Source organism: Platalea leucorodia (genome assembly GCF_965183815.1).
Source record: "Platalea leucorodia genome assembly, chromosome: Z".
In the NCBI taxonomy this organism is placed as follows: Eukaryota; Metazoa; Chordata; class Aves; order Pelecaniformes; family Threskiornithidae; genus Platalea; species Platalea leucorodia.
Window position 1 is genome coordinate 68,740,591 of NC_138858.1, and position 144,179 is coordinate 68,884,769.

A 144,179-nucleotide genomic window follows, 5' to 3' on the forward strand; every position below is an offset into this window, starting at 1 on the left:
CTTTTAAGAAGGAAAAAAAAAATAAACTACATTATAACAGTTGGTACGTGATCTCCACAGTAGTGATAAAGTCAAACAGACAGCAAGAGTTTTCTTTTTAAAAGAAAAACCTGTAGATACGCAATGTGGAAATGTCCACATATTGTTCCATTGATTTTAAATGTAATTTTCAGTGTGAGCAAGGGAGGCGCTGTGGAGTCCCAGGGCGTGAGCAGAATCCACTTGCCAGAAACTTCATTTGGGCAGCAAAGATCTTGCATGCATGCAGAACGAGTTACTGCCTCCTGCTGCAAGCACTAGGACTACACTTGGCAACAGCACTCATGAGATTTGAGTATAGTCAAACAATATAAAATGTAAATTGCATCACGAAAAGCACATGGGGAGTATTTGGGGAAAGCATGATTAAACATTTAAGATTATTTCCTTCCTTTGCCACCTTTATGCAGGAACACGAAGCTTTAGACACTAAATGTGTATTTGCACAAAATACAATCTTTGTTTATCGCAAAGATTTTCAAAGGGTAGCTATCTATTGAATTTTTGTTATCATTATTCTTAGTATTTTGGTTTAAATACTATAAATGCACTATAACGTGTATACAGGGAAACTGCTTGAAGATTGGTTTTCAGTTTAATACCTATTACTGCATGGAAATGGAAATTTAAATTAAAAATCTGTTTTGTCTATTTTCTTCTGTTTTGCCATAGAACGTGTTTTACATTTCAGCTGAAAATATACTGCTTTTATAGAGCATCTACTGCTTTTATAGAGCATCTACTGTTTGGTTATTTGAGATTAATTTGGCACAACTTTTGTAAATAACAGATATATGATCAGATTTTCTTTACTGATCAGATATTTTTTAACTCTAGGTCGCAATAATTCTTTGTGAGAATAAAATAATGTTCTTTCATAAAATAATTAAAAACACTGAGGACTTTTTTCAACTACTAAGAATATTAATTGGGTTCACCATCAAAATGTGATAACATGTAAAATATCTTGTTTTGCATGTTAATGCTTCGTAATTGCACAGAGCTTTTCAACTTCAAAGCTCTTTACATGAATTAAGTGGATATCTCTGAAGGCCTTAGGCAACATTTTCTTTGCCTTCAAAAAGACATTTGTGCCAGACAAAAGCTTTGTGAAAAATGCAGCACTGCGCTTTGCTGTTTTAATCTACTGCCATCACACGTGAGTTAAAATGTTACTACCATTTGGCAGATGGAGCAGTGGAAATAGAGGGGAACTGAACAGGACTATCCCTACTCATCTGAAAACTCCGTCCTTCGCCTTGTCTGTGGCATACTGAGTAAGTGAGAAACAAAATGTGAGATAATTCAATTTTCCAAAACCATGTCAACATACCTTTCAATTATTTCTTTACTTCCCCACCAAAGATCAAGCTGCCTGGAAGTCAAGTGATTATCTCCTATTGCACTGCTCCACATACCATGCCTTCACTGAAGCAGTCAGGCAGGGAAAAATACATTTGTTAGAATTCAGTCAAAAGCTGTTATCTGGTACTCCACTTTGCTTTCTCAAATGACATTTTAAAAGGTACTTGCTAGAAGCAGCAAGTTTCCCAAAACCCAGGAGCAATGGTTATTCCCTTATGTCAGACAGACCGAAATCTATCACGAATCACCACTCCATTATTTTCAAACTGAAATTTCTTTTCACTGTCTTTTAAATCACGCTACAGATACAAAACTGCAATAGACGTTTACAACCTATGAGCTAAAACATGAATATTTTTTAGCATCCTTTGCCATAATGACATTTTTGGTGAGTGCAAGTAAGATCAATAGGCATTCCTCTTTGTACTTACCATGTGATTTTTATGCCACTTCACTGGACACAGGGAGTAATACATTGGGTCTTTTTATTGCTCAAGTAGAAAGTGCTCATTACCTATTTATGTTTATATATAGGAAAAAACCAAAGAGTTATTTCAAGTGGCATACATCACACTGTCGTAGTGGTTGATTTCCTCAGGATGGTCTTCTGGGGTTTTGGTGCAGTCTGTGGAGGCACAGTCACAGGTCTCGGAGGAGGAAAGCTATTACTGGGACTTATCCCCAGCCCTCCATTTTCCAGAGGAAATGGAGGCAGCGGAGGTGGTGGAGGCGGCAGAGGAGGGCACTGCTGCGGCAGCTTTCCCACAACACGGGCAGGCTCACTGTGCAAGTGGACCTCCCTGTTTTTAATGTTATACCGAACATCACAGTCGGGGCAATAGCCATGGTACTGCACTTTTTCACTAAATCGTACCCGTTCCCTTGCTCCTGGCTGGGGACACCGCTCTTTCTCAGGTCTGTGCATCAGAGGCTGCATTGCAACTTTCTCCAAATTACTGTTTGGTATACAGCATATATCTCCGTTTGGGATGCGGTTGGGCCCGACTGGCAAGCCCCCGTTTCGCAGCAGGGTACCATTTGTCTTGACAGGATTGGCCGAAGGAGGCAGCCTTGGAGGCTCGTCGCACTTGACGGGTGTCAGTCGCGGCGGAGGTGGGGGTGGGTTTGGCTTCCGCAGCACGGTGAGGATAGCTGAGGGGTGTGCAGGTGGCTTGATGAGTGGTGTGCTGCCCCGCACCTTGACCTTCTCCAAGCTGGAAGCTGTTGTGCTGCTGGAGCTGCTGTTGAGCGTGTCCGTTTTGGAACTGTCTGTCATCTCATCCTCCAGCTGCAGGTCGGATGTCAGCGTGTCAATCTGGTCAACCACCTGCACAACAGCCAGAGTGAAAACAGTGAGAAAAGCTTGCCCCAGTGAAGGCATAGAAAAACCAAGGCACTGTCCGCTATCAGTTTTGTCCTTCCCAGAACTGAAGCATCCAAATTTTTTTGACCATGATTTCTTTTTTCTTGCCAACGTAATAAAATAATAATAATAATAATTAATAATAACAACAACAATAATAATAATATAATTATAATAAGGATGGCCAGTTTCCTACCTCATCACCTGAATACAAAAGAAATATAATTTGAAACACTCTGGTATGAAATACTGTTTCTTTTCCTCTAGGGTTTACTTGGCAATATCATTGTAAATAAGTGAACTATAATCCTTCAATATTATACTTTGCCTTCCACTGATGGAGGAGACTGAATTATTTAACTTTAGGTTCTACATGACAGCTTCAGAATCCAAATCTTCTGCAAAGTATCTTTTAGCTCTGACCTTTCACATAGTCTAGATTTAAATATGCATCTCTGTATAAGTGATATTATACACCCACAATCATAAGTTTGGTACACTCTTTCTTGACAATTTTTTAACATAAATAAGGTACTGAGAAGCATCTTCCCTCTTGTATTAGGCTGCATTATCTCCCTTTATGAATATTTTCCTTAAGATCTGAGATCCTCTGAAGCAATCCTGAAATAGCATTTGCTGCAAGAAAAGAGGAAAAGTAGCTTGGTTTCCAAAGTTACAACCATTTATTAATTCATGCACTTTATTCCAAGATTTCCTCTACCTCGCATATTTCTGTTTGTAGTTTCTACAATGCTAGATCTCTTCTAGTCTTCCAGACTCCTTTTTCTACTCAATTTTTAATAGGACATGCAACTGATGGTACCTTTACTAGGTAATGAAAATTTGTCATATGACAACGAAAAGCCCTTCCTGAAAACTACATTTCACTCAGTACCTAGTTGAACAACTGTAGTTATAACCTACAGGTAACACCACAGGAAGTAAACACACATTTAAAAACTGATCTTTATCCTTTACATTTTAAGACATACACAAAATTCTAATCATTTTATGTATTTTTTTTCTGCGGAATCAGTCACAAATGATGGCTTCTTTGCTTTAGGCCTCGTGTGCAACAGAGATCATCTCTGTTCCACACTGTACAAAATAAACGTACTCCATGCAATGTAATTCTGGGGAAACAAAACTTAGTGTTTATTATTTTGAGATGGATACATTAAAGGTGATATTCCACTGGTGCGGTGAGGATATAGCTGTAATTATGCAGCACACATGTGTCATAAAATGGTAGACCCCGATGATGAGAAAATTTGCATCCATTCAAACTGCCATTCTGACAGTGCAAAAATTTTCTCAAAAGTAACAGGAAAGTCTATTATGAACTGTCCTTGAATTTAAATGACTACAGAGTTTCTCTCTTGCCCTCTGGGCAAATGTGTAGTACACACAGGAATTTCTTTTGTCACCTGTCCATTTGTAAAACATAAAACCAGCATGAAATGGCGCTGACATAACAACACAGTTTATCTGTCCAGATTCATTCCCACCACAAGTTGTGATTCTGTTTACTGCTATTTTGTTTTGGGTTTTTTTGTCCTAGAAGGAAAAATTCAAATAAGATGAACAAGTAACAGAGAACCGGTGACTAACACAGTGAAACTGATGTAGTTAAAAAAAAGAGAAAAAGTGGGTTGAAAAAATACCCTCCATTTCACAATGCACTTCCTATGGAAGTAAGAGAGAGAATATTTAGAAACAAAAAAGCTGCTCTAGTTGTGCAGAATCTGTCCATTTTTCAGTTATGGAATAAAACAGGATTTGATTCACATATACAAGAATGGGGGAGACATCCTTTTATTGCCTGAGGAGCTCCTTAGCTATTTACCGGATTTGTGCTCTGCAGAGATGCCCAGTTCTCCCTCGCCAGCAATATCCTGAGGCTTTAAGCTCTGTAGTATCTGGTGTGACACTCTTGAATGAACCAGGACATCAGCTCATTCCTACCCCTTTTCTGGGTTGTTACTGGACAGCAATATTATGTGCCCAGAGGGGACAGAGTTGGATTTCTATAGCTGAGCCCAAGAAATTAATCAAAGTCTGTTAACACATGTACAGACCTAAAATATTTTAACCTGAAATCTAAATTGTTCAGTAAGTCAAATCTCTGCTTATAGCATCACTTTATCCCTAGAAATATGTGTGGAGCTTTTGGACAGGGTTTGGTTTTTTTGTTTTGCCTTTTTTTATTTTGACAACAACTGGGTATCTTTACCACACAATGATTAGAAAAAACAATTATTTGGATAAAGCAAATTTAATGCAGATGTTATGTTTATCCTTCAGCTCCAGTTAACTGATTGAAAATTATTTTGCATTTTCTTGTCCTTTTAATTTTTTATGTAGACACTCAAGCCTTTCTTTCCAGCAATGCTCAAACTAGACAGAAGATCAACAACAGCATCTGTAAAACATGTACATAAGAATTTATAATCATCATTTAGAACCAGCAATCAATTGACGTGAATTAAATGTCTCTACCTAAACTCAAAATAGCAGGGGTATGTTTAAAAACCAACACTAGCTAACAGCAATTTACCATATTAAAAAAAAAAAAAAAAATCATCAAAAGTAGAATTAGAGTTATGATTCACAATTATTTTGCTTTTTCTTGTTCTTTTAAATTTTTACGTAGACACTCAAGCCTTTCAGTAGATTTGGGGAAAAAAATGTTAATAATGAACATTCCAATTAGGAAACAGTCAAGCGCTCAAATGCACAAGTGCTCCTAAATCATTTAACCCAGAGGGGCTGACTAAGTCACCTTGCAAGCTGCCTCCTTGTTGAGTGCCTAACTACAAGAACAGTTTCAAGGAAAAATCGGTGTTGTATGACTGGAGGAAGATCATAGATTTTTGCTAAAGCAAATGAAAACTACTGCTGTTGAGTTCTTGCTTGTCAATGTAGTAACTTTTAATACTTTTAAATACATTTTTTAAACTTTTTTTTTAAACATCTATTTCAAAAAGTTTTCTCATGATATCTAAACTAATAACTTGATTATTAAAAGAGTGTAGAAATATATAATTGAAAAGATGGTAGGAAGTAATCAGGGGTACTCTCCTCATACCATCAATATCCAAATCTTTAGAGAATGTCATAGATGCTTGAGACATTTTACAGACAAGCAAAATAACGCATTTCTCTCTGCTTCAAGAGCTTTCAGGTTTGGATTAGACACAGAAAACTAAAGAATGAGAATAAAATTAAGTCAAAAGAGAAATGACAGATCTGTGGTTACATCTGAAATTTGTTCTTAATTTTGTTAGATAATTTTAATGTTAATTTTCTGCTAAATAAATGCTATGAATAGTATCCACCAAAGAAATACAAATGAAAACAAAAAAAAACGGATAGAAGCTCATCAAAGAGGACGTGTGGAAATGAAAACTCCACACTCCAGAGAGGACACAAATGAAATAAAGTACCTGTGCAGGAGCTGACAAACAGCCACTGGGAAGGAGAAAAGCAAACATGAAACAACCGAGGATTGCTTCATGCTAACAACTTGTCAGGTAGTGATTACTAAGAGTAGGCAATAAGGCAAGATCACTAGATTTTAATATGGGAGTGCAAAATAAAACAGTGATTGCACTCTGGATACACTTGAGCAACACAGCATAGAAGTTGACGAAGCCAAAGTGAATCAGTGGATAAACGCTGTAAACATTATTCCTGAGAGCGAAAGAATAGTATAAAGCAAGCTAGGAAAGAAAAGGCAGCCATGTAAGAGTACATCTCACAAGGAGTTGACAAAACATTTGAGTTAATGGCTAAAGTTCTAGGAGCATTTGTGAGAAAGACTGCATGCAGAAGTTCATACACGTAACTTTTAAATTTACACAATATGTAACATCTATAGTAACATTACATGAGTTTTTATTCCCACTTCACTAAGATTAAACATGAATATGGTTTGTGTGACATTTTTAAGATAGAACCATAAGTAGACTGAGACTAAAGATTACTATTTGGAGACAACTTTCCTCCCTGTTGTCTCCCTCTGGGTGCGTACAGCATATTAAACATATAATAGAATTATTAATATTAATAATTAATATTAACATATTAACCATATAAGAGAAAATGTAAAGCTCCTTGTTGTAGACAGAGGTAAGATTAAGTTATGTACTACTAAAAAAACCCCTTACTAATGTGCATTTAGACTGAAATTCTGTGCTGCAACCACCAGTGTATGGAGAATGAATTGGTACTATCAAAGTAAGGAGGTCAAAAGGACATAAATACTAACCACCCCCAATAAAAAAGAAAAAAAAATTGGAAAAACAAAGGAAGACATTGAAGTTGCAAACAATTTGCAATGCAAAGATATCCTACAATTAACCCCATCCCTCAATGTTATCATACTCTTATGTTAAATTGCTTAAAAATGTAGAGCTAGCATGAAGTATTGCTTTTCCATTGAGGTCAAACTGCAGTCTGTTTAAAAGTAACTGAGAATCTCGTCCAAGAAAATGTCTTGTGATTATCAGAAGCAGCCTGTGCTGGCCTAATATTTCTGTTGTTTGAGTTGTACTTGTAAGTTTTGTCTGGTTTTTACCTCCTCTGCACAGGCACTTTTGTGGGTGAGTATCCTAACTCAATTAGACCAATACTCAAAACTCTGTATTTCTTACTGGATGCCAGGATCTCATTATAAGGATCTAACTTGGCAATAATAAGACTAAACATGACATAGAAAGTAACAGTTTCTTTTAATTCTTAATTGTATCCCTAAACTTCTCTGAAAGAGTATCTACAATTAGTCAAAAACACTTTTTGCAGTGCTTCTCTTTGTGTGATTGTACGATACACATCCACAGATGCATATGTAATTCATTGAGATTTTTATTATATCCTTACAATAAATGTTTCACCAGGTTTGTTTTTCCTCCTGTTTAAAGGAAGCAGAAAACAAGGCAGTAAGGTACTGATGTTCAATGAATATATAAACCACTAGCTGCACTCAGTCCACCACAGACAACTGCTTTTTTTCAACTCTTGAATAAAGAAGCAAATTGCTTTTCAGAAAGAAAAGTAATATACTCCCTAAGTTTCATACTTTTAAGTTCAGAGAACTTCAAAATTACAATTTTTCCTAAGATGTCCAGCCATTTTCACTGTTTCACATGTTCTTCAAAGTTTCATGTGGATTTATGAGTAAGATTTCTTTTTTAAAATGACTTGCTTCTGTACAGGGTAGTACCTCTCAAAAAAGCTGCATAAGCAAAATGGAAATGATACTTAGCTGTGATATTACTTCTGAGACGGAATAGTTACAATCCATATATTACTGTTTAGTACTACACCACAGCAGTGTGCAGCTATGAGATTTGATTTAACGGTTTGCTGGAAGTTTTCTAGAAAATGAATAGTTACAGACAGATACTGATCTTTATTTTAAATCAACTGAAATCAAGTCAGGTCATGAGACTAGCACAAGTTTTTGCTTTCTGACTTTGAACTAAAAAAATTACTGGGGAAAGGAACAAAATTAGGTGGTATTCTTTAATTACAAATAAGTGCAATCACAATGTCTTAATTTCATTATTTTTGAAGCAATTCCATAAACTTGCCAAGTTTGACATGGATAAATTTTGCTCTGTACATGCAAAAATTAACTACGTGACAAACCAGAAGAAGAAACATGTAATTAACAACAAAACAGCAATCAGCTCTATCACAAAGAGGCTACTCTTGCCTTTAAGTAAGGAACTGGCAAACATGCTATGTCAGTAGCTCTAATATCTTATGATTGCATCTCTAATCGTACAAGAAATTGTTTGCTTGCTATAATTACTACAGGAATCTTTAAGACAAGCTGTGAAACCATTTACCTTTCTGTCATCTTAGCTCATCATTTCTTGTAGAGCTACTAGTCCTTTGTTGACAAAAATGAATGTTCAATATAACTAAGGACACAAATGAAGCTTTTTCCCCACCAAGTCTTTGCCTGTAAATCCTGAACCACCACAGAGGTAACAACAAATGAAAGTGAGGTCCCCATTAACAGTGAGAGAGACAGTATTTCCCTCTACAGTTTAAGGTGCACAACATCAGAATAAGACCCTGTTCTCAGGTGCTTATATTCCAGCTTCAGTCATCCATGGTCATATCTTTTGCATTTGCCACAGCTAACTTCTCTACACTGCTCCTCCCCATCCCCAGTGAATACAGCTTCCAGGTCAAGGAGAAATGGAACCAAATTTAGACTAGAAACATGTTTATAAAGTTGCGTAAGCTAAAAAATTGCAAAAAAGAAATGAAAAGAAGAGCTGTACTAGGAGACACAAGTGGCCTACTTAGTACAATATTGGGAAAAATTACAACACAGAAATATTTCTGTAGAATCTTATCCCAGTCTCAAACAATTTCTAACTCAAGGACCTCTTAACAGATTTTGCATTAAGTAGATTTTGACATATTTATCTGCCATGAACATGCCTGTTTCTGCTTGAACTCATATAAGCTTTTAGCATCCACAATATCCTGCAGTTTCCCACCTTTGTTCCACGGTTGTACCACCTATTCCTCTTTCTGCTTGAGAAAAAACACAGAAACTTTTACAGACAAAAAGTGTTTCATGGACTTTAATAATAATTAAGCTGTAGCTGTTTTGTAAAACCACAGCTGTGCAAGCCCTCTCAGTCGTGGAATTTGGCTGTTGTTTTTTTTTTTGTTTGTTTGTTTGTTTGTTTGTTTTAATCAAATACATGATAAATGTCTGTAGAACAAAGAGTAATAACCTTAGGCAAGGAAACAAAGACTCAAATAGCTGGCTACACCCAACAGTCCTTCTGCCACCAGTAAGAAGTTATACTAAAAGTTTTACAGTGAATCCAGGAGCATCTTCATATCTGAAGCTGTATTAATAAATAATCATGTCTGTTTATGCTACGATATTCTAGCATAGCACCAGGGATGGGTCTGATATTTGAGTTAATACACACTTCCAGGCAGATTCAAAGTTCAGCTTTCAGGATACGACTCTTACAGTAGCATCTCAGACAGCTCAGTCACCCACTCTGCAGCACCAGCAAAGGGCAAGGTTACTGTGAGACCTGTCAGTGTTAAGGTATCTAAAAGTTCAACACCATCCTAAGCAAACTTACACACATCCCAACTCAATAAATAACAGAAAAAACCCCACATGCAGTTGTTGTTGCCACTGAAAGTTTTTCCTAAAGAATACGTTAGTAAGTTCCGCAAACTAGTATCACCCTTTGAAGTACATTATATGGGCATTGATTCAACCTTACCCTCTGTATATAAATTAATTCAGAAATACATCACTTTACTAAACTGTACTCTAACATTTGGAAGCAGGCTGAACACCAGGTTAGGCTGAACATAAACGTATAAATGGAAATTTAAGAATATTCTGGACACAGGAATCTGACAAGGGCATGAAATCTCAATATCATCATCCTGACTTAGCATTTCAGGGACAGCAAACTGGGAAGCCCATATGCAAAATCTTAGAAGAAAAAGGCTTCTTTTCCTTGAAGGAATAAAAAAAGAAATAGAAAAAGGAGTAAGCTGCTCTCTGTGTTCCCCTTTAAGAACTTAACATAGCCATGGTAATTCCTCTGTGTACCCTTTTGGACGAAGTCTGCTAGGGATGCTGCTTGGAAGATCAGAGAGAAAGACAAAGGCAGTTACGTGGCAAGTATTCATGGCATGAAGAATAATACAATTACAGTTCCTATCACACACAAAAGAACCCTGATAAAATTATGACAAACAGAAACTCTGAGAAAATAAAATAAAAAACAAACAAACAAAAAAATCCCTTTCCAGAAAGCAAGTTCAAAGAATATTTGTAACAAAAAAATAGCTGTTCTAAAACATTATCTGAAATAAGTCAGCATTCCTTATGAATGGTAACAGAATTTCACACTTCCAGTGAAATACATCATCTCGTATTTGGCAATATAGGAAAGTAATTCATTTCACAAAAGTAACGGGGATTAAATCTGGTTTTATGCCACATCTAGAGACATGGAGAGATGACAGTTGTCTTAACTCTGGTAAGGGAGTGCAAGGATTTCACACGTAGCTCATTACCCAGGCTGAAAGACAAACTGCAACTCTGACTCAACCCTAAAAACGAAGTCTCACCCTGAGTTATATCAGTCATGCCTTTCCTTTGTTCCCCTCTCTTGCCCATAATGATGCAGTCACCAAAACTGTGTAAGCATAGCAAATCAATCCACATATTTGAAATAACCACTACCATGCATATCTCTATGGGCCACAGTGTTAACTGAGAGTTGTTCAAGAACAGATTCCAAGAGCAGCAAGTGAATCTGGCACAGCTTGTTCTGAACATCAACAAAAGGCTCACAACTAGAAAAAAGGACTTTTAAGTACTGGAGAAATGAATGAAGACTACATAATAAAATATAAAGAAAGTTTAATTTCATATGACTGACAAAGAAAACTGCAACTTAACAGGAAATCAGCAATTTTCCCTTTATTGTTATACTGATGTCAATTATACTTCTTTTTATTTTTGTACTCTTCGAGTTTAGGTTTCACAGTAGATATACCCTCTGTGACTATTTAAGCTCACAAAAGTAATGGAACAATGCTCATTTTCTTTTTGGGGACACTGAAATCTACTCTTCATTCTAACTCCGAAAATGCCTAATGTAGGACTATCATAAGGAGAGTGTATAACTACTTTATTTGGTTTTCATACATTTTCTCCTAAATTTGTGGAATTATAAGTTACATTTTTGGAAACACAAAGACTGCAGACCTGTTTTTGTGCTATTAGATAAGAAAAGAAAAAACATTGAAAAGGATGAAGCTGGACATGGTAAATATGCATTTGATCAACTATTTCTGCATACATAATTTTTTAATTCATTGGCACAAATCAGGAAATTTAAATGACAAAATTGCTAATCAGCATTCAATGCTTAAACGCACATGTAAATACAAAGAAAAAGGCTTCCCTGTATAAAACTCAAGAGAATTAATGTGGAACCCTTGTGTACATGTTTCAGTAATACTGACTGTGGACCTCTTTTGTTTAATATAAAGAGGCCAGAGAATACCAGAGCTGTGAGACTTCGGCGTGTCTTCTGAATCAAATGTATTTTTCTAAATCAACATTTTAGAAGCTATGGCTTACTACTGCTTTTCTCTCTCAAAACAGCTAACAAAATTGAAAATGGCTGCATGTTGACAAAAACAAAGGAATGGTTAGTCTGTGCATTCTCATTTTTTCTGAATAAAAGTGTTGTAAAACAGCTGAAAATGCAGTACCATAAAATGCTAGAGATTTAGTCCCTACATAACAACCTTTGCGATAAACATCGGTTCATCATGACAACAAATACAGTGATTTGCCTAATCAGATATCATATTAATTTAAATGAATGCTGAATATTTGCCTAAGCTCTTAACTATTACTGTGTACAGAATTACAGAAGTTCCTTAAAGTATGTGCATCCCCAAGCCATTAATGCTCACCATGGAGACTGAAAGTTCCTCTGTAAGATTAGAAAAAAATGTGCCACTGATCACATAAATAGTTTCCTAGGTACACTCTTCAGATACATTAATAACTGTCATTGTGAAAAAAAAGCCATCGTAACATTATAGCTCTGAAAAAGAATTTAAAATATTTAGCACACCCGAAAGAATTTTCTGAGAAGTTGGTAAACAACTATTGCAATTCTTTTGTGTTAACTCCAGTCTTAAACACTGGGTATACTTCTCTGATTTTAAATAAACCACCTCACCAGGCAGAGTATTAATCAGCATCCTTCCTTTTCCTCTGACAGTTTAAAAGAGACTCCAGAAACAAATGTTTAACATCCTTTTGTTCTAAAAACAAAAAGACGTTCCCCAAGAACGGACAATATATCTTTTTGGAGACCACATGTTCAGCTGGTGGATTTTTTGACTGAAAGGATTTTATTAGTGCAACACTACTCTGAGTCTGGATGGCCTCCATATTTTAATATTTCAGCACCATTTCTGTTAGAGCTCCAAAGCCACATTTAAGCCCAAATGAAATGTGCAATGAATTTACATTAATCTGGAAGCACTAATTCCAAGCCTGTTGGACACTTATTAAAATACAGTTTCAACAGAGCTGAACAGAACTGGAGTATTTAGCTTAGCAGATACATTTCTAACCATTCCTTTTGGCTTCAAAACATGACCCGAAATTGCACAATCCATTAAGTTTCATTCTAATTAAAAGTTTGAACAAATTCAAAGTTCAAAGCAAATTTTAGATTAAATGACAGCATAATCTAATTTTACAGTGAAAAAATACTAAAGCAGTAGGCTTTTTTTCTTCAGATACACTTGCAATACTCTTTCTGTTGACATGGTTTCACTGAAAAAGCAAGCTTCTGTTTATGCAATAAGTTGAAATATCTGCCTGGATAAAAATAACGTTATTGATAATGATGATTATTATTAAAAAGTTGTATAACTCTTTCAGCTGAGAGGTCTTAAAATGGGCAAGCTGCCTTCTCCCCCTTGCTCTCCAAGTGAGCTGCTGGCGACATCTGGAAGTGTGGTGTAGACATTGTTCCAAGAACGAGAGAATGAAAAGGATGTTGTAATATTGACCCTACCGAAGGCTTCTTGGGACTCAATCTGACTTTTTCCATCTGGATGTACAAGGCAGAATAAATAACAGGAGATAGCCCATGGTGAGCTTATACCACTAATAAATAATAGTAATGAATCAGCCAAACCCTGCTACTAGAAAAAGTAATTGCTATGAACCACGAGGGTTTGAAATTAATACTTGGTTGTCTTTTAATTATTAGTTGCTCCAAGTTAAATGACTTCTGCTCACACTGCATCACAACATATTTAATGAATTTAATTAAAAGTCACACAATATTCTATCTTAATATTTACGGATAACATTTTTTTCAGATTCCCTTAAATAAAATGATACATGTGCACAATGGAAATATAAAAATAAGGAGTTTTATCTCATTCTTGGTTCTATATACCTTATACATGTCAAAATACTACAAAAGTTTATTGAGTCTCAGCTCTCCATGGCTTTGGCCTGAACCACATTTTTGATTCAATATGCTAATTATCTGAAGAAAACTAATAACAATTTAATCTAGTCAAAACTTTTGTTCCCTTAGGCAGATATCTAAATCTGATCTCTTCAAGTCATTAGTACAGCTTTATATGTATTTGAACCAGTGAATAAGAGCAAACTGTAGCTAAGGATTTTTTTATAAATAATATAATTAAATGATTTAGCAATAACGACATATTCACATTAGCATAATATGAACCTTGCCAAGACAGCTTAAAAAAATTCAAAGTAAATAATGTAATCTGATGTTACACGTTTACATAGATGGTTGCTTATTTTATAGTTAAAGCTGAATTTAATCAAAATCACTTATTTCAGAGCTTGAAGAAAGCTTTCTATCTGCTTTCCAGACAAAAAAAATTAACAAATACCATAAATTAAGGATGTATGGGACCAAAGGTGAAGGAGAAGAGTTTACAGACAGTGTTTGCAGTGAGATACACAATCTATCTGCTGAGCCTTAAAAATGCTTATTTCATATCTTTAAGATGTCTTTAAGATTTAGGAAGCCTTCTGTTTTCAAATTTAGTATTTATAATATTAATTGCTGCAACAGAAAAAATCAGGAAATCTGTAGCTCAGGCATTTCCAGCGCTTTTGAAGGAGGTAATTGTTTCAGAGTTTGCCAAAACACAATACCGTGGACGTTTTTTCAAGCAATGACTAATAAATTTTTGTCCTTATAAGACCATTAGGCCATGTTTTTGGATCCATTACCTGCTGTTCCAATTCTATTTTGGGTTACACATCAGGTAGGTTGTAATGTAAGAAAACAGAAGTTTTTCTTTGCTTTTGCATAACGTGCAAAGAAGCTGGGCCTGTTATGCCTGTAATGTACTTTCACTCCCAGCACTACAGAACTATGAAAAGAGAATTTGGCCATCTCACATGGTATATGGTGGGGTACTCAGTACCATGACACGGTATTTTTATTGCTTGTGGTCCAGTCCCTCTCCTGTGTATTCAGTTCAGGTGTGTCTGCATCTGTGGCATGGGTTTCCCTTGACTGTAGTTATTTTTGCTATTTTTAATGTAAGAGAGAGGCATGACTTATCAGAAGTATTAATTAAAGGCTGAAGGAGAAATTCAAGAGGTCTGTTTCCCTCAGTAAATGAATAGTTGCATTACAGCAGGAAACTGCAGTAGTTGACTACATTGATGAAGAGAGTAGAAAACCATTTCCAAACAGATTTGCAAAACACAGTGGTTTGCAGGGCAGAGGAGCAGCCCCCTGCCTTGGTCATGCCGGGTAGCAAACTGCAGTCAAGATTCAGCACACCTACTGCAAATTTCCAACCAAAGATAAAGCCAAAATGATTCACTCCTTGAAACGGATTGTTGATACTTAGCCTTTGAAGCTTTGTTCTGTTTTTTTGCTTCCCTACAAAGCATTTTCAGTTGAGTTAGCATGTTGATAAAAAAGCTATGGAATATTTATTTTAAAGTTATGTATATTCATAATTATTACCACAGTAACTACAACAATAGGAGGAAAATCTGTTCCAAACCTAATGGTGAGAAGAGAAAAAAAGCAGTTTTCTGTTTGCTGGACCTTCCTTTCACATTGTCTTCTGGAATTTACAAGACGTGAATACTTTTTCCTCTCTCTCTCTCTTTTTTTTAAAAAATCTATAATATGCAAGCAACACAATTTCTGCTCAGGTTAATTACTCAATCCCTCAAGTACTAAATAATTTCTTTGATTGCCACCCACATTACTAATCCACTTTGAAGAGTCCTCACATCCAGTCCTTATAATTCCCAATCCCTTTCTGATAATTGCAGTACTTGTGGCAGCAGGAATGAAATGTTTTGTACCTATTATGTTGAAGTGGTCCTTAGATGTAAAGAGTGGAATTTTTCCAGTGCTGCTGGCAGGATGCACAGAGAAGCACTAGGAAGACAGATCAAGTGCCTGCTTCTGTTGCTATCTTATGGAGGTCATCTTGATTTGCTTTATTTCAAATAAAAATGCAGTCCTACTATCCAACAGAACACGGCTGATGAGAGAAAGACGTTACATACAACAGACCTTTGGTGTATGCACTGACATTTTACCATAAAACTTATCTGCTATTGCTGTATACAACATACTCAGATAGCACCAAACAAATAATCATTTTATATTCTGGGTATTAGTGAAAAGAAAATTATATAAGTAAGCTTTATAGCTAGAATTCATATTTTAATACTGAGACCTAGAATTTTAGAGCCAAGATTTGCCCTTTTAGCAATGTAAATATAAGCTGTAAATGTAGACACTTGGGGTTCAGACCCATAAAACAGGACCGTATACTAAGGTAAAGAGTATATAACTCTAATACAAGAAAGTGCTGCAAACTCTGTGAAAAATACCATCTGTACTTGAAAAATAAAACAACCCTGAAATGCCTAAATGAAAAGTGCTGCAAATTATTTTAAAGTTTTAAATGAAAATTATTGAAAACCCTATGGACTTGCATTTAGTTTTTTAAAAGGCTTAAGAGAGGTTATCAGTTTTAGTAAAAACAATTATATTTATTTAAGTTAAAAGTGTAAGATCTGACACGTTAGGCAGCTCAAAAAGACAGAACTCTCTATTCACAGCTAGATAGGTTGTATCTTCCTGGTAGGACTTAAGATGTTTCTTTTGGGTTAGATAGAACATATTAAAGATAAGAATTCAGGGGTAAGAAAAAGTGAACATTAAATAACATTTAAATTTAATTTAAATTATCTTTTAGAGACTATAATTTTGTACACTTAAATTACTACTAGTTAATACTTTATTGGTATGACATTAGTACTACACACTAAATACTGCTCTTTAATATCTGTGTGTACTTTCACCGTTTATTTCTGTATACCGTGATTGTGACACACCCCAACTACCTTCTTGACAGAAAGTACTAGAGAAAGTGTCAGCAGATAAAAAAACACAACTTGAACATACAAAAAAGGATCACAGTTATTTCTACTATTCTTAATGTCAGAACAGTTAAGACAAAAGCAGCTCTACAAAACACCACAAACATTGTTAAGTGTTTAAGTTTTCCCCTTCTCTCTTCTTCTGTATGCATTATTATACAAATATTGTTAAATGTATATATGCAATATTATATGCATATTTTACACCTGCTATCAAATATTTATAATATATCTGGTTAACTTGGTGATCTTGTTCTTTTTACTAGGTTAGTAACATACAAGGGCTGAATTACATTTTTAGCCTAACAGTTACAATAGAGGCCTTTTTGCATTGATAAAACCATTACAAAAAAAGGTGTCCACTGAAGATTCCTCTCCCCATGAGTACAGCAGGCAGTTTTGCTGCTTTTGATTTTACCTCCTTAAGTATTTCCACCTCCTCCAGATCAGGAAGTGTAAAAACAACATAATGATACCGCAAAAAAACAACGTCATTAAGTCATTGGACACACGCCTATCCAATCACAGGTATTGCAGCAGAAGAAATAATTCATAGCATATTTTTAACCTCTTCCTTTGTTTGTGACAGAAAACTAAAATCTCAATTGCTTTGAATGTAGTTGTTACCTATTCAAATAATACGTAATCTATAGATTATCTTAAAAGAGATGACAGGAAATAGATGCATGCCCAGTGGTTTCCAATTCCTAGCTCTTGCTATTGACATAACTGTTGTGTTACCTCAAGAAAGAAGCTCCATCTTTATGTGGCACCATTTTCCTCCTTACTCTTTAGCTCTCATCCATTTGCACTGTACACTCTGGAACAAGAGTTACATTTTTCTTGTGTGCAACCCTCCCCACAAAATACATGCTACTTGTTTACTATTATTCTTCAACACTATTTCAGAGCAGAACATTGTTGGCTAAATTTGTTGGCTTATAGGTTCTCTCTCCAACAGGATAAATAAAACACTTATAGTCAAGTTTCAAGTGTAGATGGTTCAAAATTCAAATATGCCATTCATTAACATTTCCTTGCAACATATGCACTAGAACATTTATTGAAAAAAAACACTCAAAATTCACTTCATCTAACTATATATTGTGGAAATTATGTTTTAGATATCAGCTATTTTAAGTAGTTGTGGAAATCACATATTTTCAAGAGCAAGGTGTAAGTATATGACATATTAGGCTACATAACACTAAATGTCCCCATGGCAATTCGAAACATATCAAACCATCCCTGACCACTAAGCCATGTTCTCACAGACACTGATCAGTACACTCATAGCACTTGAGGTCATAGACCTTGCTCCCATTCACATACTCCTCAAATCTGCCTAATTTATTAAGAATTGATTTAAAACACTTGTCCCAGAACCCAAATTCCAAGGAGAAAGCAATACCACTTTTTTTTTTTTAAAGAAATCTAAAGTAAATATAATCATTAAATGAAAGACTAAATACTCTCATGCATGAGTTAAGAGTTGAAGTTCACACAGGAACAGAACCTATAAAACCTGTTACAAAAGACAGACATAGGGTGAGAAGAAGCTAAATGAAGTAACAGCAAAGCAGCAGAGTGACCTTTCTTAGCAGTTGAGCCATGTTATCTTTGGTATTGAAAGATAAAACTTTCTGATCAAGTTTCAGAAGAATTTCAGGCTTCAGCTTTCATAGGATTACCCATCTCAAAATCACCATGCTTTGAGGGAAGAGGACAACAATATATATCAGACAATATAAGTCCCCATCACCACACTTTTCATATTTTCTGTTGATCTCCCAGGCTACTTCTGCTTCGTTATTGTCTGGCTTGGTGCTCCAAGCTTCCATGCAGTACAAGCAAGTTATACAGCAAGTTAATAAAGAGATAGATACAGAATTTGTGTCAAAATCACTCAGACTTTCTGAAGCTATCATTTTTCTATACCCACTTCATTGTTCATTTGTGAGGTTATCTAAATTACACACTATGAATTCTCTGGCCCTGCTTGTTCCTAGATCTCAGAAAACTGTGAATGATATCTGGTATCTGTAACTGTTAATAAACTAGGAGTAATAAAACCATAAATATCTGTTGACATAAAATTGTTCACAAATTCTCCACCAAGTAAGCTTTTCCTTACATGCTAACCAACACAATCTTACCCATCCAAGCATGCACATCTCTTCTCAGACATCATTCAGCTTCTGGCACTGAGTTCCAAGATCCACTGAGACCCATGCAGTCATTGGTTACACAGCACACAGAAGATGCAGCTCTAAATTAATTAGCTGTTCTTAAGTCATTATAGAATATACTACTTTTTTGCACAAAGGACTATCAGAATTTGTAGTGAGCATTTTTTCCAATGAACAAATATAAACACAAGTATGGTGTCTCAGTGACTAGCAGAAACAATGATATGCTGTACAAACATGCATTCATTTCAAAGTGGATATTACATCAAATATTATAAAAAAATACACATATGTTGCATCCATATATACAAGCAGTCACAGCAGAAAGGTAAAGAAGTAAAGAAAGCATAAATATTGCTCAGTTTATTCATAAGCTTGCATTGTGTGGGCTGCCTTATGCACAGGTATACAAAGAATTTAAAATTTCTAGCACCTCTGACATACAAAAATACAAATTCCAGAACCAGGATAGTTTAGTGTACCATAAAAGAAAAATACTGGAGAGCTACTTCCAAAAGGAGCAAAACATTTTCTGTTTATATTAAAAATAAATATAAAAAAGCAATTGAAAACTGGGCACCAAGAAGCATTAGCTGTGGGATTTTTCACTTAGACCTTTAAGTAGGCCAGTTTCACTATGCAAACTGGAAAAAATTAACTTTACATGCCTGAGACGGAAGTGATAGGAAAAAAAAATGCAAAGTGTCCTACTGATGGACTCACTACTTCAGGGACATCTAATGACATGACACTAATGTATGCATCAGTCTGAGACTTGAAAAGGACAGCCTGCAGAGCTAGGTAGGCATGGCAGCATCAAATAAGCAGTGAGCATAAGACAGAGTTTTAAGGTTTTTTCTTCTTTTTTTTTTTTTTTTTTTTAATAATAAAGTGATTGAGGTAAGCAGTAAGGATGTTCCTTCTCTAGTGAGGCAGCCAATATTCAGGTCTTTCAGAAGCTTAGCAAGGACAAAGCACAGTTATGTTTAGAGTATCTAGTTGCAGTTTATAGGATTCCTAGAATTATTAGGATAAATGGAGTTAATAGGCACAATAGAGTCCTGACAGCTAAAAGATTGAATCCTTGAATGAAGCATTGTGACTAGAGTATGATTTTTGTATAAATGTACACCCACATTACAGATAATGAAATAAGGACTTAGTTTCCTTCTTAATTAAGTCAATGTGGTTCTATTCACTGACATCAGATTCTAATTCCACAGATGAAACTAGGTTCCTCACAACCACCAAGTATAATCTGAAATGGTAGCACTGTTATCTAAAAAAAGAGAAAGAGAATAAAGAAAACATCATGATGATATAAAGGAGGCAATAACAAGGGGAATCCATAAGCCAAGATGTTGTGGAGATACAGAACATGTTCATTCATGCTGACAGTTTTTACTGATGGAGTGGAAGACAGAACTGCAGAGCATAAGAATCTGTGTTTTTTCTCACTGGGCTGTAGTACAGGGTGAATCCTAATTGGAAAAAAAAAACCAATAATACAGTTCTTTCCATTGCTACTAACAGCAGTAGAGTTGTCTTTAATCCTTCTCTCTAAGGGCAGAGTTTAGATAAGAGAATTCAGGAACAAATAAATAAATAAATCCAGGATGTGGGAATTAATCTTCTGAAGAATACATATTTAAGGCAGGCTGCAATTATTTGTTGCATTCATAACAAACCAGGAGAGTTTACTGAAAGCTATACATTAGACTTTAATTAAAAAAAAAACCTCAGCTTAGCCTTACACCCAAGTGCATCTCACTCTCAGATTAATGTGCTTACTTACAAAAAGAAGCAAGCAGTAATATCTTTATAAGACCAGCTGAGGGCTGGAACAAAGCACTCTGGCTTTCAAACTCACAGGATCTTTACTAAGTAAGAAAGAAAAAGAGAAAAAGGATTTTAGGTTTTACTTCTTTCCAGTCTTCTGCCCAGTTCAACTCCTTTATACATCTACTTCCTTCTCTGAATAAAATGAAAACTTTGAAAAAGAAAGAGGAAAAAACACAGATTGGCTCATCCACATTCTTTACTAAAACCAGACACTATGCTCCATCTTTTCATTTTGTGCATTCTGTCAAAAAAGAGGTGAAAATTAGTTCTTGTGATCTCAGAAGTCAGGGGAGAAATAATTTCATTAAGAAAAATGAAGACATAGCTGTCTTCAATCCATGACCTATGAAATATTTTGATCAAAGAAGCAACATTGAATGAAAATCAAATTAAATTCTATTTTCTGTTGACTCACATTGCCTTGTCAAATCTTTTGAAATCTATCATTTGCAGATTTTGCAACTGTCTATTACACTGTCCACTTCTATGACACTATTTTTAATCCTCCACTTTGTTTTGATTAAACATGTGAACAAAATTAAACACAGTTTTCATGATCTCAGTATCTGACATTTCAGACACCTATTTGCTCTTCAGATCTTTCATTGTTATCTTTTGCCAAACAACTTTCCTGTAGTCATGGATCCAGGACAAAATATTTAACATTTGAGCCAAAGCAAAAATAAATCCATATTAGTTCAAAGCATAACTGACATTTACGTTGGTCAACTTTTAAAGCAGCTATAGCTAAACTGAATAAAAATCACTTCATTAATATGCAGCAATAAAAGAAAATTATTTTTCCATTGAGCTCGTGTTCTGGACACTGGCACAAGCTATGTTCATGTTCATAAAATCTGAACATGGAAATTTGCTAATTGCTACAGTTGCCAAGACATCAGTATTCCAGATTGCACCACTGTGAGGTACCAAAGTAATTGCACTGGTAATATTAAACTAGCCATTAAAATTTTCATATTCAATAGTACCATGCATGTGCAACATCCACATATCAAGTAAACATGTAAGAACACTTCAGATTCCTCAAAGCTTAGCAATCATTAGTAGTACCTAACTCTAAGGACAAATATGCTGACTGTCCTAATACTGCTCCATGCTTCAAAGCTACACAAGTTATGACCTTCAAAGTAGTGAGTGTAGCACTGAATGATGGATAATATTCTTGCTTTCTAACAGACGGTAAGAAAAATATGCAAGAACGCATGTTTGCCTGAAAGAGTGTAACATACCTGCTTCTCTTGGATGTCTGATACCTAGAAACACTGAAATACACAGAATGATTGAAGGGAGAAAACTGTCATACAGTGATTACAGCCATACAAAGGTAATGATACTATACAAATCAGCCAGTTAACAATATCCCCATCTAATCTCTTTCTCACTTTTGCCAGTACCTTACCAATAAGATGACAGAAGGAAGACTTTGAAGAGCAAAACTTCTACAAGACATGTTAATCTTTAAATATAACTTAACAAAAACTGTCCTGAGGATTTTAGGAATCCATTACTGCTTGTTAGAAATAGAAAAAACTGTTCACCACCTCAATGCAAAGTGGCTGTGAAACATACTATGCAGCCCTCACAGATCCAAACCTCCACCTTACCTTATTCACTGCTCCTGTACCAGCACTACTTACATCTGTCAGGTGGCACAACGACTTGTGCAACAGCCATGCCCAAGCACTCTCCCTGTGCTGCCCGCCCTGTGGCCAACGGTGTAACGTTAGGCATCACATTTCAGACCAGCTGCGTGCTATGAAGTTTTGCCAGCCTAACCACATTAGTTAGACCTTGAGGACAAGTCTCCTCCTCCCTGACCTGTTCTGTCTGTAAAGGCATGGATCAAGCAGCTCCGTGCCAATGAATGGGAGCTCTTGTTGCCTTGTGGTCTCTGCTGCACAGGGTGCGCAGCTGTGCCTGCAGAAAAGTCTACTCTGTTGGTCTGTGCTGTGGCTGCATTAGAAAAGTCTCTGCTGCCATCAAGAAGGCATAAAGAAGGCAGGATACTTTACTGTAGCTTTGGAAGAACTTCAGATATCAAAAAGTCATTTGTATGAACTGAAATGTAAGTAGGCAAAATCTCCAGTCTCCAGGGTTCATGCTGGATCAGCAAGAGTAACATAATGTTTGCAGACTTTTGCCCCCAACCCTGGAAACCCCAGCTCTGGCAACCATCCTGTGTTTTCCGTTAGTTCTTCTGAGATACCCAGAAGGGGGAACTGATATACCTTATCAACTGGTACCCTACTGAGGAACAACACTGCAGCTTCTCTTGCATCATTGGTCTATCAGATTTGGGGACAGAACAGTAAGAAGTTACTTTGCCCCTCACAACCCCATAGCTCAAGCCAAGGATTTGTTCTGAGAGAGGATTTTGTGAACATGGTTTTTACTAACTTCTGAATCTTAACCTATAGAAAAGAATTTGGCCACCTTGAATGACAGAACTGTCTATTTAAGGGCAAGAAAAACTCGAAAAATGTGGTCAGCAGTGAAAAATAATGTCTTCTAACTTGATTTTTTTGAATGCCCTAAAAATCCCATTGTATCAAAATATAGGTAAATAGGTTTGATGAATAGTCATCAAAGACTTTGAATAATTACAGTTTATTGTGTTTAAGGTACAAAATAACTTTTCTTACTTTCCTGGAGACTAGATGTATTTCCATTATCTTGGTTTACTAGGTTCAAATTCAATACGGTTTCTGATTTCTCTTCATCAGATATATTTGCACTAAGTACTATTTCTGATAAGATATTAATTTATTGACTGACTACATGAACTTCACAAAAAAAAACCCACAAAATATCTCTTGTTCCTTGTAATTGCTTGTAATTCTTCCTACTGCTGCATACCTTTGGTTTTTAAGTTTATACTAAGTTTAATGAGAATATCGTGTGTTGGGAGTGATACTATGTTACAGAAAGCAAGCTAGTAAATACATTTTAGGAAGATTTTCTCTAGTTAGAAAAGATGGCTCTAAAAAGTTGGCTGGGCTATATAACAGGTTTTATATAACACATTACTTGGATTATTTTTATTCACCTTCAAGGAGTGAGTAACTGCCCATAAAGAAGTCACAGAATTATGCAAGTTCACACACCACTGAAAATATTTCTTTTGTCAATGTAAGTGTTTGGTTAGGTACTTTTCTTAGAGAATGAGAGAAAAATGATCAACAGAATATTGTAGTTCTACTCCTAGAAATGATGGCCTAGTACTATATTGGAAAATACTATGATATGCGTTTATTTCTCTGCAAAGCTTCTTATGCACCAGAGAAGATTTACGTGAATAAGACTAAAGAGTACTCAGAACAGTGATTACTATTTCCTTTGAGAAGGAGATATAGCCAAACTTAAGTTAACTTTTTGGTCAAATGGCATTTGTGAGGTGACTGAAAATGAAAGTGGTTATCCAGGCAATTCACAGGAGCATCAGGGTGCTGGTACAGGGCTCAAAGCCTGTTTCACCAAAAAGGCCCCATGGCTGAGGAAGTGTTGACTAGCTGTGCATGTCCAGGGATATGGTCAAATCCCAGTAATTTTAACTGCTTCTAAATTCAACAGAAGTGGGAACATGCCATTTAGAATATTTAATCCTTACTGAATGCACCGCCTCATCTCAAAAACATTAACCTGTACCATATTTCTCCTGTGCATGACAAATGCACTTTGTCTTAAAACAGGCTTATTTTTCAATTTATATGCATATTTTACATATATATGTGTATATAGCTTATTATGGACATTCACACAGACATACAAACACATCTACTATTCTGATAATTTCATGCAATTACTTGCAAAATAATAGCCTATAGAATCGTAAAATGCATATAACTATGACAACTAACAAAGAATGAAACATAAGAAAAAATTCAGTTGGTGGTAGTGGTCGGGAACATATTATCTCCCAGAAATTATTTTACATCATTAATGAAAAATAAAATAAAACCCCCTCTTTTGAAGATGCACACTCTTTTCAGAGTATAGTACACATATAATGTGCTCAATGAGGCAGCATATTAAATCATTTGAGATCACCTAAATTGTTTTTAGAAATTAACAGCTTCTAAAAAGTCTTTAAATTACTAAAGCACCAAATAGATCTAAAAACCCCCTTATATAAGGCACCCCAGGTCTGATTCCCAGATCTCATCTGTAAGGACTCAGGCAGCTGAATGAGCCCAAAGAAAGAATCAGCAGATTTGGAGAGAACAAAGTGGTGAGGGGGATATTGAAGTGGATGGAGCAGCAGCTGCTCTGGGGAAGAGACCCAGGCTTTCACACAGGCTACCTGTACCAGCTGCAGAGGTTCCCCAAGCATATGCCAAGGCAGACACCACCATAAACCTAAATAACCACCAGAAAGCAAAAAACCCCATTGTCCCTTTCAAATTTTAACAGAAAGGGAGGGACTGAGGTAGGAGGAATCAGGTACTGTGAAGATGATGCAGACATTCGAGAAATAAGGCAAAGGATGTTAAGGCAGAGGAAGTTAATCAACCTCTGTAAACAATTAACAAGACCTGGCCTGAAAGAAGAAAGAGGAGGACACCATAAAACAGTCAAGCAAGGAAATACCAAGATAAGCATGAGAAAACAAGGCCGCTGATAAAGCCGAAGTGAGAATCACTTGAGCCATGAGTGAACTATCCTAATTAACATAGCAAAAACCACACCTCCAGCAATAAAGCCCCCGGCCCAAGCAAAGACCCCTACCCACTGAGCATGCTCTGTAAATTTAAAACACACTGTACTTTTAAGTGGAGATGAGGCTTGTGAGAACCAATAGAAGCAAGGATGAATAAGCGGAATGGTAAAAACACTGATAACAGCTACTCAGAATGTATAAAATGTCACTGCATGATAACCAAGGTGTGCTAGCTCTGTGGAGTTCCCACCCAGTACCTATCTCTGCACAGACATGAAATAAACAAATACCTCAACTCTGTGTGTTATTCGGCTTTTTGCACACCAGGTAAAAGAACCCTGCTTTTTGGGACAACGAAGAGATGAGAGTAATGTGGACAGTCACAGCCCATGAAACAAGAAAACAGGCATGAAAGTCCCCTGCTCTGGAGAAGAGCTAAAAAAAATTAGAAAGTTTTCTGTGTTTCTCTCTGTGCATCTCATCATACAGAAAACATTAAAAGTGTATGCAGCGAGGTCAGCCAAGGAGAATGCTTATAAAAAGCACAGCAGATTGCAGCATTTAAAAAATAAGCTTGACAAAGCATTAACAAGATCTTATGCAGTAAAATTTTATGCAGGAACATCACAAATGACTTAATAAGCTTTATTTCCATAGGCTGAGGTCAGAGTTCAGTGTTGATTATTATATGACTACTTTTATGGTAACATCATAAATTACTGCAATTCCATGTTTAGATCAGTACACTGAATTCAGAAACAGGCATTTATTCATTCATAAATGCTTGTGATTATAAATGACCTATTTACTCATGAAAGTTTATGCAAAGAAAATCCTATGAGTTCATCTCTAGAAATACTAAGAATATCAGTAGATAAATTTTCCTATAGACAGTCATCTTGCAAACCCAGAATAAAATCTTTGTTGCTCAGAATCAATGATAGGTTATTGTCTACCATAAGAAAGACAACTCAGACTAATCTTATATTTACTCTTGGTGCTCCTTATTGCCACTTTCCAGCTAGAATGACAGGCTGTAACACCAATTTGTTAGAAAATACCTAAGGTTTACACTAAGACAGACCTCCATACAAAACTGCTCAGCATGGTGTGGCAGGTCTTCCTGGAAGAAACCTGCTGAGGGTCGAATCTTCCCTGATAAATTGTCTTTTTTTTTTTTTTTCTTTTTTTAATTTTTTTTTTACCCCTGGTAAAATTCAACAATGCCTGGAATCTTCCCAGAACAGGTAAAGAAAAAGATAACTAAAATTTCAACAGTTGTTACGTGATAAAAGGCACCACTCTGCTTCTATTTTTTTCTTAAGATTTAAAAATTAGAATCAGAGGAACACCCCCTACCACTTTTTTTTTTTTTTGAGATGAATAAGCTCACTATCACAGTAGCTGTTTTCCAAACAAACTCTAACCGTGCATGGTACAGAGAACATTAAACTCCCTGAATGTTTTAGTACAACTACACGAAGCTGAAATGTGCACATTTACCCCTTTTCCCCTTTCCTTTCTTCTCCCTCCTCTGTCACTGAAGAGGAGATGCTAGAAATTCAGTGGCAAGGCTCCCAGAACAGGATGAGCAAATCCCCAAACCAAGTGAGCTAACAAAGTAATGAAATTTAGCTGCATCAAGAATTTAGTTACTGGCAGCAGGAGGCCAATGAATCAATACAAAACATACTGTATTTGGACTGATGTGCACAGTTCTGGTCCCTCATCCCAAAGATGACACAGTGGAACTACAAAAGGTAGCTAGAAGGGCAACAAAGGCAATGAAATGGCTTTTGCAGAGAAAAAAAAAGAAAAACCCTAAATAGACTAAGATTTTTCAGATGGGAGAAGCAACAGCTGAAGGAAGATATAATCAAATCATAAACTGCTATTCACCAATACCTTAGTACGAGTGACTAATCTTTTTCCTATTCAACACTGCCAAGGTAAAGATTAGTCACTCACTCTCATACTGCAGAACATAAGGAGCATTAAATGAAACTATCAAGATGCAATTTCAAGACACAGCATAACTGGAATTCTTAGCTTAGCTAAAATCAGTCATTCTTTTATATTTCCTGCACTCTTCTTCAGTTCAGAAAATCCTTTAAGAAAGTTGAACTAGAACTTGAATGTTTTCAATAGATTACATGTTCCTCTCCAGTAAATAGTTTTTAGGGAAAAAAAAGACACATATAGTATTATGATTTAAGGAAACTCCTAGGTTTCCCTGTTTACTTCCAACCATGCACCATCCCCCACCCCCTTCCCCCAAAAAAGAAGAACCATGAGTTACGGAATAAAGCTGGGTATTTGGAGTAATTAGGGACATATAATTAAGGACACATAAGCCAAAGCTTGATTGAAGCGTGGGAGAGCCACACTGTCCTCCTATACAAAAAAATGTAAAAACATGCAACAGGAGGGATTAATGAAACATGAGCAGGAACATAGCTGCAGATAACTAGGATGAATTACAGATGAGTGTCTTTTCAAGATTACATCCTTTTGGCATTTTCCATAGAAAGAAAAAATAAACTGCATTGTCAAGAGGTAAGACGATGTTAGGACACTCACTGAGTTAACTGATGTGTTCAGCAGCCCCTATCAGCAACCTTCCTTGAGCACATACAGCCTAGAGACAGACATCCATCAGGATAAACAGAAGAACAGATTTGGCTATACATTTCAGATGTTAAAATTGAAGAATCAAATATATTTGCATGAAAATAAAAACTACCAACTGATATTCTACTTTTATTCAGACATGACGAGGTACAAGCAGCTCATCATGATGAAGTTATGTGCCATTTCAGTTCATCTGCAATACCAGCACATTCAGAAAAATACCTTAATATAAAGATACTAAAAAAATGCCATTCAGACACAAGAAGAGCAGTACTTATAGTATATTTGCTTTATTTATTGTAATGTTCACTCATGTAAATTAAGTCATGTCTGAAGGGAGTACAATTATTCTGGGTTAACACTGAGAGGTGAACATATGTTTTTATTTTTCACACACTTTCAATTGGCTGCCTTCAGAATAAGTGCCTTCCTAGCACAAAACATACTACTTTTCTTGCTTTTTTTTTTTTCTTTAATGGAAAGGAGGAAATGGAAAGAATAAAATAGTGAGAGAAGTGTTTTACTTAAAAACCAAGGAAGTTGTTAAATACTGAATACCAAAATTTAAGATATACATACTTCTGTGCATGCTGCTTCCAGAAGGTATTTGCTAATTTACTTAAATCTCTATGCATTTTCCTTTCAGGTTTCTAATTTTTCATGTCTCTCGGGGAAGACTTTAAATACAAAAATGGGTCTCAGAGCAATTGAACACTGGAAATCTAAATCCAAGGCACTGTGGCCATTGCACTCAGACAGCTCTTACTTAATGAAGGGAAATATTTAAAAATAAAATGTCCTGGTTGAATGAAGACAATGAAGACAAATGAAGTCCAATTTGAGACCCTTTAACTCTGCATAATATACCTTTTGTCTGAAATTCAAACAGACTTCAGACAACAACAATCCAGAGATTATTTTATGCAATGTTGTCCTCTACTCCAAGGCAAAACAAACACAGAACCCTCTACCGCTGAAAACTCTCATCTCTGTGGATATCTCATAATTAGACAAACCCATACCATCATATTAATCTTAAAGTATCAGCTGTTTACTTGTTTCTTTCAAAGCAATACAAAATTACATTTTCTTCTTCCATAAAGAAACTAAAACAATACCTCCAAGTGCATTAACAACCACTGCTTTTGTGAGGGTGGGCAAAAGCAGTGTGCCAGTTCCCTTGCGGATTCAATTCCAAGAAACAATCAACTGGCACTATTCCCCTAGTAATAATAGTATTTTTGATGGAGATCATGCGTGTAAAGCAATAAGGAAGAGGCCTTTTAGCTTTGCTTGAAACTAATGTCAGGGTGTTAACAGTTGAAATGAGGAAAAAAAATTTATTTAGAAATATTGAAAGGCAATATTGTACTAGGAATGATTTTAAAAAGAAAACACACGAAGGCATCATATACAAAATCACTTTTTTGAATGTTCACCTTTTGTGATCAGGTATTTCCTGTATCTAAAAATATACACTGAAATACAGCATGCATAACCTTGAGTAAATATCTTGGGATTTTAATTCACATGCAGAAGCCATACACATCAAGCTCCAGAAGTGTTACTGAAAATATGTTCTTACATATATATTGCATAAGATATTTGCAGAAATCTGTGTGGTTTCCCATTTAACCAAGAGTAACTACAAACCAGAGCCAGTTTCAGCTGTGCAAGAGAAGGCTGACAAGTCAGCAGCATCTTCTGCCATCTCAAACTTATGAACCAGACTGGATTTACTGGATTTAACACCACACTTGCCACACTGGGACTTACAGAACAGTTTCAGAGAACAGGAAAAATTTATCATAACTTTTTCCTTATTAGATTTTGTGACAGAAAGGATGTCAGTGCTCTAATTGGCTATTTCCTAATGCATCTAAATGAAAAAGTAAAAATAGCAAAGCTGAATAGTAATGATCAGGTGCCTAGGTAAGGTCAAGGGAGCATCCACCCCAGTTTACTTGTCTATATTTTTCATTGTAGGCATTTTTAAATGCTGAGGGTCTTACAGGTTGAGGGTACAAGGACTAAGGAACAATTTACAGAGATCATTATGTGACCTGGGATCAAGTGGTGAGACTTTTGAAACACTACTAGAAGCTGCTATTTTATAAAACTTGATGGAACACGAGTTGATGACATGAGGAGATAAAGACACTGTAAGCATCAAGTACATTTAATTTTCTTCCCCAGGTGACTTCTACACATTTGCTGAAAGGGCGCTAATTTCCTAGATGTCATCTTACAGGTGGCAAGTTTCAAGCTACCCTTTCCACAGAACAGCTGTTCTATAAACACAATTTATGTGCTTCTTCCACTTCCCCTTTATGCAGCAGAGGGGAAAAAAAGTGTTCCTCCTGAAACTTTATCTATGTACCTTTGGCAAGAGGAAAAAAAGAAAATTAGTGATCTTGATTGTCATTTCCTTTTACCCTGAATTTGCATCTGCTAAGCCTAAAGATTCTTTTTACAATTGTGTACCATGCCTTTTCTTGCCTAACTTGTTCTGAATTAGCAAACAATTTGCAAACTAGCTTCTAAGAAAAAAATCATTCATCTCCATTTTAAATGCTATAATTGAGTAATACTATGTTCTGGGAAACTTCTCCATGCAAGGAAGAACAGGGTGCCTTGCCTCAATGTACAGGAATTATCCCTAAAGATGATTCCGATTACAAGGTAATCAAATAAAAAACATCAGATTTTAACGATGAAGTCCCTCTGCCTCTCATATGGAAGAAGAAAATTTAAAATACTGCATTTTAGTGTTTCTTTCACATGTACTTTCCTTCACATTTGGGAAACATACAATGAGTATTTCTGACACCCAAACTATGCCTGAAAGCAAATACTGCAACAGCTTGATGAAAAGAAATACAGCATTTAATACACTTGGAGGCTGGTATTTTGACCATTGTGCTCTGTAGTAGGAAAAATGTGACATGTTCAATAATATAAAGCATTCAAACAGACAGACCAGATAACTTCAAACAGTACAATTGTTGCTTAGATGGACTGACTGAATTTATGAGCATCCTTATTCACATCATGTTGATTGTAAAATAACAAATGTGATGTCTGCATGGCTGAAACCTCCCAAGAAAGAGCTGGTCTTTCCCTATTGTCCTAAGTTTGCCTGAAGCATTGCTTTCCTTATATCGTTGTGTAAGAAGGCAAGATTTATTTATTTAATAAATCTTTTAAAAAGAATGTACTTGAACTCAGGTTTCCAACATAATACTGATTGGAAAGTAGGCTAAAGAGCCTCTCAGGAGTGCAGCCTCTTCTCAGAAGCTGGCTGTGCATTCAGGAATGTGGATATCCATGTAAAGGACTATCAGACTAAACAGGAGTGCAAAAACGGGTAGTTGGAATTTTGAGTATATTAAACACTACAACTGAACTACAAAACCCAAGAATTCTTAGCTTACATCAGAACCAACCATCTTTATATGCCATTGTAAAATTACCCGATTAATTTCTCATGCATGGAAATAAAATGCCCCATGAATCTCTTTACTGAAAAGGCATTTCTAATTTTAAAATTTCTAGTGAAGTTAGCGAGCACATATATTTATAAATGGGAGCTGATAGCAATTATCATCCTTGATATGATTTATTATTTGGCATTATGTATTATTTGACCTCTACAGAGAGGTCACCTATTGCAGTTTCTGGAATTAAAAGCATGAACTTCTCATCAAATAACATTAAAGAACTTTAATTTCTCCTCATAGCTGCAGGCTACCCTAACAAATGGATTTAGAAGAGTAGAACCTAATTTCAGCCAGATGCCACAGGAAAACAGGCTGTAATATAAATTCAGATTATTTACTATTTGCTGATGTTTAATTTTGCATGAATGGGGAAGCTTATTTTTAAGCCATAGTAGATCTCTCCTCAGCTCATAGCCACTGGGCTTCCGTACTGTTGCAGAATAACTGACATTTCCTCTCATCCAGCAATTTGTTACTTAGTTACCCTTCTGCGAAAGGAGTCTTTAAATTCGAAAACCTCCTTGGCCTGCACAGTAGCCAACATTGTGACCAACAATGCTTCTAGTTGCACAGAAAATGACTAAAACTTAGCAGCTTTTTGTGACATCTGTGAAATTTCAGTCAAAGATAGAAAACGAAGAACCAATGCATTTAAGCAAGTTCACAGACTGACAAATGGAGAAAGTCCCGAAATCACACAGAAGTCAAATTTTGCAAGGATGCATTCACAATTATTGCTCATGACAAAACACAAGGTTAAGCATGCAGCCAAAAAGCAAGCGTAAGCAGATGGGAGAACACTTGAAATTTCAGGTGCAGGGTCTTAAAGACATCCTTCACCTTTCTTCAAACTAGTTTGAAATACTGTTATCAGTCCCAGCCTCCTAGGAGGCGAAGACAACACGGAAGTTTTATCTTCAGAGCGCCTGCAGGAGGTATGCACTGGTGGACCAGCTGCGTCACAGAGGAAGTCAGCAGCCTGGACAGCATCAGAGGTGACAAGAAAGAGATGGAATGTATCTCCTCCAAGCCCCTGTGGCTTCACAGGCCTGAACCTCCGGAGGTACCAAAGGAGGAGCAGGCAAAGTCCAAGATTATCCAGGTGGGAGTCCCATGAGGAAGGGAGTTGGAAGCTCATGACTTCTGGTGCCAGGTGGCTAAGAGGCTGGAAAGCAGCTTTGCAGAAAAGGACTTGGGGATCTTGGTGGACACCAACGTGACCATGACCGTGACCAAGTAGTGTGCCCTTACAGCAAAGAAAGCCAGCAGCCTCCTGGGAGGTTATCCTTCCCCTGTACTCAGCACTGGTGAGATATACATCTGGAATTTAGGGCCCAGTGCTGGGCTCCCAGTACAAGACAGTGGGTCTTGCTGTGCGTTTTTGTTTTGTTTTGCTTAACTGTTATTGCAAAGGATTCACATCAACATGGCAGGAGATGCTGCCTTGTTGAACAGTAATGTGGCAAATGATGACATTCTAAGTGTTTCAGCTGTAAGAATGGAAGATTGTTAAAAAATAATTCTGTTAAATGCTTTAGTCTTCTAAATCAAGTTTTAATATTATTATTAACAGTAAATGTTCAAGAAGCAATGCTAGTAAATGTAAGGGTTCCCATGTAAGTTTCGATTGATGGTATTGTGCTGCAATATTGCTAGAAGCAACATGTCCCATTGCTTTATATATACATCCTTCCTTTACATACATTGCAGTAGGGTGGAAGTGACCTAGATCCAGTGCACGATTTCACACGTGACCCTAACCAGCTCTGATACTCACAGGAGGAGAGCTCAGTAAAGACAGCAGGGGACAAGCCTCGGTTTCATTCATACTGTCGTGAGAAGAGACAGAGTTATCAGCGGAAAGGCTGGTGAGTTTAAGGCATGGCTGGCTGAGTCTTGCTACAGAAACAAATCAGACAAATATGATATTATGGCAGTGGCTTCCTCTCTGAACAATTGCGAGGAAAACACTGACGGCATGTTGTACAACTAGACAATACCTTAAAGATCTTTAATCTCATAACAAAAATGGATGAATCTCACCTATTTTTTATTAAAATGTCACTTTTCTAGACATTCACTGTGGCTGCCATTTGAGGCAGGTTCCTGAGCTGCATATAGCCTTACCCAGCACAGCTGTTACATATCAATGTAGAATGCATCAAATTTGGATAAAATTTGTGTTACAATTTTGGATAAAAATGCACTCATTGCCAGATAACCGTAACAAGAACCCACCTTCTTCCACTACATATCACACCCTCTAGATTCAAAAGGTGTTTCAAGTTAATCTGAAAGGCATCTTTGGAGTGCTGAAGAACTCAGCACCTAAAGTCAATCACAAACCTAATCATTCTTTAACCAACCTAAACTGACAAAATTCATTCTGATGGACTGGAAGGAGCTTTTTTTTTTTTGCAGGCTTGCATTGCCTAGAAAGGACTATACATTTCTTGGACCTAACCCAATTTCTGACTTTGTTTCCTTATTTTTTAAACGATTGCTAGGTTCATCTTCATTACAAAAAAACCTCGTTTCATTTAAGACCACTATGCAGAATCCAAGACACAATCAATCAACCCATAGTGGGGTCCAGAAATGCCAGAAAGGGTCTAAATTCTGTTATGGACACAAATCTGACTCCAACATTCCTTTCCACCTGATGAATGAAGTAAAAACAAAACCAAAAAATCCCAAATTTTCTCTAATATCAATGCTGTTTCATTTAGCTTAATGACAAGACACTGTACACAGCAACTGGAGATGAGACTTGATGTGTTTTTTTTTAATTTTACTTATTTGTCTTCTGTGGTATGGCACAGAAACGTAATGTAGCCTCTAAGTATAATTAACCATTAATACAAACACCATAAATTATCTCTCATCCCTGTGGATTGAAAGTCCATGTATGTGTTCAGGATTAAAGAGAAAAAATCTCTGTGAGTCTGGGAGTATAATTGTAGACTCACATTTTAAGATGATTAAAGCATCTTCTTCAACTGTGTGCTTCTACTGCTACTCCTCAAAACGATCACATTCTCTCAATATTGAAATTTAATTCTTTACCATTTTATTTCAACAGCGTAGGAACTCCCGCATGCCTGGAATATATCCACAAGTTTTTAACACATGACCAATATCCTTATTAGTAGATAATATAAAAACATCTTTCTGACATACTCTCTTTCTTTGAGTACTTTGTACTTTTGTCCTTATCAGAAAGCATTCAACTCGATTCCTATGACACAGGTTGTTTTTAAAGTCTACCTTAATAACTCTAACTGAAAATCAAGAGCCATAGAAAAAAATGCATTCTGTTTCAGAGTTACTAGTCCAGTTTAATAAAAAAAAATGTTAACTTGTTAACTAAGGAACATGGATTCCACAGGCTGAATTAAAAAGCCTCACCAAGACTATTTCCTCATGAAAAAACGCAAAGGGCCTACCAATCACAGAATCTATAAGCAGTTTTAGTCCCTAAGTATACTACTATAGGTACTGCAAAATTTTATTAGAAGTTGTCCAACTACCTTTGTTAAAGATCCTCATCAAGGATTAGTTAAAAATAAATTCTAAGCAAACTAAATTTTAATTTAAAGTTACTAATTGTTTGAGGTTGATTACAATATTCCTTACGTGTTTTTCATTCCAATAAATGAGTGTTTAAAAATCTGTAAGTATCCCCTGGCTTCTGGGCCCCTGCTCCAGTGTCTTACCATCTTTGCTGTAGAATCTCTTTTCCTAACACTTGATCAGAACTTCTCTTCTTGCAATTTGCCTGTTGCCCCTGATCCTTTTGTTATGCATGTCTGAGCAGAGTCTGGCTCTGCGTTCTTCAAAACCTCCCATTAGGTAGTGGAAGACACTCACTAGGCACCCCCTACCCACCCTCAGCTTTCTCCTATGCAGGACAAAGAAGCACAGTTCCCCCAGTCCCTCCTCACACCCCATGCAATCACCTGGAAAGCCATCTGGGCTCTGTTCAGCTTGTCAATGTCTTTCTCATATTGGGGAACCCAAAGCCGGACACAAGAAGCCCAGATGTGCTCTGACACACACTGCAGCAGTACTAACTACATCTAGCTTCAACAGTACTCTTTGATACTGTTGAAAAACCAGCTTCCCTTCAGATAGCTGGCTATGATTGGAACCCAGCATTAAGTTTAAAAAAGTTACAACTGATGTATATTACCAGGAGTAACTTGATAGAGTGAGAGAGGAGACTGGGAATGACATCAGAGGTTGATTTTGAGAAAAATAAATCATGTATATAAAGGAGTGATAAATAGAAAGACTCTTTCTCAAGCATGCCTGCCAAACTGAATTTATCAAAGCAGTATTTGTCAAGGAAAAAAAGAAGAAGAACAGTAAACACCAAGTGCAGGAGAACCAATGTGATTTACAGAGGCAGTCAGCTTTAGCCTCCCTCAGGTACGAGAGATGTGATTGCGAGAGCACAATCCCTACGGCTTCGAATTGCTTTTGGGAGCAGAGACCTCTGAGAGCGCTGCTGACCAAACAGAAGACCTTTAGACGTATTATGAAGCCAAAAAGTGTTTCAAATGCTCAGCAGCTTTTATGGTTTTACTAGATATTGTTTGTAATGTGTTTTGCCACTGGTTGGGATATATGATTCAAATGTTCTACAACTAAGCAACAATTCTTTAATTGTCACGTGCTCAGTACCTTTGAGCACATCACAATACCGTAACAACAGGTGGAGTATAGGTGATGTTGTAAGAAGTACTGCAGCTTGCAAAGACATACAGTGAGGTTCACCTACACAACAAATAATCTCAAGAGCAAAGAATAAACTTTTGCTGCATAGAGACAACAACCCAAAGCAGTAATCTAAGGGCAGCAGAGCCACAAAAGGATTTCACAAAGAGAAATTCCTGGATAGCAATGACACATCAGTACACTGGTACTCTGTTCATGGTTTTTTAGAAATATTATTTGATTATGTTTCATTTTTCAAAAGTGTTTCTTGCATTTTGTTTGTTTGTTTTTACAATAGTATGATTTTCTAGGTTCAGTACATTCTGGAGATTTTCCAAAACTAAACTATTAACAGTTCACATCAATAACGTATGAAATACCTTGCTCAAACACTGGTTCATGTTCTATAATTTACAGTAAAATTTCTTTGAGAAGTTGGTACTTACTATCGGCATTGCAAAGTACAATTTTGTACTGTCATTGACAAAGCACTTCTAACAGCATGGCAATACTGATTTGTTCTTGGTTTTGCACTTAAAAAAAGTTCTTGAGGACAAAAATAAATCTTTTATTTCAAGAAACCAAAGCTTGCTAGGTGCAGCAATTGTTGAAAATTTTTAAACTTTTGTTGTTGATCAGTTACAATCTTAAACTATTAGCATTGTTGACATACCGCCCCAAAAAAAGTCAGTGGAAAAGTATTTTCCTTTCATTTCAAGTATGAATGCATGCAAGTCACTGACAGCTCCTCCATTTGTGAGCTTTGTGATTTTTCCAAAAAAATAAAAGGGATACTTCTGCTTCTTATTTCACTGCCTGCATGTCTTTCACTTTAATACATTTAATATTTATGGTTAAAAAAGAAAAAGTATTAGTGTTCATGGTTCAAATAATACACAGTTTTGAACAGACCAGCTTCAATATGTCGCATGAGATTTAGTCTGAATTTCTTTTTCCTGACTGTCAGACACATTTTATAAGGTCTCTAGCCATTTATATTCCCAGAAAAAAGGTAGTTTGAAACACAGCATATGGTTTTCAGACAGATTCTATTAATACAGCTTCACAGGATGCTGGGATGCAGCACAAAATTGGGTAACTTCAGTAACAAGCAGAATGCAGCAGGTCAGCAAGAAAAATTTCTGTGTTCAAAATAAGAATTTTTACATATAAAACTCAAGCAAATACTGCAATATAAAATGACTCTGAATGGGGTAGGATACAAAATTTGAGTTTTCAATTGAGATATACTTCTTCCCTTATGCTTTCCACTAGAAATATGCTCTATCCTTTCATTCTTTAGTCAGAGCCTCTCATAAAAGGTCAGGTTCTCCCATGCCAATGTGATTTGCTGATTCAGTATCTTCTGTCCTGAAAATCACATATCTAATTTTCAGCTGATATAAGCCAAAATGTAAAATGCAGAGTTTTCAAGGTAATTAGCCTTCCAAAGCACTTTGGCTTTTCATGGCAACTAGAATATTATCCCATTTTAGCCTTTGATAGCTTCCCTTGGTAGTTGCTGATTTGGGGGCAAAAAGTTTATGACTGCCTTAGCATCTTCATGTTTTGGCACCGCTGATTAATAATTTTCTATCATTCCCAATTTACTGATATTGAGACAGTCAAGATAAAAGACTTATGTCATGAACAGATAAAACCTGCAGGATAGACTCTTCAAATTTATTTCAGGGATATTGAGGGATCTGGTATTTCCATTGAATTCTCTTAAACCTCTAACCCAGCAATCCCTAATTTGGAGAACTCTCAGTTAACCCTAACACTCAGACAGTCTGTAGACAATGGTACTTAAGCTCAAATTACATTTAAAGATCTTAGGAAAACTGTTACACATATTCTCAGATCTCACAGCATTTAAATAGCTATTTTTTATTTAATATCTGATTTCCAAAGCTTTATAACCAAGTTCTGTCACATTTATCTTAAACTTTGGATAATTAACAATGACAGAAAAATGATAACAGAATACACAGGAATTCCTTAGGAAAGCTAACAGCTACCAGTCTTTAACTTCAGAGGCAGTATTTGGTCTTATAGCAAGATTAGCAAGGCTTTTTAGTATCTGAACTTAGACAAGGAACCATTAAATGCTATTACTGTCTGCAATCCAGGAAACAAATTGCATATTTATAGCCAGCATCTCAAAAACCTAAAAATTATTTATCTAATCATGCTGAAAATGTTAGCTTCAGTATTATTCTGCTTTTTTTTAACGTTCTCCAATATTGTCCCCATATTAATATTTTAAGAAAGTGTTTATATATAAAATAAACCCTTTTAAAATAAATGTTGTGTTCTGATTCTGTTTCCTGTTTTGATTGAAGAAAACCATGAGTCAAAACAGCAAAATCCTTAACACTGATGTCTCAAAAGCACCGAGAAATCAGAACAAAGTCAGTCTGTAGAAACTCATGATGAATCACCTGCAAGACTTTCACAATTCATCCCATTGGTACAGGAAGGAGTCAAGAGACTTTAGGCTTCCCTCCACCAGCAGAACACCAATGGAGAACAATATTACTGCATTTCACTAATGTAATTTGCTTTCTATATTAGATTTTTCAAACCTATACTGTGTCCCCATAAAAGAATCCATATATTTGGACAAAAGAAGACAGTTTCATAACTGCGTTGGTGTATAATTTTCTAACTTGTCTGGGGAAACAAACTAAAAGCCAGTTCACAGGACATCAGCTAACCTAAAGAATACAGATACATCAAAACTCAGCGTTCTGGGTTAGAATTTTTCAGATATGAGAGGTGTTAGTTTTATTTTAAAGTGGTAACAACTGTCTTGTATAAGGACATCTGCCCTATTTACACTTGGGCTAAAATGTGACTCCTTTAGAGCAGTATGGTTAGCCGATTCTTATCTGTAGGTAAAGAAGAAACACATGGCTCCCTTCATCCCCTAACACACAGTGATAAGCTCTTTCCCATAATATCTGTTAGTTGATCCACTCTAATACTGTAAATACAGATTTAATGTACTATTGAATGCAAAGAAGTCCTATAATAACAGAGCTCCTCCCAATCCAGACATGCCCTATTTTACTGAAAGCACGGTTCCATTGGAAGGCTTTCAGAGAATGACAACTTTAACAATATGCCTTATCTGCTCTAGGACTATCTTTAAGTGGCTTTATTCATTTGAGAAAGAAAATTCTGGTCATCTCAATGAAAAAAAGGAGGGAATCAAACATAGGGCAGGAGTTACAGTAGGAGGAAAACAATTCAGAACTTCCGTGTGTTGTGGATGGTGAAATAAGATTTAAGTTTCATCACATGTGTGGAAACCCTGGTTATGAAGGATAGGTACAAAAAAACCGCCAGCATCCTGAGAGTTTGTAATCAGCATCAAGAAAACCGATGAATCTATTGCTTGAGAAAGTTACAATTTCAAGAGTACACATGCATATAAAAATGGGAAACCATATTCTATGAAGCACTGCTTTTGTTCCTGTGATACCATTATCTACTCTGAAGTTCAGGGATCCTTACAACAAAGATGTTTTTGCTATTTTATACCAAATTAACTTAGCATAAGAAGCATACAAGACTTCCAAACTACTCAACAGGAATTTCCTGCTCATTCCTATGCCACCTCTAATCTCTTCTTTCCAAGGCCTCTGGTTCTCCTTCCCCACAGAGTCATAACAGCATCTATATATTTCAGTACATAAAGAGAAATTAAGCCTATAGTTACACACGACACACTTAAGATTACTTCCACTAGAGACCTAGTAATTTAATTTTAGTTTAACACACTTGTGAAAAAACTGCAGCTGAAAATAAGTTACAAAAAAAACCCCTAAGGAAGATTAAGATGCTGAAAGTCACCAAGAATGGAGACACACACATAAACCCATCATCAATACTTTCAGTCCCTCTAGGGTATTAAAAAGATAGGGCTACTTTGGATTAGAAAATGTAGGGCTAATATGAGTATGACACTTGAGGGTTTGCTTACGACTGCAAGGCTTTCTCTGTGCCATCTGCACACAGTACAAAAGGCTCTTATTGCAGGACATAACTCTTCTCAAAATCCTAGAAACACTGATCACATATTAAACTTTTCAACGCAGCAGGAAACACTTCTGCTCTGGACCCATTTTCTCTAAAGAAAAGTGCCCATAATGATCCCACTCGGACTCATTTGCAGTTTCAGACAAACTAACGAGTAAAAACACAGAAATTCCACAAAGTTCTAAGGTTAAGCTTCAATTATAAGAATGGAAACAGCGTGACAAAATAATATGTAAATGCAATCTTCACCTACATTTTTGTAGCATTAAGACTCCCAACTTTCTCATATCTAAGGTCCAGCAGACATGGACTGGTCACCAGATCTATGATTTTGTCTGCATAACTACAAGCTTTTTCTGAATCTTGTCCTAAAGCTAGCTGAAAGCTAGTGACCTGCTCCCCATGCTCTGCTGTCCTGCCTTCAAGCACTTCTAGTCTCTCTGTGTTCAGTTTTCTGTTCTTTACTCTGCTTTTGTCTTGATGCCCTGCTTTTGAGGCGATATTAATAAGATTTTTTAGATCAACTTCTTTTTATATCAGATGGGGGGGATGCTTCCTGTTTAATAAAAACATAACTTTGATGATGCATATCTCCTCTGTCTGTTGCCTTTGAAGTTGGGTTGCAAGCTGGAAAATGGCAGAGAGAGTTTTTGAGCACTTCTCTTGTTACCCTACCTCTATCATGTTTTTAAATTGCTTCACAGTTGGCTTTCATACTACTTTAAAGGATCTCCTCACTGCTAAGAATTCTTTAATACTGTTATACAACAAATTACTCATCATATGAAATATGCATTGCATATGCTTTGTATTGTTGCTCTGTAGCCTTGTGACTACAGTATCACCATTGCTAGTAATAGATTTCATACTGACTCTGAAAGGCCTTGGTACTTGTCAGGCTTTGTCTGAGTATGTCTTGGCTTGAGTAAAGATTTGTTTTAGCTGGTTTAGCTGTAAAAGCCTAGATGCCTACTGTCTATTTTGGTTTAGTTTTCATTATCTTTGCATAATCACATGGTATAACCATATTTTTTTATATAGCTAGTAGTAACAAGCAGTTAGACTGTATAGAATTAAATACTTATGACCCTGCCATAATGATGTCATGTGTGGAAAAAAAAAAGCATGGTGCGACAACAGCAGCCTCAAAAGCGGGTACATAGGATGAAGGGGAAGTGCAGAGGAATATGGACACTATATGATAAGAGGGGGTAGAGGATGACAATGGAGATCCTATGGCTATAAGCATATATTTTACTTTAGGGACAGCAAAAGGAACAACTACCCAACATATAGAAAACCCACCACATACGTCAAATTCTGATGTAAAGTGAAGTTACAGATCAATGAAAATGAGCCTGGTGTAAAGTGTGGTGGAAGCCCCCCGCATACTTCAGAGGCAGGAAGAAGATACCAACAAACAACATCATGCTTCCCTCGGCAAAGAGGAGGAAGAAACCTGCACTATCAACACCATACCCCTCCTGGCATATGAGAAGCATGCTGACATCTTGCTTATACCATCACTACCCACTCAAAACTGAAGCCAATCACCTTAGGGACCACCCACCCTGTGGTGACAGAAGCTGAGCATAACACCAAGGAAAGGGGCAGAAAGGAGGAAGGCTATCTATAAGAATTTTAACAGTATTGTTAAGAGGAATATATGTCGAGTGTGCTAGCCTGCTACAGACCTCAAAGTTTATATCTCCTACTGCACTGCAGACTCAGTTTTGTTGATTTTGAATGAGCTAACTGCAAAGACAACTGTTTTTGAAGAGTTTGTGTGAAGTCATTCCCTTGATATCTGGTTCCAAAATCTTTAAACTGGGGTAGAACTTCATACTGTTTTTGAAAGATGTAAATTTGTTAGGCTTTAAATAAAACTGTCAGCTGGACTGGTAACTTATCACATAAAATTTAACCACAATTCAGGTTCTCCATTGCAAAGGCTAGAGCAGACACACTATTGCTCTTATCCAGTCTTGCTAAAACTCTCCCCAAATTGTTGCATTGTGTGGGGAACAAAAGAGGGACTGGCTGAAAATTAATTTTGAGGCTGTCAATCACAATATTAAATGCTAGCTTGTCAATGCCAAGTTTAAGGCTGTATTTTGTAAAAAGGTTTTCACTAATCATCTGACAGCTGCACAACTAAGGAAGAGGCCCTTTGCCAGCTAAGAACTACCCTGCACTTACAATCTAAACCTAAGTGTGATCCTTCAGAACGGAAAAGATTATGCAAAAAAGCATGGTCTGGCATACTGGGACTGGGATATTCTCCTATTCAAAATACAACTAAAAGATGGCAGAGCAAATCCTTGCCAGAAAAAGTAGCAAGACGTACCCTTTTATTACTGTATAAGACATAGTAAGAATCTCTAACAAATAAGGGACTCACCCAGAATGGCTACTACCCAGCCAAAGTCTATACAGCCATACAAAATGAGTAGTCCCATGAACAACCAGCAATTCAGTCCCATCAGTAGACTAGATAATGGATATAATAATACCAAGGGACTACCTGAGGACACACACCCCACCAACTTATGGGTCCAAAGTTGTTTGGAAACACAGAAAAACAGTAACTGTTGAAGTAGGGTCTCCCTCCCTCACCATACAAATCTGGCAGCAACTGCATCGTTTGAACATTGGTTTACATCTGTGCATTTCAAATGTCTCTAAAAGGTGGTCAAGAGTTTGCAGACAGTACCTACCTACGTGCAAAGCAAGCAAACTTACCTTCAGTATACTACTACAGGCAGTCTAAGTCAACTTTCTCTTTAAGAAGCAAAGAACAGACCTAGTGCAAAGGCTGGGAGTATCCTCTGGAGGGTCAAAATAGGTCACTTTCTTCCCTATGTACTTCTTAGGCTATAATTCAGAGAGGTTCCTGGGCAGGCTCCTGCAGCTAGGAAAAATGCCTGTGAACATGAACCAGTTTGACGGCTGCCAGTCTTGAAATCAGGCATATGAAACCGGGCAGGGGGCTAAAAAAGGGTGCAACAAATATTCTTCTTCATCAGCACAGCTGTAGGAGACCGCCATGTGCAAGAAAGCATGTTGCAATACAGAGACACAGAGGTGAGGCAGCAGCAGCAGCTTGTCACTGTGAGCAGAATGACCTGTTCATGCGAAACCCCAGAATTTATTGGTACACAAACACTGTTACAAAATACACTCCCTCCCAGCATCAGGGAGTACTGAAGCTAAACATTTTTATCACTGTTCATTAACGCCTGGACAAAACCGCGCTTAAGATTAAGTAAAATGAAAAATCCCATCATCTTTCCTTCAGGGTATTCTTCCCTGCAGTTACTGCTGCAACTGCAGTTCACATGGATGTAGGCAATCCAGCTTAAAGTAAAGTTGTCACAGGTCTCCATAGTAACACCCAGCTCAGCCTTTCTGAACCATCTCCATGGTTAATAAATTGGTTACATAAAACTTGGGTGGGTTTTGCACCTGCACTACTCCGTGCTGGTACGACAATGCTGCTTGCAGAGCCCAAACTAAAGCTAGCGCAAGCCAAGAAGCATTTTAGACACTTACTTGAATAAAACCAGGAGAATTTAGATGATGTCACATTTTAAACCATGAAGAAGCAACTTGTCAACGTACTTTTGCATGACACTTTTTTTTTTTTTTTTGGTGATGCCATGAAGCTTTGCTGTCCTGTGAAACTGGTGAGGCTGCAAATACAAGCTGTGGGACAGAATGAAGTCTTATCCCACTGTGTGTTTTCCCACTGCTTGCAGATTCTATCAGAAATCAGTCTAAGGTATATTCCTTCAACTTATTCAAACTGCCATTTCCAGCTAAAACATCTCTCCTTTGTATCATAAATGCAGTAATCAGATGCCGCAGATGTGGTAGCCTCACATGCTACCGGACCATCCAGTTCCCTGCTGCACCTCCCACATCTTGGGCATTTCCAAGTTCTCCTAACCTTCCTGTTACACTCTAACACCTCACACAACAGAAACCATTGCCTGGCCCGAGCAGTGAGCTTCAGCTTCATCTGGAGAATAATGTCACAGAAAAAGCAAGAAACTTCACTGTCCTGGAAGCTTTGCTGCACTCAGTGGACAACAGATGTATTTTTCCAGACACAGACATGCTGTAACTGCAGTTCCTCTCTCATTGTGTCATCTGCTTAACACACATGCTTCTCACACAAGCCAACACATCAGTCTCCCGTATCAGCTGGAAAAAGTGCAAGTACTGTACATTGGATAAGCATCTAAATGTATTACTAATAAAGAATAATGTTTTATGGTATTTCATACAGACACAGACCCTCTTGAAAAAAAAGAGCTATTTAATTTCTATGCAACAAGCAGCTTAATCATAACATCCAAAATGACTTTAGAACATAGTATTTTCCAAATAATGATAACAGTTATACTGAAAATATCACTTGAAAAAGACTGGTTTAGCTTCCCTCAGAAGAGTCTGTGTGCTGCAGATGCAAAGAAACATCCCCCACTTCAAAAATGGTATATACCTGAATGAACAGGGGGTCACAGAAAGCATATATAACTTTCTAAGGAGAAGCTACTTGTCCGATTTTTTTTTTTTTTTTTACGTTGAAGAGCTACATTTCTTGCCTTCTTGTCTAGCAAAAGCAGTACAATCTGCTTCAAACACTCATGACATTAATTCAATCTTCCACAATTTCTTAAGGAAATTTACATTAAGCATTATTACCCCTCATGCCTTCTTTCAGTTATGGCTACTTTTTTTAAGGTAATACAATGAAACCTACAGCAAAAGACCGGAGATTTAAAAGAAATTGGTACAGCCACAGCTTGTCAGTTACCTGGTCTTTAGAAAATCATTAATCTGAAATTATTTTAACTTTCACATTTCACCTTTATATGGAAAACTATGATTTTGGAGGAAAAATACCCAAAATATTAGTTATTTAATACATGACAAGTTAACTGCACTGTAGATAAGTACAACATAAGAATCAGATTAATCTCTTCAAAGGAAGTTTGGACAGTATAAAAAAGAGGATGAAAACAGTGTTCAAAACTCAACTGTCTGCCTAGCTAAATGTGCTCATCTTTTTTTGTAGGAAAGCAGGCATGCTCATTGTTTTATATGATAAACAGTACTCATCAATTAATGTGCAAGATCTGTTGTCAATAATAGTGCTTGGTTACAGAGCTGAATGAAATTTTGAATTTTCCCTTTTTCCAAAATTAAAATTGTGAAAAAGTTTTCTGTCCATCTCAGAAACACTACAGTTTCTTCTAGTTTCTTGGAAACTAATTTATGTATTTTTGTAAGACTATCAAGCTATTTTAGTGCAACGGTTCAATCACGAGACAGAGTAAAGGCATGAAGCTGAAATACTGGAGCCAGACCTCTTAACTACCTGGCTGAGAGCCTACAAACTCTTCAGCTTAATTGTAGGCTTTTTGGTCCGACCCTAACAGTCCGCAGGCTAAGAATGCAAACTGCTACAGCAGAGGTTATCAGACAGCTCTTACTCAGGTACCACCATCAACATCAAGTCACTAAACACGCTGGCGCCAGCTTCCACTTTGTGTTAAAATAACTTCTGCAGCATTATGTATCGATTTGGATACAAGGATACTGGTTGTACAGAAAATTATTTTCCATCTGGAAAATCAACAGTCTACTTCTATGGTCATATTTTCAACTCAAGGGTGAAACAGTTGCATATAAATTAAGTATTATAACAACCAGCTGGATCCTTACTTTAAAATATCAATTAGCCATGAAACACCAGACTTGTGCATCTGAATATGCATGTAATCATGCAGTTGCATTCATGACTTCTCTATGGGTGTAAGGACTCTCAGGTGTTTGATGCCTGGGCCTGTAATTTCTTATTCTGGTTTGGTTTGGGGTATTTTTTTTCATCCTTGACACAAAACATTAGCAATTTCACCTTCAAAAAATTCTCAGCATGAACCGAAGTGACAAAATAAAGAATATAACAGCTGGCTTGGTAAGTAGTAGTTACTGCCAAAAATGGCAGACAACCATATATAACACACAATTTATTTCTGCTGAGAAAAGTCTGACCCCAGTGTCTTGCCTCTCATGAATTATAACTTAATCTTTCTTGACTAGAACTAAATAATACGGCAACATACAGCTGTCTACTGCACTTTGCTGGATTTTCTTTTGTTCCCCTTCTGCAAGGCTGCCACTGCAGACATGCTGTTAGTAGCAAACAAGTAGAAGTAAATTGGAAGCCAAGGAACATGGAAGAATGAAGAACTGTATTTCCTAGCAGGAGTATGTGAATCCCCAGATCACTGTAGGTGAGTATGTTCGATCTGCTGAGTTGGTTGAAGCTTACAGTATGGTCAGGGTAGCGTTTTATAGCATGCTAGAAACTTGTTACCTTGGTAATTTAGGTAGCATGACAGTAACAGACAAGATTATTTGCATGTCTAGAAATTGGTACAGAAGGATAGAGCATGTTCAAGAAGAAAAAGCAGGAAACGAAAAGAAAAAGCAATAAGGCATCATGTGACACTAGTCAAATCTCTGGACAGAAGAGAAGTCAGGCAAAAACGTGACGAGGCCTGCATGGATGAACAAGGAGCTCCTGGACAAACTCAGACTCAAAAAGGAAGCCTACACAGGGTGGAAGCAAGTACAGGTAGCCTGGGACGAATACAGAGAAATTGTCCAAGCAGCCAGGGATCAGGTTAGGAAAGCTAAAGCCCTGATAGAATTACATCTAGCCAGGGATGTCAAGGGCAACAAGAAAAGCTTCTATAGGTACATCGGTGATAAAAGGAAGACCCCTCTCTGGAAGGAAACATAAGACCTGGTTATCCGGGATATGGAGAAGGCTGAGGTACTCAATGGCTTTTTTGCCTCTTCACCAGCAAGTGCTCAAGCCACACCACCCAAGTCACAGAAGGCAAAGGCAGGGAGTGGGAGAATGAAGAATCACCCACTGTAGGAGAAGATCAGGTTCGAGATGATCTAAGGAACCTGAAGGTGCACAAGTCCATGGGACCTGATGAGATGCATCTGCGCGTCCTGAGGGAACAGGCAGATGAAGTTGCTAAGCCACTATCATCATATCTGAGAAGCCGTAGCAGTCCGGTAAAGTTCCCACTGACTGGAAAAGGGGAAACATAACACCCTTTTTTAAAAAGGGAAAAAAAGAAGACCCGGGGAACTACAGGCCAGTCAGTCTCAACTTTCTGCCTGGCAAGATCATGGAAAAAATCCCCCTGGAAACTATGCTAAGGCACATGGGAAATAAGGAGGTGATTGATGACAGCCAACATGGCTTCACTAAGGGCAAATTGTGCCTGATGAATTTGGTGGTCTTCTACAACAGGGTTACAGCATTGGTGGGTAAGGGTAGAGCAACTGACGTCATCTACCTGGACTTGCGCAAAGCATTTGACACAGCCCCACACGACATGCTTCTCTCTACACTGGAGAGACATGGATTTGATGGATGGACCACTCAGTGGATAAAGAATTGGCTGGATGGTTGCACTCAAAGAGTTGCAGTCAACGGCTCGATGTCCCAGTGCAGACCAATGACGAGTCGCATTCCTCAGGGCTTGGTAGGGGGACTGGCGCTGTTTAACATCTTTGTCAGCAACATGGACAGTGGGATTGAGTGCACCCTCAGCAAGTTTGCTGATGACACCAAGCTGTGTGGTACTGTCAACATGCTGAAGGGAAGGAATGCCATCCAGAGGAAGCTTGGCAGGCTGCAGAGGGGGGCCCGCACGAACCTCGTGAAGTTCAACAAGGCCAAGAGCAAGGTCCTGCACATGGGTCAGGGCAATCCCAAGCAGAAATACATGCTGGGCAGAGAAAGGATTGAGACCAGCCCTGAGGAGAAGGACGTGGGGGTGTTGGTTGATGAGAAGCTCAACATGACCCGGCAATGTATGCTTGCAGCCCAGAAAGCCAACTGTATCCTGGGCTGCATCAAAAGAAGCGTGACCAGCAGGCCGAGGGAGGTGAATCTCCCTCTCTACTCCGCTCTCGTGAGATCCCACCTGGAGTACTGCGTGCAGGTCTGGGGCCCCAACATAAGAAGAACATGGACTTGTTGGAGCAAGTCCAGAGGAGGGACACAAAGATGATCAGAGGGCTAGAGCACCTGTCCTATGAAGACAGGCTGAGAGAGTTGGGGTTGTTCAGCCTGGAGAAGGGAAGGCTCTGGGCAGACCTTACAGCAGCCTTCCAGTACCTGAAGGGGGCCTACAAGAAAGCTGAAGAGGGACTTTTTTTACAAGGGAGCATAGTGATAGGACAAGGGGTAATGGCTTTAAACTGAAAGAGGGTAGATTTAGATTAGACATAAGGAAGAAGTTCTTTACTATGAGGGTGGTGAGGCACTGGAACAGGTTGCGCAGAGAAGTGTTCTTGGAAGTGTTCAAGGCCAGGTTGGATGGGCCTTTGAGCAAGCTGTTCTAGTGGAAGGTATCTCTGCCCATGGCAGAGGGGTTGGAACTAGATGATCTTTAAGGTCCCTTCCAACCCAAACCATTCTATGATATGATTCTATGAAGAAAAAGAGCACCATCCAGCAGTGATTTGCAGTCAGCCCAGGAAGTGGGGAGTTGTCACAGAAAAGGTTTTTCTTGAGCCACAGATAGGACTGTCTGGACTGTGGGACTTGGTTTTAATAATTTAATGACATCTTTTCAAAAAGAATATGGCAGTGCGTCCAGCATCTCCCCGGAAATTTTTGATACAAAAGGCTGAAACTAAAAGCTAGAATTGCTTTGATAGATTTAACTCTGAATAAAAGGGAGGACCTGGTCAAAACATAAATGAAAGCCCACACAAGAGGGAACATGTTATTCTTAGGAAGAGAACTAACCTCATCTGAGACATCTGACAAAACTTTGAAACTAGGTCTGTTTAGAGCAGGAGGTTAGACTGAATGGCCTCCACAGGCCTTTCAGACCTTTTTTTTTTTTTTTTTTTGGTGGGGGTGGAGTTAAGCATAAAGACAATTACCTTCAGCAAACAAACTTCTATAAACTCAAAGAATTGATAAGCAAGATCCCATGGGAAGAGCGGATTAAGGAAAAAAATATTCTTAATCTCTTAAACAATATAAAAGGTACAATCTATCCCAATGCAAGGAAATAAATTATAAAGGGAAATCAAATGGACTAGAACATGATTCCTTTATTCAGCTGAAACTCAAAAAAACCCTGTTAAAATGTGAACAATAGATCAAATGATCATGAATAAGTATGAAAGCTATAGCAACAGAGGTGTATGGGTAAAATCACAGAGGTCAAAGACTAAAAAAAACCAAAAAAATCCACAACTGCCACATAGGATACAGTAAATAGAATGAAAAAAATAATTCCTGGAGAGCACTAACATATAGAAGACCAAGGAAATAGTATATCTATTAGTCAATAGCAAAAATAAAGTAGAAACATGTGACCCTGAGAAGGCTAATATACTTCTTTCTTAATAAGTGTAATTAAACAAGGAGTAAGAATCCCATTTAGACTAGCTAGAGACTCTGAAGCCTACTTAGCGAAACTGTAAGTTTTTGAGTTACCTGGGCCTGATGAAAAATCACTCTAGAACATTTAAGGAATTGCCTGCACTAATGATATAGCCCTTTAATAATTGTTTTGAAAACTTGTGATCCAAGATGACTAGAAGGGGACAAAAGAATACCCACCTTTAAAAATGTACAGAACAGCAATCCAAGGAAGTACTGAAAAAACTTCAATTCCTAAAAAACTACTGGAAGAAACAGTCAAACCAACTACTTGTAAACACAGACAAAACAACAGGGAGATGAGTAATAGCCAACACTGGCTTGTCAGGAACAAATCATGTCAAAACAAATCTAATTTGCTTCTGTGACAGGGTACCAGGTATAACGGATGGGAAAGACACACGGAGGCAATAACTCTTGGCTTTTTCCTCATGTGTCATCCTCCTCAGCTAGTTAGGAAAACATAGTCTGCAACAGATACAGTTAAATTTTGCCGCTCCCCCCCCCCCCCCCCCCCGTGTCAATTTGGGACTAGAATAATAAAGGAACTCAAAAATAAACTTTTCATTAACCAAGGAAGAGGGATACTAGGATATCTCAGAAAAAGAAAAATCTAGATAATGTCTATCGCATAACTCTGCCACATGTGTTGCAAATATACCGAGTGGTACAGAATTTGTGTATGATCTTTTCTTGCACAATGCATCAAGGTCATGAATACCCATTTGATACTGATCCTGTAAGTCCCTGAGTTATGCTTATGCTCGTCTCCCTGTTTTACTAGGTCTTCAATGCAGGCCTCCCATTTCAGAGGCTGGAGCCCAAAGTAAGAGTTATAAGACATCAAAGTTTCTCCATGGAGAAATACAGCCACAATCCTCGTGCCTTACAAAATCCTTCCCACTCACCCCTGCTGCTCACAAGCTGAAGTGTAGGGTAAGCCTGAATACCACACAGACCTGAGAAAATGATCCTTGCACCCTGCCACCGCTCCCAAACCACGCTGCGAAGGGGAAGCTTGTCTGCAGGAATTTGCAGACCCCAAACCATCTTGTACAGGGATCCCACTACACCACCAGCAAAACTCACTGGAACACAGTACCAAAATAGCACCTGCCAACGGGCCATCACCAAACTGGAAAAATTGACCAAATGAGACTGTTCAGGCATGTGGCTTAGGTCTGCTGCCATTCACCATTTTTACTAACAACTTAGAGAGAGTACCCTTTTTAAATCTGCAGACACTGGCAACTTGGTTATTTTGTAAGAGGGGATTAGAATTCAAATCACAAGCTTGAGATGTGATCTGAAATAGATAGGATGCAAGCCAACTATGTGCTGCCTCTAGATAAGAATATAATCAGCTGGACAAATACAAGATGGCGAAGAACCAGATAAATCCAAAGAAAGGATCTTGGATCCACAGTAAATCATATACTAGTCATGAAAGCAGTTTTTTACAAAAACAAACAAGCAAGCAACCCACAACCAAAAAAACCCAAACCTCTCCAAAATCCCCAGCATCTCAGAAAGAGGTTACAACAAGTGTCTCCACTAACAATGGAAAAGACCATCAAAGCTATAGCAACTCAATGGATTCAACTTTTTAAAAAATTCTTTCCCAGTTTCTAATGCTAGCCAGGTTACAAATGCCTATAAAAAGCCAATTATCACCAGTTCCTGACGTAATGAAGCTCCACCTTCACAGGACACCCCCCACAAGCACTCAACCCCCACAAAAAAAATTGCCTTCAGCAATTATAATACATTGAAGTGGACACAAGATTTAGCAAAGGATAAATATTTAAATTTCACAGAAGGTGTCATTGGAGCAAAACCAAGACTGAATATAGTACAGAGCCACTAGAAAATTTATGTAGGAATATGGTCCCTCTTTATCTATGAGAAATATGTTTTTTTTTTTTTTTTAATTTCTATTTCCACAATAAGATACAGAAGATGCATCTGGCAATCTTCAGATATTTACAGAAACAGTAACCTCAGTTACCTCACAGCCTAACCAACTTTTAGGTGCAATAAGCTTTCATCAATGCTTAAAGATATTACAGTATTAAATAATACAAGAAATTTTGAAATATAGCCATGCTGTATCAGAGAAAGATTTTTCTCCGCTATATATTCACTATTTCTGACACATAGTAAGTCATACTAACTAAAATAGTTTCCTAGGATACTGTGATATTCTGTCTTTTTCTGAGATTACCCTACTGTGGCAGACAGATTAAAGAGTTAAGACAATTTCTGTATTAATCCTCGGAAATTCTTGTTTCCTGACATCACCTCACAGACACTTGAATCCTGTTGCAAATTTCAAGCCAAGACAAATATTAACGTCTTATCTTATCTGACCTGGTCAAGTGCAGATTTACAGTGTCTATATGCAGAGGGCTTTAGAAGATTTGCTGAAAAAAAATAATTTCAAAACAATCCAGGAGACTCTTGGCTAAATTCAGAGACTGTAAGAGATGGAGCCCCAGATGTGAAGCAGGGCAGATGGGTAGAAAGAGCTTATTTAGAGGGTCACAGGATGTACAGGATCACAGCAGGACAGCTGAATGAGTTTGCAATGAAAAGACGGAAGACTGCTGCATGAAATGAACAGTAAAATGAAACCTATTTTTCATTTGGCTGCCTTTGTTTTAATTTGAAACAGAAGAGGACAGGAGCCTCCCTTCGAGCATGGGAGTGCCATGAGCTGCTCTGTAGCTGGCATACTCCCACAGTGTCAAAAACCACTGCCTGAGTCATATTATGCTCAGTTGAGACAACAGTTTAGCAGACATAGTGAAGAATTTTTGCCACTGAGTAGCCTCACACAGAGCGCAATCACCACGGTTTGTCCAATGCTCCCGTGCACCCAGAGAAGCAAGGGGTCTGATGCCAGAACTGATTAATATGTACCAGAAGCAGGTCTGTGTTGTGGGTTCCTCCTTCCAGAAATCAAAGTAAGCTTCAGAGGCCACATCTGAAACTCAGCTTTCTGTTCTTGTGCTTACTAATTGTGCAGGAAGCAGGGCATAACGCTTTAGGTGCTGCTACTTCTCTCCGTCCCTGTCCCAAATCCAGGACAGGAAAGGAGGTACCCCAAGATTTTGTAGATAAGAAACTAATTTTACTTAGGCATTGCATCAGCTATAATTTTGTTTTAATAAAGTAAGTGAATGGATGGAAAAGCACATTCTATGTCAGCATCTCACAAACAGAACACCGTTTCCTTGCATGTCTGTATACACAACCTCCACAATGACATTAGCAGAATATCACATTTTCAAAGCCAGGAAAGACTGACATCCTTAAAACACAAATCCCTGTAACTTCTGAGATTGTTAGAGCGAACAAGAGTTGTTCCTAGAACAGAGGCACAGCTATCAAACTTAAAAACTAAAATCATGCTTAAACAGTTTTAAAAATACCTATATGATTATTTTTTCTAAATCCCATGCAATCAATAACTGCATGCTGCTTCACATAATTGTGTTTAATGTGGAGCACTATTCTTCCTTTGTGTCTTTTCTTGATTTGTGACCTTTTTTAATTAACAAGATGGGAAAAACACATGGAAACTTAACAATAAAAAGAGACTTGATCCTTTCATAGACTGCAGTCAGTTCCCATCATTTTGCTATATAAATCTGCTAAAGAAAACGTTTTTTAGAATCAGTGAAAAATAAACAAGCACAAGTTGGGAGAGGTCAAAATGAAGCATGTACTGGAGATCCACCCTTCTGGTGTGGCTGTCTGCATAATACATATTATATTAAAAAATATAAGAACATCTACAGCTAACAGTAGTCTAACATAGCAAAAAGGAAGGAAAAATTTACTATTCCATCTTAGAAAAGAAATATTGCACTTCTGCCACAGCAGTAAAATTTCAAAGGTGGGATGACTGTCAGAACAGGACCTAATTCAGAAGAATGTCTCTTGCATTTCATTAACTCTGAAAGGTGCATGACTGACAGATCCAGAAACCATATTGTATTTCTGCCCAATACAAGTCTGACACAGACAGAAGATGTGCCCTAGAAATTTCACTGCCAATGTATTTCAATCCTTACCTATGGAGAGGCCAATTTAGTCTTAATCTGCAATTCTCTATCTTCATGAAAATTGCCAAAAGGGGAACAAATTTGTACCAAAAAAGGACCAAATGTGGACGGCCACCTGTCCACAATAAATCGAACAAAATTCATTAGGCTGTTTCACTGAAGCACCAGATAACAATTTCCAATCAGTATTAAACTAGATGTCATCCCAACTACCAATCATTTATGCTGAATCATCAGTCACTAAACCCAGTAAAATTGTAATCTCTATCTCACCATCTTCTTTATGTTTTTCTGCTGCATACTTTTCTTTTTTCTTTTCTACAACTCTGTTTCCTACCAGTCTTGCATACTCCCAGTGCAGTACACTGAAAAACAGAAAAAGGGATCAGAACATTCAAGAACAGTTTTCCAAAGTTGCTGCAAGATGTCCCTACAAAGAAAACTGGAGTGAATAAGTGCTCTACACATCAAAGAAGTAGAGAAAAAGTAATCAGCTTAAAGTGCAGCAAAGGTGACTCCATTAAGAAAACCTTTGTAACAGTAAGGACAACGGAACACTGTACCAGATCAATTGGGAATTTTGTGTGATCTGCATCATTTGAGATATTCATAGAAGGCATGATTTTGATCCAGCCTTAGAGCATAGAAAGTGGAAAGGATCATCTCTTAATTTCCCTTATGATTTCAGGATTGGAAAGCTAAATTATTTAATTACTTGGGCAGAATGGATCTGAGAATATCAGCTTAGAGTAGCAAAAAGTTCTTTTAAAAAAAATCAAAAAGCCTACAGTTTTGCCTCTTACTACTTGTGCTACACATTTTAACATTTTGTGGGTATGTGTGTGTACTGCAAATGTTGTAACAAGTGTATCTCACAAACTTGAGCACATCTAGTTTTGGTAACTACAGCTCGATATTGATAAATACGCAGACTTGCAACATCTTACAGGTACTAAGAATAACCACTAAGAAAAAGAAGCACATTAACAGATACTTATCTTTAACAATACAAAAAGAAATGCTTTGCTGTTTCAATGATCCTTAAACAGCAACAGACATGCAACTCACTGGAGTATTATATATTACTGTCACATATCACCACTTGAGCCAAAATTCTCAAGCTTTCTCCAGTTTTATTCTTTCAGGCACTAATGCATAAAAGATGCAATAGGCTAGGTAGATGGATAGGTAGATAGCGGTAATCTCTTCTATTCCTAGCACTGGAGTAGTGCAGATTAGTCTGAACCGTTTGTCCTGTAATCTTGCAAACTAAAATGGGACACGTATCTCCTGATCTACCAGTTTTCCACCTGCTCTCCCCCCCAACATTTCCAATAAACCTACCCTGATTCCCCAGTACCATTCGGGGTTTTTGCACTGAACGCTGCTCAGCACCTGACAGCAAGCTGCTTCCCCACCAACTAGGACTATCTAGCCTCTAGCTCAATGGCCAAGGGAGAGTAGTGATTTAAACAAAGAATGGCACAAACATCTCATCAGAGGCTGGTCAGTTATCTGTGCTAAGAAATTTTACATCAAGTATGAAAGTAAGCAGTCAGCATTGAAAATATCTGCAGTAACTGAGAGGTAACACCAAATGGCGGCTAAAGCCTGCTGCAGTCTCCCTTGGCTGCAGCCTTTCCATTCTTTCCTCCTTTCACTGTCTTCCAAAATAAAACCTCCCACGAGCAGAAAGCAATTATCACTGTTATTTTTAGATGCCACCTCCCATACACTTCCTGACATTTTCTATAACAGTGATGCCTCTGCTGTTTATGAAAGGAAGCACTTGCACTAAGGAGTTGGACTTCCAACCTATGATCAGAGGCAAAATTAAAACACACGCAGCTCAAAAGCATTTTCTCCTGACCAGTTCAGCTGCCCTGTCCTGTCTGTTGATTGTTGCAATCCCTAGTTAAATGTACCTAAATCTCTTCAATTATTACACAAGGAGCTTAAGCACTCAGGTCTGTGGTTTCTTCTGTTGCAGCAGTTTCCTATCTACACTGTGTAGCAGCACAGAGCGCAGAGATCCTGAGGCTCCTTGCACACATAAAAGCCCTACTTCTTCACACATGACAAAAGTTGAGATCCAGGCTTACACTTCAGCAACCATGAGATGAACACAAATAAATTGTTTCCAGACCTCATACCATGGTGTGCTCAGGTCTCTACATCTGTGACATCTTTAGTGGCTATATCCTTACTCATTGAAATTGCATCTATGCCACATCTGCGAAAATGAACGCTCACATGCATAGGCAGAACATCTTGAGAGACAACAAAATGTAAAAAAAACTTTAAATTTTTATTTAAAATTATGAACAGGGGAATGTGTTTAGATGGGCATACTATCAAGTAGAAAAGAGATCAGTCAATTTTCTAAAGAAAAATTGAGAAGTTTATGGCCAGTATCAAATTCATTGTCAAAATTAACCGAGCTGCCTTTTCAAACCATAGTCTGTGAAGACATTTTTTCCCTTCTGTCATCAGTCAAATGACAGATAATACCAATGCTCTTTGAACAGAACCAGGTTAATCAAAAGGTTAATCAAAAGCACCAAATAACAATAAAAGTGAATGATGACATCATGCATACAGAGAGAAATATGGGTTAGTGCACATAAATCTCTCCCCCCTTCCCTTATGTCAAATTCAGAATCTCAAATTATTTCTTTTTAAAGGTAGAAATCAAATAGTAAGCATCTTCCATCTTCCAAATATTAAGTATCTTCTATCTATGAAAACAGAAGCCTAAATTCTAAATAATGTTTTCCCTGTAAGCTTTACTGTAGTAGAATTTGACTCATTTTGATTATCAGTGCTAATTTGACCAAGATAGGAAACATTTTTGATTCCTCATCTTTAAATCTTATTCAATACAGACCACTAGGATGCCCATAGCTGTTTAAGGGTTTACTGATCAGGGACAATTTGCTCAATCGGATTGAAGTGAGGCAGTGACAGACAGCAGTTTTCCCTCCTGTGCTAAAAATAAAGGGCCAAACCCCTCCTCTCCCAGCTTGAGCAAGCAGCTTTTCTCCTCAGCTTTCTTCCCTTCTCAACCAAGCTTCCTTCAGCTGTTTCAATCTCCTTTAGCCAGCCTAGCAGGAAGAGTAAATATGTCTGCTGGTATAGGTAACTAACCTGGGCAACTATATTGTTCCAGCTAAAGCCACACCTCAGATGCAGGCATGCACTATATGCATTTTTTTCCTAGATGTTCCACTTTTAGAACTAGGAAGTGCTTTAATGAAGCACCAGCAAATGCCTTGACACTGACATTCTCTCTAATATTTATTCATCATCATTTATATTCTTAAGTATTCCGCAACCGAACACACAGACTGGAAGCTGGCAAGAAGGGATACAAAAAACCCCCGGTTTTTGAAAATGACTGTGAAACATGGATAAGATCACTTATTCCACAAGGCGTGCCTATTATCACACTCCAGCAGTTGATAAAGATTAGAAATTTCCTCCCTTCGTTAACTTTGTGAAAGTTGCTAGCTTGGTTTCCAGGATTGGGGGGGAGGGAAGGAAAGGAAGGATAAAATAATGTTGTTTGTATTAAATTTAGACTTTTCAGCAAATGCAAAAAGAAACATCCATTTCAATGACCTTGCATTATAAAGAAAATTAAGGTTTCCAAGAGAGAGTGTCTCAGAGAAAACAGGTACGAAAACATGAGAGACCTTTCTGAATAGAGTTAAACAAATGATGGAAACACATTTGTTTCACTTGTCATAAAGTTAAAATTCCATATATGAAACAGATGGCCTGAATTTCCAGCACAGACCTGATTTACCTATAGATATTGGCCATTCGCTGGAAAAAGTGACATCTCTAAGGATAAAATCAAAACTAAGTAGGATACCCTAGCAAAAATGTAAAAAATAGCCCAAGAAAATATATTTCTAACTTGCTGATCCAATTTATGATTTACACTAATATCATCTCTCCTCCATGTCATGATTATTTCTGTCTGCCCTTTGTCGGTGTCCTATTTTGGCGTCTGTTCATAGAACTGTGTTTTGCCCCAGTTCTTCTCAAACCCATGCCTGCTGCCTGTGATCACCTGATGGAGCTGCAGTTCAGCTGATTCTCTGCTAGGGATACAGGATCGGCCTGGGTTTGGGCAGCAACTCACATACCGGTTTTATCCATATTTCACTCCTGTATAGGGAAGAGACTCTGAATGAGTGAAGACTCCCATAATTTTGTAAGAAAGATCTTTTCAATCCTGTTATACAGAACACCTTGTTCTGCTATATAGAAAGGGCAGTTCACAATTTTAACAGAAAACTGCATTTTATACCTGCAGGAAGCATAGGAACTTACCCACATTGACAGATTTCTCCCACATACGCTTTTTCAATTCCATATTAAAGTTGTCACGTGATACCAAATCCTCACTCAGTTTCTTGTTAGGTTGCTTTGAAAAATCCGATCGCCATCCTACAAATGTCTTGTAATTTACTATAATTTCAACATGAATTTTTCCTAGGAATGATCTGAAACAGATCTGAAATGATCTGAAACAGATCTGAAATTATCTGAAACAGATCAAATTACTGTATCTTTGCAATGAAGATTAGAAGATGTATCTATCTTTGAGTCTCTAACTAGCTGAAGAATCAGACTAGACATTCTGATTTCTAACCTTAGTTCAACATCCATAATTCATTAGTAAAATACAATGAACTAATTTCTTTTTTAAAAACACTTAAACTTTTACATAGATGTATCTATACCTGTAGAAGAAAAACATGAAGAAATTACCTCAGTTGTTACCAATGAATCCCTAGTCACTGCAGCTGAATTCCTATCAGTTGTCTCCCAAATGAATTAAAGTTCTTAAAATATAGCAAGCACATGGCCTGGTTGTGATGTCAGTGTATCATTTTTAAAATTCCAAATTATTTTGAATCAGAAAATGTGTAAAGTCACTCTTTTATTCCACACTATTTCTTAAAAAAAATCCTTTGATTTGCAGGCTCTTAGGAACACAAGTAATAGACTGGTAGAATTAAATAAATTGATTGATTCTACTTTAATGCCCTCTGTACTTGTACTAAAACTGAGAATTGCCTTGATAAAGCAGCAATTAAAAAAATCTATATTAAACTCATGGAAATCAGTTAAAGGTGCAAAGATACAACATGGTGACATTTATTTAAATGTTCACTGCATTTGTTCACTGACATGTACAAAATACTCATTCATTTATTCTAACAAAAAAGGTTCTCCACTCTCACTTAGTTCTTTTTGTCAAAGAGCAGTTTATGCTTTAACTATTTTAAAATAACAATTTTACACATTTTGTGATGAATTCAAGTTTGCAAAAACAAATCAAGGGGTTTTGTTTGTTTGTTTGCTTTAGAACATGTACATCATTAGTCCTAAATGCTATCAACAAAGTTAGCCATTTCTCAAAGAAAAATGCTCTTTCTTCAGTAAATCAGAGTGATAGTTTCACTCTGCTGGTGTATTTGTCCTCAATAAATACAAAATAAAATTCACCACTTCTGTTCCTTTTAGGCACCTCTCAATAGGAATTTTTCCCTTCAGGCACTATGGTCTCACATACATATCACTTACACTGACTTTCAGTCAGCCCTCCCTGAAGTTGCAAAGATCTATCTGTCCTTTGTCCACATCTGCTAGAGCAGATGAACTGACTGTCATTATCAGCAAGTTTGCAGAGTGAAACAATAGCCTGAGACCCTACCTCATTGCAGGAAACTCCCCACAAACTCTTAATTAAACAAAAGCCCATTACAATGTTAGCTGTCATGTGCTGACAGTCCATTTTCCAGCTTCTTGTCCACCAGCTGAGAGAACAGAAAATAATAGCTTTCCCCACTGGTTAAAACAGAGCAGGACTGCCTGGTAGCCCCATGGTCTATGCTGTGCAGGATCTCCAAGTGAGTCACCAGCACAGATACAGTTATCATATAACATGGGTTCTTTAAGTCTTGCAATCTATTTAATTTATGAAGCAGAAACATCTACTTTCTCATTTTAGGAAAAAAAAAAAAAATGCTTATTTTAGACTGATCGTGCTTGAGATAGGTTTCAATTTGGTCAAAAGAAGTCAGACCCTAACTTCAGTGGCAACCCTACTTTGTGAGTTTCACCCTCTTCTGAAGTTTCATTAGGATGGAGAGTTGCTTATTGGCCTTCAGTCCAGTGCTGCAGGCTCGAGTGCAAGAAAATCAGTTATTTAAAACCTGCCTCCCACAAACTATGTTTCCTCCTTGCCTGTAGTGCTTTATGTCTGTAAGGCCATACTCTGTTGTAACATGAGAAAGAACAGGTCACCTTTCCCATTGCCTCTGCATCACAAATAATACTAAGAGGACCCTAAGAGGAGAAGGCATTCACCACTACCGAGATTCACATCTGCAGGCTAAGATTAGGATCTATGACTACCTAGGTTGCACACTGAGAATGCTAAGCTTTTGGAAGAAGTGCAGTACCTCTACGCCTGGCTGCAGGTATGAATTTCAGAGTTCATATCCTGGGCCTAATTTTGTTTTTGTTTTGGAGATGTTTTATATCCCACATACATCAAGACTCTTGAAATCAGGAAAAGAATAAGTCTGTGTTTGGTGTTAATGCATTTCATTTCTGTTAACCTCCTTTTAATTATGTCCATCACCTATTTGCTGGCAATGACCAATCTGAAAGTGCAATCTAGATGGGTATAAACAGCAATCAGCTAACACAGTATTGCATTACATGCTCTATATCTTCTGCCAGTGATATTTGCTAGTCAAGAAACCCTTAAATCATCAACTTTCTTGTTTCTGAGAAGTATGACATCTGTTAGAGCATCTGTTCATACTAGGGCTTTGTCAGCTAAGCATGTGGAAGCTGAAAAGGTTCTCAAAGGAATTTATGTTGCTCTACATCTTCTCCTGGGCAATGGGTCAGTTATCCTATCCAAAAACAAATTCTCTATGGTGAAATGATGAAGTTCTTGATCAGGGAAGAAGGGGTTGAGTTAAATTACTGCAGACTTTTATATCTGCTTTCCCAGTCCCTTGTATATTATGTGGACACAGGAACTTTGTTATAACTTCACTAGACTCTGAGTTGAACAAGATATTTGAATTCCTGGCTTCTAGGGATGTATTTCTCAGCTCTTGCACTCAAATACCTAGTGCTGTTATTCATTTCTGGGAGCCCCATAGAGGGGAAAAATGAATAAGCCTGTCTGCCCTTCAAAGCAGAATTTGCACCATTTAGAGGAGTTTGTCTATTTCATGGGAAGGAAACAGCTAAGAGCAGAACTGACACATGAAATCTAGCTAAATCCTGTCTTGGCAAGAGTCGTCTTGCCTAGGTCACCAAAAACCCAAGAAGCCTAATGACTTCACTGAGCTTCAGATTAGTCACCTTACCTTTATTTCTCCAACACCAAAATACATGTACGTATTTCATACAACAGAAGTTGCTGTGGAAATAAGTAAACCAGTAAGTACTTTCTTACCAATAGAGGGGTGAGGTAAGTAGCAATTTTATTTATTTATTTATTATTGCGTTCAGCAATACAAATCATCTTAACAGCACTCAGGGATTTTCATGAGAAATATTTGGAAGTGTAACAATATTCTGTCAGTTCAGATACTCATAAAGGAATTGGAAGATGCTGATTCTTTTTCCTTCCCCACCACATACGCTTAACAGCCAGAGCAGGCTGTCCCACATGTATAGGTGTCCTTCCCAGCGGCAATGGCTCCGAGAGCAATGTGCACCCTGTTCCCACTCTGCTGGGGAATTGAAACACAGCCAACACGCTCATCATGACCTCAAAAACTAGAAGTATTCCTGAATCACACTATTTAAACATATATGTACATGTTGATCCAGACACTGATCTAGATGCCAATCCACAGCAAAATTCATGCTCAACCAGCTACAGAAAACAATGACACCACATCTGAAAATTCACAGATTTTTTTTTCAGCCACTGAAGCTATTGAGATGCTCAGGTACTAGAAAGTCACGTAAAACCCCAGAATCAGCAGATGCGCATAAAACATGCAAACCACAGTTTTGCCTTTTATGGCTTCAGATGGTGGCATATAAAATACTGAAATGCCTACCTCCAACTCGTCATTTATATCAAACAGCTTCCTACTTTCCCATAACTAGTGAATATATATTACAGAGGTTTAGTCAAAACCTCCCACTACATCTTCTCTAAATCTTTGTGTCTACTATACCAAAATATTTCTCAGGCTTTGCTCTCTGTGACAGATGCTCTTCAGACTTCAGTCATGAAGTTTCTTGTTTTATAAGGATCACAAAACTTTGCTCAAAGTATGTGATAAAGATAAGTCCATAAACAGAGATTTAATCAATCCATCTGATTTTTTTTCCAAGTGTTTTTTTTAAACTGCCCAAAGAACTGAAGTCTTAAGATTGAAATTGTCACAACATTGCCTTAAAAAAGCTATGTATGCTAATGCAAGCCTGACATTTTCAAATAACTCAGCAACTATCTCCAACTGTATCTCTTAGTGCCATCAGTATTTTAAATATCTTTTGAATTTTTTATCTGCAAGAGATGATGAGCACAAATGGCAGCACTTAGATTTTTTTTTTCCAAACAGCAGCTATAATCGGTTACATATATGTCGATACATTATCTAACTTAAAAGTGCAATCTGCTCATTACAGCAGTAAGTGCTATGGTTTACATTTAAACCATTTGCCTTCAACACCTAGCTTCTCTAAAGTTACAAGGATTACAATTTCTAACATAAATTAGGTTAAACTTTCACACAGCCCTCCCCTCATTTTGTTGTGCTTAGGTATTGCAACAGTTTCAGATAATCTTAATAGGTGTTTGCCAATTATTTTTATTAGTCTATTAATCAATAGAAAAGCTTTATTTCTTGGAAAATAAAATACATTTCTTAACCGATCATATACACTTGTTTAGTGGTTGCAAAATACCTAACAGATTATTTATGTGGGTTTTTTTCAGTTACTTAGAGAGGCTTTGCTTATAGACAAAAATTTTTCAATCATCCTATAAAACTTTTTCCCCCATGGACACATAACATATGCTTAGCAGAAATTGACAAAATAAAATCTATCTGCAGACCACTAACATGATGGTTCAACTACTAAGTTCCTTCATACCAATGTGCATAAGATCTTAGGGACCCTTAAACCATGGATTACTGGCATAACAGACTACACCAGCTTGTGTCAATTCCTACTTATATTGCTTTAATCAGGATTACCAACACAGGAAAAACATCAGAGCTTCAAAATACCCATTATGTTCTGCTTTGTAAATGAAACATTTTCATAAATGCTAATACTGCAATGTGATATCAACACACTTTATGCATCACTGTCCCCCTCTAAACTGAGTATAAATGATCCATATGAACAACTCTTGCTATAAATACATATATTAAATAATTTTAAGATACAATATGCTTGTTTGTTTTACTTAAAGCAGTCACAAACATGAAAATTACCTGAAAATTATTCAAGAGCAGCCTTCTCCAGTTTACAGAAAAGAATTATGTATCTTTTACTACATAAAAAAACCCTAGCACTTCACTTCCTGGTTTAAACTTCATAATTGAGTTAAAAATATGGAAATACTGAAATAGAATTGAATATGAAAATGGAACATGGAAATACTGAAACTAGTTTATAAACATGTAACTCAGTTGTGTGTTGCCTTTGAACAAATGACAAGCAGACCAGACACACCAATCTGCATTTAAATAATGTCCCATTTTCTACAGTATCTGGGAATGCTAACAAAAGATGAGACAGGCTACTGCGTTACATATAAAATTATATTAAAATACACATTTGTGTGTCTTTAATGTGAATTACAGTAAAATTCAGAATAGTGCACCACTTTGATCTTAATGTCAATAAAAGAAATAACAAAAGGTTGTTTCCAATGGTTGTTCTGGCAGCCTAAATTTAGAAATATCCTCTGCATGCTAAATTGTTCAAAATTTCAATTTTACCTCTAGAAACTAAATCAAAACTAGTGAATCTGTCATGGCTGTAAAGCCTCTATTCAACAGAAGAAAAATAAAACCATTAGAATTTGCCAATACTCTAATACTACATTCCATTTTTTTATTTTTAAGTTTTGCATTTAATTTATCATTTGAATCCAACTCCACCAAGGGTTCTGTTATCTCTTTAATTAACGACTCTACAAAACTTTGAACATAAAAAAATCTAATGTAAATAATGAGTGTTATTATCCTCCTAGAACTAGAGAAAAGGTAGCCAGCTTCCATCAGAATAAACACCCCAACAATTTAAATATATAGAATTTAATATTTGGAGGAAAGATCTTAATATTCAGAAGAAACACCACAACAAACAAAACATCTTAAGGATTTAGATGAACAACAAACACAGCAAAGGCTATCTTAGCACTTTTATTGCTAGCTTTTGAAGCACAGAAATAGTAACTTCTTAACTGGGTCCTATGGGTTTCATAGTTTACTGAGATATTTTATTCAGTGATTCTTGGCACTAGACAGAGAGTTAAAAAAAAAGTGGGTTTGGCCCATCAGCAGGTCTGGCTCACTATCAGATCTCTGCTACAGCAACTCTGCATGTTTTTTCTACTCTTTTTTTTGTCACTAAGCTCTCTGATGCTGGTACTACACCTTTCCGATTAACCAGCTGTATATCAGAGCCCTGAAAGTAGAAATCACTGTCTGCTTTAAAAACAAACAAACAAACAAACAAACAAACAAACAAAAAACCCAGCTACAGTAAGCAGAGGGGCTCGAATAATCACAAAAGCAAAAAGTCAAAGAAAAGTTGCACAAATGACTGATTTCCACACTATTTAACTGACATTTTCTAGAACAAGAAATTTTTTACATCAGCCCAAAAATGCCCCTAATCCACAGATTTCTGAGTTTTGGGGTTGGGTTTTTTTTTGTTTGTTTGTTTGCTTGTTTGTTTTTTAAGGCTAGCTGTTTGACTAGATAACAAATTCTGTAAGAAGCCAAATGCAATAATTAGTCCAATTCAATAACTAGTCCAATTCATTCACATTTTCATAGTATCAGGGAAAAGGCATTTTCTTTTATATAAAAGCATATAAGTGATAAATACTGTCATGATAAAAAAGGTGATATGCAGTTCTCAACAAAAAGGTGATATGCAGTTCTCAACATCTGAGATCTAGGCATACCTTTGCCTAGTGGTGAACAGTTAGTATCCTTTCACTACTAGTGAATGACATTTTACTCTAGATGAGAGGTTAGCTCCTGGTAGAGAAGCACTGGTTTGTCAGGAGTCAGAACAGATACACAAAAAGGTTACCTCACATGCCGCGGATGCTGCCCAGGTAATCAGCTGGAAAGTTGCAAGACTGCCAAATCTGAGTTCTTTATTTTCTGTTGATACTTTCAATAACTCAGGCTGTGGGGATGCTTTCTAGTGACACCTTCCCAAAACTCCAGTAGACTTCAGAGTCTCTTATGGAAACAGTGATCTTGAATAAGGGAGTTGTATCCTAAAGCAAATGTGATTTTCACTATGATAATTTTTCTTATCAGCCAGAGATAATGCCGTGCTGGTAAATGATGTACAACTGCTTAAATCCAGTGCTTTGAGCATTTGAAATGTAAATATTCAGGGCATCTCTAGGAAAGACTATTCTTCAGCAATGGCTTGGATATGAAGCTTGAACCAGTGGACAGTGAAGGCTAGCCACATCTTAGGATGTATGAACAGAAGGATGGCCAGTAAGTCAGAAGATGGGATTTCCCTGCCTCTACTCAGCATTCATTAGACCACATCTAGATACTGTGCCCAGTTTTGGGCCACCCACCATGAGGAAAACGACAACAAACCACAGTAAGCTCAGTAGAGGGCCACCGACATGGTCGCGGCTGGAGCACTCACCCTGTGAGGAGAGGCTGGAAGACCAGGGCTGGTTCAGCCTGGAGAAGGGTCAGATCCAGGGGCCCCTAACAGCAGCCCCCAGTGCCTATGAGGGGCTGTCAGGGAGCCAGGTTCTTCTCAGTGGGGCGTGCCAGGAGGGCACAGGACACGAGAGGCTGGGACTGGCTGTAAAGAAACCTTTCCCCAGGAGGACAAGTAAGCAGTAGCACAGGCTGCCCAGAGGCTGTGCAAGCTCCCTCCCTCCCTGGTCTGACCCCATGGCTGATCCTTGCTGCAAGGGCAGCACCTTGCACCCAGCACCTCCTAAGCTCCCTCTCCATAGGTTATCCCATGACCCTGCCAGAGGCAACCAGACAGATCTGCACGTGAGCGGCAGAGGCACTTGCGCACAGCCAGAGGCTGCAGCAGGGAGAGGTAGCACCCAGAGTTGCTTCACAGACTTCATAGGTTTTAAAAACATGCAGCAGTCCAGAAGTAGATTCCCTGACAAGTCTAGCAAGTGGCCAACATGAGATGCTTAACTCAACATTGGCATAACAGTTAAAACCTGCATTTGTGCTTTCACTGTTGAAACATACAAAAAAGATTTAATGTTTATAACACTACCTTTCTACAGTGCATTGCACTTGCCACACTCGATCATAGTATTTCACCTGATCCTCTACTCTCAGACACAAGTTTTGAAGAACTTCAGACACACAGAAGAGGAAAATCCTGTCTTTAGAGCACCTCAACTTTTCGGAGTACCTCAGTGTCTTTAGCTGATGACACGAATCACAGAAAATGATAAACCTAGATGTTTTAAACTTCAGCAACTAGTCACACGGGTTAATACTGAAAATAAAATACCCATCTGTAAAGCACTTCTCAGTGACCCACTGCTGCAGAGGCTGTTACAGACCAAGAGTGCAGATAAATAATTCCATTACATAATAATTTCACTTCTTTATAGAACAGAAGAAAAAGGAGCCATTCATTTTCATAGGTATTTACAGTTTGAATGCTTTACCCAAATCCTGATTTTTTTTTTCATTTATTTGTAATCTCTACTTTCATAGGCAGTAAATCTCACCATGCACTAGCCATTCTAATCTTTATTACCTGATCCTATTACGTCTGTTATTTTTTTCCCTTTGAAAAGCAGCCTAAAATTGGACACAGTGTCCCAAATGAATAATTTCTAACATACCACTTTCACATTTTTTAGTTTCAAACCTCCTCTTAACATATCTAAGAATCCTAGTTGCATTGTCAACTCCTGTTGCTACATGTAGTTAACGCTCAGATCAAGCTGTGATGTTTTCAGTGCAGGAAACAGTGACCCTGTAAGTATTGCAATTATATCATCAGTATCATCACAGAGAATGATGCATGCGTAAAAGTGGATGTCAATGCAGAAAGAAAAGCCTTTGTTCAATACATTTAATGCATTAGGTCCAGTTAATAATAGCCTGGTTTTGGTAATATAAATACTGGATTTTCACTATTGTTGCCAGACTATGTTTTCCATTTACAATATAGGCCACATAAGACAACCAGCAGGAATTGGGACACAACAGGCTAGGACTGGCTGCAAGAAAAACTCCCCAGGAGGACAGATAAGTGGTGGCACAGGCTGCCCACGGGCTTAACACTGTGGCACTAAAGTACCATTCCAAATAGTACGCCACTTGTGAAAGCATGAGCCCACCGTTTTAAATTAAAAAAAAAAAAAAAATCAGATGCATTTAATGATTACATGAAGAGATTTGTCTAGGCTCAAATTTCTCCTGTGGTACTCAACTGATTTTTATAACTAATGAAAGTTTCCACTGCCTCAGAAATCTCTGCACTGCACTCCATTTTCAATACAACAATGTGCTAATGCCAAGAAAGACCTGACTGTATGCCATTGCTCTCCTCAAATCAGGTCTACTTACATACACTTCAGATTACATATAGTATGTCACAACTTGCTCAAAAATAAAAGAAAAAAAAGTATTGTAATGCTATTGACTTGGTCTTGAGATAATTCATAGAAAGCCCTTGTAGATGTACAGAAAAGGAAAAAAATATACAAATCTAAAGGGAATTCTACAAAAAAGACTGATCTATTTTCATCAAGTATTGCACCAAAAATATCTTCAGAAAGGCCGTTGGCTAGATGAAAGTCATCAAGTATTAAAAAGAACAGAATACAGCAGTTAGAAAGGAGACATACAAGTAATTTAAATTATGATTACCCCTGGCATGATGTTAATTAATTATCACATAAACATCAGCATAACATTTTGCTTTTTTTATACAATCGTGGAATCTTTTAGGTTGGAAAAGACCTTGAAGATCACCAACCATTAACCTAGCACTGACAAGTCCACCACTAAACCACGTCCCTAAGCACCACATCCACCCATCTTTTAAATACCTCCAGGGATGGGGACTCAACCACTTCCCTGGGCAGCCTCTTCCAGTGCCTGACTACCCTCTCAGTGAAGAAATTTTTCCTAATATCCAATCTAAACCTCCCATGGTGCAACTTGAGACCATTTCTTATTGTCCTATTGCTTGTTACTTGGCAGAAGAGACTGACCCCCACCTCACCACAACCTCTTTTCAGGTAGTTGTAGAGAGCGATAAGGTCTCCCCTCAGCCTACTCTTCTCCAGACTAAACAACCCCAGTTCCCTCAGCTGTCCTTCTTGTAGTGAGGGGCCCAAAACTGAACACAGTACTCGAGGTGCAGCCTCACCTGTGCCAAGTACAACGGGACAGCGACTTGTCTAGTCCTGCTGGCCACACTATTTCTGATACAACCCAGAATGCCATTGGCCTTCTTGGCCACCTGGGCACATTGATGCCTCATATTCAGTTGGCTGTCGACCAGCATGCCCAGGTCCCTTTCTGCCAGGCAGCTTTCCAGCCACTCCTCCCCAAGCCTGTAGTGTTGCATGGGGTTGTTGTGAACCAAGTGCAGGACCCGGCACTTAACCTTGTTGAACTTCATACAATTGGCCTCAGCCCATCGATCCAGGCTGTCCAGGTCCCTCTGTAGGGCCTTCCTACCCTCCAGCACATCAACACTCCTGACCAACTTGGTGTCGTCTGCAAACTTACTGAGGGTGCACTTGATCCCCTCATCAAGATCATTGATAAAGATATTAAACAGGACTGGCCCCAGTACTGAGCCCTGGGGAAGACCACTTGTGACCGGCTGCCAACTGGATTTGACTCCATTCACCACAACTCTTTGGGCCCAGCCACCCAGCAAGTTTTTTACCCAGCAAAGCACAGGCCAATCCAAGACATGAGCAGCCAGTTTCTCCAGCTGTGGGAAACGGTGTCAAAGGCTTTACTAAAGTCCAAGTAGACAACAGCCACAGCCTTTCCCTCATCCACTAAGTGGGTCACCTTGTCATAGAAGATCAGGTTAGTCAAGCAGGACAACCCATGCTGACCGGGCCTGATCCCCTGGTTGTCCTGTATGTGCCGCGAGATGGCACTCAAGATGATCTGCTCCACAACAGACATGTAAACATCAGATTTCAAAGTGTACGTGTTTCTTCCTGTATTTGCAGCAAATTTTCCACTTTTAATACCAGCTTTCATCCTTCTTTAAATCAGATTTTCTAAAGGTCACAACTCCCTATTATCAAATATAAATAGAACTTATATTATACTTCGCGGAGCAAAAAAATAAGGGAACTAGCACTGATATGCTGTTAATTCTCAAAACATTTGAGTTTCAAATACCTTCTTTTATATCTAGTTTAAGCACAGACAGGTTGACAGCGACCTCCTGCCTTTCACCTAAACTGAAATCAATATTTAAAAAATTCTGTCATTCTTGTTAACTAGTTTTTTTCAAAGAAGTGCAAAGCAAGTGACAGAGCAAGCACTTCTTTATTCACTCTTCTGAGACATTTGCATGAACCTGCATGACAGAAATTCCCTGACTGATCCAACTCTCAGAAGCCAAAGCTTTATAGTCATGCAATGCATTCTAACAGTTATTCATTAGTATCTTTTTTTTATTATAATTATTTTGTGTTAGTATTGTGAACCTCACATCCTGTGTATACAGCCCATAAGGTTCATAAATATACTCTCCTTTTCCTGGTAGGTTTTAGGTGCTTAAGTAGTGCACAGTCAACTTAGTTTTGTGTCTGAATATAATTACTAATAAATTATTTGCACAAGTTTCTTTCTGACAAAACCAAGAAAACTAACAATCTATGGAAATAAATAGAATTACTTCAGGCAGAACTTAGTGCTTTATGCATATGTGTGCACATATAATTATGTGACATGATATAAAGATTTTACCTGAATAAATTTTATGTAGATGATTTTATACAAATATAAAATTTATCAATGACTAACACAGGCCAAGCCTTTATATAATTGTTTTGTTTGTATAACATCTCTGAGACAAAGTCTTGCAAATCTGTACTAATTGATTTATAAGTCAATACCATGTCTACATATATGGAGTAATTACACAAACTATATATTCCATACACATTACATGGGCAATTCTGTTCACTGAGGCTTGGTTTATGATTATTTTTGGGTAATAAGTGCAATCCATATTTTGTTATATTTAGAATAAATATGGAAAAGTAACTAATGATAGAATTTAGGAACTCTGTTGCCGCTAAATGAGGAATGTCTGCTCTGCAAGCTACAGCTGTAAGTCTATCAGCTGTGCTAGGTTGTGTAACTGCTGTGCTACTTTGTGTGCCACCACTGCTGTCCCAGATACAAATAGATACATTTGCAAGTGTACAAGAACTTTCTTCCACTGAAAGTCCACCTTTCAATATACATATTGAACACAAGCCCTTAAAGTAAGAGAATCACTCTAAGATGTTGAAAGATATCTGGTTCACTTCCTTAATAAATTGAGGGGGATATACATTAATATTCATCTAAATTGATACTTGTTTTGGCAAAGGTATCATTTAGAGAAAAGGTGAAATTGAGTAGCATCTATTTTAGGAATTATTTTAGTAAATCACAATTGAAACAAAATGCTAGGTAAAGCAGGTCATCTAAACCCTTACTATATTGTTTAGGCTAGCCTGACATGACCCACTTTCTGTCCCTAAATCAATATCATGCTCAAGCTGTGACATGGGTAATCCATTGAGATATCTGCCTTGGCACAGCAAAAAGGTATAAAGGGAAACATCTGGGGAAAGACAAGTTGTCAAAGGCAGATTTAAACTAAGATAAGTGATGTAAGGGTTAAAGGAAATCAGATTATAAACAGGAAGGTCATTAGCAAAACCAGTATCTGCTGAAGACAAAGAATAAGTGAGGAAGTTGCACAATACTATACCTGTTAATTTTTCATTTCTTTGTCTTCTACCACTGCTAAGTGGAATAATGCTCACAATGTGGATCTTTATGAAACAGCAAACTAACTCTCAGGAAGATGGATCAACAGGAAGGAAATACAATGTCGAAGAGATGTCTAAAAAGATGGTACAGGCAGGTGTGAAATTGCCCACATGGCACATTTGTGTTTCATTTGCTGTTGCCACAGGGTGAGCCTAGAGCAAGCATCATACAGCCATGCCTGAATTAAGGTGCACATCCACCAGATGCAGCGTTTTCTCAACTCCTACCAAACTCAGTGGGTTGAGTGCTTTCAGACTCAGTAAACTACGCTTCAGTGCAGTACAGAGAATGCAAGATATGGTTATCTTGTACCAAAGACTGCAACATTTTGCTTAAATCAGTGGTGTTAAAGAGATCCATCCCACAGAGCTGCTACATCTTGTTTCGAAAATTCCCAGAAGGCTCAGAAGCAAGCCAACAAGGCACGCTAAGTAGTGCAGCATCACGTAACTATACCTGCTTCAGCCTGGACTTGGTTTGACCTTGTTCCTGTGGCACCTGCATCACAGTTAACATGTCCTAAGAGACTCAGCTTTTCTGAGTCTCTAGTGACACATGAGCCAACCTGAAATAAAGGAGAGAGAAAAATAAAATACAAGTACCCGTAAAAATTTTCCATGTAGTTTGACATGGACCAGATTCATCGCAGAAAAGTCCAGTTTAGGCAGGAAGCTTTACTCTCTCTCCATAATTTCTTTCATCCATTGCTGGGTTTGAATATCCTCATGGGTTAAAGCTGTGGAAGCTGTGTCAAGAATCCAGCAATTTCCACATATTGGAATGTGCATCAAGTTTTCCAGTCACTTCCTCACTTCCCTTCCCTTTTATTTCATTTTAAGATAAAAAGATATATAAATCCATCAGAAAATAGGACTCCGAGGTCTGAAATATTCAATCCTAGCTTAAACAAAAAAGCCCACATAAAAAGGATTTAAAAATAAGTTTCATATCAACAAAACAGCACTCATCATGGAGCAATTTTATTTTGTCAGCTTTGAATATATTATATGTAATCTAATTTTAGATTTGCAACAGAGTGGGCCTTTTCACTTCAAGAGGCATTCACATCTTGGAAAGAAAATTAAGTTATGCTTGTTTGCCAAGCTTCCCACTGTCTTGCCTTATAAAAAACAAATGGGACTGAATACTTCACTAAAAAGACTTGATACTGCATCTTTTCACACAAATACGCCAACAAAATGTTTTTTGTTTACAGATTTTTCTAAAGAATGCAATACGCCAAACAAGACATAAAAAGTAAGAAATAGTAATGAAATTAATTCACAAATATATCTGCTGAGTAAGAGAGGTGGTAAGTACTGGAATCTATCTGCAAAGTTGGATCTGTATTATGGGTGTCAAACAAACCCCGACCAGAAAGAATTTAAAATATTTTGCAAATGGCATTTTGGTTTGCCCATTTATATTACCAAAGCACTAAACTGAAACCACACTACCTTTCCAGAAGAAAGAAGTCGTACTTTACTTATTTACAGATGTCATCACCTATTGAAAAAAAAAAAAAAAAAAAAAAAAAAAAAGCACAATTATGAAGTCTATATCTGTTTTAGAGCTAGGAGAGAAAAACACTGGCTGAAGAAGTAAAGCAGAGCACGAGGTAAGCAGGCTTCCACAGTGAATGCTAGTTATGGTTACCTTCTAATAAGGATATGCAGGTTAGTAAAAAAAACCGAAGAAAATGCTGTCACTTACTAAAAATATCTTTTAATAACCTGGAGTTTGAATACTAACCTCCTACCTCCTGACTGCCCATCCTGAAATAGAGAAAAATGAAGGGGAAATATTGCATTGCTTACAATGGATGGTGCAGAATGAATGACACTGTCACCACAGACAAGTCCCAGGGTTTCGCACAAAAAACTTTCCATGAAAGACTTTGTGGGATCCTGTAGAATGTGCAGTGCTATAAAACAGCAAAATAGTTTCCTCTTTTCTCTCAGGACACTTTAGTCTCCTCCTCCCTTAAAAATCCACTGTAACCTTTCCCACCTATACTTGCACTAACTTTTCATTGTTTAACACAGATGTAGGTTTGCTATATATCAAGCTAGTTTGTTGCTAGGTGCAACTGAAATCTGAAAATTGCTGGAAACTATCCGTATTAGCATTTTTGTATGACAAGAGAAAAAGGGGTCACTCACCAAAAATCTCATTAGTTCTGCTAAACGACAAAATGACTGCTTTACTTATGATGAGTGCACAGACCATTCCTGGGCATACCTGTACAGTGATGTACTAGCATAGAGCAGATCCACTCCACGAACAAGTTGTGGAAGGAAGATCTATCAACCTCTCACAGAGCCTCTTCTGTATTAGAATTCACATGGATTGTCATGGCTTTAAATTTGAATTCACATATATGCTGACAGTTTACTAATCTGCAGAAGAGTTTTTCTCCACCAAAATGTTAATTACCCAGTGTTGAAACTGTTACAAATAATGATTTAGTAAGCTCCCAGATTTGACAGCCCTAGTGTCCTCCCTGCCAAATGACTAAAATCTACCAAATTTCACCTCATTTATTCCATTTGCAAGACAGAAAATTGAAATCGCGGAGGTTTTTTAACACAATAGTAATTTTATAATAAACTTTTAAAATAAGACACAAAGAATGACAAAGGAAAATTCTAGTATCTGATTGGCATGTATAATAGTATTTTCCAAAGTAGAATTTTGCCCTCATACCATGAACCAAAACGTCTATTTCCCTGCTGAGTCACAGTGTAAAGGACGCACTAAACAACTGACTTGCTACCAAAAACGAAGCTTCATTACTTTTGTGATGCCTTTTATCAGTGTATCGGGTTTACCTGGCCAGGTTTTGGTAACGGGGCACCTGTAGGGGTGGCTTCTGTGAGAAGACACCAGAAGCTGTCCCCATGTTGGACACAGCCAGTTCCAGTCAGCTCCAAGACAGATGCACCACTGGCCAAAGCTGAGCCCATCAGTGACGTTAGTAGCACCTCTGTGATAACATGTTTAAGAAGGGGTAAAAAACATAGAACAACAGCAGCTGGGAGGGAAAAGTAAGAAAATGTGAGAGAAACAGCCCTGCAGACACCAAGGTTGGTCAAGAAGGAGGGGGAGGAGGTGTTCCAGGTGCCAGAGCAGAGATTCTACTGTAGTTCAAGAAGACCATGATGAAGTAGGTTGTCCCTCTGCAGCCCATGGAGGACCACACCAGAGCAGATATCCACCCTGCAACCCGTGGAGAACACCACGCTAGAGCAGGTGGATGCACCCTGAAGGAAACTGTGACCCCATGGAGACCCCATGCAGAAGCAGGTATTCTGGAAGGACCTGCAACATCATGGGGGACCTGCGGTGGAGCAATCCATTCCTGAAGGACCGCACCCCATGGAAAGAACCCATGCTGGAAGTGAGAAGGACCTAACACTGGAAAAGTTTGTGAAGGACTGTATCCCATGGGAGGGACACTGCATTGGAGAAGAGGAAGAGCATAAGGACGAAGAAGCAGCAGAGACAATGTGCTATGAACTGACCACAACCCCCATTCTGCATCCCTCTGTGCTGATCGCAGGCAGGAGGTAGAAGAGTCAGGCATGAAGTTGACCCTGGGAAGAAGGGGCAGGTGGAAGGTGGTTTTAGTTTTGATTTTATTACTTGCTATCATATTCTGTTATTAACTGGCAACAAATTAAATTAATTTTCCCAAAGTTGAGCCTGTTTTGCCCATGATAGTAATTGCTGAGTGATCTCCCTGTCCTTATCTCGATCCACAAATTTTTTGTTGTATTTTCTCCCCCTGTCCTGTTGAGAAGGGGGAGTGATAGAGCCACTTGGTGGGCACCTAACAGCCAGCTAAGGTCAACCCACCACAGTCAGGAATTAAAAATGCCTTTTCCATTCAGGAAGCCCCTCTGTTGAGATGCTTCTTGTTTCACCTTCAACATGCAGCCAACAGGCAAGTGGGAAATTAGTCCGTACATGAAGCCGTTCCCACCACCCAGGCCCACAGACAGCCTTTTGGACCAATGGAGCCCCTTAGTTCTTCCCTCTAGCATGAACTCTACAAAAAGAAGGATTGTCTCACAGACCATATAGACTTCAGAACACTTCTGAACTCTAAATACCTGTGAATTTTAGACTGTATTGACCCATACTTGAACAGGTTAGGTATTCAGTGCATAGGTGAAGCCCTAAAAATTAAAAGTTTAAGGTAAATTAGTCTTTTTATTTTTCATGGTCAAAGAAGAGAAAAGGGAAGGGAGGGAGTTAAAGGTTACTTTATCTAGGTTTCCTAGTTTCATACCTTTTAAAGCCTAATTAAGGTAAAGGTCATTCTTTGAAGTGAGATGAGCAAGTTTATTTTGGGTTTTTTTTTTTTTTTTTAAGAACAAACAGGTTTTGCTAAAATATGATGAGAATGACGATGATGTAAAGGCAACTCACTGAAAGCCATCTCAAATTTCCCAAACCTTAAAAAAAAAACACAACAAAACCAGTCTCCAGGCATTCAGGCATTAAAAACCCTTTTTTTTCTCAATACCTTTGGTCAAATAGGCCAGGACACTAGCCCTAAAATGCTTATTAACCTAAGAACAAATAATAACATCTCTATCTCAGAAACTACCACCACCATATATGATAAAAAAAAGGAAGGCAGATCACACATACCTAGCTTTGAGAAGTACTGAGGATCTGGAAGATGCTTCCCTTTTGCTTAATAGGAAACTGAAAGTATTCAGCATCCCTGACATAAAGTCAAGGGAAAGAAATGAAGAAATAAAAATAATGTTCAGAAAATAAATCCTTTTTAATTATTGCTGCTATCATTTTACTTTCTAACCTTCTAAAACAAGCACTGAACATCTGCAATACTTGGCAAAGAAATTAAATAGCAGGGCACATATGGATAGCACACAGATGTGTTTCAGTTTGTATCTGCTAACCTGCCTCTAGTCATATTTCTGAAAGAGAAATATATGTGTAAGCACATTTCCTTCACCACCATCCTGCTCACACGTATTCTGTAACATATGAATTAAAGAATCAGTGATATCATCTGGAATCCTTGTCATTTTCATTCTAATTCATTTGCTAACAGAACCAAAAAAAAAAACCAAACCCAAAACAGCACTCCATGAATGATAATACAACACACTACTCCTTACTTTATAACTCTTCATTAGAGCTGCGCAGGAAGTGGTTGCCAGGACTTACAAGCAAACCAGGAACTCTATGAAGAGCAGCAGTTTTGGGTAAACAAAAACTTTGTCTCTCAAACAAAGTGCTCTGGCTGGCCCAGGGAGTAAACCGAAGGCTAAGCAGAACCTACTTATGTGCATGTTTTGTAATGTTTGGAATATTTCTGCCAAAACCACTTACACTGTGAAGATGCAAAACCATAATGCTTTCAATTGTGTTGAGAAAAGAGGAGGCAACCCAGGAGACCTGGGAACGCAGCAGGACATATGTTGTGCAAGGTCTGTCTGCTCTTTTCTCTGATTTGCAAGGCAGAAATTCCACATACGAAGCCCCCTATGCAACTCCCTACCGATTGGGTATGTCATCGCACCCTTTCCAAATGAACAAACTCCACTAGGGCTGTTGAAGGGCACTGCCAAGCCAGGCAGGTAAGAGGCAGAGGACAGCCTCAGGAACACCAGTCTGACACAAAATCATCTTCTCCAATAGCAGACAGGCAGTTCCCTATGGATGGGACAACTTAATTCCTGGAAAAACTCCATACTGTTTTTATGAACATCAGGTCATGTGGTTCATCAGTTAAGCTTAGATAACACACATGGGATGCAAAAGAAATACACTTACCACTGCCTACCTCAGCAAGTCCCACAAGGAGAGCAGGAAAACATAGCCAGGACTCATATTCAATGATCTCTGGAAGATAGCAGCTTTGTCTTTGGGGATTACATAAAGTACTCCAAACTGATTCCTTTTTCTCTTCCTCTCAAATAACACTCTGTTTCTTTAGGCCTAATTACTCACCTTGTATATTGCGTGTCTGGAAATCTTGCTCCTGGAGTGCTAAGGACATTTGCATAAGGATCTGTGCCTCAAGATAAATGCTTTTAACTATCACAATAATTTAGCTTTTTTCTGAGTAATGAAGAAGTAGAGAGGTTTTCATACTTCCATTTTTTAATGTATTTAAATGAAATTTAGCACAGAAAAAAAAAATTACATTTTAACAGAAAAAGGGAACTCAGTGATCACCAATAGGTTCCCATAATCTTGTTACAGGAACTTGCAACTGATAGGACTCAACCATCTGAACATACCTGAGGTGGATTCCCCAATCCCATAAAGAAAAAACTAACGTTACTCAGCACTGTCAGTCATGTTAAAAAAATAAAACAACTTGCATTCAAGAAATTGGTTAAGTGCTCCCAAGAGATCTTGCATCTTCCAATTTGCCCAATTGATATACAAATGTGAAAGAAAACAAGGATGGAAATAAGGAAGTGATAAGCCTAAGATGGTAGTTTAAATGAGTAAGACAGGTAGCTTCTATGAGTATTTATCTACATTATTTGAAAACAAATTATATACTTGCAGATGGTGCCTAAACTAAGCTCTCAAACACTACTTTTTACAATATTAAAATTGTCAAACCACTCCAGCAAGCTGAAAAGTCTTTCCTGAACAAATGCTTCTTCTCCACTTGCAAGAAAGATGGGAGGAAGAGTAAGTGAGGAAACAAGAGATGCCAGCCATGTGTCAACATGTATTAACTCTAGACAAGGAAAGGGAGGCTTACCTCTGCAAAAACACTTGTACCAGTAAAACCACTAAAGTTGTTTTCAAAGCTGTGTTTGCATTTTAGTCATGTTCTTCCATTTTCCCTTTCTTTTTCTATCCCTGCCTCAAGCTAAAGGAAACCTTTGGGGAAAAAAAAAAAGCCATTTTCCACACATATATTCTGCACAGAGGCAAACTACAATCTGAAAAAGAACAATCACACTTCAAAATACTTGAAAAATAAGTATTTCTAGGTGACACATTTTTGTAGGTTTATGTTTTTTAATAAGGTTCTTAAAGGTATTTTTCTTCAGGAGTCACTGGCTTGACATGTTGCTGATGCTTATTTCACAGAACCAAATTAAGCTGGCTACAACCATGCTGAGAAGTCATAGAGAGCTCAGAAAGGAACATGTTCATAAGAGTGAAGAGTAACTGCCTGAACTTTCTGAGATGCCAACTACCAAACAAGCAGCAACACAGCCAAAATAAAACATATCTTCCAGCTGCAAAACAACCCAAAACTTTACTATAATACTGGAAATACAAACAAATCAGTGGGATTTTTTTAGCATGCTCTGATACATCCACACTGGGAGACTCCTCTTCAGGCTTCTAATAAGTAACGAAAAAATTTACTCACATGATATCGGTATGCAATTTGTTTCATCCTCCCAATTCAAAAGTTATTGACAATAGCACCTTATACCTAAATTTCAGTTAGGTACATTTTCCATGTCATTTACATAAGATTGGCTAAACATTAGCCCAAGTGCATCCTATTTTATTTATACAGTTCAATAAGATTTCTAGAGCTGACATTCAGCACTTGCAGTATGTAAGTCAAAGGACCCATCTGTAACATCAGTCTGAGATTTACCCTTAATAACTCTGAATCTATTTGAAGCTTCAAGGCAATTATTAGCGAATATAGACTAGAACCCCTTAAAAAATGGTAGGCCGCTGGCAGCTTTCACAAACAAAAGATATGATAACAGAACAAGAATCACATCCATTGAAAGAGGTGACTCTTAATTTTTCCGAACGAGTCACACGTCTTTTAGGATATTAACTCACTTTGAATTATTTGAGAAAAGATTATAAAATAATACTAAGGCAACTTCTTTTAATTCCCCTAACTAGTAAATAACACATTTAAATTACAGCACAGAAAGGAAATTGAACTGAAAAATATTTCTAATATAGGAACTCTTTTGCTAAGTTATGTCTTAAGTTTCCTGCTGTTCTTCCTTTGTAATTGAATGGCAACTAAGAAATATTATACAATTATACACTTTACAGTTAAATATATAATTAGAAAATGCTGGTGAGTGATATGTAATAAAAATCATTTCTCTTTTTAAATTCATGCTGGTAAAGTTCACCACATGAATTTTTAAAAATACAAAAAAATCAAGCAAAATTTCATTTCAAATATTGACTTCTCTTAGGATCCAATGACAACAAATGTTAATGCAATCACAGAATGACAGAATGGTTGAGGCTGGAAGGGGCCTCTAGAGGTCCTCTGGACTAAAACCCCTGCTCATTTGTCCCCTGTGCCCATTGCCCTTGGAAGGAAGAGAAATTGTATATATTCACACTGTATGATCCACAAGATGAGATCATATGCTAGACATATAATAGTGTTCGTGAGCGAATTCACGCTACATGTCTTTAGATCTCCTTTCCAGTAGCTTGCTTTTTTTATGCTGGTAGACTTGGAGACTCATTGTGTCTCTCCTCATACTCTCTCTTCCATCCTGAACTGAAAGTAGCTTGCTAAAACAATATAGCACTCACTTTGAAGTCACGCTGTTACGTATCAGTCTACCATTAGTGGTCCCTTGTACTAGTATCCTACCTTAGTTCCTGCTTTTGATTGTGATGTTAAAAGCAGAAAGCTAGCAAAAATGATATTGAATACTAAGGACTAGGGTACAGCTATGTTTTGAAACAAGAAAACAGATGTTATAGGTTGTGACTGCATTAAAGTTTCTCTTGTTAAACACTTTGAGGACCTGAAATAACTTCAAAAATGCTCAAAATTTGTTTCCAGTATAATTAGCATTCAGATAAACTCACTCTTACCAAGTTAAATACAGAATTCAACTCATTATAGACACTAGTTAGCAATCCTTTTATCACTGTCTTCTCATCTTGCCATACAAGAGCTTAGCAGTACAACCTCAGTAAACTAATTATGCTCCTCAGTGTATTTACATGCTTAAATATGTATAAAATGATCAAATACTTCTATTTCACTATAGAGAACATATTCTGATTTGTGCTTTATTTTTGACTTCCAAAAAGTTTATGAACAGAAACTTAGAAAATGAATTAGAAAAGAAAGTAAAACTTGAATGCTAATAACAGAGTGAAAGGCTAGGCTATTGCAAATGAATGCTTCCAACCTTTGAATTACTGTAAGTGACCACTAAGACTACAACAGCATTTGAAGTGTGCAACTGTCACAGTTATTTTGCTAATTATTAGCCTTCCTCCCCTATTAAGAGATTATTGCCCCTCCCTCCAAAAAGAGCAAAAGCAATATACTCTATTTTTTTTTTTTCCTTTGACTGATCACTAGAAAACAACCTCCAAATCCAGGATCTTATTTAAAAGTTTATTACTTGCCAAGTTTCTATTAGCCAGCTTTTTTTCTTTAAGTGGAAAGGGAATAAGAGGAGAAGAGTGAAGCCATTCTTAAAAGCATGCATTTTTCTTGCTCTGCCCTTAACACTGGTTTTCTTGGCATTAGCTTCCAGGAATTCACTTTTGTTTTCTCAGCTTTTTTTCAGATGACAAGTCATGTTGTGATAAGTCATATCAGGCTGCATCAGTCATGCAGTAAATACACTGAAATGCTGAAAAACACTTTTCACCTCAAAGCCATACTTACAGCAGTAAAGTATTTAAAGGAAATTTCACAGGAAAAAATCATGCCTGCATGGTCTAGAAAAAAACAAGCTACAGCATTAATGGCCAATTTAATTCCTACGTTAATTCTGGTTATTCAGTGGAGCTGGGTATAATTCATTTCTGATGCTTGTCCAAGAAGGAAAATTCAGTCTGGTTTGTTTGGTTTGGTTTGGTTTGGTTTGGTTTGGTTTGGTTTGGTTTGGTTTGGTTTTTTTAAAGTCTTCAGATAAAAAGGAGGAGATGCCTCAAAACCGATGTGCAAAAGGCAAAAGCAATAGATTTGAGCAACAGATCTGCGCTACGCAGAAGTGAACCCAGAAGACGTACAGTTGTGTACATCGCATGCTTTAAAATATCCCTCCTGCTAGCTGACTAAAAGTAATATCCCACTGCAGCCACAAAGTAGAGCTTTCAGAGCTTAGCTAGTAAAAGGCTCCTCAAAAAAACCCACGAGTGCAATTAATATACAAGGTACTTTTGAACTTGGAGAACTATAATCAAACAATAACAGCCTTCATATAGGCAAGATAGCCACGATGTGTTAGAAGAGTTTTATAAAATTAGGATCAGTAAAATACAGTCTCCTGAAATAGATACTTTGTACAACCTGACACACCTGGAAAGGAAGAAAGCAGGAGAATTACGGGTGCTTCCACCTCCACAAAGCTTAGATGATGCAATACTCATTCCCATGTGTGGTGGGTTGACCCTGGCCGGATGCCAGGTGCCCACCAAAGCCTCTTTACCACTTCCCTCCTCAGTTGGACAGGGGAGTGAAAATATAATGAAAGGCTCGTGGATGGAGATAAGGACAGGAAGAGATCACTCACCAATTACCATCATGGGCAAAACAGACTCGACTTGGGGAAATTAGTTTAATTTATTACCAATCAAATCAGAGTAGGACAATGAGAAATAAAACCAAATCTTAAAAATACCTTCCACCCACCCCTCCCTTCTCGGGCTTGACTTTACTCCTGATTTTCTCTAACTCCTTCCCTCCAGCAGTGCAGGGGGACAGGGAATGGGGGTTGCAGTCAGTTCACCACACGTGGTTTCTGCCGCTCCTTCCTCCTCAGGGGGAGGACTCCTCACACTCTTCCCTTGCTCCAGCGCGGGGTCCCTCCCACAGGACACAGTCCTCCATGAACTTCTCCGATGTGAGTCCTTCCCACAGGCTGCAGTTCTTCACAAACTGCTCCAGCATGTGTCACTTCCACGGGGTGCAGTCCTTCAGGAACAGACTGCTCCAGCATGGGTTCCCCACAGGGTCAAAACTGCCAGCAAACCTGCTCCAGCGTGGGCTCCTCTGTCCATGGATCCACAGGTCCTGCCAGGAGCCTGCTCCAGCGCGGGCTTCCCACAGGGTCACAGCCTCCTTTGGGCATCCACCTGCTCCAGCATGGGATCCTCCACAGGTTGCAGGTGGGTATCTGCTCCACTGTGGACCTCCATGGGCTGCAGGGGGACAGCCTGCCTCACCATGGTCTTCACCAGGGTCTGCAGGGGAATCTCTGCTCCGGCACCTGGAGCACCTCGTCCCCCTCCTTCTTCACTGACTTTGGTGTCTGCAGAGTTGTTCGTCTCACGCATTCTCACTCCTCTCTCCAGTTGCAGTTGCTGTTGCGCGGGTTTTTCCCCCTTCTTAAATATGTTATCCCAGAGGCGCTACCACTACTGCTGATGGGCTTGGCCTTGGCCAGCAGGGGGTCCATCTTGGAGCCAGCTGGCATTGGCACATGGCAGAAGCATCTAGCAGCTTCTCACAGAAGCCACCTCTGTAGCCCTCCCGCTACCAAAACCTTGCCACGCAAACCCAATACACCATGGCACATGACGTGATCACAGCGGCATGTTCTCATCTTGCCCCATCTGATTGGGTCCACTCTGACAACTTCATCCATGTGATGGCATGGCACTGCTTTGAAACTCTTAAAACGATCCTGACAGAAGATGTTCAGTTCCTCTTCCTCCAGGAAAACTCTTCACGGCCTGTTGGAATTGTTTATTGGCAAGGCAGGGGGGCTTCTGAGATCAGTGGCCATAAAACCTGGAGTGTGGCACTACACTAGAAGAGGAACTGGTAAGATCAGTGCAAAATTGTGCTAGTTGTCCTAACATATCTTTATCTCTGAATAAGGAGCTGAAAAAACCCCACCAAACAAACACAGAAATCACGCCCCCAAAACTCACAACAATAGCTTAAAACCGAGATTTCTCCAACAGTGCATTTGAATATATTTACTCCCAGCTCTTTAAACCCTTTAGGTCTTTGCAGCAAAAGCATTACTGGAATGACGACAGCTCAAAATCTTGAAATCCTCAGAATCCACCCACCATGAAGGGGGTGGCAGGAATGCCAGCATTTGACACAGGGTTTGGGGTTTGGAGATTTTAAGAAAACCAGACAAACAGGAATCACAAAATACGGTATTGCAGTAGGAGCTTGTAAACTGGGGGAATCTGACAATCCAGCAATGCTGAAAGGGAGCTGGCATGTTTGGGCATGGCACTGCTTTGCAAAAACAGAGCAGGGCTGGCTTTGAGAGAGGAGTAACTACTTATAACAAGTTTCCGTAGTTTATACTTTTGTGGTGGGTAAATAGTGGAGAAAAAAGAAAGACACAGTGATGTCATCTGTTCACTAGAATTTCTGGCTTCACCAGAGAAGGCTGCAATTAACTGGGAGCAGGTGAGCCATCAATACCACTTCCAGCATGCAGTTCTTGCTGTGTTGCAATCACTTGTTCTCAAAAGAAAGGTTCTGCTGCCACTAACAAATACAGACTTCCATTCCTCAAGACAGAGTGATTACTGATGGAGAAAGAGCAGCTGTGCAAGAAGGCAGTTATTCCGTGATCTATAACATCTATGTAATGTGCCGGGCACTCTTACTCATACACCCTGCTGAACAGTTTCCATAATCATTACAGGCCAAAAAATATTGTTATGCTCTGATGGTAGAAGTCTTATGAAAAACATCAGCAACTGCTGAGGGAGAGGCTTATCACCAGCAACTGTACAGATTATTGCAAAATCCTGTTCCCAGGCCTTGACAAAGATAAACTTGCCTCATCCAGAACTATCCAGAATGTTGTTGCAAAGATGACTAACCTAACAAGTCTTTCTGAAAGAGGTTCCTCTCTACTGGAACACCTTTGCAAGCATTACCTGTTTTGTTTTCCCTTCCCCATCCTCCACCATATGCTCTCACTTGGCTTTGCAGCAGGAACAGCAATAGCAGAGTATCCATGATTAACCCACAGCATTAAATTTTCAAATAAGAATTTCTGAGCTTTCTCCAATGATATCCCACAGAGATAGGGTGAATATTTCTGCAGAAAACCATTATCTTCTTTCTGTCTCCTCCTACAAAATATGTGGAAAGCCATAGCTTAACTGATCATATTGATTAATACTGTTTTCCTGTGCTTCCAGTTAATATACACCCATTGATTTTTGTCTTATCCTTAGACCACAAGCCACTGGGGATATTCTTCTACAGTATCTGGTACAATACAGTCTTGATAAATAACTGAATAAGATAAAACATTTTGAATCACAAAGTACTTGTGGAAGCAACCTGTGGATTTCTTTCCCTTCACCACCCAGTTACTGAGTCTATTCCACTTTCCAGCCTGAGGTATTTTGTTCTAAGCAGCACTGTAAATACTTGCACAAAACCTAGGAAGCCTGGTGGCAGGCTATGGTTGTCCCTGAAGCAAAATTAGACAGCTGTGTACAGACTCTCTCAGCTGCTGTTTTCGGTTTTCCTTTTCCTCCTCCTACAATATTTCACATATAGAACTTAAAAAGGCCAAGTCTATTTCACTTTATTCTTCTCATCCCACCCGGTCCCTTCAATACTTCAATACTTCAGATCTGCACTTCCCCCAAGGACATGCTGTAGCATCCACCTGCTCACAAGATAAACACATACCATGAATAGAAAACCAGCATATTTCTTCAACATAGAATACGTTGTGTATATTTCTCAAGTGAAAGGACTCAGAGAGTCACACACAAAGGTTTATAATTGTCATTTCTTGCCTATTTCTGAAATTTCTGCATTGTACTTTTTTGACTTTGCCTTAGCTGCAGGTTCTCCCCACCTCTGCTGCCCCAGGTACTTGTCCCTTACAATGGTGATATTAGGCGTCTTTAAAATCAGTCAATTATCAATCAAATTCACTTTGGGTCACAAAAATAATTTAAAAATCACCTTCTTGGAAACAAGTGTGGCATGACTGATTTAATATTGCTTCTCCTTCCTTTATTGTAAGCTGTCAGCTCTTTTCTTATAAAGACTTTGAATATGATATTGTTCAGGATGTTCACTTTAACAGCTTATTACTATCAGACCTGTTGAAATAGTAGTTTTCTACTAATAACCACAATCTTCCATCTCTGGAGACTGGATTACATTTCAGGAAAGTTAGAATAAGCTTCATGCCCTAACGAAGTCTCTTAGCTCCCAGGGTAAATGCCATCACAATGCATTGACAAATCAGTGCTCTTACTGAGTGTCAGAAACCCGAATTGCTCCTGCAAGGAAACTTGAAGTGTCCCTCTGAAGCTGCAACAAAGCACTCACCCAAACCTACCCCTTACCTATGGCAACCTAAAATCAAATCCCCTCTTGGACTTGAAACTGGCATAACACTTAAGATGCCTAATGCACTGTGAATTTAAAAAAAAAGAAAAAAAGTTAAAGTGTTATTAACATTTTAATCAACAAACCATTTGTCACGATATCAAATTTCAAGAAGGAAACTATTTATGGAAAAATGATCAAGTTTGCTGTAAGACTAATACAGTTGAGGGGGGCAGGGGAAAAAAACTTGAATCACATCAAAAAGGAACCTGCCAGGTACCAGCCTAATAGGCTGATCACACATCAAACTTGCCCTATTCAGCTACTCACCTAGCAAGCTTTCCATCAGAAACCAAAAGCAAATGAAAGATCCTATGGCTTTGAATTAGGTCCAAAATACACTATAATAATGCAAACAAATAAGCATCCCACTGATAAGACATGATTCCAATTTTTTTTTTTTGCATATAAAGACGGAATCGTTACAGAAGAAAATACAGCTTTACCTATTCCAAAGTCATCAGTGGAACTTAAAGTCTAGAATAGAGTTATAAGTTTCCTGAGATATGACAAGGACTTTGCACCACATCTTGCCTTCAGCATCTAGGTTTCCTACTAAAAAAAGTCACCTATTAATCAAAGGTGCACTCCATTTCTGTTGCACACTCCATTTACTTTCTGGAACAAGACTTCTGTGCTGGGTGCAGGTGCCCAGGTGGTAGCAGTGGGGCTGCAGGGTGGCCTTTGTGAGGAAAGGCCAGAGCTGCCCTGTGTCAGACACAGCTGTTCCAGCCAGCTCCAATGGACCCACCGCAGGGCATGGCTGAGCCCAGCAGACAAGATGGTGGCAACTCTATGAGAACATATTCCAAAAAGGGTAAAAAACACTGTGCAACAGCAGCTGGGAGAGAAGAGTGTGAAAAAAACAGCCCTGCAGACACCAAGGTCAGTGAAGAAGGAGGGGGAGGAGGTGCTCCAGGCACCAGAGCAGAGATTCCCCTGCAGCCCCTGGAGAAGACCATGGTGATGCACATTGTCCCCCTACAGCCCATGGAGACCACACCAGAGCAGATATCTGCCCTGCAGCTTGTGGAGGACCTCATGCTGGAGCAAGTGGATGTGACCGAAGGAAGTTGCAGCTCATGGAGAGTCAATGCCAGAGCAGGCTCCTGGCAGCAGCTGCAGCCTGTGGAGAGGAGCCCACGCAAGAGCAGGTTTTCTGGCAGGACCTGTGATGCATGGGGGACTCATGCTGAAGCAGTCTGTTTCTGAAGGACTGCATCCCATGGCGAGGGCCCAAGCTGGAGCAGTTTGCGAAGAACTGCAGCCCATGGGAGGGACCCTATGCTGGAGCAGGGGAAGAACATGAGGAGGAAGGAGCAGCAGAGATGAAGCATTAGGAATTGATTGCAACCCCCATTTCCCATCCCCCTGCACCACTCAGAGGGATGAGGTAGAACAGTCAGGAGTGAAGTTGAGCTTGGGAAGAAGGGAGAGGTGACGGGAAGGTGTTTGAGGTTTTGCCTTTGTTTCTCACCATCCTACTCTATTTTTAACTGGAAACAAATTAAATTCATTTTCCCAAGTCAAGTCTGTTTTGCCTGTGATGGTAATTGCTCAGTGATCTCCCTGTCCTCATCTCGACCCATGAGCTTTTTCATCTTATTTTCTCCCCTGTCCTGGTGAGGAGGGGGGAGTGATAGAGCAGCTAGGTGGGTCTGGAAGCCACCCAAGGTCAATCCACCAAAGCTTGTTTTCTTTTGCTGCCAAGTAGGTTTGCTGTCATCATAACAATTATATCTGAAAGAAATCCAACAGAAAAACATTTTAATAGCATTCTTAGCACTTTAAGGTTTATAGAATAAATTATTTTGTTTTCAAAGGGAAAATATTTTATAAAGCATGGGCTCAAGTAATTTTAGTATTTCTTTAAAATTAAATTGGCATTAAAAACATCAGAAGCGTCTAAAGCCATTGGAATTCTCTTATTTCAGGTAAAACCCAAAAAAGAGTAAGAATACAACCTAAATCATCCAGGCAGTTAAATAGTCATTAGAGACAAACTTATTCAGCACCTAATGAGATAAAATTCGGAAGATTAAATCTAATTAAGGATCTTTTAAAGAACAGTCCACAAGTAAATACCCCTTTACAAAACTTCTGGTTATCATCAAAACGAAACAGAGAAACACAGATTTTGAACCATTAAAGACGACTTCTGACTGTAAAATGATTTTACACTTTTAATTGTTTTCTCTCCAAATTACTTGAAATTATAATTAAAAAAATATAAAGCAGATTTATACCTAATAGATTTATACTAATAAAGAAAAGGAGAATGTTGACTCTCTATGAGCAAAAATCCAACCAATTCTAGCACCATCATTAGACTTTCCTTAGACTTAACACCACCTGTGTAGCCTTTCCTATGCTGATGGAGTCTAGTCAGCTTTTACAGACTTAAGTTTAGGAAACTGTGTCAATTACAGAAACATATCCACTTTGATTTTACCTATAAGGTTAAAATTCCATATGTGACAAACTGCAGTATTTTACCACTGTAAGAAATCATTCCTGCTAAGAACCATAAGCTGTTTCATATCTTCATTTGAATTAAGAATGAAGTGCCTTTGAACCCAGCTTCAAATAAATGACAAACTCATTTCTGAAACAGTGAGGGCTACAGTAGAGAATTAAGACCCTTTTGCATGTCCAGTGTTTCTTACCGTAGAAGAGAATCCTACTTGCCAAAACCTGTCACAAAATCCTTTGTGTACTATTGGCAGATCAACATCTAAAGTCTCAAATAAGGAAGTGTATATAGCAAATTTCCTGATGTATTCCTGCTCACCACACACTCTGCAGGAGAACTGGCACAACAGTGGCATCAGCAGATCTGATAATGTACAGGAGGATGGCTCTAACATTTAATGAGGTCCATGATTTGAGAGCCTGGAAGTGAAGGGAGTGCCTTGGACTACATCCAACTGCAGACAATGATCACACAGTCAGGATTTTGTTCTGATGAATGAACTTCTACATGTATCAGCATTCTGCAATATTCCAGTAGTAAACTACAAGTTATGATAAAAGACAGCCATTGAGGACAATCCCATTATTGCTTCCTGTGCTAGCCATTTAGCCCAAAAGCCAGATGTTAATGGGAGTTCTGCATTAAGTCATTATAAGATGTACAGTGACTTACTTACAAGGTGCATGATTCCTTGTCCTCAATGTTACTCGGATTTCTTGCATCTACCTGTTTAGATAGGTGTTGTTTGTTTCCTGCTCCATGTTTCATGTTTATCCAGTCTTGGAAAATGGCATTTTTTAGATTTAATCATCTTGCCAATAGTCTTGCAAAGGTTATTCACATCACGTGCTTGAAATGTCTGTAGTAGTTTCTACCACTAGGACATGAGGGAACTACTTAACTTAGTTACACCCAACGCTGAGGGTAACTTCACACAGATGATGTTTCTGCCATCCTCCATCTACTCCAACTGCTAAGAGCATTCTCCTTTCCCTGGAAGCCTCTTCTCCCAGTGCTGCTTCTGCCCCTTCTCATCTATTCATTTGTCTGTGCCTGTATAAATTACTAACTTACTTACAAAACAAATAAAATGCTTCAATACAAGCTGATTAAAATATCATCATTCTGGAAAAGAGTTCAGAAAGTGCAACAAACCTTGTAACTGCCAGTTTTATTTATTTAAGTTTCAGGAGAACAACAAGATTTTTCATCATGATTAAAACCATAAGGCACTGCAGTTTTAAAACCCTTGAAATGTGTGAATGAATGCCATATGAAGTATTGTAAGCAAGGTTTGTGATACTGACTATTCCATCATCAAGTTGCAAGGACAGTGGGAAGAGATGGCTTGGAACGGAAAGGTGATTTTGGGAGGGGGAAGAGTGATTTTTTTTTTTTATTTTTAATTGACAAGCATAAAGAAAGGGAGAAAGAAGCAGTGGGGAGCAATTAATGCAAATCAAGTGAATGGCTCTAGAGAAGAGAATGAGCATACACTACATTATAAACACATTATCCTTATACACACACAAACACTTAAAAGATCTTTTTAATGGGTCTCTAAGCAAACACTGTTTCAACCAGGTTTAGCAATTGCTAATGTTTAACTTATTTTTTAAATTAAAACACAGGTTTCTTACTCTGTAATCATCATTTCATATCATGATGTAATTCATAAATTTAGGTGTATAGGTGGAAATTATTACATATAACACAACATTAAGAACAAAATCCTTATGAATAATACTTCAAATATAAACATTTACTCCCCCCCTTTTTATGCTAGTGGTTAGATAATTATTCCAGTAAACACTTCAAGAAAAAAACTACAAAAAACTTTTGTCCAAATTCTGGTAACTTGTCAAACAGGACCAGGTTTATCAAAGCTTATCTTATTTAGAACCAACGGCAGGACAAGAGTGAATGTAGGACCAACACACACCTAAGTGTACTCTGCATCAGTCCCCACAGAGGGGATGATTTGGGGCACACTGTCCCTACCTGCCCACAGACCACCAAAACACTCTTGTTTTTACATATACCTATTATCTTAAGGACCTTCTGATAAACTACCAGCATTTGATTAACATAAACCCTCATTCCCTTTTAAATCTGTGGGTCTTGTCCTTCAAGGAATCTCCTACAGTTGAAGACCTCATATTGTACCCTGTAGTCAATGGGGAATACTGAACCCACAGTGGGGTTTGCAGCCAAAAACATTAGTGTTCAGCCTAACTCGTTACCACAGAGAAGACATGGCATATTGGTTTATGAAGCATTATGAAAGATGAGTGTTACATTAAAATCCCAATGAACTGTAACAAACCTTTGACAGAAGGCTGATGTAAGATGATGCCAATACCTTTTCAGTCCAACTGCAATGACACACTCATCTTTTAACATGATTTAAAGTTTGTCATCTTACATGGATCTTGTCTTTCTGAGATCATTCGTAGAGCAATTTTTTCTTTTTATTTTGAGCACAACATGAAAACATAATGAGAGAATGAACAACAGAAAGAGTAAACCCTGGAAACCTTTAGAAACAGACACTGGTAAATTTAGTGCAGTAAATCCTAGCCCTCCTGTGTATTTATTCAGCATGGTCATGAGGCTTCATTTCAAAAGCTCTGAGTACAGTGGACAGTCCCTACAGATGTGTCTGTTATGTGATGTACTGTGTAGAAACACGATGCATTTGAACAAGACAAAGCAATGTGCTAATGTGTTATTTGTATAAACTCTCTGTCCAGTGAGGGAGTAGGTTCTAAATGATATCATTTAAAAAGCAGACATGGATGGTATGAAGCTACAGAATACAATCTTGCACGTGCTGTAATGCTACCATTTATCTGGAAAACAGATCTGATGGATGCTGTAAGAGCAAACTTTCAAGCTCCTGGAAGGAAAAAAAAATTGCAATAATTATCCATAAAGCTTAGCGGAAAATTTTCTTCCATTGGTTCTATTAAAAAGTAATTAGTGCCTGTGCAACTGCCAAAAATTGGCAATTAACATTGCTACATAGGAGAACACTGGCACTTAATCTGGTTAGTGTTCTCAAGGAACCATCTAATGTACTAATGCTATCTGTCTATTCATCTATCTTAGGTACTTACATGGCCCCTATTACCATAATATATAGCCATTTTACAATCTTCAGTGCAGTTATTTTTACAACACCCTGGTGAGGTCAGGGAAATAGAGTCAAACCAAGTGCACAGATGTGGAGCTGAGTTTAGGCTATAATGTTACACAGCATTTTATTTTCAAAATCCTTTGTCAGAAAGTATTTCTGGGTGCACTGTACTTGTAATAAAACCTACAACTAGGTCAACCAAGGAAAAACAATTAACTTCAGGCTTTCATTTCAAACATTAAATCAATTTCAGATGTTAAAATGGTTTTCAAAAAGAATTTACTGCAGTCCAAGTTTACAGCCTGAACCAAGGCTTGTTTTGGATGTTTGCTGCAACAACAAACCCCAATTCCCACGGAATTTAAAACTAATTCTCATTCAGCTATTGAACCTGCAAAGATGGTCTTTCTAGCATCTGAACAGATGCACATTCAATGGAAGGACAGCAAGAAAGTTGACAAATGGGCCGTGAACATGCCAGACCTTGACACCAGCTCAATGATCATCTAGAGAGGTGACTAGAAAAGGTGAAAGAAACCACGTTAAAAAAAAACAGGTAAGACAGAGACTGTACTTGTGCATGGGTGTACGTAAAGAACAGACCGCAGTACACTCAAATCAAAACTGTGCTAAACTCTATTTTTCTTAAAAACCCTAACCTAGGAACACGCAAGCTATATAAAAATTAACAAAAGACCAAGATCAACTTTTTTCAGTTTCAACTGCTGACTTACATATAATTTTAGCTACATGTAACCTAGCGATTTTTCACCTCTAAATATAACAAAAATATCAAAAAAATCCCCTTTCCTCTCTCTCCAAGCTGTGATGAGCCTTTCAACATATGTGAAACACATCACCAACTTCGGGTTTTTGGTGCAACACAATTCAGGAATGAAAAACATTTTGGAGCAGTAGCTAAACAGTGTCTTCCCTAATAGTGTATTCTGCCGGAAGCTGTATTGCCTTGATAATAAGAAATAAAATGCTGGCAATATCCAGTGAAAGAAATAAGGGAATGCCAGAGACAGAAAGAGTGAGTACTGTGAAAGATTCATATCTTCATTTTCAATGTCCTTTTACTACATAAAAAGTACACTACAATAAAGTTAAATGTGCCGTGGAAACAAAGTAGAGTGTATTACATAGTTCACCTATGGGAAGAATTTCCTTTTTGCAATATACTTAGTTTTTTATGGATTCCAATTTACAATTTTAAAAAGCATCTACCCTAGTTCATTGATGGCTTTGCTTAATTAAAATTCCAGTGAAAAAATGTAACCAGTCTGTTTTCACGGTACATATTATAATGAAGAACAAGCAAATTCCACTTTCTTTTTTTCTTTCTTTTTTTTTTTTTTTTAAAATACTTTCTTCTGAAAGTGACCAAGACCATCCGCAATTGGGGAATAAAAGATTTTCTTTGAGTGTCACAGTATCCTTAAAGGTGATTATTGATCAAGCTAACATAGTAAAAAGAGTGCACATTTCTTCAAGAGCATGACTAATTTTTTTAACACAAATAATTTAGATTATCTTTGAGCAATGAGATAAAACAGGGCTGAAATTTAAACCAGGAGATTTATATAAATTTAGACGGTAGAAGAGAAAACAATCTCTCATATCAGTAGTACAAAATGTTGATTCAATAACACTATGCAATTCAGAACATTTAAAATTAATGTTTACAGTTACTTTAATCAATCATAAGTAAAAATATTTCCATAGACTGATTAGACTTCACAGATCCTGAAATACTTTTTAAATAGCTAGCTACTTATACCTGATGCCTTTGTGATCAGTGAGCATTACATGATGTTGTGGTTTAACCCCAGTTGGCAACTAAGCACCACACAGCCACTTGCTCACCCTTCCCCCCACCACCATGGGATGGGGGAGAGAATTTGCCGAAAAAAGTAAAAAACATGGGCTGAGATAAAGACAGTTTAATAGGACAGCAGAGGAAGAGGAAATAATAACAATAACAATAATAATAATAGAATATACAAAAGGAGCGATGCACAATGCAATTGCTCACCACCTGCTCACTGATGCCCAGCCTGTCCCTGAGCAGTGATTGCTGCCCCTGGCAAACTCCCTCCAGTTTATATACCAAGCATGACATCATATGGTATGGAATAGCCCTTTGGCCAGCCTGGGTCAGCCCCCCTGGCTGTGCCCCCTCTCAGCTTCTTGTGCACCTGGCAGAGCATGGGAAGCTGAAAAATCCTTGACCGGTGTAAGCACTACTTAGCAACAATCAAAACATCAGTGTGTTATCAACATTCTCACCCTAAATCCAAAGCACAGCACTATACCAGCTACTAGGAAGAAAATTGACTCTATGCCAGACAAAACCATGACAGTATCCACCCCTTATTCCATTCCATCTACGTAATGTCCAGGTATGCCCTTTCCAATACATTCCAATTAACCACCACCACGTTTCCTGTCTTTTGATATATATACTCTATCCTAGCTGAAACCAGGACACATGAGCACTAGAAGATCCTTCTGCAAAAGGTTCTGCAAAAGAGATTCTGAGAACACAGAATAATGAAAATACAAGGCTGAAATCTCTTCCCAAAAACACACACACAGCTTTTTGGTAGTATTTTCTCCTTTAATGCATACAGATTTCGACAGCACTTAAGCTGAAAACAGTTAAGAGATATACACACTATAATACTTATTCATAATTCAGTTAGGTTATTTCAGCTAGCTGTTGCTTCATTTTGTATAAACCATCTCAGAACTTACAATTTTTAGTGGCCTCATTTCAGTCAAGGATTCTTTTTTAGATGTTCGTTTCAATATATATGATTCAGTTTTCCTAGACCACTTAAACTTCACATCCCTTTAGTGTCCTTTCTACCAAAGTCTAAAGCTTGCCTAAAGGTCAAAATTGCCCCCACAATTTTAGTTGGAGCCCCTAGCACAAATACTTTATGGTCCAGGCTTGGATTGCACAGTACTTTCAACATAAGTCCCACCTGACTGAATGGAAAAAGTTAAGCTGGCCTGAGACCAGGCCAGACTCTACTCGTTTGGTAAAAGAGCCCTGGACTGCTGTGTTGGAAGGTACAAAAGCAACAAAGACTTTAAAAAAAAAAAACAGGGGTGGAGCAGGGAGAGATGATCCCGCAGCTAATTCAATAAATGCGTTTCAAAAATACCCTGATTCTACCCCTGCCTCTGCCACACGGCTGGGTGATACCATAGGAAATCACTGCCATCAAAATTGTACCTGCCTTGCAGATGTGTATTTCTTATTTTCTGGCCTGAAATACTCACACCTGATTTGTCAAAGATACACCTATTACAGCTGAAGTCAGTGGAGCTATAAAGTGCTTAATACACTGCAAAATGAGGTTCCTACTGTTTTGCATGTGGTACCCTCCAGCCTTGTATCTGTGAATTGGAGATAATACCCCCTCACCTCATAAACGTATTATGAAAATAAATTCATTAAACATTTATGAGACTTTCTAGGATCATAATGACACTTATCACAGAAAAGCCCAATAGGAAATTAATTCTTCATTCAGAAAAGCTCTGAACATCATGCTATGTATAAGGCATGGGCTACCACACCAAATAATTATAACAACATAGTATCACACAGCTAATTACATAGCAAGCATGAACCATCATAAAATACTCTAAGTAAGGCAGAGCCTCACATAAAACAGTTATGAGAACGCAACTGAAAAATGCATCAAAACCAATAAAGAAACCATTTTAAGAATACACACCCTAAGTTTATGTTGCATCTCCCAGTTTGAAAGCAAACCAAAAGAGGGGAAAAGATCAAGTCCATCGTTTGGTACTATACTGACTGCTGAGTCACGTAGATCATTATAAGACCCCTGGTACACAAAGAAACAAGATAACTGACAGGCATGATATGAAGGATCTGAGAGAGCAATGGACTTTTTACTAGAGGGTTTCACACATTTAGAGATGAAGGTGGGAGAGCGTCTGAGATCCTGGGAGCCTTTTCACTCAGCACTCTGAAGAAAAGGGACTTCAGTACACAGATTCTGCTCAAAACTCTCAAACTTGACATCTTCTTCCTAGAGTCCTCAAACATGCACATTTCTGGTCACAGCCTTATCATTATATTGGTTTTTCATTTACAGTCATCTTCCTGTTCCCCTCTGCCAACATTTCCTTATGCAAAAGTAAATTGTACATGCAGTTTATGTGCATTGCAGCATCCTCAGCCTAGTTTACCCTTAACTTGCTGTTCAACCTTCTCCTTTCATTTCAGGTATGCATCTCTCCACCGAGTTAGCTCAGCAGAGTGGCATGGTTTACTCAGGGAAGAAGGAAAAGAAAATAAATCCTCCTCACTTACAAGTTGGAGTCCTGGACTCAGACTTGTTACAGCAGCTCAGAGGGGGCATTTACATTCCCTGGTCATGTCATACTGGCTTCAATGAAAAAAAGCCTATACTCTAGCAAAGGCTAGACTCCTTTGCTAGAGTGGAGAAAGGAAGGCGGAAAAAAAGCTTTCAAGCATGAAGATGGCAAGGATGATCAAAACAATGACATTTTCCCATGCTTATTGAACAAGCACTTAGTCTAAAAGTTTAAAAAATAATACCAGCATGATGCAGAACTCAGCATTGAAAATTTCTGTCTGAACTATTTAGCCTTAACAAAAAAGTTACGAACAACTGAACGTGGTATTTTATAATGGGAAGCACCTGGCAATCTAGTGATGTGTTACACTATCTGTAACATTATGTTTGCAAAGCAAAACAAAGTGAAATTAAATGAAGAAAACGAAGTAAACTCTTCAGAATGCCATTTTATGCCCTTGAAAATGTACCCAGCCATTTTGGACAGTACTCGTTTGACATTAATATACAGCAACCTATAGCAAATTAGTCCTTCAGACATTATTTTAACTCACTGATAGAGTGGGTTTATAACAACATGCAAAGACAAATGCTTAATGTCACTCCCTCATAAAAGAACACCACTTAAATTGCTGTCTGCAGCTGCTATTACTCTTGCTTTAAACTGGGTATCTTGATATAACATTTTCCAGAGCCTGAAAAACCTTACCAGAAGTCTACTGAGTGGAGAGAGGGGAGGGAAAAAAATATGCTAAGAGAGGACACTGCAGTTCCAACAGGGTGTTACTCTTTGGCCATGGTTTTGCAACAGATAAAACCTAGCCCTCAAGGAACACAGGAAACACTGAGAAAGTTCACTCCCTTGCTAAGAGAATTAAGGGACTGCCACAAGACAAACCAGGCCAGGACACCTAATGGTAGTTAATTAGAATTATCACTTTGTCTTAGAAGAAGAACAGAATTTAAGCGATGTAAATAGCCTTCATTTCCTGTAACACATAATAATAGAGGAGAAGAGGAAAAGATATTTTGAAATATGCTTTTGAAAAATAATCATGGCCTGAGAAAACAGGCAGAGAAAAATCAGAACCACACCACATGCTTTCTTAATCAAGCACAACACAAAAATACTATGATGTTCTAACATCCAAAGAACAAAATATTAACAACAAAAATCCCAAAAGAAATAGAAACATGCGTAAGTCTATAAATAACAATAGGAGACTACCACTATGGAAAAGTCATAGTGGACATATTCCACTGCAGTTTAAGGTGACTAAGAGGACACTTTTACAGGAGGCGAAAAAAAAATAAAATTAAGACTAGAAAAGATAAAGAATAGCAAGGATAAATTTCAGTGAAAATCCCTCCTGAAGTTGTATTCCTGACATTTCAGATTTCCCTGCCAGACCACACAGACATTACTCAGACTCTGAAGACCAACATCAGTTTCCTTCACTTTGTGTCTTGCCTTTTTCAGCTCATCTCTTCACAGGCTCAACTTCTTTCATTTAAATTATCGTAACAATAATTTAGTAACACTACAGTGGTGTAACCATTGTTTCATAAAAATGTTTTGTAATTATTAGTCTTTGAACCTATTAGACTAACTAAGCCTGCAGAATCTACTTCATTGTCCAGTAAACTACTCATTCACTGGCATTTGCACTTCCCATCTCCTCCTAACTCAAGTATGTCCAATAACAAAAGCAATGTTGCTATCATTAATGCTAATACACAAGTATTCCTGAGGGTGAAACCAGACACATCCTTCTCAACTAGTCACTGCTTCAGTAAGAGATTATACCATTTCAGACCTTTCAGGCCCTGTAGAAAGAGCAATCATAGAAATAACCCTGCATAAAATGACAGTAGATTAAGATATTTAGTTAAAAATTTAAAAAAAAAAAAAAAACACCAACAGAAATAAGTCTTGAATTTAAAAAAGATAGATGTTGACAAAATACAAGGGACTGATTAACAAGATTAACTGAGAAGCTCATTAATCTGGACACAGAGAAGGACTGCAATTTATTCAAGTAGAAGTACAAAACCAACAAGAAGTATCATAGCCTTTCACTTCTGGAACTAGTTTGGTGAGAAACCACCTCTAAGAGCACACAGAAATAAATAGTCCACCAAGACTTCATGAAAATAAAGATTGTAGAGTAATGAGGAATATATTGTTAAAGAGATAATTAACAACCTGATTTAGCCTTTGCAACTGATATTAAGTAAGTAGTGAAAGATTCTTCAGATTTGCTGAAGAAAAGTAAGCAATATGGTTGCCAGTATACTTTAAAAAGAGGTGGCCCTCAAATTTTAATTTGTATTAGCTTTCAAGAGTGCTGGTTGAACTACTTGGCTTTTATTCCTGCATTGAATATCAGCTATGCCTAACCAGCAGCAAGATGGACAATGGAAATTAAACTCCAAGCATCAGAGACAGAAATGAAAGCCCAAAAACTCAATGCACCAAGATGAGCAGCATGGGATGAGCTCAGCTGTGCTGCTCTATCAATGCCAACACAGTTATCTCCAGAGCCAGTAGCAACACTTTTTAATCTTGACAGTCAAATGAGATACCAGGTGATGGAGAAAAAGTATTGTACTACATTTATATTTAAATGGAAGTATGTCATCTACAGGCTGATAAACGTAAAATGAAACCCCTTAACTTTGGGCATGTCTGTGAGAAAGAAATAAAGACAGTAAATAAAATTCGTTAAACTATGATAATCAAACTACATAAAAATGCCCATATTGGATGAGATCAAACCTCTGTTTAGCCTATCATCTTGTCTCCAACAGTGATGAAAACCAGATATTGAAGAGCATAATGAGTAGTTTAAGCAATCTCCCATGCTACAACCACCTGAGGCCCAGGGTCTTCCTGAGACATATGCTTCGTTCTATACATTTAGTCTGCTTCTAGGCTTTTCTGTGCATTTAGAGAGCTCCCTCTCATTAATTTTGTCCACTGTCATCTTCAACGCCTGAAAAATAGTATTCTCCATAATGTATAGTAGCAACATGTTCCACAACTTAAGTACACACTGTTTGAAGAGCCACCTCCAGGTGGACTGCTGATTACTTTCTAGTTAACTAGTTTTCTAGATATGCAAAAAGCAGTAAATTAGGGACAGGAGGAAACAACAATGAAACTCCTTAATGAGACTTTAGCTGATGTCATACAATAATTTTATTACTTACCCTGTCACAAATGTTGTAAATGCTCTGAGGAAATCTGCTCATCCAGCAGAGCTAGGAGACAATACACAGGGGATGAAGACAATCTCATAGATGCTTAAAAATGCAATAAAATTCCCATTGTGCAATATGCAAGGTAATAACCATGAGGACAAACTAAATAGCTTCATGCTACAGACTGGAAGTTCACTAATTCATAGACCCACATGGAAAAGATTCTCTGTGTAGAAGATGATCACCACATGGCTGTCAGACGCCAATCTGACACCAAAATGGAAATGCAACTTCAGGATGTAGCAAAAGAGACAGTAAAGACAAGCAACACTGTGCAAAGCTCTGGCTAGACCTCACCTACAGTACTGTACACATTTCTACAAAGATTAACTCAATCAAAATAGATAGAGCAGCTCTCTGTTTCATCAAATGGAGAGAGTCTATCAAATTAATAAAAGGATTAAGACTTTATTTACTAATGTACCAACATACAAGTACAGGTTGAGGAAGAAATATTCAAGAGCTACCTGAGCTGAGTGGCAACAGTAGCAAAAAAACCCTGGGTGTTGAAAAAAAATAAATTTAAAAAATAAAAAAAAAATTAAAAGATTCTGAGTTGTTACATCAATTGTTATAAAATTATATTCCAATGGGAAGAGTAGGAAGAAAAGAACAACAAAAGAAACGGATATATTTTAAATGGAGCTAGATAAACTTACAAAAAAAACCATGTGATCTGCCTCCAATAGAAGGGTCCTGGATTCAGAGACATAGTTTGCTCTTTCCAGTCATCTATTCTTAAATAAAACATAGACCACCTCACAGAAAAGTCATGACATTTCAGATAATATAATAAGCTGAGTTTATGGCTTCAGTGTCTCTTACTCCAATTTCATCTTCCTTTTCTAACTGGAAAAACTGTCAGACAAAGGTTTTTTTTCCACCATTTGCCTTCCTTCGCCATCAGCATCCCTCCTTTTTCTTCCTTTCTTTCGTCCTTCATTTTCTCCAAGTTCTTCATTCTACAACAACAGTTCCAGCACCTGTGACATCCTCAGGTTTTACCAAGAATTAAAAAATTTCACAAATAATTCTTATTCCTACTTTTTATAGTTATGATTTGCTTCAGACCTGTTGTGAAAATTACCAATCTTGTTACACAAAGCAAGGATGAGCAGCAGAGGCCCAAGAGCAGTCTGCAAATCAAGATGATAACACTGTGTCAACATTCATCCAGAATGTATTCTTTATAGAGTAACAACACATAACCTTTCCAAAAAGGAAACTTAAATTCTTGCTGATTTTAATGCAACATTTGCCTTCTCATTTAGGAAAGTAGACTATTCACTTTCAAGATTTCTTTCCTGATAATGTACACACTGCAGAGGACCACACTATCTCATCCTGCAAATACTTCTACTTAGCTTGCAAGTCTCTACAGAGCTTTTATAGTTTCATTATTCCTCAGATGTGGTTCAGAAAACATTAAGGGAATTTTTTCCCCTTTGATGTCCTTAAAGAAAATCATTCCTTCAGAGAAATCTCTTTCTACAGAGCTAGAAACAGGATGTGCTTCCTAAAAAAAGGGAGGATGCCTTGTGTATTACCTGCAACCACTTCCACTAGAGGACATACATGCACGAACAGAGAAAATTATGTAAAGCACATGTCTATGTCACAGGAAACAAGTTCTGCAAGTAGTCTAGCCACAACACCACAGTGCTCTGTGGAAGTTAATTTACCTTTCATATACTTTGCATCCCAAATAAATGCCATATGAAAATCAGAAGCAGAAGGAAATCAAAGACAAGAGTACTGCTAAGGGGAAGAAACTTTGTGATAAACCTCCTCCTAATCTGTACTATTAATAAAATTTTAACAAAATGTTATTGTTATTGTTTATTTGTTTGCCTGTTGGGGCTTTTTGCCTAGATTGAACAGTTTACATTCATGAAAACATTGTACTAGGCTTCCTATATCTGTATTACATGGCACTCTGCAGTAGGAAGCACATGAAGACTCCAAGACCATCTTCTTCATTGGAAGAAAACCTTAAAGACACATACACTTGCTACTGCTCTATGTTAGAAGAAAGCAAGATGCTGATGTCTTGTCGTCTAGCCATACAGGCTCCCAAAATCGAACACAAAGTTCTTCAACGAAAAATTGTACTGAAGTGTTGCAAGACTGTAGTTACTGTACAAAAAACAAGGGAACAATTTAATCTGTTCAAAATAGACATTTAATTATCATAAAATCCACTTGATTAAGATTTAATTGCAGTATATTAGCATTTAAGTAACAGACAACTTTGTTTCATTATGTACAAGAAACCATGCATAGAAGGAAGATATATCATATCTGTAATTCATGGTGATAACAACGATGCCTCATTCTTGATTAATAAATTAAGCTGAGAAATAACAGACGAACATGGGAGAAGTACTCTGCCTGTACAAAAGAAGCTGTTATAAAACAAGAACTTGATTTTTAGAAAATTAAGGCTCAATAATGTTCCAAATTCCCTCTGAGCCTTGCCACTCTTTCAAAAGATAGCTATAAAAGACACAAAAATAATTTGAAAAGCTGTTAGATAATACCAGGACATTAATGCTATATCATGAGATGTCACTGTCAGAAGTGGTGAAAACTAAACAGAAGCATGCTTCACATTTAGCAAATAATCCACAAGATCTACAGAAATATAGATCCTTCCTTCTTTTCATAATAGATTAACTATAGCTGAGTCCGTAATACAAAGCACAAGTCAAGGTTGTTTACATTTTTCCCAAAGAAAGAATTCATTCAGAGAGTTATTTATTAACTTTTTCTTTTAGTATACTATTTTATGCCCTTGGTTGACTAATATCTGTTAAACATTCAATTTCAGAAATAATTTATATTCTAAGGCAGACGTAAGTTTGCAGCAGACTACCAAATCACAGAGGAAATAGCTCACTAGGTACAGTTAATATTCTGTTGAAAGTATTATAAAAATGGCCCCTGTTTCTAAGGTAGTGTATACTGAATAAACTTAATAGACCTGTTGTTTTTTTTTTTTTTAAATTTCTAAGAAATTTGAAGTAGAGATTCACGATGCTAGCCAAGCGTTCATCTACTAGAAACAGTATACAGCAGTCATTCATTAAGATACAGCCAGGTTTTCTACTAGGTTGCTACCTGTAATACTTACAATCTTGCAACAAACACTCAGAAAAGATTCACTAGTGAACAGAAGATTTTAGAAGTCTTTTTAAGATTTTAGAAGTCATTTTTAGTGATTTTTAAAAGACATTTCCATCAGTTACCTAACTGATGGAAAACATAAAATTCCTATGTATGGCTAGCTTTAATCAATCTTAGACTGTAATTCTTTAATATGCAATGAACTTAAGCCTTAGATAAAAGAATTGGAACCTCGTTGTTGCAATACATACACATTACTGCCTATACAAGTCCTGTGGTTCTAATTTCTCCTAAAATGAAGAACACGAATCACGTGAATCAGACACCGGCTTCACACACACACACACACACACACACACACATATTAAATCTCCAGAATGACTGGCACCACTTAAGGACAACAGGGCAGTTAATACAAGATGGCACAGCTGTATCAAAGTCAAATTAAGTTTATTCAGTGTACACCACCTTAGAAATCGGGGGAAAAAAGCCATTCAAGCCACTGTTCTAATTGCACAACAGTGTCCTCAGTTTCACTATATCCTTCAAACCTTCCTCAAAGACAAACCTGAATATTTTCGATGTATCATTTTTTCTGTCTTGTTCTTGCTGTTTTAATTTGAAGAAAGAAACAGATTATGTAATGTCTGTACTAAATAAAAAGTTCTCACTCCTGTGCAGTAGGACAAGAGTTTTTTTCTAGTTCAGCATCCTCAACACTGTAAGTACTATGACTTTTTGTTGTGCAACTCATCCATCCATCCCTACTTTAAAGATTATTATCTGTTGCAATATACTGGCTTGGCGGTTTGGGTTTTTGTGTGCAGCTATATTGTCTCATACATCTTTGTAGCACACTGTATTTTCCATGATAGTCATAAAGTTAATTTAATTTAAAGCCTCACCTTAGTCAAATACCTTGGTGGTTACACTGTATCACATCAGCAAAGGCTCTGCTTGCTAAGATTTAAGACAGGTAATGAAAATAATTAACTAAAGTGTTTGCACATGATTTAAAGTGCTTACAATCCAACCATTCAAATTCTATGAATTTTTTTTAATAGACAGAATCAAATAACCACCATCTGAAAAACAAGCACATGCAAAACACCTGTCAACAGGTAACAACAAAAACTAACAAACACAACCTCCTCATTTTGCCTCAACATAAACCTCCCAGTTTTGTCAAACACTAGTTTTCTGTAAGTTTTCTTACAGGTTCACCTTACCATCTGTACTTTGATTTCAAGAAACCAAAGTTATTACTTCAGCAGAGGTACATATGCTTGTACAGTTTCCTAGTCTCAATAAATTATGCAAACTACCAGACATTGTATCCGTACACAGGACATTTCTTTATCCAAATGCCACAGCTTTACTGAACCTTAAAACTGTCCCATAAAATTACCTATAAGCAATGGAAGTCAAATAAGCCTAGATTGTACCACTCCAGTTATCACAGATAAAATTCAGCAGCACTAGCAGAGACCACCTGCTGTCATAAATTTATCCCATTCAAATGGTCTCTGCAATCATCAGTAAAAACACCTAGAGAATAAAGTACACTCTAGTCAGTAACTGAAAATAATTTGAAAGAGTAGCACTGTAGTATTTTCAGAAAAGATCAAGTGAATTTTAAATATTCTGGATGCTGAACTGGAAAGCTGGCAAACAATATTAACTTAACCTATCATGGACTTTAAATGAAAAGCTTTTGCTTGTAATAACAATCCAGATAACTCTGGAATCCAAACAACACAGCTTTCAGTTGCTATACCAGACTGGAAATTGAAGTAGAAAAAAAAAGTAACAATGCTTCGAGATCCTACACAGAAGACTCTCCTATTAGCCTGCGAAAGATGCATGAGGAGAACAATTGTGTTAGTAAGATGAATGCCAGATTCACCTGAAATTCTTAAGACCAATCTTAAAATGTTGATGTTGACTTTCCTGAGTCAACATTCAAGAATGAAGAGACAAGCACTCTTGTGTTTAACAAGCCAGATGTTGTTTTGAGAGACTTTAACAGTGACGTAGATAAAGTTGCAGAAGCACCAGAAACTGTTATGAGGGAAAAGCGGAAAAGCACTAAGAAAAGAAAACAAAAAGCTTCGTAGAAATTGAGGGATTAATACGATGCAACAGAAGATGAGAAATCAAAGTGAAAATTGACATCTGCAGAGACTGGAGCAGAAGGGCAAAATTAATCTGAATGGTTCACAAAGTTAATTTGAGTAATTACATTGGGTTTGTCAATTTCATTTGGAGGTGGGAAAAAGGATATATCATATTTTCATGGAGAGATGTTATGGGGAGTGGCATTCCTGTAAAAGCAGAAGAAGCTGCAGCCCTCCCTTCCCGTCATCACTGCTTAATGTCACATACATGCTCCAGTGGCTGCACTCATTTGCTAACACCAGCTCCAAACCCTTGGTGTATGCACCCGTTATATTCATAGTGGGAGTTATACTGCAAATCTGTTATTTATTCTTCTGTCTGAAGTAAGAAAAATCCAGATTCAGATCACAGGCAGTGAGAAGTCCATAACCATTTATTACTGCAACTTTAATGAAAAAGCAGAAAATATGACGACACTTCCGGAGTATTGTGTGCAGTTCTGGGCTCCCCAGTACAAGACAAGACATGAACATACTGGAGCTAGTCCAGCAAAAGGTTGGGAAGATGACTAAGGGGTTGGAGCACCTGTTATATGAGGAGCAGCTGAGAACTGGGATTGTTTAGCCTGAAGAAGAGAAGGCTCAGGGGAATGTTACCCCAATGTGTATAAACACTTGATTGGAAGGAGTAAGGAGACAAAGTCAGACTCTTGTGAGTGGTGCTAAATGAGATGACAACAGGCAATGGGCATAAACTGGAATACAGGATATTCTACTTAAACACAAGACAAAACATTTTTACTGCAAGGGTGATTTAACACTGGGATAGGTAGTCCAAAAAGGTTGTGGAGTCACCATCCTTGAAGATATTCAAGAACAAGATCCTAAGAAACCTGCTCTTGAATGGGTTGGACAATTTCCAGGCGTTCCTTTCAACCTCAACCAGTCTGTGATTCTGCATTTAAAAATAAGTATTATTTGTTCCGATTATTTGTCCCATAACTACTAAATTTTCAGTAGTTAAATAGCTGGACAATTACTCTCTCACTAGCATATGCCCTTACAAGAATTCAGAGAACTAACACTGAAAAAGTCTTTTTGCCTGGTTTTAACAAAAAGGCAAGAAAAAGCAGAAGGCACATCACAAAAAAAAAAAAAAAAAAAGAATCTCAATGACAAAGCATGCAAAGACAGCATTAAACTTGTTTTTTGTTACACCGCAGTAAAGAAAAACCACACTGACCTTGATTTTTCACATTTTCACATTAATTTTATACAGAAAGGACACAGTTACATGGGTATAAATCAATAAATTATAATGGAGAAGCAAGCCCCAACTGTTCATTTGTTAATGTTTTCAGTGTGTGTGTTTGTTTGTTTTTTAAATCTGCATCTTTCAGGACACATAAGCTACCTGTTTTAACACAGTGCCATTTCCAGTAAAGTAAAAAATGTTATTAGACACCAGAATTTTTAATACTTTAAGCAATTAACTCACCTTCTACAGTTGAATGGAAAGCTCAAATCCAGTTTTTGGTTCCCCATCAAAGTGCTGAAGCCCCATGCAGATGGTCTCACTTTAAACAAATAATAAACTTCTCACACTGTTTTCAGAAGTAGTAAATTATCTTCCTCTCTTACTTACAAAACAAATGATTACAGTGCAAGTAAGGATGTCTTACTCTGCTTCTACCTTGAAGCTGTTCACTGAAAGAACTGTAAACAGACCACAATAAAGAGAAGAACATAATACCATGATGGGTGAAAGACTAGAATAATTACTGCAGATTTATCAAAAAAGATTTAAGGAGAAAAAAATGAAAGGTGTTTTAAAATTGCAGGATTTTTCAGATTACTGAGAAATAATCTACAATGAAATCTGGAAATGATTCAACATCACTGCTCTCAGTCTTCATAATGCAATGTGGCACATGCTGTGTGAAACAACGGATGAGTTTGTTAACCTTTAAAGACATATGGGCACAGTAAAATTTTTGCAAAAGCAACAAATGACAGTACTACTCCTGTTTGGAGGCAATTGCTCCTCACTACTCCCATCAGTTGTAGTACAGTAATTTTAAATGAAACCAGAATGCTAGCAGCTCAGCCACCAAGCCCTCCCACCCCAGTCATTCAACACACACACGACCTGACACAGGGAAGCTGTAGTGAGATATCTGCTAGAGGATTTTCTCAGCCCTTCCATGGTGAAAGCAGGCTCTGCTTTTCTTCTTCCCCTGAGTACAATAAGAAAGGGCATTTTGAAGCATTGCAGGTAGCTGCAGCAAGAATGACCAGAGTCAATGATGTACAGAGCTGGACATGAGCTGTGAGAGAAGGAAGCATAAGTAGCCCTTATCATACATTCATGGCTAACATATTAAAGATTCAGTAAAACACATAACATACACCCTACATTGACATTTGAGTGAAATGCTACCTCAAGACCTTTACCTTAAGAAAACAATGTACAATAGCTGCTATTTACTGTACCTACTAAAAGAAAAAAACAAACCACAAACAAAAAAACAACCAAAACACCAAACCAAAACAAAAAGCCTGACTACTAGCAGAATGAAACAAAGCCCTAGCTATGTATAAGTAACTAAGCTAGTGTTAACCTGCATGGCTGAATGCCAGCCACAGGTTATGTAGCAAGGATAGCAGTACCTATGCAAAATAGACCCCTTCACTCTGTCTGCCTCACAGCAATAACCTCTACTAAAGAAAAAAAATGGGGACACCTGAGCAGGATATACATGAGCTACCTGTGAGGTCATTGACCATTCAGTTCACCTGCCTTTCAAAGAACAGGCATAATATACAGTGAAGACTATGAGCCACCAATACTTTGCAGCTCTAAAAGAAATGAAAACTAGAAGAGCATAGTGATGCTCTTCATAAAGGTACTGTGAAATAGGCACTATGGGAAAGTACTCTTTAAACTCAGGGAGAACATTTGCACCTCCCTTGCATCTCCCCCAAGAGGGGTATTAATTAGTTGTGTCCAGATCGACTGCGAGTAGCAATTTGGCTGGAAGTTTTTGACTGGAAGTGGTAAGGCTATTACAGAACTTCGTCCAGTGCGAGTAATGGGAACAGAAGCATTGTTTCATTTCCAGAGGAAACTGGCAAAAATCTGCAAAATTTCAATCAAGGTGCTCAACCAAATCATTGTTTTTGTATGACACATCCACATATACACATGGCAGCAAATTATTCCTCTGAATTCTGAAGCTTTAATAAAAATGAAGCAGCCCAAAACTAACTTCTGTCACCTTTAAACTTACTTTTTTTCCTACTTAAGTCAATGGCAAAATCTGACTGCAACAGACTGAAGTTTGTGCTTCACTACTTTTGTTTTCTGTATCACAGTCAGTAGTGCACAGACTGTGTGAAGTTCAAACTTTAGCACAAAGATACGTATTTTCACCGTGGTACTGTTTTTACTTCAAAACTGAATTTATATATGCTCTATTTAGCTCATGGTTGCACAATACACATTACTATCGGGAGCTTAGTATTGCATAAAAGGAATGAAGTAGCTGACATGAGTGTTTATAAAAACAAAATAGCTAGCATAAATTGACAGCGTGCTTCCCTCTGTCAAGCCTCTCGATATTAACAAGCAATGCTCTACATGTACACTAGTTATTCTTTTCATTGTGTTATACAATACAATTACTAACTTTTGGTAGCTTTGGTTGCAAATCAGATGTGGAGCAACCTTACCTTGTCATATATCAGCATTTAAAATGTTCTTAAAACATGGGGGTTTTTTAAGGTTCACAGTTACCTTTTAGCTCTATTAGCTTTATTGACACTACCAGCATAAGAATTTTATCTTAATACATGTGCACTTTTTTGTTGTGCATAACTGTACAAATGTTTCATAGATCCCAAGAAATAAAAGGAAAGGAAAATTATGATTCAGTTACCTGCAATGACTGTTTATGGCCCTGTTTGGACCCCTGGGCAGATCACAATAAAGTTGCTGTGCAGTGCTTCTCTTACATAATGACTCATACTCTGCACTTATAATAAACATCCAGGTACAGTTCATGATTGCATTTATCACTAAGTAGTGCAATAAGAAATCAGAAAAAAGTCTGCTGTGGAACAAATTAGCAGGTTTTGGAATGGGCAATGCCACTAGTCATACAACACCTTGGTCCTGGTGCCTGACCTGGACCATAACTGGACTACAGCAATAAAAATCACAAGAAAGCTTCAGTCCCTCTCACATCTCACTGTCGAGATCTACATAGACAGAGTGCATCCACTGAAGCAAGACTCCAAGAGCAACACTGTTAAGAAGACCAGCATCCAGAATCCATAGGTAAGAAGGGCATCTGCATTTATTGGATTTCTAATGGTAGGAACAAGTATGCTCAAAAACGTCTTCCTTCAACTGCCACTACCTAGCAAAAGGAGCGGCAGGTACTTGACATCTGGAGAGAACCCAAAACAGAGACAAGGCAGGGATCAGCAGGAGAAGAAGGAAGGGATTAACATGTTTTGCTATTGTTCTACCTACTCTTAGGTTCCTATATAATCTATTTTATACTTATGCTGTAACACCTCCCCCCTTCGCCTTCATGCACCAATATGAACACAAAACATTTTTTGTATTGGTGCTTGTATTGCTGCCTGCACATCAGAGATACTGATACATGATTGATTGTTGCTGCTGTAATCCTCTTGGTGGATACAAACTGCAGCTTCCTAGTTTCTGGATTAATAGGCAAGAACCTGAAGTGCCTTCTTGCCATCTGGATCGTTAGCTGAACACAAAAAGAAAAACAGAAAGGAAAACGTTGGTGTTGAAATTGTAATGCACTCCTGCAGGCCTGATCCAGAAATGAAGACCATAGAATATATGACCACCCTCCACTTAAAAGAACGATGACTGGCCTGGTTATGGAATCAGGTCATGTACCCCATAACAAACTTTGTCATGGTGCTTGGGGGGACGGGGATTGGCATCTGCTAGTTCCACCATCACTTAGAAAATATCATTTGTTAAGTCATGCCCAGATTTCATAGATCACATCTTTATGGAAAATAAATGCGTCAGTTAGATGAGGGAGGATTATTCACTTGTTCTGTCAGCAAGACATTTTTTGAGGATTTAAAGCAGAGGAGGTAGACTCAGAAAGACTGGAAATTTACTGATGCATATGCAATGCCTATGAGGGCTTCTGTTTCTCCTGCACCTCCATTTTGGATTATTCTAAACATTGTCAATAGCTACACAGCTGCTTCCTTTCGATAAAAGGTTGAAGCATATTTAGCCAATTAAAAGCTATGCAAATGTTTCACATAACTTCCAGGAATTTGTTCTGCATGATGAATTCTTATTACTACAAAAAGTATTTATCAAATGATTTAGTTAAGTATTTCTGTAATGTAAACAAGTGCAAGGCTACAGAAATGTGCAACATTACCGTAATATGTGAAAGCAGAGAAGTCTTAAAAATTATAATATCAGTATTAAGATGATACAGATCTCTGTGCCCTGCTGTCCACAGGTGTGCATGCACACCCCCTACAATCCCTTCTGAAGTCATCAGAGCATTAGGGCTACATCATGCATTTTACATTCAAAATAGTTTAATTAGCACATGGCTTCTGGTTTCCAGTAGTGTTCATCACCTCCTTATTTAGGTACCAGACAGATAAATATCATCTGCAAAGCAAAACTTAATAATAACCATCATTCTAGACAGACTCCAGAGAAAAAGGTCTTTTATCCAGTCCTCTGGAGGAGAATCAATGTTTAAGTCTTCACCAACCTAATTTTGAAATAGCCTGGACTAAAGGAATAGTCAGTGTTACTCAATCTTCTGGCACCCCTTTGATTTTTCTTTGGAATATTCATCAAATAACAGCCACTCAATCCATTTTAAATCCATTAATTTCTTCCAGCACAAAAACACATGCCACTGTTGGTACGCACCCACCCTATGCTTCATTTTAGCAAGGAGACAAAAGGGGCCAAGTCTCTCCTTGGTTAACTGCACCCTAGAGAGACCTAGCCATACATGAGCTCAGACTCTGGACTTAGCACCACTCCACCCTAACATGTCTCCCAGTCACCCCCCCTCTCCATCCTTAGTCTTTTGTGGTTATCTTAGCCTAAGCAAATCAGACCAATAAATAAGGGGAGGGAAAGAGACAGATGTTCCACTTCTGAGACACAGTAACTCCTAACATGTACTTGTTTTAATCCACATGATTTAGTCATGTGTTTTTACAGAAAATTTATAAGCTTCATGGTTTGTGCATCTGGATTTAACACTGTCCTCTCCCCACTCCTTCCTTCCCCCCTTTTAAAAACAAAAAATGCTAAAGCATCAATTAGAAAAAGCTTTGGAACAAAAGGCAGATGCAAATACACTAATGTAAGTAAACTATAACAAGCTAAATGTAACAAGACATAGAAGTCTTGTACAGCCATACTCCTTACTGTTATGGAACAGTTCACTTTGAAGCAATGAAGCTATCTTTCAATTTGACAGTATTTTGAATATAAACTCTTACAAAAGAAGACTGAAAGATGCTAGGAGAGGATATCCAGTCTACCCCAATACCTAAAGTGCTACATTAGGTATAAACTAATAAATAATTCAATAATTTATATTTAAGGGTAAAAAATAGGTAGACATAAATAGGAAAAAATGCCGTATTTTCAATATCACAACTAAATATTACTGTAACTGCACAAAAAAAGCCCTCATACCACTACAGCAGAATTGAAGTCTTTTCTAACACAACAGTAATAAAAAGAAGGAAAGGCTACTTTCAGAATACTATATTCCTAATTAAAAAAAAAAAAAAAAGAATGAACAGAAAGGTTTCTAGCACAACAGTTGGACTCCAGCAAACACCCAGTGAAAAAAAAAATGGTAGCCAAAACATTTGCAGAAGAACACAATTTGTAGTAAAAATGGAAAGTGCAAACTTAACATCCTTTAGTTTATCACTTTGCCTGGTCCTACAGCAAGGAACCACAAATGAAGCACAGTTATACTTCTGTGTACAATACTCCAAAACTGACTATAGACCAAGTTCCTATAAGCTTTAAGGAAAGATCTGTCAATGCCTTCTAACATCTACAAACAATCTATGAAGGAGACTGATTATTAGCTTATAATATCATCAATTAGCTCACTTTCACATAAAAAGGTATACAGTGCAGATGCATCAAGATGCATCTGTACAATCTCGTACAGATTTAGTCCATAGTACACAAGGCAGACAGCTGGAGGTACTCAGATGGCAAACTTCTGTGGACTTTTCAAAATTAATGTCATACAAAGTGTATTTATACTCATAATGATAATATTGCAAGCAAGCAGATAATTGCATATGCAACCCTTGTTTGTCAGACTATCGCATCTATCATCTTTATAAGACATATTTAGAGAAAAGCATTATCCAAAAACTCATGTGTGGTTACAAACAAGGTTTAACTACCCTTTTTATAAAAATACTTATATTTTCTCAAAATAGATGCTCTTGGCAATACTTCCACCCTTCAACAGGTACATAGTACCTAAGAGAGTTACAGCACCATTTCTCTACAACTTCCCTTTTACATTTCACTCTACTTGGGAAAAGGAGTTCCACACAAGCCATTTCTCCACCAAGCAGAGTTAAATCCAGTTCCCTTTCACAGATGCAGTCAACCAGAACAGACAAGTTTGCTTAGATAAAACATGCCACAGTAAATGATGACATACGACCTCCACCTACAGTGATCTTGTTTGCTCACTAGCAGAAAGCTAGGACTGATTATATGCAGAGAATGATTTACATTCATGGGACAGATCACAGTACATCCTCTCCAGGTCCTTCTGCAGCAACAGAAGCCAGTTTGCTCTATCAGTCTTTAAAATGATTTAAGAACTGCCCCACAAACAGTGTTTATTTCCACTTCAGAATACCTCAAAAAATTACAAAGCACAGACAGCAGCACATTAAGTAAAAGCGAAATTATATTTTCAAAAAAGAAAGAGAAATCTGGAATTGTGGGTGAGAAGTCTAACAGCTGTGATTAGTGAGCTGTGTGTTTATACATCTTTCAACATTATACAAAGCACTGGGTGAATTTCAGACTGCCTCAGATGGCAAAAGTCTGTTGAATGAAACTTGTTGACAATGTTGTTAAAATAGAAAACTAATATTTGAGAGCAAAAAAACACAGCCTGTTATAAATGTCAAATACATGATTATAAAGCAATGCACAGAGATTCTGGACTTGAATTTCGGTGCATAATCCAACCATCTGTCGACCAGTTGTGTAGCAAAATCAAGATAACGTGGAAATCTCCAAAAGGACAGCCAAATCATCTTCCTTCAGCTACAGCATTTCCCTGCTTATGAACATGCCCGCGGTAATCGCACTCCACTTGCAGATTAACCTAGGGGAGATGACACTTGCCACAGGCAAAAGGAGGATTGCAAAGGCAATCTTGCCAGATAGGCAAGATAAACAGGGCGCTCAGCTCCCGGTGAAGCAGCCTGCAGAGGCAGACTTTGCCGCGCCGGTACTGCCGAGCTGGGCAGGGACCCTTCGCCCAGGGCGGCGGGTGCGGGGGGTCCGGGACCCCTCAGCCCTCACCGGCCCGCAGATCCGAGCTAGGCTGCTGCCATGGGGCTGCACCGTGCAGCCGAAAAGTTAAACCCGCTGGAGCGGGAGTGGAGCCGCTCCTGACGCCTCTCCCATCGTCGGGATGCCGGCCCGCGCAGGGCTGCGGGTCCCGCAGCTCCCTCAAACACCCTCCTCGCCCAGCGGGGACCCCGCAGGAGAGGCATTCCCGGCCTCCCTGGAATAAAAGCTCGAAGGGGTGCACCGAGGCGGGAAGTCCCAGGGAAGAGCCGCCTCGCAGCCGCGGGAAGCACGACGGGCGCCGTGGGCCCACTGCACCCGGGACACGGGGCTCCAGCCGCGCCGCCCCGTACTGTTCCGGACCGCCGGGCGCTGCGGCAAGGCACAGCCGCCCGCCCCGGAGCACAGCGGGGGGCCGTTCCGTGCCCAGCGCGGACACCAGTTGCTCGATCTGCGGTGAAGAAGTGGTGGAAGGAGCCTGGGGGCGGCAGCGGAGCCCCGGGGGGAGCAGGGCCCCCGGGCGAGGGATGCTCGCCCCGCCGCGGGGCAGACTGGGGGTGCGCCCGCGCAGCCCTCCGCTTCTCACCTCCTTAAGTTCCTTGGCCACGTCTTTCAGGTCCCCCAGGACTAATTCCAAATCCTCCACGATGATCTTGATCTGCTCCTTCACCTTAGCTTTGGAGGCTGCCGGCGGCCCCTCAGACGGCGACGAGGAGGAGGATGCGGTCCCCTTGGACTGGGCGGACATCCTTCGGGGCAGCCCGGCGCGGCCAGGGGGGCACGCAGGTCAGGCGAGCGCGGCGGCCGCCGGCCGCCCGGCCCCGTCCCTCCGGCTCCCGGAGCTGCCGCAGCCGCTGCCGCCGCCGCCGCCTCCCCGCCCGCGCATCCCGCGCCGGGGGCGCCGAGCCGCGCCGCGCTCCGCCGGGCGGCCGCGCTGTGCAGCTGCCATCGGCTCCCGGGAGCGGCGCGGGGGCCCGGCTGCAGCCCGCCGCGCGCCGCGCCTGCGCCTCGCCCCGCCCGCGCCACCGCCCGCTCCGGCTCCGGCTGCGGCTCCAGCTCGGGCTCCGGCCGGGGAGAGGGGCCGGGGAAGGAGAGCCCCCCGCCCGCGGCATCGCCCCCGCCCGCGCTCCCCGGGCGGCGGGGGAGGCAGGGCGGCCCCTCCGGAAGAGGCGCGCTAGCCGCCTCGGCTCTGCCCGGTAGCCGGCGGGGGCGAGTGCGCGGGGCTGGATCATCCCGGAGCCCCCCCCGCGGTGGTCCCCGGGAGCAGGGGCTGGTTGCGCGAGCTCTGCCGGAGAAAAATGTTTACCCGCCAAAACAGCCCCCCCAAAAAAGAAACACGTTCCGTGGCTGGCTCATTGCAAAATTCTCGTCGAAGGAGACAACAACCGTGCCTGTTTCTGGAGAAAAAAGTCATAATTGCGAGGTGACACTAGCACACCTCTGCACTGTAAAGTAACCGTTCTGGCTTCTCTGGGGTGCAGCGTGCTCGTTTTGGACTTTGCTGTTGTAAGGAGGCTATAGGAAGTACAGTGTTTTGTAAATGCCACCAAATTGGTAAAGCACTTCTGTGTCTCTGCCCACCCCTATATACTGCCCTGCAAACACACAGTGATCAGTATACCCTATTCTAGCCGGGCAGTAAAGGTTGTGCATCTCATCAGTTAGAAATAAAAATGCGCATAAGCCAGAATAGCTTTCATGAATATGCTACCTGACTCTTTCTCTGAAGTAGAGGCCAGTGCTGCTTTTGAACACATGCTTTCCTTAGCATTATTCAGAGATCAATCTGTCGGGCAAAAGGAAGAGATTGTTAAATACCACTCACCTCTGGTGGTTTTTCGTCTTACTGCAAAAGGTGGCATGTTCAGGTAAAAGGAATTGTTTTAGGTATTTCTACCTCCTACTAGCTATGAATAGAGGGCATGCTGCCAAGCCCCACTTCGAGGATCGTCCTGCATGGTTGCAACTGACTTCGATGCTGTAAATGCTTCTGAGAGTTTTGGCAGCCTGAGATGTTTTAACCTAGCTAAAGCAGGAGAGGAAAAGCAGAAACCTTGCCCAGAGCAGTGTGTCTGCACATGGTAAAAATCTCGCTTGGTGATGAACGGTTTGTCTCTGGGAAGGGTGTGGGACTGGGATGTGGATAGACAGGGGCTGACAGCACCTCTTACTGTCTTGGGTTAGGTGTAATTATCTTTCCACTTTTTACCACTATAAAACCTGTGGTGTTTGGCCGAAATCATTTGTTAGTGGGCATATATTGGATTTTTTTTTCCCTGAGTGCCTCACAGACCTTTTAAACAATTCCAAGGAGGCCATGTTCAAGAGGAGCCCATGTCTTTCCTCTTGGCTTTCCTCAAGTCTCATGGTAGATTTTTTTCATACCACCAAAGCAAATGCTCTTCGAACTCTCACTTTTAAAAGCATTTCTGCTAGTTATTTTTGCTCAACTGTTTCTGTATGAGCAACAATATCATATGATTTTTGAAGCTAGCTAAGTAATACAGTCTGAATTACCAAACTGCAGTCTCCACTAAATTAGGAAAAAAGCAGCCCACAAGTTATTGAGTAAGTTTTAATTAATATGTTTGAATACTATTCCTCTATTCCTCAAAGGTGTTGTATGAACAGAAAAAAAGAAAACATTTATGAAAAACTATCAGTGAAATTATCCATATAGAAGCCAGCACATATCCAGCTTATAATTAGAGAAAAAAGTCTATTTTCTGACAGAAGTTAAGGATACTCTGTAACGGTACACTGTACATACCTATACCTAACATGGCTTAAATAGGTAAAGGATGGTTTCTGTTACGTTTCTTTAGAAATCATAAACATTGTCACAAAATTAATACCAGATCTGCTACAGACCTTCTGAATTTTGTCTAGCCTAATTGAGGATTCATGATTAGACATATTTTTCCTATACAATTACTTACCTTATTATTGTCTCTGTATAAAGTCTTGACACTTCTCACTGCTAAATATTTTTACTTTAAGATGGGAAAATTGATTCCTGTTCTATCTTATCAGTAAGTTTTAATTTATGACAAGACTTTACCCATAATCCTGTGGTTATCAAATTTCCTTAATTCTGTGACCACATTTGGAGACTTCCCAAACTTTTGAAGATATAAATCATGTCCACTTCACCCATCCCTCCACTTTTGCAGTGACATTCTTCTAAGAGCTGTGCAGGATTATAGAGTGGTTGATATTTTGCATTCCTCCAAGTATCTACTGCTTAGCCCTGAAAAAACTGACAGCTTTTCTAAGTCCTGAGTAAAGTTCATTGTCCTATTGGTGTTGAAAGCAACTTTATGCCTTTAAAAAATGTGCTATACCTTGCTAAACCATGCCTCAGTTAACTAATAGGTAGTGTCCCATAGTAAAGTTATCTACTAGTTGTTCCATTTCTTTTGCTTCTGTCTCTGCAAGTAAATGTAACTTATCAGTGTGTTATCAGTTTATTCTTTTTGAAGTCCTTCTGTCTGTACCTTCACCAAACCTGAAGTGGCTAATCAGGGAAAAGAGGAGTAACTCCTTACTGGAAGTCTGACCTCTGTAGGCCATTAAGGAGATGCAGAGAATGCACAAAAAGTCTCCCTAGACATCTTGGGGGAGAAATGCATTTCGGAAGTAAAAGCTTAAGACCTTCAAAGTGCAGTTCACTGATCTTCCACTGACACTTTTTAATCCAGAAAAAAGCACCCAAACAAAAACAAAACACGTATTAAATGAATACATAGTGAAGTAATGTGGCATTCAACTATACCATTGCCAGCTGTGATCTCATTAAAGCTCCCAAGTTGAGTAAGGCTTGGACTCATCAGTAATTGGAGAGGACATTTCTCAGGAAAATCTCTCAAGATGCTGCAAAATTTTGTTTTGGTGATTCAGTAGATGGCACTTTTCCTTTTGGAAAAAAATTACCCTCTATCTCAGCCCAGTGTTACAAATAGAATGAACTGAACACATACACAAAGTGGTGATTTTATCATGCTGTTTTATTTATGCTATTTATTTTTTGTGTGGAGTCACAAAGAGAGTTGGAAACTATGCAGGAAATCATGAGTAATCATAAAACATACATGAATCACAGAGATAATTTTTCATGAGAATCAGCCAGACCAGTCATATGAGAAATACAGAAATGTAATTACTTTTAAATCTAGTCACTTCTCTCCTATTAAAAAAAAAAAAAAAAAGCTCCAAATGCTTACCTGCTTGGGAGGGGCTGATACAGTATCATAAAACTTACATACTTATTCTTGTATGAGAATAAAAACCAAATGAACCCTCTACAAATTATGTATGTAGAACTACATCCCATTTTCCCCAATTCATTAGTATTTCAGATAGATTAATTAAAAATTAATTTGCTGTTGCCTGTTGAAGGCATTTTGTTTGGGATTTGTGCTATTTATCAAAGGTAAAGGTTGAACAAAGTCTTCTAGGTCAAGCAAAACATTTTTAATCTGAATGTTCTGATTTACTTTAAACATTTTCAAACTTTCCAAACAAAATTAAAGAATTTACAAAGCAAAAAGATACCTAGCTGAACTAACTAATTTTGGGAATGATAAAATAAAAACTTAATTTATTTTCTATCCCTCTTTAGAATTTGTCCCTAAAGAAAATATTCCACATACAAGATAGGGAAGCACTGAAACAGCAAACCTGTCTTTTTCATCCCAAATGAAATTGTGGAAGAAAGCTTAATTCAATTGCTGCAGGCTTGCATATTGGACACGTGCTAATTAAAATATGCATTGAAATCTTCAAAATTAATCATAAGTTAAATCAAAAAAAGTGAGTTAAGCTATAGTACAATGCCACTAACTTATATTCCAGGTACTTGTTAAACACAGGTTTTCATCTTTTTTCTGTCCTAAAAGAATAGTGGGATAATCTCTTTCCAAAATGCTCCCATATTTAACTGAATATGGTGTCCTTTTCTTAATTCTTAAGCAGTTCTTTAACAGTTATGCTGAGGAAGTCACACTGGCTGCCTACGCTCCAAACTATAGAGATGTAGTTCATTTGGACAGAGGCTGAAAGACTCTTCAGTTAAAGGAAAATATTAAAAGCACTTTCTGAAGTGTTGTATAATTAAGAACCATGATGTTATTTCACTTTTTTAAAAACAAGTTATTCCCTTAAAAAGAAACTCAGGATCACACAAAAACTACATACTTCTGAATTAAGATGGCTTGTTTCCAAACAGTAACTAGCAAACATCATAGTGGAAGTCAGGATTAAGGCAAAGTCACCCTTTGCACCAAGTTCTTGTCTTATTTCTCCAACCTTTTTCTTCTTGATATTGATTTAAAATCAGGCATACTGTATGTATAGTATGAAATTAGTCATATCATGCTTTCAGTCAAGTGCACAATCCACACATAGTTCTCATAAGGATTTACATATTGGTAAAGATGGTACAGGGCTGATTATTTGTAGAGCAGAACTCTAAGCATGGAGCTAAGCTTTTAAGAAACTGAATACACAGCTTAGACTATATTATTCTTCTTTAGAGGTAAAAGTAGAGCAGAGATTTATGGAATCCGAATCCATTTTCATTGCAAGTTGTTTGTAATGTGTATAATCAGGGTGGCAATAAAAGTCACTTTTCTTAATCTGGCAAATCCTTTGTTGAGTGATGTTGTGGAAAGAAATTACTTAGTTATTTTGGCCTAACTTAAAAAATATATGCAAGAATTTATATATTAAATATGAATAAATTGTCTCCCATGCATAACTCATGTTCAATTCCATCAATCTGCTCGGGATGGAGTGTCACATTAGTTAACACAGTTCAAAGGAAAATCTGTTAATGTCTCTGTATTGGAATGCCAACTCCCAAGATTTATTACCGCTTCACAGGGAAATAAGAAATACTACCTAGCTGGAAGATAAACTTGCTGAAACTAAGTCCTCTTTGAACCACTTGTGTTCTGTCAGGGTTCCTTGGTGAGCTGTAAAACAACCATAGCAAGTGAACCATCCTCTGTCTGGGATATTCCCCAGGCACTAAATTGCAGTGGGCTTTTTTTCTGTCAAATTTTAACTAGTGATTTTTCTCAAAAAATGTCAAAAGCTCTGAAAAGTACACAAGAGAAAGAAATTAAATTATTTATTTTCTGCAAACTAGTCCCTCAGCACCTAGATAAAGAAATGGAGTATCTTACCAAAAAATATGAGTGTCAGTTATATCTGTGACTTATTTTAATTCAACAAAGATTCTGTTTTCCATGCAAAATTCAACAGAGTACAGCATATGGATTTAGTAAGACAGGATAATAAAACCAGATTCAGTCAGAATACAAGTACCCAGAGGTGATGTAGTATGAACTTTGCCCAACTTATATGAACTTTGTCCATTCATATTATAGCATGGCTTCTAACATTGTGTAAATAATTCTCTGTGCAATGCTTTGACTCAACAGTGACCCACTGGATAGGCAAGGAAAAAAAAAATCTATTAATTTAATGTGGGAGAATTAGAAAACTGAACTATACGCATACACATCCTTGAAAGATGCAGAAATGTATTTGCTCTCACAGTAAACACTCAGTTCAATGTCCACTCTTTTGGTGGAGAGAATTAAAGAAAACGGCTGTCTTAATGCAAATCAGTAGAATACTATATATGAAAAAAACCAGAAAGGAAATGGGTCAGGGAAGGAAAAATGTGATTATACTGTGATTATTGAATCTCTCTTGCAAATATCCATCAAAATGTTTTTAAACTGTAGGAATAATGAGAGATAAAATATATTTTTTTTTTCTCTGTTGAATACATTCTGCATAATTGCTTGGAAGGAGTAGAAGTTTCTTTTTTTCTCTTCAAAATTGAAAAGCAAACAAGTGGGAAGACTGAAAGGACAATGGTGGCTGAATATGTTTCTGCAGTAATCCTAAAGCAATAGTTTATATTAGTCATTTCTTATGCTTGTTTTTCAAACTCAGTTACTGGAAGTTATATACTTAATCTAATTTTTCCAAGATTACTTTTTTGTTTACTGATTAACTGTCAGCTAACAAATTGGTGCCTTTTTTTCCCTAAGGAGCTCTTGGCTGCTGTCAGATGCAAAGTATTTCCTGTGGAGGAATATCCCTTTACCTCTGGCATTCACTTCAGTAGTATGTTATTGCAAACATCTGGAGCACACAAGAAAAACACTGTCTGGATTCTTTCCTAAAGCACCTCAGAATCAGAATAGTCCGAGCAAGAAAAATGCCAGATTAAATGAGTAACCCAAATATGGAAAAGGACTAGAGTACAGCAGCAAGAATACAAAGGTAAAAAATGCAATTCTTTAACTTGCAGGCCTACAGTGGATTTATATAGCCTCTATTTCAAAGCCCACTCAGCTACTGTAATTAAAAAACTATTTTTTCTGTGTCATACACCATAAAGCAAAGGTGAACATTCACACATTCAAGGCTTTCATTTCAGACTGATGAATTATCTATCGACAGACAATGAATCTGTGCCACTTCCTCCCCTACTCCCCAGATTCAAATTATGCTAAAAGCCATGGTACAAACTAAGAGAAAGAAGCCAGAAACATAAATGGGAAGGAGCCATTACTCACTGATGATCGTATGACTGGATTGTGTGAGTGCCAAGTAGTCCTTTGAGGTACTGACTGTTCTCCAAGTGATGGCGTGAGAACATGCTGGTTCTGTCCGTGCCTCGCTGAACCGAGCCCATAACATTACGGACCCAAGCACCCAGGGGCACCAGTCAGAATCTTCCAAACTATAGAAAAATATTCCCATATTCCACTCCTAAATTTAAATAGTGATAATTGAAAAAATGTGATCTTTCCACTATTCAGTGTTCACTAATTATTATATAACGTTAATGTCACCTTTTATTAATTTGTACATTAATGCTTTTCCACTATACTTTTTTATGGTAAACAATATTTTCTATGAAACAATCATCTCCTTGTAAATTTCCACAATCAATTTACCTGGAATCAGTCACATCATTTCTAGCAGTTTCTCAGGACCTATGACCTGTCTTTAAAATGTCATTTGCACAGTGATGCACACCAGTATGTACATTTTATCTAATGCTTCTTTGAGAAGCGATGCCAGGTATTTTCAAGGAAGTAATATTTTCAGTGGATATTCGAATGTCTCATCCACCAGTCATTCAAACAAAGTGGCTGTTCTTGCTTACCTCAGCTTTGAATTTGTTCCGGAGAATTTGCAATTCTCTGCAGCTGTGCAGGGAAAACTCACAAGTCCCCTTCTCCCTAGGTAAGAACTATTACTAACAGAAAACTTCAGAATCAAGTGCACGCCATTTGCTTCCTTGGTAATTACCACCGGTCCATTTTTAGCTACTGGTTCAGAAAAAGGAGCTCTAGAGCCTATTCACTCTGGATTGTAATCCCAGCTGAAAGGTACAAAACCAACACAGTGACAGAACTTTAACTTTTTCTTTACCTTCAATATCTGTTTCTTTCAAAACAGTGGAATACTTTCTGATCTCTTTGGCGAGCATCAGGAAAAATTAGTAGCACTTAGGTGACAGCAAACAGCAGTTCTACCTTACTCTTTTTTTTTTTTTTTTTTTTTTTTTTTTAAAGCAGGATATAATGTTGCAAAAGCTTAGGAAGAGAATCCAGATCAGACTGAATTTTACCATTCAAATACAGGCTGGCTGCTTGACAAGCCAAGCCATTAAACACTTGATTAGTAGGTAACATGTAGAGAGAAAAACAGGCCAGTTGTACTTTTAGAAAAAAAAACATATTTAAAGTTGTAAGTAACATGCTTGACTTATATTACCTGAAGGCCTGACCCACAGTCTACAAGCCTCCTTTAAAAAGTGAGAGTTTGGTCTAAACATCTGTAAAATTGTTTCGTGACACCTCTTCTGTATGTCCAATCCTATCTTTTAGCAGAAAGATATAACTTCTGTCTAAAGAAAGTCAGATCACCAGAAGGCTCTGTATCTTAGTTTCCCTGGGATGTGCTCTGTTTTTGTGCTACTGTCATTTGTTTCTGGAGTAATTCAATACCAGACACAGTTTACTGGGCTAAAAGGACCTTATGTCTTACCCAATACACATACGCTTATGTTCCTGATGTCTCAATCCATACAGCCACTCTAAAATTATATTGCTGAATACTTCTACCTAGCCAATAACTATACCTAAATTAGTTTTGGTACAGGTGTCAAGTACCATACTTAGTAAATTGCCATATAAATCTCCTATATTGATTTTTTTTAGCATTGAAAAATGCTAAATTTAATTAGCATTGAATATTCATGCTTTAAAATATCTTACATAGAATAACTGTACTCTGAAAAGAATTTTAAAGTGTTAGCACAACGAATGAACAGAAATTCCCACATATCATTTACCATCTGAAACGTGGGGAAAATCCTATTTTTTGGTCCCTTGCTTTAAAATAAACAGTATTTTGTATAAGAACTGCAATCCTAGGCTGCTCTGGTATCCAGAGATTAGTAAACAAAGAACAATCTGAATTTTCTTTAGCTCTTGTTATTATTCAGGCACTTAACATTTGAAGATACCTTATTTGTGTCATTAGCACCATTTTGAAGTTTCTTACACCAACTCAGATTTCATCTAGAGATAAAATGCTAAAGATCAGAAGGCTTAATATAAACATGTTCATTTGTGTGTCTCTGATAATTTCCATTCTTTTTTCTGCACTTGAAAAATAATGCATCAGTAGTGTGCCTGACAAACCCAGTAAGTCCCATTTAGTATAATTTACCTTTGTAAATTTGTGACATCAACAACCTTGTCAGTATTTGAATTAAAAAAACAATCAAACAAACAAACAAAGAACAAAGGAAGAACTACAAAGGATTCTAGAAACTTCTTAAAACTCCGCTCAATTTTGCAAATTGTTTGGAGTGAAGTGTTGATTAACGTTTCCATAAATATTTTACAGCACTGACCTTCTGCTTTGAAAGTTGCTTAAACTAGAGGCACTGAAAGCAAATACAATCCTAAACCTGTGTAATCTGATAAAATGGACAATCAAGCCAACAGTTTACCCAGTTTACAGCTAGTTTGGCCTGCCTTAGCCTACTACTGCGACCATCTCTTCTTCCTCTGTGAAGTTCAAGGGAGTTGTTTTCTGCTTTGACAGACACTGGAATCTATAATCCCATTCCTAAATTTCCATGCAATTATGCCTTCTTTTAAATTCACGTGTAAATCTAAGTTTTACAGAAATTGCTGGGCAGATTACTTGCATTTGCGATTTTGGGATCCAGACAGTTAGTAGTTTCTTAATTGTTTGCTACTGCACAAAGCAAGTAATCTAAGTACAAAGGAGAGATTCCTTTAAAAAGATTGGGTTTATATGCTCAATCCTGTTTGTATAGGAGCCAAAGGGTGACCTGAGGTCTCAAGGTCTGTCAGATGAAGCATCCTTTCTCCACATTTACAGAAGGGGTGTACTTAGATAGTACTCTGTTCTCACAGAGCACCCCAAAGTCAAAACAGAAGTCACTTTACTGTTGTGCAGGTTGCGTAACGGAGTTAATTCATCTATATAATTTCAATCAGTAGAGTGAGAAATGGAACTTGTAACTTTTGCCTTGTTTAAGATTTTTGACATTCAATTCTGTTTTCTGCAACAGGAAGAATGTCATTATTGTGGATGTTTATTGAAGAAGTGGGGAAAAATGCATCCTCCATTTCCAATATCCTCTCCAATGATCATTTATTCTAAAGTGTTGAAATTTTTATCAAACCTCGGCTTTTATGTGATGCCTTTTGAAGCTGGTAAACTTTCTGATTACTTAAGGTCTGTTCTTGTGGTGCAGCAGTTTATTACAGCTGAAATGTTTTTTACATGCCACAGATTCTAAGTCTTTGCACTCACCAAGCTAAGGAGTAAAAGATGAGTATAAGCTGTACAGTAATCAGAGGTGAATATAAAAAAAATCATCTGTTTGATTTGGCATTGCCTTTGACAGGACTTCATACACATACACATACAAAAGCACGAATCTCAAATCATGGACCAAAAAAGGGTCTGTGCAGAATTAACTGCCGTGGCTCTCTTAAGTATCATTTGGAGTAAGGTGACTCAGCTTTGTTTTTCTGCAGCGCTGCCAAATCAGGCATTAGAAGGCTTGGTTACTCAGTTTCTGTTTACTTTTTATCTTGCAAAAAATACACATGATAAGCCATGAGATTCAGACTTTTAAGTTCTTATATTTACTGTTGCTTTTACTTAGTACTTGTTAAAATATTTACTATCGTAACTGTTTTAACTGTTGGGCTACTCCCTGTTCCTGTGGCAATTAGACACCAGAGGAGGGATTAGAGCCCAGATTTTGAACTCATAGCAAGAAATTCTGATTTATAGGATCAAACTCACGCAAGCTCTGAATGCTTATTTAACTGATGTTTACAAACTGGAAACTTATACTTCTAAAGTTTCAAGACAGCTCAAAAATTCAGCATACTGAATCCACTGAGACAGACAAAGAGGATCAATTCTAGCACTCAGTGAGGCCTAAGGCTGTCTTAGGCCACCAGAGTGGAGAAGGGACATAGTCCTCTATTGGTACATCTGTGCCGGCCCCAGGAGGTGTGCTGCACTGGAAGGCAGGGCTTGAGCAAGAAGTAGGAACCTAATTATACTGATTCCACCTTCTGGAGTGAGGCTTCTGAGCATCCTTAAGAACAGATATTTAGATTCCTACTTTTTGCAAGTACAGATCTTTGAGAGTCAACAGACTTGTGTTTGGGTGGTGCCTGACAAAACGTGCGAGTGTGGAAAAAAGTGGAAGTGAGTATTTACATCCTTGTTAATCTCTTTTCCCTTAGCTTCAGTGGTTGAAATGTCTGAAATGTTGGATTTAAAATTTGCAAGCTATGCAAAAGCTCAAAATTTGTTTTGCAACAACACATCCTCAGTTGGGTAAAACTAACCTGCCTCATGATGGTCTAACCCAACTCACATTCCCTATTAGTGGGTGAACAATCTAGCACTTGGTGAATTTGTCTTTTAAAGACCTGGCTATTATTAAATTCATGCAAGGAGGAAGCATATTTTAAAAATTATTCTTAAAACTTTATAATAAGAAATGGAGCTGTATGAAACTAAACAGATATAGTCTGTATTTGTGTAATTTTTCAAACATTTCAGATACTATTGACACACTCTAATAGGTTCGAAAGTTGAAAGGAGTCATCTCTAAAGTGAGAAGAAAGTCTGTCAATCCAATTAGTATTCTTAAATATTTGGTTGACACTCTTAATACTAAGTGATAGGAACCATATGAGGACCTAAACAAATAGACATCACTCATTCACTTTTGGCTAAGATCAAACTCTCTTCCATTCTTACACTCCTGTTTCTCTTAGTTACAAAATAGTGACTTGAGGGGAAAGAGTGTTGGCTCAGAGTGTGGCAAGATGGGATACTTGGAACTTTCAATATCCTGGCATGTAATTCTTTGGAAGATCTCCAAAGTACTCATGTTTTATTCCAGCTGGCATGTAATATACTCCTGCCACAGTCAAGACCTGAAAAGGTCTACTCAGTAAGCGTATAAAGTTTTCTTGCATCAGACACAGTCACAGTATTACTGTTTCCCAAAATTATTTTATTTATCTGGTTTTGTTCCTTTTGACTTGATTCTCATTCAGATGGAATTTTCAATCCCTAAGGAAAATAATAAATATTGAGGTTGTGTGCATCCATATTGTAATCATTTTTTGAGACTTTTTGCACATTATCTTCAGTGAAGATGACATAAAACATCAAGAAAAAAAAAATAAGATTGATCACAGGTATAAATTTTAATCTACACTAAAAGTTGAATTCATACAACCACAATGGCTAAGCTGTAATCTTTAACAGCTTTAATGAATAAAAGCATATAATTTAAATCAAAATTATGGCAATCTATGAATGTATTCTATCAAATATTGAATAATATACAGAGCAGTCCTTGGACAATGAGGAGCAGGTCATTGCCCTACTCTTCAGGCTCTAAAATCATAGTACTATCTCCTTCCTATGACCTTATGAATCCTGAGGTTTTTTCTGCTTAATGTCACACCTTCCTTCTCTGATTCCTTAAGACATTTCCATATGTGGCAAAAGGTGTATATCTGAATTTAGTCAGGAAGATTTTATGGTCTTCAACATCTTGAGTGAATTCTCTGATCACTTGTAGCCAAAATGTGCAACAGCTCACCATGTCTAGCAATGTTCTAAATCATAGTAGTCCTGCATTGGAAAGACAGACACAATGCCATACCTTCTCAAGTGGTTCTCCAGCAGATGGGAGCTCCTGTTGGTTATTGTCATGGGATACAGCCCTGTCCTTAGTATTTCCTTTTGTGCTACACATAAGCCGTTCTTCTGGGAGAATGGTTATGTGCTTTTTCTCTGTAAAACACAGAAGAGACCCCCTGCAACACAGTGACTTCTGGTCTCCCTTCCACAGGTCATGTACCTTGGTGTTGATGTCACAACACTCAAACTTTTATTTCTACACATTTTGCTCAGGAGTTAGACATATGTTTAGCAGCATCATTCGACAGGTCTGTTCTGCTGCAAGCAAGAAAGATGGAAGCTGAGGACAAGCAACCATTCTCAGAATAGTTTTCTGGCCTGTGTGCTCTGCTCACTACCCATATCAAAGGATACTCAGATGAGAAGAGATCAGGAGCATCTTTGGAATCTGCCTTGATGGAGCAAAGTTGCCTTAAAGTCCATAGAGGTGAAACCCCATTAAGATATTAAAATATATCATATAAGCTGTTGGCTGTCATGCACAGATCAAGTTTCAGGTCTGCTGCTAGATTATCAAAAGGTCTTCAGAGAAGAGTTGCTGTTGCACATTTGCCTGACTTCCTAATGTTAAAGTTAATTAGACACTCCACTGTTGGACATACCCAGAAATTTCTGATATGATATTGAAGTCTGAGGAGACTTGAATCTTCATCTTTGTGGAGAATTCCTTAATCAAGGATGTCAGTGGCTTGATCCTCAAGCTTTCTTCTATTTCAAGCCACAAAATCTCTCATGGATATATTTGTGGGACCAACAGACCATAAACCTTATGCCCTAAGGATACAGGCCAAGTGTACTGCACATGAGGAATCAGTTATGCACTGCACATGCAATATATTCAACACTTCTCAGTCAACCTGATACAAGCATTTACTTCCTTTTTGTATACCCATGCACACAGTAAAGATTCTCAGTAACAGGCTTGTATAGATAGAAAAACTAGGGCTGCCCGTTCTTGGTCTCCTCCTTTCATGGATAAGAGCTGTAGACAAGCTGCAAATCAGAGAAAATATTCTGCTTCTGGTAGCTCATTCTCATCTGCCATCTTGTTTCAGGTTTCTTGAATCCTTTCCCATAATAATTTATTGTTGTGTGCTATTAACAATTGTAATATTGTCAGTTAGATTGTACCTGTAGTTTAGTATGGATGTTCACATACTACCACTCTCTTACAAGCGAGCATTAATAGCAGGTATTAATTGAATCTCCCTTGCTCTCTTGTCAGAACTGTAGACCTTGTACCATCCTCTTAACTTTGTTGGCCTATTCTTCTGTAAGAGATCTATCAGTCACAGTGTTATGGTACCTAATTTGGTTGGTGTTTTGGGCAAGCCCAACAATGCACCGGCAAGGCACAACAGTCACAAGATGTGAGTTGCATCACTGGGTGGAGGGATAGACCCATAGTCTCCAGGAGAGAAAACAGCTGTAGATGAGCTGCTGATGCCAAAGTACTTCTTTCAATTGCGGTTTGTGCCCGTCCACACATGGATGGCACAACAAATTGTATGTACCATTGTGCAGGTGGACATGCATACCACTGATCTTTGAAACTTTTGGAAATCATACTGTACTTTCAGTCTTTTCTGTTAAAACTGCTTGAACACTTAGAATAATTATATTTGTTATCTAGAGAGAAAATCCAGGACTGAGAATCACACATGCATGATGATAAAAGCATTTATTTGCAGAGAAGCCTCCACCACTCATTTCTAATCTTAGAAATATTATTCTTAACCAGCCAGGACCTGAACACAGGTTTCACCTTTTACACAGTTAATTGTCCTTGCCGTTAAGTTACACACAAATGATTTAAGCAAGTATATTTAAGCCATACCCAGGATTTAAAGACACAAAAACTAAGAAAAGTGAGTTAACAGGTAAATTAAATGTTATTTTGCAAACACGTTATGTATAGCTTATGTGCATTGAGTAAAGTGACGTGTGTTACAAAAAGACAGAAGTGAAGATACACTTGAATTACTAATGGTTCTCAACCTTTCTAAAGACATTCTTATTTTAAACAAGTGCAAGAACATACAGTTCTTCTTAAGATGATGTATTTGTCTTTTTAGACATATCTTTGTCTGGATCCTCATTCTGTGTTTCTGCAAACAGCAACTGGAAGGTTGCAGGTAAGCCCTGGGGACCTCCACTGGAGATCTGTCAGGGTACTTTGGCACTTCAGGGCTTGAAGGAGAGGATGCCATAGGCTCTGATGTGAAGGCTGAGGAGGGGAGGGAAAAAGACTCTGTTATGAGCTCTGATAGAGTAGCTTTGGGAAAGCAAGTACTGCCATTTCTGGAGCTGCAAGTGATACGGCTGTGGATCACTTTAAAGTAAGAATACATAGCAAATAAGATTGCTCCCTCTTTCCTGTCACTAATGTCCTTCATTCGTTATCGTACTGATTTTAGACAAGGAACTCTGCCTGTTCTGTTTATACCATACAAAATTGGACGCATTTCAGCTAGGGATTTGAGAAGACAACTGCTGTAAACTCTGTTAAAACCCAGCACAAGGATCATTCACTCAAGAAATGGAAAGACCTGGCTTCCAACACCTGCCCCAGAAGGACAGATTGGGTTTAAGTATCCTCAGGCAGAGAGACAGTTTTAACGAAAGAGGCTTCTCATATCTCTGGGTGAATGAAAGTGGGATAAGCATCTTGCATGTATGCCTTACTTCCAAAAGAGTTCAGATTTTGATTTCCTATTTGAGAGAAGTGTAGCCTGGAGCAAATTGCTGAATTTCTAGGGAAAAGTATTATTTAGCAAATGAACTGTTGAGGACCAGCCTCACAAATGCTTACCTGTCCCTAAATATTGAATAGGGAGTTTGACCACTGAACTCAAATCAGCCATTTCTACAGAAGAGTTAGGAGCCTTCCATTAATTTCTGCCATGCTGAGGTTAAATTGTTTTTGCAGACCTACTCCTGAGCTTCCACTTCATACTTAAACAAGCTTTTGTTTAGATAAAGCTTTGCTTATTATGTCTAGAATCTTGATTTCAGACAGCTATATCACCAAACACTGTACTTACAGAAATGAAATACTTACTAAGCAGACTTAAACAGTTAAAGTTAAAACGTTAAAAAAAATAATACGGAAAGCATTAGTAGGTCTTTACAGTAATACTTAAATATCTGTGTCATGCCATAGATGCCAATTGAATAAATCTTTTTAATTCTTGAATTAACAAGACAAAGTCTTTTACATTTGAAAGTCACAGGTTATCCACTTCCTTAGATTAAACTATTTTAAGCAGTATCATGTAAAATATTTATGTTAGTTGAATCAAACTTCAACAAACTGAATATGTTCCTTGTAAACACATATTACCAGCACATATATTTCAGTGAACAAGGAATGCATCCTCTTGTCACAAAACAGTGGGTTCCAACAACTCCAGCTTTCCTAAATCACACTTACAATGGTTGAAGCCATCTAATTTGCACAAAAGAGCAGCAGAAAATTAATTTAAGAACACATTTGGTTTCACATATGTTTGCAGTAAAACTGTTGTTTTAAATGACTTAATTAGAACAGTTTGTCATACTCACTGGAAACTAGCATAATGGCATTATTGCGACCACAAAAGTCAGAGAAGGAGTGAAAGGACTGGGAGTAGAAGGAAGAGAGCAGGTGTTTTAAAATTCTCAAAGAGTTTAACAGTTCCAGAAAAAAAACACCCTCAACTCCAGTCACACATCCCTGTGTGTGAACACACATATGTTTTCTTAAGGGGAGAATTGCAAATTTGTTTTCCGCAATGTATTTTGTCCTCAGTAAATCGTAATTACTAAATCTGGTTTAAGCTATGCTACATATCTCACGATGGCACCACACAGAACAAAGGGAAAACATACAGCCACTGCCTTGACTTTTCCTCCACAGGATTTTCCACTTGGAGCTTTAGTTGCCAACAGTGTTCCTCAGAAGTCCTTCTAACACATTATGGAAGGAAGGTCAGTGGAAACGTCATGCCATAACAACCTCAGTAGTGATGCTCAGGAAAAGTTTCTGGAATTCAAGTGAAAGTAATTTACTGTGACTTCTGCTGATGTTCTCAGAGCAGATTTCTCCTTTCAACCCTGTTTGAATCCAGGCTCTGACCTGCAGGCTTTCTGCACTCAGATCCCTCACTAGACAGCAGCTCCCCTAGTGAAGAATTTTAAAAGCTTGCCAGACATAATTTTCTTTCCACACAAGCTCACTAACCTTTATTCAAATGCTTCATCTCATATACTCCTGTTTCAGGTAACTTTCCATAGTATCAGCATTGATCTGGCCACACCACAGAGCCCAGCTTCTTCAGACAGATCCATTTAGATTTATACCTTCCGTTATAGCTCTCCCTCCTCTCTTAAAGTAACTCTAGAATATGAATATTTTTTGACTCAACTTACAAACAAGAAAAATACATTCATATTTTCCTTGCTTTTACACAGACTGAGGGATATCTTTCACCAGCTAATTTTTCAGCAGTTGCAGCTCCCACCTTCCCAGACCATTATTACTGGCTTCTGTTGACATTGATCCCTTCAAACATGCTGTCACTTCAGCAGCATCACATTTTTTGTGTTCGTTTTCACAGTGCTTTGTGTTCTTCAGAAATCTAATACTTTGAGCATAATATGGAAGTTTAATGACACTGATGAACAGGCGTCCAAATAATGAATGTACTTCAAAGCATTTTGCACATCAATGAATAAAACACAGTAACATGTATTACTGGCCAGTTTTAAAAGATATTTAGATATGTAAAAACAAATTGATGTCTCAGGAGATACTCATATATTTTAAGAAAACTAATTAACATTGTGGGAAATGAAAGTCAGAGTGTAAGTATCTTTTAGAATCTCAATAAGTATTTCAATGCTAAAGATGAATAAAAAGTGGAAATTTCTTCCCATTAGAAGTTTCATTAGAAAGAAATACCCTGCAACTCAAGAGAATTCAAAGCCATTAATTTCTTTGTCGTTTTCTTGAACTCTTCCTTTAGTACCAGAAATTAAAAGCAGATTCCATCCCCTTTTCCCCTTCCAATTTTAGTATCTTCAAAGTAGGTTCACAATCTGTTTGTCTTAAGACCTCTTCAGTGTCACACCAATTAGTCGGGTAGGCAGATTAAGAGCTGGAAGAAAGCAGACTTGCTTATCACTAAGAATAAAATTCTCCATGCTTCCCTACCAGACACGCTTTCCCTCCTTCCACTGTAAATGGAAAAAGAAGAAAGAGTGAAAGCTTTCTTGGGACAGGCTAGAAATTGACAGAAAATTCCCATTCAAATACAAGTTGCTTCCCTTATACCTCAACGGTGGGGAATTTAATGTTTTGGGGCTTTATGTAGCTTAATTTTACCCCCTAACTTTAGGTTTTGCAGGTTTTCTGTAGCACAAAAATTATTATTGTAATCCATATTTTGATTTGATTTTTCTCCGAGTGTGAAAATACAAAATAATACACAAAAGTCAACAATCTGGAGCCACATATATCATTGTCCTTAGTAAAATCCACACACTTGAAAGGAAACAGAAAAAAATTAAATTAGGGAAAGAACAGCATATATGAGCATCAGTCTCCCTCCCCTCCTTTTTTATCAGAAACCAAAGCTTTTATGATCCTGTCTGCCATAGATAATGACTAAAAAAATGTGAAGGTTTTTTGCATAGTCCTCAGAATCAGCAGTAAGTTTGAATCACAGATGGAGTGAAATAGAGAGCTCTTGTCTCTGTCTTAGTTACATATGTCTTTGCTCAAACAGAAATTACAGTTATCAAGTCTGTAGTATGGCTTTTTTCCCATCAGCACAGTCTTTAGAATTAAACACTACTGTGCTGAGGAGAGACTGTTGTACTGTTCCTTCCTTTCTTCTCCCTTTTAGTTTAAATTCCATTAAAAAAGTCTTTCTGAAGCTAGAAGGTTACTTTGATTTTTATAGCCTCTGGAGTGAGAAGGAATTATATTAGAATTTAAGTGATGGGGAGCACTGGTGAGATTAAATCTAATCTAAAAGGAAGAGGCTCAGGAGAAAAATACTTACAATGTAAAAAAAAAAAAAAAAAAAAACACCAAAACCAAACCACTCACCACTGCCAATTTTCAGGATAAAGTTTGAATTCCCAAAAGCAGCTGTGCTTTCAAGAGAATGACCATTTTTTGTCTTTAAGGAATCTATGTGACTCCAAATGAAGTATTTGTTTCTCCTTTTCTGCTTTCGAGTAGAAAACACACAACTCCTGTTCAATTGCTGGGTATGAAAAAGGCAAACAGCAGCAGTCTGTTAGGGAAGAGATTATGTCAAATGGAAATCAGTGGTCATTTATTCTTGAGCCTGAGTAGCAGGGAATTTATAGAATGAGGAAGAAAAATAAGGTTGTTTATGTGTCAGCAGGTTGTATAATCTGTCTGCCATCATTATTTTTCTTAACACATCTACTCATGTTGCTGCAAGTGTTCCAAGCAGCGTTATTTAAAACAACCAGTGTTGTTTAAAAAAAATGAGCTTTTCTGAGAAAGTATTTATACTCAGCTCAATGTGCATTTCAAATTTGTGAATCTTTGGCAGGACACTAATGATTAGTCAGCAAGTAGTCCGGTAGAATTAGTGAATAATTGAAGTAATGAGGATTGTTTGTACAGTTAGAGAATAAACTGGCCATTCTATTGCCCCAGAATCTTATGCACATATTGACTAGGCTGGGAAAATTTTAATCTTTCCGAAGTCTGATACTTTTTAGTTGATGCTGATCTAAGAAACAGTATATTAGCATGCTGACTTTGCACATAAGCTAGGTAAGCTTCAGCACTGTAACAAATGCCAGGTCTATGAAACAGAGAGGAGGCTTCACTGATCTGAAAGATGTTGGTCCTTTCTCCTTCTGTAACATGCTGTCTTTGAGATTCAGCGTTGTTAAAAAGAGGTGGAAAAAATGATGTGGTACTAACACTTCAGATGTCTGCCTAGCTGAATAATAAACTAACATCAATAAACAGAAACTTTTCTAATTTTGACGGAGATGTCATGTCACATGGAAATGCTTAAAGATGTGGATAGATTCTATCCACCTCAAATGCAAAAGAATATTTTAAAGTTACTATGCAATAACATGTCGACCCAGTAATCAGACATCCTGTTCTTTTATTATTAAATGCTATTAGACTTGTTGAAAAATACTTTGAAATATACTAGGAAATGTATCTTAATGCAGAATAATAGTAATTTAAAATGGAAAAGGTCAGTGGGGGACTTTTGTTTATAGTATTTGGGGTGGGGTTTTTTTTGGAAAAAAAAAGTATCAAAGCATTGAAATTGCAGAGGTAGGTCATGGGACTGGTTTTTTATAGCTTTTCAAAATGGGCTCTGAAGTAGTTTGTTTTTTTTTTTTTTTCATTTTTTTCCCCCTGTTATAGAATACTTGAATATACCATTGGCTTTTAGCCAGGAAGCTCTGCTCCTCTAAAAGAGTGCTTCGGCACCTGTTGCTGAAATGGATGATAAGCTGCAAGTCACTTCTGACTGAGCGTGGGAACAGAACAAGCTCAATTCATTATGATCATCTGTGTTGAGCTAAAAAACAACTTAGCATCTTAGTAAAATAATAGACAAGGCACCAAATTAATTTTAGGTCAAATAAACTTTCTGCAGAGGAATGAATACCTTATAGCAGACGTGGTAGTAGGCTACTTCTTGCTTGTGTATAGTTTTTGTTAACTATTTTATTTCCAGAGAGAACAAGGGAAAAAATGGAGAGGGTAGATCTAGAAGAAAGACATTTTGGATAGACAGCTACAGCTACCCAGAAGCAAACCTTCTGGAGACACTGGGGAGAGCTAAATCTGTTTGGAGCAGCATGAAATTCAAAACATTTTTTCTAAGCTTCCAGAGATGATTGATTGACTTCTTTCCACATATTAACAGAAAGCAGAAAAAAGCTGTAAAAATAAACCAGATTTTGTTTTCTTATGTAAGAATATAAAAAAACCTGCTTTCTAGGCACTTTTCAAATAAAGCAATATTTTACAGGAAATTGTACCTTTCCACACACAATGATCTGGACTCCACTGCCACAAGACTAGTGAAACTTTACATTTAAAAGTGATAAAAATGGTAATTAGGCTATCATCCAGTGATTTTTTTTTTATTTTTTTTTTTTTACATATACATATGCAAAGAAGTAACCAGTCTTCTCCAAACTAAAAGGAAACTGCTTTAAAGAAAACTTCACCTCTGATTCTTCATTTAGTTTGTGTTTTCTGCCTTCCTGGATGGGAAATTTTAGCCTTCACAACCCACAGCATGGAAAGTGCTATGGAAATATGAAATATTACAGCTCTGCAATGTTTAAAAAAAGATTTATCAGGGTTATGAATCATATCCAGCACCTGTTTTCATCACTTTGATGATGTATTTCAGTTCTATGATTGCGTTACTGTAAGCAGCACCAAGTAGCATACAAATGTTTCTTTGATGGATTGGATAAAACTAACGAACAGATACAGGGTAAAGAGGTTATCCCAACTAATAGGCTGATGAAGGTTTTACATAAACTACAATACTCTATTAGAGAAAGCATCAGGCACTGTCTCCCAGAAAACATCAGAAGATCTCCTGTGAATGTTTTTTTTCTGGTGGAAAATGCTGGCTTAGTTGAAAATAATATTTTTGACAGGACCAACACTGGTTCACATTTTGGAGAAAAAACATGCTATGACTATTTTCCTAATATTATATGAAGCCACTGCCAAATGGTTAGTAATTGACCATCTAGGGCAGAGGAGTCCCCTGACTTGCTCTAAAATACATGATTTTAGGGATAGTCAAATCTTCCATGGGAGAAGGCTAATAAAGACATGATGAAAGGCATTGTGATAGTTTCCCTCAGGTCAGACGTGCAATTTGTCTTCACATGGCTATGAAGATATTCAAAGAAAAGCAAAGACATAATATCTCAGCTGCTAGTGACCAATAGTTCCAGTTCAACCACACAGATATGAGTCAGGACTGGGAACACACTGTGCTATGTCCTGTGGGTGAAAACATGTAGTGGCATTGTCAAAGTTCTTGCACTCCAAGACACAAGAAAGAAATCTTTCAGCACAAAGACAGATTGGTCAGAATCCCTATTTCTAAAGTATTCTGAGTATATTCTACCCTAATTTAAGTATTTCTGTGCAAATGTTGCATTTACAATAGCACAGTGGGTATTCATCCCAGACCTAACAGATCTGAACACAAGAAACCAGGGAATCAGAGGCATAGAAAGCCAGCTGTACTTATAAATATATCAGTTAGCAATAGAATTACAGTGGTTTACTTTAGTATATAATATTTGATGGAACTAATTTGTTTCATTTAATCCCTGGCAGAATCACAGGAATCCACGTCACAGATTAAATCTGGAAAACACAAACTTGTAAAAGGCACAGTTTCTGAACAGGAAGGTATCCAGAATTGGAGTAGTCTCCCTAAGAAAGCTTCATTAACTGCTTGAGTGTATAACATTTCTGGAGTACACTCTGCAGGCACAAAATTAAATTATGCAAATTGTTTTAACAGATTACTTAATCTGGGGAAGAGAAAGTCACACAGCACGAGCTGCCTGCAACTTTAGCTTTGCCAGAAGTCCTCGTGCATGGCACAGCACATTTAGTAAGTCTAGTATTGCCAGATCACATGATGAAAAGATTTTTGTTATATTCTGCTTTAGGTAGGCTCTTTGTGTATACGCAACTATCTAACAAAAAATTCGCCAGTAAATGAGAACCAGAAATATATACTTTCATTCCCTGATTTTGCAGGATCAGCAAAATTACTTGCTCTGTACTGAGAATGGTCCCTACTGCTCCTCCAGTGTGAGAGGATTTGCCAGGAACTGTCTACTGTCCTTTCTGGTGCAATCTTCAGAGCCAGGTAGTGTTTCGGATACCATAAACACTGACTAAAGAGAAGTCCACTAATATCTAATTCAGGGGTTTGAGAAGATTTTTTTTTTTTTTCAATAATAAAAATTCTATTGTTTAGGTTTTAAAGTTGTAAAATGTTTTCCTTGGTATCCACATTCGCCAATTCACTGACTGTACTGATCAAGCAATCCTAATTTTAAATACATCTAATTGCTTTATCTTCTTATTTGTGAAACAAAATGACATTAAAAATCTGCCATTTCTTTGTCTCTTCTACTGGATTTTTCGTAGCTATATTACCAGTCAATTCTTTACTTTCCTGCCTATTTTACTTTCCTTCTGCTCACTGCATATATGCTTTATTCAAAGAAATCTTTATAGGTGATTGAAATATCCCCTGTAATTCCACACTTACTGCTTCTTTCTGGTCTTCTCTCTTTTAACTTTTTTATGACTCCCCATGTTTTCCCTTTCCAGATTGTTTGTGTTACTTAAAAGCCTTCTGCTTATTGCTTATACTAACTTTTTATATCCTCTAACCACATTGGCCTCTGTTGCCCCATTTCCTGTTTAAGTTTAAAAAGAATGAATTTCTACTATAATCTCTACAAAAGTATTTCTGTATTTGCCAGTGTTCTGGTGGTGACTTCACAAACACTAAAGGATTCAGCAGTTAGTGTTCTTGGCATGAAAAACATCATTCTTTTTTCAATTTCTATGAGTACAGCTTCACTGTTATAAATCTATATTATTTTATGTGTATCTGTTGTGATCATTCTGGTCACGACATCTAGTAGATGCTCTTACAACTCAATTCCAATAAATTATTTTGGGATATTTATTGGGATTGGAAGAAAGTAAAACTGGTATAATTTAAGAAACTGGACAATGTATCTAAATACACAACCCCAAATAACATACTTATTTCCTTTGGTAATAGTGAAGTTATTACAATAATAAAGACTTTTCAGTGTTCTTCAACTGCAACCATTTCAATAGATTCACTATCATTATTCCAATTTTTAAAATGTGGTTTTTTGTTTGCACTATTTTTCTTATCCTGCAATCTGTCCATGTGTATCTATAGTTAAACGTTACTTAATGAAATGAAAAGAGGAAAATATTCAAGGGGCCTCTTCATGGTGGCAACATGCCAAGCCCACATGGATTATATATGCTTGCTGCAAGCCCCAGCTGTGGAGTTAGTGGTGGTCTCTGACTCTCTGGGGCAGTTAATTACCAGTGTCTGCTCACTAACTCTGCATATATAGAGCCAGAACATTGTCTTAGCTTTTAGCTTAGTAAAGCTTTTTTGACACCCATTTTACCTGTGTCAGTTTCTGAGGCTTAAACCCTCAAATACAGAAGATGCTATATTTTAAGGATCAAAAGAAACATGGGTTTAGTTTCCTGATGAAATTGGTAAACTTGTCACACATTCTGTATTTTATTATTTAAAAAGAAAACCTGTGCAAGAAATCTCATTACTATTATGTTATTCTTACCTCTCTGTTCTTCATATGAATGTGTGTTGTGAAAGCAGTTGTTAGACTGACCTTTATTTGTTGGGGGATTCAGGGGCTTTTTGGGAGCTATAGTTCACGTTACTCTTTTTGGGCATTCATGTAAAATAAATAATAGATTCATTTTTAATAAAAATTTGAGTCATCATTGTTGGGATATTTTAAAATACCAGTAAATTATTTAGACAGAAGATATGGTCATCACAGAGCATCCTCAGTGTTTCCTATGTTGTTTCAGTGAATTTCACTTCAGTTCAGGGTCCAAAGAAAGGCCACTGCCCCCATATTGCTATGCCATTATTGCCTGACACAGAGGGTTTGGGAAATTTAAATCTTCCAGCTCAGTTTATTGCTGGACAACTTCAGTAAATACTTTTAGTACTCCTGTGGAGCAGGCACCATCACCGTGACACATCAGTGTTTCTTGTACCACTCCTACAAAATGCTGACATTCCTAATGTTTCTGAAAGGTGAGCCCATGCAGAATTATTCTATAGCATTTGTTAAGAAAGAGGGAAAGACGAGCAAATATGTATAGACACTTTTCCCCAGCCACTTTCCAAAACTCAAAACCAGAGATATAAATCTGAGTCTTGACAAAAACACTCTAAGTACACCCTCCATGTGTAAACACATCAATAATACTAGGAAATGAAAATCAGCCACTGTGAGATGACGACTCTGAGACATTCTGAGATGACATCCTTAAGGAAGCAGCTTTGATGGAAAAATAAATTTACATACATGATAAATATACTACAGTTCTGTGACACATAGATGCATTTGCATGATAAAGCCTCAATTATTGTATTAATAAAGATGCATCTTTAATGAGTAGATGCTCCTGTTCTGATTGCACAGTGGCAGAAAGTTTACTGCATATATTTGGTTTCCTTTGTTTAAAACAACAGCTGCAATAATTGCAATGATTTTCTTTGGTTTGGAGCAACAGTGTCACAAAAAACAAATAATTATGTATTAAATTTTCCATGATAAGCAAGAAGCACTTGCTCTGCATATTCGGACAAGAACTTAAACACATAACTATGCATGATGTTTATTCTGAATGTCATGAACTGCTATTTGGATAAATTCAGTTCCAGAAGTAAAACTTTATCCCTTTTTCTGAATGAAATGATTCAGATTATAAATGAGGAGGAATTGGAACTCCAGCAATAGTTTGGTGCTTCTCCAGCCCTTCAGAGCCTTCAGTCCCTCCTTCCATTCTAATAATGAAACAAAGATGCCAGCTGTGAAAATTAAATGGATTATATTTCGTGAGGCACTGATTTAAAAACAAAGAAATTCCACCTCTCTGTAGCATCCCCTCCCCTCCCCCCCCCCCGCCCCCCCCAAAAAAAAAAAAAAATAGAAAGAAAGAAATGCAAACAGAGGCTGTTGGAGAAAAGAGGTCAACGGGTATCCTGACATGGAAAGAGACAAGCCAAGGAGGCAGAGTTGGAGAGTGACAATCATCACATAACACCGGGGTCCTAAATCTTCAGAGAGAAAATAATCTTGGAATAAATAGTTCTGTAATCTCTCTACAAATAATAGTATCTGCATGTATTTTGAGAACAGTACAGATGCCACAGATTCATCACTTCATAGTATCAGATTAACATCATTAACAGTGAGGCTGCAACACTGTAACATGTGGACACTACTCCTGGCATCAGATTAACACGCTATTGTGGAATAACAACAAAGTGTCAGTGACAAACTCTTTTATACCTGGTTGTCAACACCTAGTTGGAACACCTCTGAAACATCCTCTTTCAGATAGCTTTGGCATGTATTCAGGGGAAAAAAAAGTCATCTGCTTGAAAAACAAATCTCTCGGTCATTGACTAAAAGGTTTGTAAAACAGTATTCCTCAGAGGATGACTCTCCCACATGGCAAAAAAAGCTGAGGGGTTGAAGAAAAGTTTTTAGCTAGGGACAGCTTCCTCTTGATCAAAACTCATCTCCCTGTCTCATTAAACTTGTCAGGATTGAAGAGCTCAGCAGTCTGTTTGGTTCTACACAACCTCTAATTTTTCACTAAGAGAGCTGTCAGAAATAACCATAATCCTTAATGTGCAAAAATGTGCTTTAGTTCTCTCCAACTCATCCACATAGTTGTCCAGATTTCCATCCTCCAAAATTACAGCAATAAAACATGTCATTATGAACAGGCACAAAATTCTCCAGGTCTGATGCATGAATATCTGCTGTTTGCACCCTAGCTGAAAGTCCTCTGCTCTCTACTCAATGACAGCGATGCTGTGCTACCTAGGCCTTGTGTTGTTGGGGGCCAAAACGTAAGAGCGGCATGTAGATGTGTGTGCTATCACCAGCAGGGTTTAGAGAAGATTAACTAAAACAAACAAATACCAAAAAAACCACCCAAATCCCACAACACTCCCATTTTCCTCAAATATTACTTCAATTTCTTGTTATCAAGAAAGTTTATAAGACTTCACTCTGGGGTAAATTACCATGCTGTCATGAATATAATCTCAATATCTGAATGAGAACAAAAAAGAAAATAACAATTTCTTATTTATAAAAAGCTTCTTATATCTTTTTTCCCTCATGAAAACAAGATATCAGAACCAAAGACAAAGAATCAGCTATCATATTTTTTTCAGAAATGTTATGTAAATGTGACAGTTAACAGAGAAGAATAGGATAAATATAGTAATAAGGCATCCAGATTAGTGAAGAGATGTTTCTGTATGCATGAAGAATTATTTATAAATTGTATTTTCTCAAAAAGTATGTAAGATTGCCTTCATATGGAATCAAATCAGTGAACTGGAAATCTTTTCCTTAAAAGATTTAACCTTTAATGAAGCCTGCTGTTCTTTGTTCTCTACTCAATGATGTGCTGGACCAGCCTGCTCTTTAAATAGTCAGAGCACTCACTAGGCAGTTCAGAAGGAAAGCCACACAGTCTTTAGTACAACTAACAACAGCCATGGCATCGGTCTTATCCCATGCTAGGAATCTGGGAGAGGAAGAAGATAAAAAATAAAACCCATGAGTATCAGTATTATGCACATCAAAGGCCAGGATTGAGTAGCTGTAAGGGAACTGTGCGTTACTCTTAGAATAATCACTCAGAAAACTATTTGCTCTGGTAATTAATTTGTATTTTCAAAGCTCTTGAGACCTAGAAGATTTGGAGCTTAGCAAACTATGGGAACATTTCAAGAGTTCAAACTATCATCAGAAGAAATGTGACCCCATTAGGATATTTTTCCTCTTTCCTCTTCTGTCTTCAAAAAGGGATAAATAAGAATGCTTATGTAATCTCCAGCCTGTAACTCTAAACTCTGTACACGTGTTATATCAGACCTAAGTAAATAAATCCCAGATTAAGATAAGTCTTGTAGATACAAGTATCAATCAGGTACTAAAGTTAGAGTAGGTCCACTAAAGTTAGAATAGTAAGGATTCATCCAGTGGGTTTTATTCCAAGATGAAGTAAAAACAGCTTGTGGTTAAATCTACAGTGATGGATATTTTTTAATTACCATAGCTGGATGTGATCAAATGCCAGTGATCAGAAAAGTCAAGGCTAGATACAGCATCTCACAACTTCCATTTCAGAATGGATTTCCATTAGGGCAAAACTCAGCAATTGATAGGGTAATTGCATAAGACAGAGTAGGTTGTTTCTTTTCCTGTTAGCTTGTCAAGACTCTTAAATCAACTCTTAGATCAAAGCTATTTTGCAGATTCTTATCTAACACAGACTTCGGATATCTAGACTCCTTACTGTTACAGTATATTCCAGAAAGGAGTTATAGGAGCTGGAATACTTTTCCAATCTTTGGGAATATTCTTAAATATTGCATCTTTAAGCTGTTTTATGAGATTTTCTTCTTAAGCTAATTGGTTAAGTTCTGGGATAATCACATGTCTGAAACACAGAAAACTTCCAAATTGCTTGTGTGCCAGACAAAAGGCTAAACAAAACTGGAAACGTAACTTCAAATCCCTATAAACTGGGTCAAGTCTGCAATGCTGTAATACAAAGGATAACGGGTCCCTTTTAAAAAAACTCTTGAATAAATTGCTCACTTTCAAGACAATACATACAAACTGAATTAATGGCCTGTACAGGATCCTGAAAGCAAATTTTCAGGGGAAAGGGAAGGTTTCTGACCAGCTTGCTGGTACTCTGCAAGGATTCCCATATTCTCTACAAGTGACATTCTCAGACATGATTGTTTAACAGATCAGAAACACATGGCTAGATAGGAATGTTGCTATCCCATTTTTCAGGAAACATGCACCTCTAGTGGCAAGCGGGCACCCAGCCCTGCAGGGTCAAAATTGGACATAAACCCAACAGTCTTCATTACCTAGATAAATGACAGAGAAATCATACTGTCAACAGTAAAAGTAGAAGATATAAGCAAAGGTTTCACTTGGCAGTTTTACATACACCTGGAAGAAGTAAATAGGCCCTTCCTTAACCATTCTCAGCTGAAGTTGAGAATGTAACCTCCCTTATCCCCACACTGCACAGATTTATATGTGAAAGGATATAAATCTTAGTGTTCAATAATATAAGAATCATCTTATATTTCTAAATAATGAGACACAAACATTTCCTGAAACACTGGAAGAAACTATGTGACTTTTTCTGGGATCTTGCTCTAGGTTGAGGTACAAATGACTGGAAACTAGCACATAAAGCAAGGCTATTTTATTTTGTATCATCACGTTTTCAGACACTTGCCTCCAGGCTGCACAGATTTCTTTTTAGCACTCTTGTTTTTGGCTTGCCACACACATTTTTAAATGCACTGCTCTACAAATACAGTTAGATTCTTTGTACTACAGTATAGTGCCAGAGTGGTGTAATTAAGTACATCCTTCCACTTGCAAATGCTTCGAAGTCAAGACAGAAGTATCAGTAATGTCATGTTCTTGGAACTGAATAATGGGGGAAAAGCCAAACAAGGCACCATATTACAGGGGTTGCAATGTTGAATTCATAAATATTCAGATATTTCTGAACTCATTTTTTTTCCTCAGCTATATTAGTGTAACTTGTTAATTTGAAGTGGGACTTAATGTGCATAGTGAAACAGGAGTGGTTTATTTACATAAATAACAGTCAACTAAAGAGAAAGAATACATTTTTTCTCAAAACAGGCAATTATTAGAAAAAAAATATATTTCTAGAAGAAGAACATGCTCATTCTTACAAAACCAATCTTCAGAATATTCTTTTCAAGGATGCTGTTGTTACAAATAGTGTTTGTATTGTGGTAGTGCTGTAGAGGTTTCAACTGTTGTCTGGCAATTTTATGACTATCACAACAAAGTACAGTGTTAGGAGAGGTTAATTGAATGGCTTTTTGCACTAAGCATGTTTCCATTTGAGCATGGAAGAAAGCAGAGGTATGCTAGAAAGAGGGATGATAGGAACTGATATTATAAGCCAAATGAAAGTGAGAGTCCATGAAAGTGATAGTTGATGAAAATGGAAAGGAAAAATGAGAATTACAGATTTTGGGGCTGAAAAGTTAAAAGAAGCAGATAACGCTAGTGAAATAGACATAGATTACAGGGTGAAAATAAAAAGCCAAGAAATTACTTCTTGTAGCAGAATTCTGACTCATATAAGCAAAGCCACAAAAAAGAAACCGAAACATAATATGATAAAAGTCTGGAGGAGAGTTTTAGACATATGGCTACTTGGGAAAGAAATATCCATAACACCCACATATTAAATTATTGTACTCACAAAAGCATCAGGATTTTAAGCACATTCCAGATTTTAAAATTTAGAAATTGAAGAGAAATGTTGCAACCACATGACAGATTTGAGTGACAGGCCGGATGGTAGTACTGTCAATGCCAATCAAGAAATAGACAAAGCGAGAGAGAGAAGTAGAGGTTTTAGATTAGATAAGAAGAGAGAGAAGAGATGCTGATCTGCAAGTTGTTGTCATAGAGATATTCACTAACTTCATGCTTATAGATTAGATCAAATTTAGAGAGAAAAATTACAGGAATTGCATGAAGAACCATTAAATTGCCTTCTGATGCTGCACAGATGCAAGGAACAGCTATAAAGGCTGGAGACAAATCAGTAGATGACACGGTACTGTAAGCCAGTAAAGGTCAAGATCTTACAACGAAAAGCACAGATGATTTTGGTTGAAGATTAATACTAGTTTTGAAACTTGTCAAAGAGGAAGAGTCTTAATAAAAATTGAGTCAAGGGAACTCAAAAAAACCCGAAGAACTAAACTGAAGAACTTCTAAAGTGGAGATAGGAAACTTGACAAAGGTATCGGCTAGAGTTTTCAATTAGCTGGTAGATGAAAATGAGAAAGAAGTAAGGTAATTAGGCTATTGTTGGATATTATTTGTACAACATTATTTGTACAAAACTGTTAACATTAGCAATGAGGTTCCCTTTCAGAAGAGTTAAAACTTGTAGGTATCATATAGCATACCAAGTAACAACTCCCACTAAAAATATGCTACCATGGTTGAGCACTCAGAGCTGTAAAAACATTTGGTAAGCACTATCCCAGGTGAAATGAATGAGTTAAGTGAAAAAAAATATGGACATAATATGTAGTCGAAATATACAAGTATACTATATGACTTTTTTTGTAGACTATTATAAACTTGGAACACTTTTAGAGCAGTATACTCAGTAGGAAAAAATGCCATTAAGCTCAAGGTCAGTGATATGAAAAACTGGTACGATGT

General features: G+C 37.8%; 1 protein-coding gene across 1 annotated transcript; it reads right to left on the bottom strand.

The window, feature by feature from the left end:
* Positions 1 to 1,972: 1,972 nt before the first annotated feature.
* PRR16 (proline rich 16) lies at positions 1,973 to 113,442 on the bottom strand (the record flags this gene model as incomplete). The annotated part of the gene is made up of 2 exons (XM_082337118.1): positions 1,973 to 2,731; positions 113,281 to 113,442. 2 exons carry the CDS (start codon positions 113,440 to 113,442, stop codon positions 1,973 to 1,975), a joined length of 921 nt encoding a protein of 306 aa, XP_082193244.1.
* Between the last annotated feature and the right edge of the window lie 30,737 nt (positions 113,443 to 144,179).